Below are 144,179 nucleotides of genomic sequence, written 5' to 3'. Positions count from 1 at the left end.
TAAAAGGAGAGCCCTCTCCTCATTTCCATAAAGCACCATCTACCTCATTGTTATGCTGTCGGATTTGTGAGCAACCACATCCCATGAGCAAGGAAATCATCTACACTTGGTGATTTCATGAGGTTTGCATTGGTGTTATTTTCAATAGCTTAAGATCTTTGTGATGTCATGTTATGCTTTTTACATGTTTATCTTGCATTATTTTGAGGTTTGCATAATCATGTAGGAGTATGCATTAGTTGCTTAGTGTTTCATTTGATATGAGAAAACCAGATGATTTTCAACCAATAATAGCCTATCTACAAAAAAAATCAATCAAATTCAAGCTCAAGATCTGATCTTGAAGAACTTTTTTTTAATGTTATAAAACTTTTACAACCAATTTTTTTTGTACAAAACTGTTCTTTTAGGATGCAGCTATCCTCCATACAAAATGTGTTGTTAACTAAATTTAAAAAAATGGAAAACACAATGGATTTTCATGATATATTTGTTCTTCATGATCTACATATTTGGTAAAAGAAAATAAAAAAGGAAAAAGGAAAAAAGAAGAAGATATTTTGTTTTTGCGAATCTAAAAAAGAATTTTTTATTTTTTTTGTTGTCTTTGGTATATTTTGTTTGGAGATCAACCAACGTCGTTCTTTTGAAACATTCTATGTTTAAATACATCTAACTTTTGATTGTATACTCAAAAGGTGGGCACACTTCTATAGACCATTATACTTAAGATAACCCATGACAAAGAGCAGCCCAAGAGGCAACCTATAGCTCCTCATCTATGATGTGCAATGATCCAAGTGTTGGATACAATTTTCTAATTGTGTGTTGTCTTTGATGTTACACAAATGTCATATAAGTTAGCAGACAGTGTTTACCGAGCTCAGTTGGTTAGCAAAGCAAATTTCAGAGTCTACCGAGCATTCTTGGAAATTACTCTATGAAAACAGTGTCTACCGAGCTCACTCGGGCGTCAAAGGATTTTTTGGCAGAAGTCAGTGTTAACCGATCTCACATGGTTAATAAAGGAAAGTCTGTGTTAACTGAGCTCACATGGTTAACAAAGGAAAGTCAGTGTTAATCGAGTTCACTTGGTCTCTAAAGGACTTTGTAGGATTCGTAGTGTTAACCGAGCTTCAGTTGGTTAACACTGAAAATCATTTTTGGAATAGTGTTTATCGAGCAGGGTCGGCTAATGAACGATTTTATTATTTTGGGAAATAAAGTTTAATTGTTTCAATTAATGATTGTAGCCGACTAAGGTAATGATTATTGGTAATTGTAAGTTGTAAATGAGTCGACTTGATAATTTGTAAGGTATATATGAAAGGTCAGATTGAGAATTCTAAAGTAAGAATGAGTGAGCATGCAAGTGTATTGATTGTTTGAAGAGGAAAGTGTGAGTGAACTTTGAAGAATGATCAGATATTCTTGAGGAACAACAAAGTTGTATTCGATCAGAGAGGATCTAGTGAAGCAGAATAGAGATTTGTATCAGCAATTCAGTTGCATCTCATTTAGGTCATTTCAAGGTTACTTTCTCACCATTGTAGCAGTGATTCCTAAATCTCTTAACAAAGTTGGTTTAACAGCCATTTGTAAATCCTCTAATTTAGGTGACAGTTCTATTGAATTGTTCTAAAGACCTCTTACAAGGCCACTCTTAATAGGGTGATTAAATCCTCTAACAAGGTCACACTTAACAGTGTGTTTTATAACCTTTAACCAGGTTGGCTCCTAACAGGGCTCACTTTAGAAGAGTGAAAATTAGTAGCTATTTACTTGGTGGTTTTTCCCATATTGGGTTTCTACGTTAAATTTGGTGTCTCATGTGTTCATGTTATGTCTTTTATGGTTGCATTTTAATCACTGTGAATGCTTAAAGATCTATTAAAGTTAACATACATTGCATGCATCTACCGAGTTACATCATTTTTCTATATGTTTACCGAGTGACAACAGTAACTAGTTTTATCAGACATCTAAAGGATCTGTGGATTATTTTTTGTGGTAATTGGTTCATCCCCCCTCGACCCTTCAATTACTCCATCTATATTTCCAACAATTGGTATCAGAGCTTGTGGTGCTTGTAGGAAGGATTTCAAGGCTCTAAGCTAAAGATCAAGATGTCTTACAAGAGGGAAATTCCAAGGCTTAACAAGGATAACTTTTCAGCATGGCAAGGTCTCATGAGACTCTATTTGGCTTCCATTGGAGATACATGATTGATATATCTTGATGAAGAATATACAACTCCTTCTGGTACATTATCTATTAATGACATTGCTGAGAAGAAGACTCATAACACCATGATGATAGAATTTACATCTACCCTAAGCTATGAAGAATTTGATGATATCAAGGACTACAAAACTGCCTTTGAAATGTGGAACAAGTTGAGGGATATCTATGGAGGTGATGACAATGTGAGGAGAGCTAAAGCAGAAAGTTTAAGAGGACAATTTGATCAAATGAGAATGAGAGAGGATGAAAACATTGCCAAATATGAGGTAAGAGTCAAAGCAAGTGTTAGTGCAATCAAAGCTTTTCGAGGAGACATCAAGGAGGAAACAATTGTAAGTAAAGTTCTTAGAACATTGCTTCCCATTTATGCAATTAGAGTATCTGCAATTCAAGAAAGAAGATGTGAAGCAAATCATAAGATAAATTTGGATGCCATAGTAGGAAGGCTGACAATATTTGAGCTAGATAACTATGACAACTATGTTCCAACTTCCAAGAACATTGAATCAGCATTTGAATCCAAGTTTTCACTTAAAGAAAAGGGCAAGAAGATAAATGATAGTCAGTCAAAAAGTGAAGAAGAATTAGAGGAGAGTTTTGACAGTGATCTCGAAGTAGTTGAAGCTTTACTTGCAAAGAAATATTCTAGAGGCAAAGAAAAATACAAAGGTAAGGTTCCCCTAATCTGTTTTTCATGTGAGGAAATTGGTCATATTGCTGCTAGGTGCCTAAACAAGAAAAATAAGGATGAGAAGAAAGCCAATGGCAAGAAAGACTTCAAATCATTCAAGGACAAAGGTAAGAAAACATGTTTCATGGTTAAGGATTCTAATGATTTTGATAATAGTGAAGATGAAATTGTTTACATTGTTGTGAAAGATGAATCTGATAATGATGAGGAAGATAAGATAGCACTCATCTCTCATGTAAGTAAAAATGATACATGGATCATAGACAGTGGTTGTTCTCATCATATGACTGGTGACAAAACTAAGTTTGAACATTTTGAAGACTATGATGGTGGTAGTGTGAGGTTTGGTAATAATGAACCTTGTTGCATAAAAGGAAGAGTCTGAATTTCATTAACCAAAGAACTTATATGATAATGCCTACTGGGTTGAAGGACTAAAACATAATCTATTGAGTGTGGCAAAGCTAATCAATATTGGATTCATGGTGGTGGAATTCATGCATGAAAAGGAAAGACTGCTGGATGGCAAAGGAAAGCTGATTGGATCAAGCATACAAACAAAAGGTAACCTATTTTATCTTGAACTTGGTGAGTACAATACCACTTAGATAATTTTTGGGTGATTATATTTATCATCACATCTTTTCTATAACAACTAGTATTGATACTACTGTAACATGTCTCCAACCTCTTCAATAACACCTTCACATGGCTATGGTCCAACAAATTAACCCATTAAATATATGTAAAGAAAGTTTTTAAAAGTATTGTTTGTTCCCCTTGGTAAGATATATGTTTTAGTTTTATATTTAGACATTGAACTATATTTTATGAAGCATCTCACCAACTTAGAACTTATAGAACTTTAAATAATTGTTTATGCACACCCAAATTAAAGCATTCATTGGAGTTATGAATTAATTTAAAATCTTATTTTGATTTTTATTTAATTTTTAATTAATTAATTATATATATTTTTAACTAAATAAGATTTCATGGTTGGGAGTAGTTTTTTCCATGTCGCCATTAGATCACTTCCTTTGCTTCTTTAACTCAAAGACATGGAGACACTATTACATATTATACATTGTTTGCAAGGCCTTGTAATTTTGATTAGCGTATGGACTGTACTTGAACTAAAAAAATGTTGAATATCCTTGTGAGAGACTTTTAGTTCTTCAACTTGGCAAGAAAGCATGGGAAATGGCCTTCCACGATTGCATGAAAATTGTAGGCTATGACATTCTCTTCACTGCATAGGAGAATCTTTGGATTTCTCTATGGAATTAGAGACAAAGGTCTATTAGAGGATAAGATGATATTCTATTCTTTATAGACCATCTTTATAAATCAAGAATTGAACTCAATTGGTAGGCTGAAAAGCATTCTCTCAAGTATATAATTAGGGCATTTTGGCCAAACTGATTTTTTATCAATTCTCCCATTGCCTACAATACCTCTTCTTCCTTGTATTTAAAAATATTTTAGATCTTCCAAAATCTTCATTTCAGTTCTCAATAATACCCACATGCATGGTTTCCAATATTACTTCTAAAGAATATATATAATTCTTGTGTTAAGAGGCGTATAATGGGGAATTCCTTGGATGTAGAGGCAGACACAGATCTCATCTTGCCTTGAATATATGTCATGTTTACCTTGATTAGGAAATTATTTATTACTTGAAAATATTTAATGTGGTACATTTATGTAATAATTTACAACCTTTTGTAATCATATTATATAGGTAAATGTGAAGTCATCGTTAACTATGATTACTGCTATTTAATATTAAATAAAATTATTTTAATTTTCAAAAGTATAAATCTTGTTAGTTTTGTTAAATAATAAAAACTAAATATAGATAAATTAATATAACATATAGTGAGAATACTCCTACCTATCATTCCAACTACCATTCATTTCAAACTTTTCTCTCTTTATCTCTTTTAAATTTGTTTGTGATTTAGAATATTTGAAGTTCCAAACTAATACAATGTGCTTTTGGAAGAAATGACACATGGCCTCCACATTGTGCAATGGAAGAAACATGATTTTGCATGTCTATTTTTTAATATATTTCGACGTTCCCTTGCCACTATTTTACCATAAAATTTTATTCCACAAGTTCTATGTGAAAATTTGTTAAAATGACTAGGAGTTTATTGTTTTATTGTTTTCAATTTGAAGGATTTAGGATTTAAACTTTAAATTTGAAAATGTACAATGCAAACAAAATGAATCTCGAGATATTGAATTGGAAAGATCCACTGATTGGAAAGGAAGACCTTAGACCAAGATCACCAAGGTGAAATTTCCATAGTATTAATCTAAGGCATGTTGGAAATTTTACCTTCTTTGCAACTCTTAAAAATATGATTTTGAAATGGAGAAGTTGCTTTAATTTTTTGTAAAAACAAATTGCAATAGTTTGCATTTTTTGTAGTTCTTTAATAGTATTAATTGTTCAATTACATGTTTTGTGTTTCTATTGACATAATATTTATTGAATTATTGATTTCAAAAAATATAGGTTGTCCATTTCACATAGGAAATGATAGTTAGAGGGATCGAGAGATATGGGGAAAGATAAAGGGGAGAGGGGTTGGGGTGGGGGGCTGTGGGTGGGAGAGAGAGAGAGAGATTGATGGAGCAAATAAAAAAGAAATGGAGGAAATGTGATATAGGTAGAGAGAGGTGAAAGATAAAGAGATGGGTACGATAAGATGGAGATATCGAGGGAGAAATGAACTTGTGTGTGTGTAAGGAAGATATAAATGTAGCAATAGGTAGGTAGGTAGTGAGAGTGTGAGGTAGAAAGAAACATACAGATATAGAAATAGAAAGGGATAGAAATCCATAAATATACCACAACATACATTATTATTTGATATATGTTTTACTATTAGTGTAACCATTGCACCCCTAAAAGGTACAAGTTGTAGTTTGGAAACCAAGTGAAAAGCCCAACAATGAAGCTAAAAATATATCTTCTCGTAGCTGTGATCTTTATTTTTCAAGATTGTGGAGTCAAAGGGGAGTATCTATTTGTGCTCCCATATATAATTTCCATCATAGAATTGGCTCATATATACAAATTCTTTTTTTTAAAGTACTCGGTAGAGCCTAAAAAATAAAACATGTAAAACAAACAAATCTTCTGTTATGTTTGCAAATAAAATTAATAGGCAAATTGATTTTTTCAACAAAAAAAAAATACTTAAAAGAAAGCAACATAAGTCAAACACAAAAAGAGCGTGGCAGAGGGAAGGAATACAACACTCTAAGTTTCAATTGTTTTAGAAATTGTAGACATTTTCGATCATTGAAAATGCCTCAGTCTGTCAACCATAGACACCTTAATCGGTGACTTGTCTCTTTTAGTCCACCTCAAGGTTGAATTGCAAAAAATAGTGGAAATAAAGACACATAGAATATTCATCAAGAGTTTTGAAAATAAGAAGAAATGGTTCACAATAAAAAGAAATACAACCCGCATACCAACAAAATGTAGACTACATTAATACAAAAAAAAAATGCTATTTAACAAAATGAAAGATGCAATTGCCATTCGAAACAAGTTTGAAGTTCTAGGAAACCCTTGACACTTAAATGTGGAAATCCCTTATAGAAGGACTCCATTTGATGAATTTTTTCTATACCAAAAATTCAGAAGGATGATCAAGAATGGGCATTCAAAACTAGCCAAAAACCATTCCAAATTCCACAATTTTTAGGCAAAAAACCTTGTTTTTGTTGTTGGAGCTATCATTATTATGCTTGGTCCCACATCTACTAAAGGCTTTAACCCATTACATGGGACTATCACTATCTAGGATCAACCACACTCATCCAAATCAAGACATGGACATCTTAATCACAAGAAATCCCTACTCTAATGGTATTTGTAACCACAATAAGGAGTGTAGTTTGTACGCCATTTGGAAAGGAAGCTATACATATCAAATTTTGACTTATCAAAATGGCTCTAGAAAATAATGTGTGGCCAAGTAAGTACTACTAACTTAGAAGGCAATTTTGTTTATGTAAAGCGCAGTAACAAGATATTAAAAAGAAAGATCTTATCTGATCCTGTAATGTTTTGCAAGGGTTTTCTTGTTAATGTTTTTTTTAATGGTTCCCAAATTTCGGTAACACTAAATTTGGAACCCTAAAAGTATGTATATGGGTTGAATTCCCTAAATATCCACTAGAGTTACTCCAAAGCAAGATCATTTTTCAAATAGGAGATTTAATTGGTACTTATAAAGGTTTAGCGAAATTTTTTTTGGCTTTCAACAATTTAAATTTTTTTAATTGAAGTTCCCTTGTCTCATAAACTTAAACCCTTGAGCATTATATCCAATAATTCTTTCTACTACCTCCATCCAATTTTTTTTAGGGCATTAATACAAATATCATTTTCAAAGATACTAAACCTAATAATGAATTCTTTGAGCATTTAAGGTTAGAAAAATCCAAGAGAATAATTCTCAAACCTGAATTAAATATTAAATTCATGAATAATGGAGGATTTAACATCAATTCTATTAGAATAAAACCCTAGGACTCTAGTTAAAGTTGATCCTGCAAATATATCATCCTCTCCAACAAAAATTCTAACCACAAGTCTACTCTCTCCTAAGATTGGTCAGGACAACCATAACTATGTCAAACTAGATTTCATTTAAAGACCTTTGATTGAGATGGAAGACTCATGTGCCCCCACTAGTCAGCTTGTTTTAAACTTGAAGCAACTAGTGGACTTTCTTACCCCTTACTTCGGATAAATCAAATATTTGATAGCAAAATTCCTAGATGCTCCTCCTCTCATTCAATCACTTGTCTCTCAATCCCCTGCATTAGCATCTCTTGATCCAAATCCCACCTACCCTATCTCACTTGAGTACAATAAGGATTTGAAAGATAACTTAGAAAGGTAAATAATCCTATTGAAAGAAATCTTCCAAATTAGGAGGAATTAGTAAAGGATATGGAACTTAAAATAAGAGATCTTAGCTCTTTATTAGGAGAAATCATAAAAATGCATTATGAAATAATGAATTACTAATTGGACATTCATTAAAAGAAGAATTGGAAGAATTTAAAGTAAAAAACAAGAATATAACTTTAAATTTACCCTCACCAAATTTTGATAAAATATCAAATGAACATGCTAATAAGATTCCTTTTGAACTAGAAGCGGTCTATAACATGATGGACCGTATAACCAATGAATTAAATTTTTTTGAAATAAATGAAGACTTGACCATAGGAAACCATGTCCTCTCATACTTAATTAATGAGCTAGATTCAAATAATAAGAAGAATGATAAGAAAATAGATCAAACATTAATTGAAAATAGTAACAATAACAATTTGGGAATAGCACGTAACATAAAAGGTTTAAAAACATCCCTAATTGTGGAAAATCCCTCAAGAAAAGTGGGAGAAAATCAACATTAGAACTTAGGAAGAGGGATGGTAACGTTGAGAACTAGGTCAAAATATCAAGCATGTTTAATCTAGGGAAGGGGAAGTTCTTTCCTACATAACTAGGGGCTTGTTACTTGGAATTTTAGGGGCTTAAATTGCCCTAATAAACAAAGTTTACTAAAGTGTTGTCTTAACGACTCCAAAATAGACATCCTCATAATCGAAGAAACTAAACTTGACAAAGATGAACTAAATAAGCTAGGTAAGAGGTTAGGTATTAACTACTAGCAGGAGTACATACTAATACAACTTATGGTGGTCTAGCTATCATTTGCAATCCTAGGAGAATAAAGTTAGAGGTCAATATTAAAAATTGAAATTGGATGGGGGGTTGGCTCAACAACATCCAAACCAAATTTAAGTTTTACCTTATAAATATATAAGGGCATGTTACGACAACATGGAAAGAAGACCATTGGTAGGTGTTGGTACCCACTATGGACACCATTTTAAAAAGTTTAGTGTGGAGCTTCAAACTACTTTGAACTAAGGTTCAAAGCAGTTTGAAGTGGTTCATCTCGCAGTCTCAATACGAAAGTCCAGTAAATCAAAGATCAAAGGTTAAAGTTCAAATCTTGTATGGTAGATTCTAAATGTCAAGCTTCAGATTGAGATTCAAATTCTCGACATGTAGCTTTGAGTGCCATTATTAGATCCATAAACATGAAGTTCAAGGTTCAAGGTTTGATACTATGTTGTGGATTCGAATTCAGCGAATTCATAGCCGGTCTAGAAATGCAGTTGGTGAGTTCACAAGTTCAAAGGATCAAATGTTTCGAATGCAAAAGTAATGGTTTGAACTCTTCTGGGTATATCAATTCAAAAGTAATGTCCCTTCTTTTTAGTATTCCGGAGTGCATCTACTAAAAATTGCTATATATATAAAGAATTTAAAGTATCCTTTGCAATGATCGAAGAAAATCAGAAACAAATTATATTCAGTCTAAACAAATCATGGAATGCAACTTGATGATGAAGATAGTGTATGGTAGAAGAATGTGACTCACATTTCGATGGAGTATCAGTGACAAGTCATCATGAACACAACCGGAATGACTATGATCTCCTTATACTCTTAAGCATGATGAAGATGCAAATGTGCATAAAGGATTTGGCTCATAATGTGGTTGGCTAATAACTCATCCAAACTACAATGAAGAATGTTTGATAAAGTGGCAGATCCGAACTCTGCAAATGATGATGGGAATTCTTTTTGGTTTGTGACTAAACAAGTCAGAATATGAAGATGGTCTTTCACAAGAAGTGATTCTGTTCAGACAGTGATTGGATGGTCAAAGAGACATGCCACCCTTTTGATAAGAAGTGTAAGAAATATACCCATGATGTCTGATGCATAATGAAGAGTTCAGACAGCTTTGGAGGCTTCCCACTGTCTTCTCCATAGTATGAGCAAGGCGGCTGATATGTCAGAAATGACTTTGAACTACTCGAAAAATCGTCCAATAGCATGTGCCAAACATCAAACATGAAAACAAGGGAAACCTGCAAAGCATGGTAGCAGTGTAATATTGATCCAGCTTATTGCTCTGATTACCAATGTCATTTCTAGACTCTAGTAGACGTGTTTTAAGACATCTACGGAATTTAACAAATTCTGTTTGTCAAATTGCTTACAAGTTCCCACGGGTTTGGAATGGAGTAGTGTGTTAGATGTTAAATGATAAATGCTAGAGAGTCAACAAACTGATCATCGAGTGTGATGTGCCCCCATTGACATGCACGAATTGAAGACTCCCTCGAACCCGTGGAAAACTCGATGAGACCTAACGGTATATAGCAAATCACTTGATGAAATGTTAGTTTGGAAAAGCACAAACTTCATCATTATACATCAATAAAAAAAAAAACAAGGATCGGGTCAATGCAGATATGCAGAGGAAGTGACGTGAGCCGTTTTGACAGAATGCCGACACCAAAACTAGTCATGAGCAAAAGCAATGGTATGAAGAGAACATATTGATAGTAACACAAATAATATAAAAGCATGAGTTAATACATATGAGTTCTACAAATCTTTAGAATGCGGATTCTTAACATAGGTCGATCCTATCCGAAAGGCCTTCAAACCATTTTGAGGTGGAACTCATCACCGTGGTCGTGGCTCACGAAAATGGGCGTCCAATTTGAAGATTCAGATAAACATGAATGTTTTCACCATCAAGTACAGAGGTAATAGACCAGCTAGCTTTATCATGGAGATAGCCCGAATGCACTACGACAACTTATAAAGAAGGATGGTCATTTAATTATGATGCACAACTGCCGATCAAACCCGACATACGGGAGAACAATTATGTTCAAAGGTTCAATCTCGTGGATGCTTCCATGTGTGCAAAACATGGATCAGCTGATGATTTTTGACAAAATGCAGTGAAGATGCCGACTTTACCCGAGAAATGCATACATTGACTATCGTGTATTACCATGGAGAAAAGAACTTGAGACGACTCTATGTTGAGGCCCGCAGATGTAAATGAGAATTGAAGTAAAGATAAGAATGATTTTAAATGGATACAACATAGGAAGCCAAATTGCCGAGCAAGAACTCATCATGTTCAACCAATGACATATGCTCTAGTTTATTTCATGATTGAAATGTTGAACATTATATAATGAAGTCTTTACCGATTATAAAAATTGTAGATATAAGCGGATTTGAGTGGTCGAGTCTGCATAAAGATCATGCCCTCTTTCTCTCCAAAAATCAAGGACAGGTGTGGAGCCAGGTGTCAATAATCTCCTAAGAATTACTTGACATTTTCTATGCAGTGCCATTAATCAAAAGTGTCCAAATATTAGGGGTATGGGCGGACTATTTATGTAAATCTCATATCACAATAATATTAAAAAGCTATCAGGTATGGGAAGATTCCCGGAATGAAGTAGAGTGAAATATTAATAATCAACCTTTCCAAGAATTAGTTAATCAAACTGAATTAAAATCGATAGGGGAAAGGATAAATATGCCAATGGAAGAGAGAGGGGGTTCCACTTTTTCTTCTTAAGACTGTAGACTAGGTGCTACAGCAGGAAAGCGAGATAGTAGATTTTGGGACTGTAGGAGAGCTGATCTTTATTTTCCTTTCTAACTTTGTGTTCGTATGAATAGAGAATTTTGATTTTAAGTGTAATGAAGGAAGATCCTGTTTTATTTCAGATAGTGATTATGATGCAATATGTATTGAAGTCTATGTAATTTTATACATGTTAGGGAAGGGAGATTTGAGAGAAAATTGTATACCAAAACTTTGAGTTTGGGCAAATTTCTTTCCACTGACTGTTATCTTGGTATAACTTTAGTTTTCTCTAAATGCATTTAGTATCACTATTTCCTGAATATATTAATTTCAAGATACCTTTAAAGTTTTGATTCTTCGCTTTCTCAAGATTTTTATTTGTTATATGCAACATCTAAGCAAATAGATATTGTGTTATTTGCTATTCTTTTTTTTTCAATCACTTAGTTCCTACATCTATTTCGTGTTTACCAGTAGATGTTTGTAAACCTTTTGTGCATTTTGTTCAAAAGCATCCATATTTAAATTCATTCTAAATCATGTAGAGGGAGCTATACCCGATAAAATTCAGAAGAAGATTATCAATCCAGTGATAACCTATCCAACTGTTAGTGCTGATTTTGTCTTCTCATCTGGGCATTTAGAGTTAATTTGTATCTATTTCTTCGGAGGACAATTTGTACACTAACAGTAGGATATTAGACAAATTCTTTCACAAAACAACAACTGCTCTTACATTATTGGAGGTGATGTTAACATTATAAGAAATCTCTCTAAAAAGAGAGGTGGAGTTCAATTTAATTCCCAATCCATGCCTAATTTCAATCAATTGACATCTAATAATAAACTTATTTGTTGTAATGTGGAGCCTAATCAAACATAGAGGTTAATTTTTTCTCACTTTATTCGGCATAGTTTTCCCCAGATTATTACTACATGGGTTTCGAGGTGGTGCCCCCAAGATGGGGTCATGGGGCAGTGCCCCTTGCGGAGTCCTAGGTCAAAGCCTTGGGTGCACTTCCTATTGTAGTACATGGTGGGGTTGAGGGGCAATGACCCCATGGAGGTTTTCGAGGGCTCGACCAACTTTATTATTGTAAAAGACATCAATTACTATTTTTCTATTAGATGACTTATTCTAGCCCTAATTTTGTAAGCGGCAAAAAGCTTGTATAAAGTGGCTTAGGGTTAGAGATTTCATAATGTATGATGAGATTATAGCTACTTGTGACGGTATCGAGTTGTAAGGGATTGTAGATGGTGATCAGGTTGTAATCACTAGATAATAAGAACATTGGACTCACTCTTTGGTGGGCGTAGCCTAGGGATTGGGTGAACTATGTTAAATATTTGTGTCTTGTGTTCTCTTGTGTACAATTTATTATTTTCTAATATTGCATGTAATTGTTATTTTTGTCTCTTTAATCATAACATTATTGATATTCCTATTAATAATAGTACTTACACAAGGAACACCAAAATGTCGGGTTCAGATAATATTGCTGAAAAATTAGATAGATTTCTATTTTATGGAAATATTTCATCTTTTGATTATCGAATGATTTCCTCCTTGGATCCTAACTAGGATCAGATCACTTCATCATTACTTTAGATATCCTTGAAGAATCAAGATCTAGAAGTTATTTCAAATTAAAAAATATGTGGTACCTGGATGGAAATTTCATGTCATTATTATAAAATTGGTGGCTAGATAAGTCAACATGTTGTTTTTTGGAGGATTGCTGCAAATTTAATAGTACTGCCATGTATTTAGTATGTGGTTTTCAAAAGACTTCCATTATAATGATATCATATAGGTACTAACCTATCAGAATGTTAACATGTGAAATTCACCAAATACACTTTTGATATCATATTAGATAACATGAGTATTGGCCTATTAGAACATCAATCAAATGATATTCACCAGGTTCTCAGAGTATTGGCCTATCAGAATGTCAACTAAATGATATTCACCAAGTACTCAATGTGGTAATGACCTATCAGAATATCAAGGTAGGATATTCACCAAGTACCTAAAATATATCTATATAACAAACAACTTGTAGATAGTCAAATTAATGACATCTAACACATAGTTGTTGATTTATAAGATAAAGCCTTTTCATGATTTATTTCAACATTTACACAAAATGTATATCATGATACAAGTTATTGTAAGGTTGTCACCTTTCAATAATTTCTCCAAATACAAGTGATAATCATTTGGAAGTCATCACTTCCTCATGATGTACACAGAGGGAAAGCCCATACACACATGACATCAAAAGTTCACATGAAGTCACCATGGATACTATCATGTGGTGTTGTCATTACATCCACCATGGATCATATTAGAGAATAAGGTTTTCACCTCAAACTTATCTCTCATATAGAAGAATGCATTACGAGGGATTTCACCTTGAACTTCTCCCTCTTAATCTGTTGACTTTTTCTAGCCAAGGTTGCTTATGATGTAATGTTAGACTCCCTCTGAAACTAATATCAACCTTTTGACCTCCTCATAGAAGGTTGTCTCCGATGTGGTGTTAGACTCCATTTGAATCAATTCAATCAAGCTCATCAAAAGTTTTCTTGAAGAATAAGATTGACTAAAGTCATAAGATTTAGTTCTGCACAATATTTTGTAGCATGTTCAAGTATCTTTTCTTGCAAGAACATCTTGAGATAGAAAGGAAAATATCAAGGAAAATAACTCTTTATAGTAAGTATAGGAATACAAATAAGATAAATGAAAAACTCAAAGATAATGAATACTTATTTGCACATCCTTGATACGAGTTGCTCCAATGAGGGTCCATATGCAACAAATCAAAAAATACCTCGATATAAGCATTTGTTAAACAATGGGAATAGAACATTGATTATTATTCCCCCCACAATGTAAAATTCTCATTCAAAAAATTAATGTGTCTTCCAAATTAATGAACCTCCAAATATATGTAGAGGATTGACCAAGATGAACAAAAATGATATAATTATCCAAATGTCATATATAATGTTCCAACCTCTAGAATATCAAATTAAATATTTGAACTCCTTGTTTAAACCTAAACTTTTTGTAATGTTAAGAAATTGATCCTCAAATGAATTTGTTTAGAAACACAACAAATATTATGTGCAAGTGGAGACATGGTAGGAAAGAGCATCTCTATGCCTCAGACTTACCATCGTGAACATGAATTGTTATGGAAATGAGAATTTTGCGATAAACTAGTTGAATAACTTCCAAGTTCTGATCTTGAAGCCTTAGACAATCTCTCAAGGTGAAAACCCACTGTAAAGTCACACTTAATATTTCTTTGTATAGACTTCTTAGGTAGTTTTAGACTGTATGGATATCACCTAGTTTGATCATAAGATGCCACATGGCGTCTACACTTATTACCATATTGGGATATTTTATACTTTCACGTGCGCTCTCCTACTATTTGTGATTACTTGTTCAAATGGCCCATGCTCCTCACTCATGTCACGACTTAAATTTGGAGACTTTGGACTAGTGCATGAGTGCTCTTAGACATCAACTATTGTAGGAACACATACTTTGCCCCCAAAATGTGCCCTCTCTAGAACTTCTATTACTTTTCCCAAGTGGTCTTCGCAATAGTGAATTCGACTTCAACCCAGATTGGAGAGACACCGAGTAGCTGAAAGATTTTGCAACCTAAAGCTGCAAAATAAATTAAGAAGCCAAATTGCAAATCAACAAAGCAGAGTAAATAGAGCTGCTAAAACAAAAAATCTCTTTCTCATTGATTGATTTTAATCTACATTCATATGCACGATTTATACAATCTTAACTACCATTTCATTTAAGAAATCACGATGAATAACTATGAAATGAGACTTGGTTGATATGTCATTCTTAATAGATAGTTACACATGTGGGTAATCATTCATCATTAAAGTTGAAGTTACAAACCACTTATTCGTAAGTTATGGAAAGAAACAAACTTAGTGTAGAGTTGGAAACATAAATCATTCAATCGCATGTAGATAGAATTAGTCACCAAAACTTCCCCTTAATTCTAACTAAGGAGAAAAGAAAAATCTAGGTAAAATCGAGAGGAAAGAGGGAAAACCCAGTGAGAATTAAACCCCTCCTCAAACTATATGTTCATAAAGCATTAAAACTACCATACTACAATTTTTTTGACCCCAAGAAGATCTACAATAAAGTGAAATGGAAGAGAAGATAGATCCCTCCATGGTGTGTAGTGAATGGTACATGCTTGACACTGTGTGTAGAAGGTGGTCCATGATCTTCAAACAACATTCATCCCATTAGGAAGAAACATAATTAAAGATGTACGAATGAAGTCTCCCCAATCTTGAAAGGAATATGTAGGAAGAAATCTCAAGATGTATGATGCCTCTGACAACTGCTCCATGGGCTCTGTATAGATCTTGAAACAACTATAATCTTTTAGAAATTGTTGTGAACATAATCAAAAGACACATTTTTCACCTCAAAAGGCAAATAGATCTCCTCAAAATGTTGTGCAAATGTATCCAAACTTGTATCAATCTGTGAAGAATGACTATGTAGAGAAGGAAGAAGAGGGCCAGGAGGCTACCTTACAACAACTAAAGAAGAGTCACCTTCATCACAGAGAAGATGAATAAAATTAATGTTGTCATCTAGATCCAAAATGAGGGATTCTACAAACAAAAATGATATGTCTGGTAGAAATCTATCCTAATGAACTGAATCTAGAAGACACAAAAGATCTTGCTACAAAGAAACATTGGAAGCTTTCAATGATGCAACTCTAATCTCTAAAGAAACAACATGAGCACTAGGGTTATCAATAAATTGATCATCCAAGAAGGATGTGTCCATACAAGATGGGGCAACTAAAATCTTAGCATCATCCATAGAAGCCTAGTTATCCAAGGAATCGTCACTTTTAGATGAAGAGTCAATGTCTCCATACAATTGTCAGATGATGGTCCAAGCAATGAAAGGGCACTCTGTGTGCTCTACAAGATATAAAATATCCTTAGAAATAGTAAGACATATTAGTCCATAGACAATATCAATACTATTAAACCATGCAATTTTTTTGTTCATAATCACTGGGCTCAGAAATGTGTCCAAGGAGATAGGGCATCAGATCTTGCTCAATGCAATGATCCTTTATCCCTCTTTTCCAAGATAAATAATTTTCTGAGGTTAGCTTGACAACAGATGGGTGAAAATACATACTAGACATCATTGATCTCCCCCAAAATGGAACTTTATCTTAGTTCGTGATTAGAAAAAGAAAAACATTAACAACCCCCAATCTAATGAACAAAATTCACTCAAAAAAAAGCTCTGATCTGCAATACCTACAACAAAAATAATACTTCTTCTTCTAGCTCCCTATGCTTTGATACCATGTAAGGTTTTGCAACCTAAAGTTGCAAAATAAATTAAGAATCTTGCTGAAAGAATGAAGCCAAATTGCAGATCAACAAAGCAAAGTAAACAAAGCTGCTAAAACAAAAAAATCTCTTTCTCATTGATTGATTTTAATTTGCATTCATATGCATGATTTATACAATCTTAACTACTGTTTCATTTAAGAAATCATGGTGAATAACTATGAAATGAGACTAGTTTGATCTGTTGTTCTCAATAGATAGTTACGCATGTGGGTAATCATCTGCCGTTAAAGCTGAAGTTAAACAACTACCTATCCGTAAATTATGGAAAGAAACAAACTTAGCATAGAATTGGAAATATAAATCATGCAATCACATGTGGATAGAATTAGTCACCAACAATAGCTACACAATTCAATCAGACCACAAACACATCTTTCCTGCGAGCCATCGAGCTAGTCATATCACCCATGCAAGGGCATTAAACATTGTACACGAATCATAGACTTTTTAGAGCGTCTGTACTCTTATGTTTTCAAAGTTGATATCCTCCTCCCAGGCTTTTCTTTGAAGACTTTAGGGCCCGTTTGGTTGATGGAATAGGAATAGAAAAATTGGAATACGATTTGTATTTTCTGTTTGGTTGGTGGAATATGAATGGAAAAATTTGGAATACGACTTTCATATTCCCATTTACCTTAAAAATGAGCTTATACCCATTCCAAAAAATAACTGTTATTGGAATAGCCATTCCTATTCCCAATATTACATGCCTATTCTCCATTCCTATGTCCGTGACCAAACAGACCCTTATGTTTGCATTTATGTCCACTAAGAACGTATAGTTGGGACTAGAGAGTTGTGCAACTTCTTAACTACTTCCAAGTGCAAACTATCTATGCTCTTCCTCATTGTTCATTTCATTTTAAAACTTAGCATGTTTTACGATTCTTACTAGCAGCTTTCACTCCCCATGATTTCTCCAACTAACATGAATGCCCAAGATGTGTGAGAACACATCTTTGTTATTAAAGCGTACATCCATTCATATCAACTCCAGAATCATTTATTCAAATTTATCAACATAAGGAGCCTCCATGTTTCTCATGCCAAGGTATAAGATATATGTGTATTGGCGAGCAGCGGGAAGAGAGAAACCACGACACCAATAATTTAATGTTTATGCACAACCATGATATGAAATGTTCATATAACAGCAAAATTGTCACTAATTCTTCAGTCCAAATAAATTAAATTAATGCGTAGTTTCTAAATCGATAAATTAAATCAACAAGCCCCGCGCCACACATCAAGGCATTACTATTCTTATCACCGAGTGACCAAATATGAATGATCGCCACACTTTCATAAGATTCTCAAAGATTTAATTTCAACCTCTTGAGCACTACGTGTACGCAATGCTTGGGATGAAAATTTAATCTCCTCATGTGTCTATGTGCTGAGTGAAAAAGAGAACTGCGAGAAGCACCTATAAGTGCATAGTGTGTGGACTCTCAGATGCCAATGTTGAGGAGCATTCCATTGAGAACACTAGCATTTCTATTTACATCTGCAGCTGCCATTTCAATAGCATTCTTGCCTACTTTGCCATTAGTTGTGTCCAAGACAATTATAACACCTATGTTTATTGATGAAACGCCCATTTTTTGCAATGAAACCGCACAAAACAATAGAGCGGCCGCAACAACCTGGAATAAGACTAAATTTGGCTCTATCGCCCATATCTAGTCTTATAATAGAGTAAATGTCAATAGAGCGCCGGAGTTTCTTCTTATGTATTAAATGTAAATTCATCAAGCGTGGAGTAGAGTAATAGATGTGTCTTAAGCGAATGGCTTAAATATCACACACTGAGTTTAATTCTTAGATCAAAACTGTTAAATAGTCAAAGTTGACTTTTCTTTCCCAAATTTAATTCTTTCCTTAGTGTGTGATGTTTAAGGGTAGCCGACTTTAAGCATAAACTTGGTGATCATATTTATAAAGAGTTTTCTAATAGTTTTTAAGATGAAAAATGCCTTAGCAATAATGGATGCTTCACAAAGAATGTTGACCGTGTTCTTTTGTGCCCAATATAAAGATCAACTTGTCTCTGAAGAATTTGTCAACTAAGCAGGTTGTGGTGGTTTGACTTGTTTTCCTTGAGAGGAAAAAAAAACATTTGATGAAAGTTTGAACTCTTACATTATTGACAAGGTCGTTGCTCTATAACATGTCTCTCCCAATATCCAGACTATTTATGCAACAACGAATTTGCAAATTCGCTCGATGTAATCCTTTACCTGTTAGAAGTCAAGGGTTCTTATGCCATAATAGAGGAAGAGCACTGAGATATAATACATCAGATATTAGAAGACTATTGTAGGTTGCCTACATATCAATTACTATTATTAAACCAGGTTTTTGTCCTGCTCTAATATCATGTTGGTTTTTGGAGGATTGCTGCAAATATAATAACACTTCCATGTATTTAGTATGTGGTTTTCAAATGCAACATCCTCTCATATTTATATTGAGCATAGATCATGAATAGACATGTCCTTTCACAGGACATGTCTATTTGATCAAATAATTAATATTAATCATAGTTATAGTTAGTGTTGTATCTATAAATTATATCTCTTATATAATTATATATATATAGGTTTATCTAACTGAAATTATTAAACATCAACATGGTGGAAGCATCGAAAACATATTTTTTTGTATCTAAGCTCAAAGATCTCAAGACCACAATCTTAGACTAGAATAAACACCATTTTAAAAATATTTTTGAGGAAAAAGAATTACTTGAAACTGAAATCCAAAACCTTAATGAAGAAATTTGTAAAGAAGGTATGGATAACGATAGATATTTTAAAGAATAATGACTTTTAAGCAAACAAGAGACAATATTATTGAAATATGAGATGTATTGGAAACAAAAAACTAGGGAGGTTTGGTTAGCAAAAGGTGATAAAAATACCAAATTCTTCCATAATAGTACCAAAATAAGGAGAAACATTAACACAATTACTAAAATAATAACCTATCAAGGTATATATATATGACCCTAAACAAATAGCTAAGTAAGATGTGGATTTCTTCCAAAACACATTAAACAATTGGGAATAATCAAACCTAGATTCGCAAAATCATTTCACTAAATGTATCTCGAAAATTGTTACCCCTATGAATAACATAATGTTGAATCAACCATTTTCTATGGAAGAGATCATAGCTGCACTTTTTCATATGAAACCAAACAAGGCTCCTTGTCTGTATGGTTTTCCTTTAAGATTTTTCCAAAAGTGTTGGTACTTCTTAGGTTCAAACTTATGGGAGGCAATCGAAAAACCTAAAGATCTAGTAAATCCTCATGGAAATAAATAACACATTTTTAATCCTTATCCCTAAGAAGACAAACACAAAAATATATGAAGACTTTAGACCCATTGCGTTATGCAATACTTTATATAAAATCATGTCTAAAGTAATGCTAAATAGACTTAAATTCATTCTCCCTAATATCATTTCTAAGGAATAAATGGGCTTTGATCCTAGAAGATTTATCTTTGATGGCATTGTTATCATACAAGAATTAATGCACTCAATTCAATAAAATTAAAAAAACCACAATACTTATCAAACTAAGCATACAAAATGCATATGATAAAGTAGATTGACGCTTCTTATGCAAATGCCTAAAAGCTTTTGGATTTTCAAAAATATGGATAAATCCAATTTTTAACTTTATATCCACACCAAAAATGTCCATTCCTATAAATGATTCTCTAGAAGGTTTCTTTGATAAATCAATAGGACTTAGACAAGGTGACTCAATATATCCTTCCTTCTTTGTGATTATGACAAAAGATTATGGAAGAATGATAAGGTATTATCATTCTTTGAATCAATCAATTAGGGTGAAAGTTACAAAGGGCGTAACTATCCTGACTCACCAACAATTTGTAGACAATATTATTATTCCGTTCGAATCCATTAAGGAGGAAGCTCTAAATCACAAATAAATCCTTCAATAATACATGAAAGAATTAGGACAACACCTAAACATAATTAAATAAAAAATCTTCTTTTTAAAGACGAATTCATTTGTACAAATAAAAAATTGTAATACTAAAGGATATTAAAAAAAGAATCTTTCCTTGTAAATATTTAGGCATCCCAATTGATAAGGATAATAGAACATCAAAAACATGGGAACCTATTTTTAAAAAAATTGACCAAAAGATGGATAACTGGAAAGGTAAATGGCTCTTGAACACAAGTTGGTTAACAATGGTAAAATAAGTCCTCTCTAGATTATGTTCATATCAAATGAAATGTTTACCTTTATTAGTTAAGGCTAAGTTTGGCATAGAGAAGAAGAAAAAAATAAAATTGGCAAGGTGTGTCCAACAATAAGAAAATGGATTTAATTAGTTGGGATAAAATTTTTCAACCTATAAAAAACAAAGGTTTAGTTATTAAGAGAATAAAATAGAAAAATCAGGCTATGGGAGCCAAAGTAATGAATGTAACAAAACCCTAATAGCAAGTGGGATAAGATCCTATACAAAAAATACTTGGATCCCAAAATAATATAAATATTTTGAGAACTTCCAATCTACTAAAGGCTCTAAAGTTTGGAACTTTATGTTGAAAAGTAGGAATATTATTAACTAAAAAAATCTCTTGGGAAATTGGCTTAGGAGACAAAGCCCTTTTTGGGAAGATTCTTGAGGTGATTATTCTCTACTTTTTGAGGTTATATCCCCTTATATCAAGAACACACTCGCCAAATTATGGGGAGAAACCTTAAAAATTTATGTGGAATTTACTGAAATGACCCAAGCTTTGCTTGGAAATGGAAGTCTTTAAATAACATGCTATTATCAATTGATGAGAAACTAGAATTATCAACTCTTGTAAATTTTAAAACCTAACACTAAAAACTTGGAAGTCTCTCTTGTTTTCTTAGGTTCTAAAACTAGCAACTACAAGGTTAAAGAAGGATATCAAATATTAGTCCAAAAATAAAACTAGGATCAAACCAACCTTCTACCTTGGACAATTATGTTGGGATAAGCTATGTTTACATGGACCACACTTCAACATCGTATCCAAGGTACAGTTGAATGGTTTGATAAAATTGGCTTTGAAAAACATCTAAGTCCCAAGAATACCAAATGTAAGGATTGATGAAAAGTTTGGTACTAAAGTAATGAAGAAGAGAATACTTTTGGAATTGTTAGACAAAATGTTAAAGTTCTTTTTGAGACTAAGAATAATTTGCAAAATGGTGTATTTATTGAGCACAGAGAAGAACAAAGATCTGAACCTAGAGAAGAGATAAGAGTTGAGATGTCAACTCCTACTTCCAACAAAAACATGAAAAAGAATCACCCTCTGGAGTAGATAATTGGGAGCAAGGATAAGGGTGTGATGACAAGAAACAGAGTGAATGAGGAATTGTGTCTAATTTCTAAAGTAGAACCTAAAAGCGCAGATGAGACATGTAAGGATGATCACTAGATGCAAGCAATGAAAGAACTAGATCAAATTGTGAAGAATGAAACATGGAAATTAGTTCCTAGACCTAAAGAAAAAAATGTTATAGGAACCAAGTGGGTATTCAGAAATAAGATGAATGAGCAAGGAGAAGTTGTGAGGAAAAAGGCTAGACTTGTTTGCAAAGGTTACTCACATTGAAAGAAGGCATGGATTATGAATAAAATTATGCACTTGTGCTAAGAATGGAAGTAGTAAGGATGTTCTAGGCTTATGCAGCAAGAAAAAATTTCAAGGTTTGTTAGATGGATGTCAAGTCAACTTTTCTAAATGGAGAACTTGAAGAAGAAGTCTACATTGAGCAACCTGATGGATTCCCTTTGACAGAAGAAAAAGAGTTTGTATGCAGACTAAAGAAAACATTGTGTGGTTTGAAGCAAGCACCTAAAACCTGATATGCAAGGTTGGATAGATATTTGTCTAAGCTTGGATTTATTAAAGGTACAATAGATGGTAATCTATATTTAAGGAAAATTGATGATGGTTTGTTCATCATTGTAATATTTGTGGATGACATAATATTTGGAGGTAATGATAAAGAAAGTGATAAGTTTGTTGACGAAATGAAAAATGAATTTGAAATGAGCATGATAGGAGAAATGAATTTTTTCCTAGGATTGTGGATTGCGTACAATAGAGATGGGATATTTATTTCACAAACCAAGTATCTAAAAGATTTGTTGAAAAGATTTGGTTTAGAAAGTTACAAACTTGTTGGTGCACCCATGATAATTGGTCACAAGTTATCTAGTAAAGATGAAATACCTACAGTTGAGCAGAAGTATAAATCTATGATTAGAGGATTGCAATATTTGACTCACACCAGACCAGATATAACAAATGCAGTTGGGATTGTAACAAGATTTCAAGTTGGTCCTAAAAAGTATCATTATGCAACAGTTAAGAGAATATTCAAATATTTGAAGGGTACATCTAATTATGGAATCTGGTATAACAGATCAAATGTGTGCATATATTGATGCAGATTGGACAAGCAATATGGATGACATAAAGAGCAGTAGTGGTGGAGCATTCTTTCTTGGAGGAAGATTAGTTTCTTGGTTGAGCAAGAAACATAAGTTCTGTATATCTCAAAGTACAGTTGAGGCAGAGTATGTTGCAGCAACAAATAACCGTAATCAAGTTATGTGGATGAAACAAATGTTGAAGGATATTGGGGTTGAGTATACAGAACCTGTTATCATTTACTATGATAACACAAGTACATTGAGTATGTCTAAGAATCTATTATTGCATTCTAAGACAATGCACATATCCATAAAGTATCATGTTTTGAGAGAGAAGGCAACAAAGAAAGAGATAAGGTTGGAGTATGTAAGTACTAAAGATCAGATTGTAGATATCTTTATGAAGCCTTTGCCTAAAGATAATTTTGAGTACTTGAGATGTATGCTAGAGGTTATGCCCCTACTTACTTCAGAGTAGATGATGCAAGGAGTGCATCAGTCTAGTGGTACATTTAGAACTATGTTTAGACTGGACTGAATGTTGATGCTTCCTGAATGGGGGAGTATCTGGTATAGACTGAGTCATTGAGGACTCTTGGTATTTTGAAATTTTATATTAAATAGTGTCTTTGGAAACTTGAGCTGATTGAAAGAGTTGGAAGAAGTATATTATAATAATTGGTAATTAGCCTATTGTGTACTTGTATTGACACCTTTGACATTGATGTTAATGTAGGAGAGAATGTGTACATGAAAAACATCTCCTAGGCAATGGGGAGAGAAAATGTGAGAGAAGCACATGTTGAGTTGTCAATGGGGGAGTGTTATCTCTTCAGGGAGATTTAGAAAGATTCATGTAAACTGTGTGCAAAAGAATATGTGAGTGCGCAGAAGAATATTTAAGTGCACAAAAGGATATCTTTATGGGAAAGATATGTAGCTAGAAAAGTGTTGGAAATTATTTACCATAAACAACTCATGATAGCAACTAGAATATTTCAAATTGATGAAGAGGATTTGAGAAGATGACAACAACAACAACAATAGAGTATAATTTGGTATTCTTGGGACTAAGATGTTTTTCATCTATGTTGTCATCAATGCCAAAGGGGGAGATTGTTAGCATGAATGTTGATGATACTACATTAGGGGATTACCCTAAGTATTATAGAGTATTGATATGTTGCATTCATTACTATATTTGTCATTGCTGTCAACATAGCAGTAATTCTATAAATACTGGAAGAATAGCAATCAAAAATCTTATGATGCATAGAAGCTGAAGAAGTTTTAGATGATTACAATGGAGGACATGTTTCTGAGATTGTCCTGATGACATGGTTAAGTTTGTTTAAGGTTAATGATTGTGCTAATAGTTGGATAACTGATTCACCCTCCCCCCCCCCCCCCCCTCTCAGTTATATCAGTGGACTATATATTCTAAATATTTTTTATGTGAAGTGCATGAAGAAACTATTGACCATATCTTGCTAAACTATCATCTTGCTTAGTCCTATTGGATTTGGCTTCTCAAAAAGCTTTAATTCTACATTCCCCTTCCTAAGAATCTTTTTGACATCTTCAAAAGTTGGTCATCTCCATTAAAAAATAACACCTTTTACCCTCTAACCTAAATTTTTCCATCTATTTTAATCTAGGAATTGTGAAAAGAAAGTAACCGCATAAAATTTTGTAATAAAAAATGAAATCCATCAATCTTATCAACAAGATAGAAGCTAGCATTGTAGAAGTAACAAATATTAGACTTAGACAGATTAGATCTTCCAAAAACATCTTTTCTCAATGGGACAATAAGATCTAGAATGATTGGTATAATCATAATATCCCCCTCATTATGGAAAGGGTGCTAAAGATTTAAAATCTACTAAACTAAATTGCATATGGTCCCCTCTAGAACCAAATTGGTACAAATTAAATTTTGACAAAGCTTTTCGTGGTAATCTAGGTCCGACATGTATTGGTTGCATCATTCACAATTGGAACATATCCATAATTGGAAAATGTGCAAAAGTGATAAAGTAGTCTCAAATAATATTGCCAAGCTAGAAGTTCCATCAAAAGGTTTAATAATAACGTGCAAATCTCCTCGAATAAAAAACCTTGAGATTGAAGATGATTCCCAAATTGTAATTAATATCATCACAACCAGATAAACCCCCAATTGGTGCCTAAATTCCAAATTACAAAGAATCATGGGTCTCCTAAAGTATGTTAACAACATCAGTCATTAACACACTTATAGAGAAGGGAACATAGAAGCAGAGAAGCTCACAAACTTAGGAATTGAAGGAGAGGTTATTTTTAAACACCATAAAATTACCTAACAAGGAATCTATGCACTTTTCTATACTTATCTTTCACATAAATTTAAAATAAAATAATAAGGATTACAACCAAGAATTCAATTCTCACTATTTGATATATTACCCATTTAAAAGTTAATAAAATTGGTGTATCTCAATTAAGGTGTATAAGTTCATAAGGTAATTGTTGATTCATTAAACAAAAGGAACCTAACAATTATATTTAGAAACAAAAGGAACACTCTAAATTAGACTAAAGAACTCCTTCAAAAGGACTATGAAAAAGAAGAAAATTGTTGACAAGCATATCTTCCAGAAAGTAGTTCTCTTGATTATTTCTACTTTGATAGAGAATTAGTTATAACAAAAAAGAAATAGTCATGTCTGTTAGTTTGGAAGTATATAGTTGAAGCATTGTACATTGTATAATATGTCCAAATTTATGATTAACTTTAGCGTAGATACATCGTCCTATGTATAGTTTCAAGTGATAGTGTATAAGACTCTCCTGTATATAGTTGAAGTGGTATTTCTTAGTCTTTTTGCTGCCAGCAAGGATAAAGATAGGAAATTATCAATAAAACCATAAGTATAAAATGATAAATTTACATTTTACAATATCTATAGTAGGTATATGATCAATATTAGGCTTAAAAATCACATTGTTCTAATTATCATGTATCCTTATATAGTTTTTCTAACAAAAGTCTTTTCCTTAGTTTTAATATAATTAATTTAGTGCAATTAATTCTATATTAGATAGGTTATTGTATCCTAGATAATTTGTTACATGGAGATAAAATGGTTATTTTTCCAAATAACAAATTAATAGGATATAATAATTCAAGCAATACATAATCACTCGTTTTGATTAAAATTGTAATTTGATGGAAGCATTTTTCTGAATTTATATCTAAATTTTTCATTAAAACTTATAATTCAATTTCTCTATTTAAAAATATCAAGCTGAGATATCATCACTATGTCTTAGTTTTATATTGGATTTTGACAATATCTCTATAAGTATAGTGTTAAGAATGTGTAGGGAAGCACACATGGACTTAAGGCAAGACATAACTATGATCTTGCAATCTACTCTGAATTGATGATGGAAGAAAGTTTATCTCGTCTAGCTTGTAAAGTTTCTCATTCCTTTGTAATTAAAAAAAGGGTGTGCCCTGATCCATTGTAATAAGGGAAACGTCGAGATTATAAAATTTGTAAAACTAATGAATGTCCTTAGATTCTAACATCTATAAATAGGGGAATGCCCCTCCAACTAAAATTTGTAATTTCTAATTTATGAGTGGACTTAATCCCTAGGAAAGATTGGAGATTTCTTTCCCTCTGTTATTTCTTATCAATGCCCATTTTGAACAGAAGTAATGTACAATATTTTGATCAATAAAATATCTTGGCCATTGGCCTTCTATTGAAAATAAATAAATAATGGTCTTCTTTCAAGGACAATTGATGCATTTATATAATTAATGAAGTGAATCTCCTTTCCCATCCTTAAGATAGTGAGTTGAATAAGGTATTAAAGGGCATATGCAAGGATTAATTGAATCACAAGAATTGTTATCCAAAAGTTCAAAAATTTGAGCAAGTTTTTAAAATTGGGTAACACTTAGTAAATTCCACTTTAAAAAAAAAGTTATTAAATATACTTTTATATTTAAAGTCATCTATAAACAAAATCTTAAAAATCACTACTTCATGTCATTTTTCATATTTTGAACATTTTGGTTGCTTTAACTGTCAAAAAGCGAAAATTTGGTAACATATGTTAATTTCAATGTTTTAGTTTGACAAAAAAAATAAGACTTATTATTATTATTATTAGATCACCATCATGAATTCTCAACACTTGTTGTACTTCTTATCAATAATATAATGAAAACCTACCTTTGAATGAATGGATGAATGGAAGGAAGAATTCTAGTGACACCCACAAGACCAAGCAATACAAGGGGCGAAGAGACACAAAACTAATACTTCTAAAAATTCTTTCTTATTTAACTCTTTTAATATGGATCTTGACAAAGAAACTCATTATTTTGTGAAGCCTTATATACTAAAACAACTTGTTTAGACTACCACTTTTAAGTTATTTTTGAAATAAATACAAGTATCCTCATATGTTGTGCACTCTACGATCACGAGGGCTTCACTTAGTGAATGCAAAACATATAATGTGCATTTGTGGCATACTAAAGAACCCCTCTATTTTCTCTAAATATTGTCCCAAACTCCTTTTTTGTCAATATATTGCCTCATTTTTGTCCATTTTAAACTTCTTAATATGAATGCATATGATATTGTATTGCCCCTTAGTGAAGGCCCTATATTTATGAAGAAGTTCTATTTAGTTTCAAACACCCTTTATTACAAAAAATTCAAGTTCTTTTATTCTAGGGACTACCCATTTACTCGTTTCATGTATCTAGGATGATGAGCAAATAACATTTTAGCCTTTCCTCTATTTACAACCTCAAATAGACTTTTCCATCATGTTGCCTAATGGGGTTGAATCCTTTGCACTTTTTATCACCAATTTGTTTTGTTTACAACATTGTGTAATTTTTCTAACACAAACTTCTTTATCTCCTCATCAGTGTCATGACATTGTTGCAAATTAATAGCCCATTTATCCATCCTTTACCATTTTGCTTTCTCTAAGCCTTCTTCCTCTAGGTTAATTCCTCTTCAACCATTTGGAGCTAATGTTGTTTATCCATGTTTCGACCCTTTTTAAAGAGTTTAACAAATGAACTATTATTGATGCCTCTATGTAGAACATATTGATCCCTACTAAAAGGCTCTCATAAGGGGTTGTTGATTCAACTTTTAGATTACTAGTGATTATATATATTTTATTTCTTTGTAGTTATCTTAGTTTACAATTTGATATGGTACTCCCAAAACTTTATAACTATAGAAAACAACTAAAATGACAAATAAATGAAAAAGAAAATTCTAGATCTTTCACTCCCATAATTTTGCCTTCCTTTTCTACGCATATCATCAAGAAAGTAACAAATTCTCCATTTCAAAATCATTTTTATAAAAATGTACTACCTCCAAATCCAAAATAAACATTTTTAAGTTTGATCTTCCTCGTGTATGCTCATTGCGTTCCATTTGAGTGGGCGGGACCGAGACTTCTTATTGTAACAAGGACGCATAGCGTCTAGTTCCTGCCGATGTATAATTTGTTATTGCATTAGTCATACAATTAGTTCGTAAAAAAATTTGAGTTAAAAAATAAATTGTATTATACTTGTATATGCAAATACAACATTGACTAATAAGCTAATACAAAATTTAAAAAATGAAATGTCACTGATACATAATGTATATTGATTTTGTTGTGGTAAAAGAAAAATATAGAAATACATTTAAATCATATGTGACCAAGAGAATGTCTATTTTGTATTAAGCAATTAATGATGAGCAAGACAAATAATAGTTTTTGAAAAATAATGTAGAGGTAGATTTATTTTGTTTGGATAATTACATTGATCTATCTTGTGGTACAATTTTTGTCATTATGTGCCAATTTTGTTTTAAATTGAAATAAAAATACTTCAACAATATTGTAGAATGTAAAAAAATAAAATAAAAAAATTTCAAGATTGTTATTGTTCTCAAATGAGTACAAAATATTTATGATACTTTTAAAAATTCATTTATTATTGTCTTTAGAATAAGTACAAGATATTTATGGTGCTTTTTCAACTTTATTTATTACTCATTTTTTTTCCACATTGGAGTGTATAAAGTTCTTAAGTGAGCCAAAAACACTACTGTAGCAAAAAGCAGCCAATCATATTGAAGATAAATGTTTTCTCTATAATTCTAAAAACTTCAATATATATTAAAACTTTAGAAATCTACAAAGTTGTCAAAAAATACTCAAATCTCATTGGACAATTAAATGGAACAGTTGCATTTCAGTATCCTGCCTTGGAGGAACTAATAATGTATCTCTTAAATATCCGAGTCTTACGTTTAGGACGAGTTATTCGTTTTAGCTATAATGGAATTTCTGAAAGTAAACGGCGGGAGATGAGAAGTAGCAATGAAGTTCAAGGGCTTTCTAACAGACAATGGAGTTTATCTGCTCGAACGAAGTAATCCTAATTTTATACTTTTCTCGTCCTCGCTGAGCTGACAGTTTTTCGTAGCTTTTCGTCAAATTTCCTTTTAATATATGTTCTGGGTATTGGGATATATCAGAATTTGTCCCCGCATTGGAGAAAATTGGGAAGAATTGCCATCTGTACCTGACTAAAGGCCATATAATTTTTTTGCACAATGTTCTCAATGCGGATGGGGTTCAGGCTATTGCTCAATTCAAAAAGGCCTGTATTTTTCCCCCCAATTTGATTCAAATTTTTGGTTTTTGGTTTTGAGCGTCTCAATGTAATAGTCCTTGTTTTATATTGTTTGTGAATAACTGGTTGTGATTTCTATTATTCATATACACCATAGAAATAACAGAAGGGAAAATAAGGTACTACCGAGATAATTAACCAGGAAAATACATAATTTCATTGCGTCAGTCGTTTCTAACTACACTCATATTGGGCATTAGTTTGAGCTCATGATGGAAGGGGGCGAATCCTTTAAATTGGGGACTGCGACTATTGGTTGGAAGTTCCAACATTTAACTTTTCGATCAAACATTTTTGTTTCTAATTCTGTTTTGAGTTGTCGACTACGGGGTCTTGATTGCTAAAGGCTTATTAAGTTACCAGAGTTCAAAGCTTGGTTGGAGAAATTGTTTTGAACAGGGCATACACATCCGTCATTCAGGTTAGGTGATTCTGGTGATTAGTGAATTTGCCTTCCTTGCTGCAGTCGGAATCACCTTTGTTCTATGACAGTAAAAACTCAATTGCTTTGTGAAATTTGATGTGAGCTTATGCCATAACGATTTGGGGTTTTCCTTGCCTTATGTTCAAATTGCTTTCATTGTGGACCCTCGGGTTCAAATCCCAAGAAAATATTTTGAACATTGAAATTGGTTTGATCATTGGATCCCACTCTAGGTGGCACCTCGATGGATAAGGCGACATGGAAGCATCAGGTGTGTTTGGAAGAAGAGATGCCTCAATTGAGGAATCTAAGCTGACGGTTATCTCACAAGTTATATTCTCATTTTAAAAAAGCCCAATACTCCACCTCTGTGTATCGGATAAAATCTTGATATAACATATTGGAATGTTTCAGTATATTGACGTTGTCTACTGCATGATTGCAGTATCTGAAAATTATATATCTAAGGGACTCAAAACTAATAAGACACAAAAATTTTTCAACAAGAATAATCACACCATCGAATTCAGAAGCAAAAAACAACAACTAAAAATTATATAGTTTCATATGGATTGTGGAAATCTTCTTGTTCTTATTAAGAATACCTTTTTCAATTGATGAAGTATGGGTAGGGTTCTCCACATTCGTGTTAAATAAAAGTATGCAAAAACCAGAGCCCTCATAACAGAGCTTTGTATAATAGATTGCATAACATAGCTACCATTTATATGATGAGCTTACATTCGAATTCTAGGCCCAAATAAGAAAAGTACTCAAAAATCAATAACATACTTAACACCACTGAATCGAACATTGGAATTCCGATAAACCCAGGGGAGGCTGAAGAACATCCAGCAGGAAGAGCTGCAGCCCACAAACAAACCAACCGATTTGCTGTCAGTGGGAACCTGCCACAGGTCAGACAAGACTATATCTGAATTTCCTTTCATAATTGAAAACAACAAGATTAAATATAGAATTTCATGTAAATTTCTATTTACTTTAACAATAGGTGTGAGGAACCAATGAACAAACATACCAAAAACCCAGAGCAGAATGAGAAAGGGTGTTTACCGTTTAATGCATATGGACAATAGAGAAGAACATGTAACACAACAATACTCCTTTTATTATTCACATATATGCCGAAGAGATTACATAACACTTCCAATGATGATTACAACAATGATCCAAAGTCCATTCCGGAAGGTGTACATATACCTTCTTGGAGGGGTGACTCAACCGTTGCGCCCATTCGATATAATTAATTCTACTCGTCGGCTACATAATAATTACTGACTACATGCTAATCTACCCATCGGCTATTTTATAACTTTATCGACAACATCATCCCCCCCAAAAAGAAAAGTCGTCTGCGGACGACAATTGCAAAATATCCACCCGTACTGCTTTCTCTGCTTCCAACTCTTGGGTACACTGAGCCAAGTGTCGCTGTATTGCCTTCAACTGATGATCAGCTCCTCCCGAGTTCTCTATGCATCCACCAAGACAGCTTCATGTCCAACACCTACTCCAAGTGCCTCAAAGCGTATCACCCCTCTGGAAAGGCTTGCTCTGTTGTTCTCTCCACCTCTGGTACACAGACACTCCATGCCTCCAGCAGCTCCAGGTCTCATCAGCTGGTCATACTTCCCACGACTGATAACTGAAGTGACTGGGGGTCTAGGGGGCAACGCCCCCAGCGGGGTTGAGGGGCAGTGCCCCCGCCTCCAAGGCCAAATTAGCACTCTCAAACCCACACAAAACTCCATGGAACATACCATTTTTGTGATTTTCTTCTGATTCCACATTGTTTTTGGCAACCGCTTATGTTTTACTACCTGTTTATGTCTTTTCCTTCCCTTGGGCATCATGCGTTATTCATTCTGAACATTTTTGATTTGTCGTCGTTTTTTTTTTTTGGTGCTCCTTCCTCTATTTCGTTGCTTACCTGTAAGCCGTACGGTTACTCTACGTACTATATATTGCTTTGTCGTGTGCAATGCTCTTTGCTAATCTGTGACTTATTGCCGCATGGTCTATCCTATATTTTCCGTATGGTATTGTTTCTTTGGAGTCATCATACGGTACATCTGCATAGTTATCTAGCCTCTCGTACGGTCTTTACTATGTCTCTGTATGGTCTATATAATGTCCGTATGTATCATACAGACAATAAACAAGAACATATAACATAGCAGTACTCCTTTTATTATTTGCATATATGCTGAAGAGATTACATAGTGCTTCCAATGATAATTACAACAATGATCCAAAGTCCATTCCGGATGGTGTACATATACCTTCTCGAAGGGGTGACTCAACTGTCGCGTCCATTCGGATATAATTAATTCTAATCGTCGGCTACATAATAATTACCGACCACAAGCTAATCTACCCGTCGGCTATTTTATAACTTTATTGACAACAAAGGCAAACCTTTGGTCCAGAAGGAACCTCCAACCAGCAGTAGCCAACCTCGCCATTTACTAATAGAACCCTCAACCTTCTGCATGTTCGCTGCATGCATGTGGTCTGACCTGAAGGGGAACACACAGGTCAAAGAAATCTAGGGTTGGCTTGAAGTTACTAGAGCCATGTATGAGAAAAAGCTCTACCCTCTCCATTGTCTTAATCACTGTTTGAAATCTGTCAACCAACCCCTTAAGAACTGCCATGAGGATGCAGTCTTTGGAGTTGTCACCATTGGTCTTCAACTCTGCAGAATCTGGAACCAAGTCAAGGCTATCCTTGTACACAGGCTTGATATAAAAGATCACTAAAGTCTTCACAACAGCTTTGTCCAAATCTATAATTGCAGTTTGACAACAAATTCTGTCATAATTTTGGAATTCTAGAGATGTCATTTCCTAGCAGGAATATCTTCCTCTAGAACTACAGCAGTAGTAGGATCAATTCAATTTGAATTTATAGCAAAGACCTTATCCAAACAGATCTTTGAGATGTTGCTTATGAATGCCATCTAATAGTTTTAAAAATCAGAAATAGCAGAGGCATCTAAATCCTTTCCATGGTGAACAGTTTAAAAATCAGAAATAGCAGAGGCATCTAATAGTTTTAATGTACTGTTGATGTGTTTTGTTTTGTGACAACATCCAGAACCAAATACTCAATGGTCACTTCTCATGCTAAGCTTGCAAAGGCAGATCATGAAATGACTTCAAGGTTCCTTCTGTCATGGATAATTGCTCAGTGAAATAATGTGAATTGCTGGTAATTACTTAGGGGACTTACGCTGTTCATTCAATAGACATTCATTGCTTCTATGGATTTGGCTTCACAATTTGCAATGAAAATATAGCTTTTGATTTTTCAACTCTTGAACTCTCAACTTGTTTAAATTTCTTCTCCTTCTAACTATGAATGGATGGAAGTATGGAGGACTTGGACTTTACTAGGTGCAGCTTTATTAGTGACTTCACCCATGTAGTGCAAGCTTCTAAGATATACTCATGATTTTCAAATCAATATCTCTTCTTTAGTCCCATCAATGGATGCAAACTAAAGATATAATACCCAATTGAAGTTAAGTACAATCACTAGATCACCACACAAGACACACCTACAATCCGCAAGAGGCTATTGGCCTAGTTTATATTTGAGGCAAACAAGTAAACATCCACACTTTCATCCAGCTAAACTGCTTCAACATGAATTAAAATCTACTCCAAGTGAGAGATTGAAGAAACCATGCAACACTAAGTAATTCACCATGGAGACCAACAATGAATCATCAATCACTTCGATAACATTATAGCTACAATTTGATCAAATCCTCTCCCTTAGCTAACCTAATTTAATTCATTCTTCTCTTTCCTAGCTAATGACTAACTCCTTACAAATGAGAAAGTCTTGGCCTTTTATAGTTGTTCAATCACAATGAAGGGCCAAGATTAATCCCTACAAACCCTAATTAGGGTTGTCACATTTTCAACCAATTACAAGAATGCACCACCCTGTGGGCTGATAAGAAAATTACAATGCTTTTGAGACCAATGAGAAAATTGCACACTTGGCATGATGTGATTGAGAAATGTGTAACTGGAATTTCTTGATTGGTAGAAGACAACTAGGTGCCACCTCAATATCCTTATCTTGTAGATTTGATCAATCCTTTGGTGATGGGAAAATATCTCTTGATACTCAACATTGCCAAGCCTTCAATAGTGATGGCATATTCCAAAACCGCTTCGTCATCTCAAATTTTCTTTATCTTTCACTCTTGGAATTTCCTCATTGCTATAACTTGAATTACTTGCATCTTTGTGAACTCGATCTTCATCTTGCCTTCAACTTGTATTCTGATGACTCGGATCTTTCTTCTCATTTGGAGTCCTCAAGCTTGATCCGTCTCGTCACATCATTGACTTGCTGTCTAGAACATCTCCTTGCCCTCCAAGCTGTCCTGGTTTCACCTCGAATGGTTTAGCTTGCAAAACAAGAGAAACAAAATCGTTAAACTCATTAAGTGACAGACATAAACAAAATGGAGGAAATCTGAAACTTTTCAGAAAAATAAAATTGCATCATCATCAAAATAAGGGAAGCCAAAATAGATTTTCTCGAACTCAAGTCTAAATCTTCTTTTGTCTTGCCTATCTCCAGTTCTGATTTCATTGGTAAAATAGTCTTGGTCTTAAAATCTGGGAACAAACAAATTTTTTCATTTGTAGTATGCACAGATTTCACCTTCTTTTCCTCCCTTCATCTCTGATTTTTTTGGTGAAAATCTGCCCTTCCAACTCAGAATTTCAAAAGAACCTGCTCTCCCTATCCACCAAGTCCATCCACCATGTTGGGAATTATTTACTGCCATACTAAGGTAAATTTGCTGCCACCTTTATGAAGATTTTACTTCTCAAGATCATGAACGAGTTCACTGCCAAAAGAGTATTTCGCTGTCACAGCACAGAGGAAACTTTATATGATTTGATGTTGCAGAGGCACTTCATCCTATGCAGGCTGACATAACTAATGTAGGCCAATGCAAGCATATTGATTAATTTGTTTCAACCATGTAAGCCGATTTAGACAAGGGGATTAATGTTTTTAAATATTGATTTTCCCTTTAAGTCAAAATCACTGCCTCCTTAATGCTTGGGCCAAGCCTTGGTAGAATGGCGAAAATTTAATATAGGGTGTAATGTCCCCTATTAGGGTTGGACATAAAAATTACACAATTAAGTCATTTAGTGTTACAGGCTTCTCAACAATTTATGTTTATGAATAGGAAGTAATTTTCCTTTCAACATACTCAATCTTATCACTATTTGTTTTGTGGGTCCAAAGGTATAGATGTTATCCAAGTTACCTAGACACCATCTCCGAATGCCATCAAAGTTTATAGGTCCAAGTTCGTTGCACAAAGATTTACGGAATGCTGACCCCTACCCTCTATCAGGATTTGATAGGGAGATTGAATTTATACAAGCTTCTCCTTGGTAACATCATACGCTTCTTACTAGAGATCAAATAATGACATAGGAGATAAGTATATTTTAATTATTTATAATAATAATTTGGAGGATCAAATCTATTAATAATATTAAAGGTCTCCATATTAATCCCATCATAAACATACATTATAATTCATTCTATTTAATTATTCATAATACTATTATAAGGTATTCAATAGATATCAATAATTCTATTTACCTTGCGAATAATAATCATACCAATTATAAACATGTGTGGTTATATATTCTACCTTCTAAGTCAACAATGATGCCTCAATAGGTGGCTGAGCATATACGTTAGGCGGCCAAGGGCCTTGTTCACTATGCTAAGGTGTCAAAGCCAGGTAGTGTCCGTTACATTAGTGATTTCACCATATTTGAAGGCCCATGTAATAATGATATTTTTTTGTATTCGGTGCTTAAACGACTATTTTAGTTTCTATATTAATGGGTTGTACCAAGTGTTGCCCTTTTTATTTACCAATTATTTATTTTTTAAATATTTTTTTCTCATTCGACAATGCTAAAGGGCCTTGTTCGCTATGCTAAGGTGTCGAAGTGACGTAGTGCAAGGCAAGAGAATCCCCAAAGGAGATGCCCAAGCCCCCAACAAACAACCACATGGTGGAAACACAACAACGAAGTGACAATAATGCAAGATCTGATACCAATCACAACTCTTTATTCATATAGTAACTGATTACATGCAATATGCCCGGTTGTAAGGCCTTTCAGGTTGGGGCCAAATACAAACAACAATTACAAAACCAGTTCTGCAAGATCTCTCAAGATCCAATTCAAATCGTAGCTAATCCAAATCCACACTCTGGTAGAAACCTCCAAGATCTCAACTTGTGCTCGCAAGCTACCAACCAATCTACTTGTTTCTAAACCGCAGCCACTAGCTCTTCTCCAAACTCATCCAAGGTCTAAGTGTAGATTGCCTCACATTCGGTGCTCTGTCCACACGCTCACAACTCCATCATAATCCTGTTGTAAACTGCCTCACATTCGGCGCTCTGTCCATAGACTCAAGAAAAACTCGCTCTTCAGCTACTCTCCAGACTTACTCCTCCAAAATGAATGAATCACTCCATGAATAAATGCCTAAAAGACTCCATAAGACCCCCTACTTATACCCAACTAAGCCACAAGTCGGCTTAGCAATTACAAATTAAAATAAGCCCCTCATACTAAATATATGTTGAGCCACAAGTCGGCCACAACACAAATTAAATACCCCTACATAAAATAAATGTCAAAAGTTGGCTCACAGACAACTCGGCACCAACAAAAACCAAGACCAAGCTGAGCACTAGTAAAACCAAGCATCACCAAACTGCCACAAGCATTACCGAGTTCCAATGCATGCCGAGTGCAATAGACATGCCGAGCTCCTAGTGTATGCCGAACGTCAGTCCTTCTTCGATTGAGTATCAATCCAACCACCCTCCAAAGCAACTATTGAGCCTTCTCCCATGAACTCCAAAGTAGTCACCGAGCAAACCCTAGATGCTCTTGCATCATGCTCCCCAGGTAAATAGAAAAGTGTGTCCCACACTTTGATGCCCAAAGAAAGATCAACAACTGTCTTCATCTTCACCAAAGTTTTCCACTCCAATAGGGACAAGAAAAGCAACATGCAAATCATCCACATCTGCATCACTCTATCAAACACCAAAATCTCAACCATCCAATCAGCATGCTCATTCCCAAGAACAAAATGAACTTAATGCTTCATCAACAAACCCTCATCCACATCAGCAACTAGTGAATCTACACCAGTATCAACAAACTCCATATCAGCAACAATATGTAGATCTCCATCAACACATGCCAAACCCTCAACACCAACAATCTCATTGCTCACAACAAGTTGCTCTGCAACATACAAGTCACCACCAACAGCGACCGGATCATCTACGACCAAGTGCTCCACAATTTTCATGTCAGAACCAATCGATTGATCATGAAAATTAATCTCCATCTTAGCATCAACAAGGTTAGGAATACCCTCAGCAACAACCTCAAGTTTCTCTACAGGTTTTGCATCAGACTCCACAAACTGGTCAACAAAACCAAACTCTTCCACCTCGACCTTGCCATGCCATCTTCTCTCACAAACAAGTCTCTTGATTGGCCAAACAACTCTTCCGGATCGGTAGATTCCAACTCCACAAACATCTACAAAATTTCTTCCTCACCCTTTCCTTAACTAGATCAGCCAAGCTAGCTTCAAACCGAGAAGACATCTCTGAAAACCTCCTTTCCACCACATCATGGAGATTTGCAATCATACCAGGGTCCAATCCTTCTGAAGCCATCTTTCAAGATCTTTGTAAACCCTTTACAACAAATCCTTCCCACACTCCTTGTGATAAAACCGAATTGTTTGTAAGTTAGATCGCAACCTGCCACTTTGCACGAACAATCATGAACCACATCACAAGTCCAGGACCATGGATCTGCAATCCACAAACTCTTCTGCGATCATGCCTCGACAAGATCAACCTTCCATCTTCACAACCATCAATCCATCTGCAAGCCCTCTGCAATTGCAAGTTAGAGCCATGATCTGCCACCTCACAACCAAGAGAACTAGGACTCTAGAAAGAAAAATCCACTACCTGATCAAGATCTTCACGGGTCAATTTCTCTCAACCCGAGTCTTGGTGCAAACTGCCTCAACTTCAGCGATCTGTCTACACACTCAGGAACAACCTTCGCTTTGATACCATCTGACGCAGTGCAAGGCAGGAAAATCCCCAAAGGAGATGTCCAAGCCCCCAACAAACAACCACATAGCGGAAACACAACAATGAAGCAACAATAATGCAAGATCTGATACCAATCACAACTCTTTATTCATTTAATAATTGATTACATGCAATATGCTTGACTATAAGGTCTTCCGGGTTAGGGCCAAATACAAATAGCAATTACAAAAATAGTTCTGCAAGATACCTCAAGATCCAATCCAAATCCTTGCTAGTCCAGATCCACACTCTGGTAGAAACCTCCAAGATAACTTATGCTCGCAAGCCACCAAGCAATCTTCTTGTTTCTAAACTGCAACCACTAGCTCTTCTCCAAACTCATCCAAGATCCAAATGTAAACTGCCTCACATTCGGTGCTCTGTTGACACGCTCACAACTCCACCACAATCCTACTGTAAACTGCCTCACATTCGGTGCTCTGTCCACAGACTCAGGAAAAACTCGCTCTTCAGCTACTCTCTAGACTCACTTCTCCGAAATGAATGAATCACTCCATGAATGAATGCCTAATAGACTCCACAAGACCCCCTACTTATACCCAACTAAGCCACAAGTTGGCCTAGCAATTACAAATTAAAATAAACCCCTCATATTAAGTATATGTTGAGCCAGGGGAGGAAGATGGCTCTACAATTTGTGCAAATGTGTGATGACGTCTGCGCTTGATTTCATGCTTTGTGTGAATAGGTGTCATTTCATGATTTTAGTTTTGTATTGGTCGTGTCAAGTGTCCTTTTATCTCTTACGTGCATTTGTTTTAATTGTTTTAAGGGATGCGATTGTGTGTCTTTATTGTGCCCTAGTTTGTTTTTGGTTTCTTTGCCCTCGGCTTGGTTTGCTCGTGTTATGGGAGAGCCGAGTCATGATGGAAAGGAGGGGGATATTATTATGGGAGAGGGCTCGGAACGTGTTTCTGAGAGAATTTGTACTGAGGATGGAGGTATTAATGCTGATAAGACAGGGGAGAAGCCGTCGTATAAACAAATCCTGGCCGATAGTAGTCCTATTTCTCGACCTTTGTAGAGTTTGATGGAATTTTTAGGAGGATTCCAGTGGAGGCAGAGTGTGGTGGTGCCAGTGGAAATGGAGGACGGGCCACAACCGTTGGATGTGGACTCGCCCAAGGAGGAGATGTCGTCGCTAGTGATGGCGGAGGAGTTGGTAAGGTTCCTTCTCTCGGCCCAAAAGTTCTTTTTTTGTCCCCCATTGAGGACATGATTTCTACAATAAAAGGTGAACAATCTAGGCTTAAAAGCATTGCTATTTTCTTTGTATGTCTTGATAAGGAATTTATGCCGGCCAAAATTTTTTTTGATGACTGGCTTGCTACAGTGTGGGGAAAGAAACTTGGAATTTATGTGACATATTGTCGTATGATTAAAAAAGGAATGTTTGTTGTGTTTTTAAAGAACCATAATATGCAGGAAAGAATTTTAGAGAAGAAATTTTGGAATGTTGGTAGGTCGACGTTCAGGGCATATCCTTGGTCTCCAAAATGTAATATTGAAAAAATAGTTGCTCGTGCCCCTCCAAATTGGGTGGAGATTAAAAACCTTAAAGTTGAATTTTGGTCTTTTATTCTGCAAATTCTTAAGCCTTTAGGCTCTGTGCTGCAAATTGAACAATCTCGAGTTACACTGCCGCATTTGAATGCTAGGGTTTTAGTTGCTTTGGCCCCAGAGGTGGATTTTCAGGACAAAATTTCCTTAGACTTTGATGGGGAATCCTTCTGTTGGGATATCTCCTTGCTAGGAAATCTTAGTGCTTGCTTTCATTGCAGATGCAACGGCCATACGAAGAAAGATTGTCCGGCCCTAATGAATTTGCAAAAGGAAAAATTTAATGTGGTTAATAAAAATGGGCCTAATAATAATATGAAGAATGATTTGAATCCAGTGGTGGGTGAGAAGAACTCTTTAATAGTTTCTGCTAATAATAAGAATGTTAATGGTGATGTGGATGTTAATAATAATCTAGGTGTTCAGTCGAGGGCTTCAGATCATGTGGATACCTTGACATCTAATAAATTTATTTCCCTTTCGAATCCTTTCTTTGAAGAAGAGTTTGAGGTAGTCCTTGCTAAAAATTCTGCTTTAGAGGTGATTCCCACTCCCTTAGCTGCCTCCCTGCCAGGTAATGTTGCTTTAGAGGCCCCTTTTAATAAGGCTTTAGCTCCAGCCTTGAATGCCCAATAGCTAGCCCTTGTTACCATTAAGGAAAGAGCTTGTAAAATGCAAGTGGATAACAAGATGTTGCTCCCCCAGTTGGAAGTGTTAGATGCCTCACTTGGACCTCTTGTTTTGGTTAGTTTAGAGCAGGATAATCAATTCACTAAGGTAGTGAAAAAAAAGAAAAGAAAGATTGTAGAAAGGATTGCTCTTCCTAATGGGGGAAAGAGGTAGAAAGAACTTGCCGGATTGTTTTAACAAGATGTGTAAGAACTCCAAATCTCCCCCTAAATCATGATGATGCTTCACATTCATAGTTGGAATGTCTGGGGGTTAGAAATGCCTGATAGAAAATATTTAGTTAGGAGATGGTGTAATAGATTGGATACTAAAGATATTATTTGTTTACAGGAGATTAAAGTTGTAGGGTTTCAAGCTCATTCTATTTTGAAGTTCTAATGGGACAAAGCAGTTGGTTTTCACTCCAATCATGAAAGGGGAAAAGGAGGAGTGGCTATTCTGGTCAACCCTAAGTGGGAAAGCCATATTGTAGAACATGGTTGCTCACCTTGCTCGAGAATTATATGGGTGTCATTGAAAAGAGATGAGATAGTTTATAGTATATGTAATGTGTATGCTTCTAATAACTATAGAGAAAGAGCTAAATTATGGGACTGGTGTCGTTCTGATCGCCCTAAAATTCATTGGGTGTTTGTTGGGGATTTCAATATGGTAAAACACAGAGCTGATAAATCAGGAGGTTTGGCACACTCATGGAAAGGAAATGAACTTTTTTTTGGCATAAATTTAAAAGAAAATTTGATTTGACTGATCCTATGGAAAATATGCATGGGAAATTCCCTGATATCTGCTTCACTTGGTGTAATAATCAGAGAGGTAAACAAAGGGTGTATTGTAGACTTGATAGAGTGTATGGGGAAGTGAATTCAGTGTCCTTCAAACAAGATCAGTATCATGCCCCTGTACAAGTTTTTCCTACTTGACTTTCTGATCATTCTCCAATTTACACTTGTTGTCTCTTTGTAGGTGATAGGAGTAAGGAGGAGAGGAAGAGGAATGAAAATACTTTCAAATTGAATATTTCCCTTTTGGATGACAGATAATCTTGAGGCTATTCAGATGGTCTCAGATCTTACTAGTATGAGCAACCCTCTTTTGAATGTCATAGAGTTGTGGAATTTGAAGGCTGAAACTTGGAAAAATCTTTGTCAAGTTATTGGGAAGAAGCAGGCCATTGATAGGAATAGAGAAGAAACCTTTTGGCATAATAAGCTTAATAACATTGAAAAAGATCTTCAAATTAGAGAGAGTGATGAAATGTTAGAAGCACAACTTGTGAAGATCAAGCATAACCTAAATATTATTTAGAGGTATAAAATTCAAGGTCAGAAAATCAGAGCTAGGATGAATTGGATAAATGAAGGAGATAAGGGGTCAGGGTATTTCTTTAATATTATTAAAGCTAAGCATAGAAGGGAGTTGATTGATGAGATTCAAGTAGATGGTAGAAATTCTAAGGAGCTAGAAGATATTCAAAAGGCATTTTATCAATTTTATAAAGATTTGTTTTCTTCGGAGATGGGGTATGAGGAGCATTCAAGTATGGATGAGTGCCTTAGGCTTATTCCAATGAAAGTGTCTGCAGTAGAGCAGGATTCTCTCAATAAAGGGCTTTCGATAGAAGAAATTGATGCTGCTATTGATTCCTTATCTAATGGAAAATCTCCTGGAATAGATGGCCTTCAGACATAATTTTATAAAAAGAACAAAAATTGGATAAGTGTTGAGCTTTTAAGAGTATACGAGGAGGCATTTGCTAAAGGATCTTTGGGAAAAGATATTAATAAAGGAATTATTAAGCTTCTTCCAAAAACTGGAGATAAAACACTGGTTAAAAATTGGAGGCCGATTACTTCATTAAACCTTTCATATAAAATATTAGCCAAAACCCTAGCCAGGAGAATTGCTCCATTGGTTAGTAGATTCATTTCACAAACTCAAATTGGGTTCATACAAGGTAGATACATACTGGAAAATCTCATTACAAGTTGGGAAGCACTGCAGTGGGCAAAAGAGAATGGGCAAGAGGTGGCTATGATCTTGTTAGATTTTGAAAAGGCATGTGATAGAATAGAATGGTGTTTTGTTATTGGTCTGCTAAAGGCTTTTGGTTTTCCAAAGAAGTACTGTGATTGGATCAGCATTCTATTTAATCAAGCTTCTACTATTATAGATGTTAATGGCAATCTTTTAGAACCTATTAGGTTGCAAAGGTCTATTAGACAGGGTTGCCCGATTGCTCTTTTACTATTTGTTATTGCTTCAGATGCTATGTTCTATGTTTTAAGAGCTTCAAAATTAGGACCTCCTGTAAAAGGGATCTCTCTTCCAAATATGGATGAGTTGATCAATGTTCAGTTTGCTGATGATACATCTCTATTCTTAGGTCTGACTGAGGAAAATTTTGACAATGCCTTTAGGAGGTTGGATTTCTTTTGTAAGGCTTCTGGATCCAACATAGCTCCATCTAAATCCACAATTTTGGGATGGCAACAGGACTCACCAGATTGGTTAGTAAGCAAGGGCTGGAACCAAGCAGGGCCTAATGAGGTAGTAAGGTATTTGGGGATTCCATTTTCAGTTGAGCCTAATTTGAATAGCATGTAGGAATGGATCTACAGTAAGATTAATAGAAAACATGTTAAATGGCAAACACATTCAATTTCTATAGCAGGTAGATTCTAGGTGGTGCAAAAGGTTCTGGCAGCTCATCACTTATATTATGCTTCAGCTTGGTTGTTTTTAAGTTCTCAAGTAAATATGATTGCCAAGATTCTTAGAAATTTTTTATGGTTAGATGGGAAAGGGAACAGGAAAAGGTATTGTGTCAAATGGGCTTGGTGTTGCCAAGAGAAGAATCAAGGTGGATTGGGATCAAAAGACATTAAAACTCAGGGGTATGCTCTTGCATCTAAGTGGATGGTAAAAGCCTTATGGGGGAATGAGCCATGGAAGATTCTTATTAGGAATAACATTCTTAGGTCTATCATTAGGATAGGGAAACTATGGAAAGATATTCCACTAATGGACATTGTATTTGGTGATTTTAATATGAAGATATTTGGATCCAAGATTTTTTAGGTTTTTTGGAAGGCTTGGATTCAAGTGAGGCAGTATATTCCGATGAGGGGAGCAGTAGGAGTTCCCCCACACTATCTAGTCAAAGATAGATCTATTTGGTGTGGGCTTTCCTATAATGGTAAACCTTTGGCTTTAATACAAAGTTGTTCAGCCAAGGCTTGGAACTTAAAGAGGATCTCTTTGATACAGGACATTATGGATGGTGGGCAGCTAAGGGAGTGAGAGGATATCAAATGTAGATTTAACATTCTTGATTCGCAAAAAAAGACATATACCCTTATTAAGAAAGCAATGCTTAGTTGTAATCGAAAAGAATTGTTAGATGCTAATGGATTCTTAAAGAAGATTAAATGGATTGATGGTAATTTGTTGTCAGAAAGTACTACCAAAAATGTTTATCTCTGTATGAAAAATGATTCCTCTCCTAGCTAGGGTGTCTCAGTGTTGGGGGCAAATCAACCCTTTTTCTAATTGGTCTTTATTCTTTGAATACACGTGGAAAAGTAAAGCAGAGCCAAAAAAACTTTGTTTCAAGTGGTTGCTCTTATTTAAAAAGTTAGTTGTTGGGAAAGTCCTTTCATCAATTGGTCTTGCTCCTGTGTGTTGTAATATTTGTAATATTCATGAGTCTATTGACCATCTATTTTTTGAATGTTTATATGCACGTAAGATATGGTCTATTTTTTTGGGGTTTCCATGTCTGTGGAACTGTATTAATAGTTTTTCCTAGTCAGAGATCCTTGCTAGATATGTGGATAGATTTGGTTCTAAATTCAATAGTTTTTGGTTTGTTTTGACTATTGAGGTTTTATGGACTCTATGGAAGGACAGGAATAAATAAATCTTTCAAGCCGAGAGGAGGAAGCTTACTGAGTTTAATTTTAAACTCACTCATTTTAATATTATATCAGAGGTATCATTGGTTCTTCAAATCACAAAATCAGACTTTATGAAGCTAGTCTGTGAAGGGTGCTTAATGATAAAGAAAGATCAAGTTCAAGCTGCAAACTATGTTTCAGGATTCCAATCCTTCTTGGCTCCAACAAAAATGGATGAATTGAACAAATATATTAGTGAATGGCAGTTGCAAGATGTCCCTCAAACTGAGCTTCCTCAAACAGGTTGGGAAAATATGTATAATCAAGAGCAGGATCAGGTTGGTGCTGTTCAATCCGGTTGGGGAGCTGATCAGCAACCTGGTGGAGGTTCAGTCCATAATCATGAAGAGCAGGGACCAATGCAGCATGATGGTTGGAATACAGTGCCCAGTCAAGATAATAGACAGAGTGAAGCTGATCAAATGGCCCATGCGGAGGTGTCCAGCCTCAAGGATGGATGGGGTTAATTTCAATAGTGAATTATTAGATTATAAAATTGCTGATACTTGTAATGTAATTAGTAGTTGAAAATGGATTGTTAATCTAAGTATAGCTAGTTAAAAAGAACTGATACCGTCACCCCCCTAATTTTGTAATTGTATATATTCAAGGGGATGTGAAAAGTCTGTTTTTTTTGGTTGTTTTTGGGAACTTTGAACTCGTGATGTAAATATTTATTAAACTATCTTAATAGAAATTTTTTTTTTTGTTGAGCCACAAGTCGGCCACAACACAAATTAAATACCCCAACATAAATTAAATGCCAAAAGTTGGCTCATAGACAACTTGGCACCAACAGAAACTAAGACCAAGCCGAGCACTAGTAAAACCAAGCATCGTTGAGCTCTCACAAGCATTGCTGAGTTCCAATGCATGTCGAGTGCAACAGACCATGCCGAGCTCCATAGACCATGTCGAGTTCTTAGAGCATGCTGAACTCCTAGACCACGTCGAGCTCCCAATGTATGCCGAACACCAGTCCTTCTTCGATCGAGTATCAGTCCAATCACCCTCCAAAGCAATTGTTGAGCCTTCTCCCATGAACTCTAAAGTAGTCACCGAGCAAACCCAAGATGCTCCTGTATCACGAAGCCACGTAGGGTCCATTACATTAGTGGTTTCACCATATTTGAAGGCCCATGTAATAATGATATTTTTTTTGTAATCGGTGCTTAAACGACTATTTTAGTTTCTGTATAAATGGGTTGTACCAAGTGTTGACCTTTTTATTTACCAATTTTTGTATTTATTTCTCATTCGACAATGCTATGCTATGCTATATATATATATATATATATATATATATATATTGCTCTGATCCTCTTTTAAATGGTTGTGACATAATATAAGGTGGTGTCGCAAGGTTAGGTATTTAGATAATAGGTAGAAATTTATTCTATAAATGAAGTGAAATAAGTTTCGATATAAAAAGAAGAATTTAGAGTTTAATTAATAAAAATTGATTATTATTATTAATTAACCTCTTTAATTTACTTTGTTTTAAAAATTGATTATTATTGTTGCTATTGAATATAAACATTCAACATTAATTTATTTCTTAGCCATTATTTATATATATCAATTATCCATTTTAATTTATATATTCTTTTAATTAATTTCTTAATTTATTACAATTATGATCATCACAGTCCACCCTTCCTAATTTGCTTGTCTTCAAGCAATTTAAAGTTCTTAGAATCTTATGAGTTAACGTCGGCTATCATTAAGTGTGCCCTATCATCGTCTTAATACTTGCCTTTCTTGCTGGGCTTTTCGTCTTCAAAAGTTGCTTCAATTTGGTGAATTCCGCCCTTACATTTGTGGCCTGCTGCATCCTTCCTTACATCTATGACATGATTTTTTAGGTTCTAAATCCTCCTTACGACATTGTGTCCTTTTTCCCATTTTTTTTACACATAAAACATGGATTCTCCTCTTTTTTAGACTCGTCCTTGCCCTTATAGGATTTGGGGTAAGATTCTTTCTTATGAGCATGTCTTATATGCTCTTCTGCATCTTGGTCATTTAGGGTCCATGTTTAGTGTTGTTTCTACGATGTCTTCTAGAGTATACGATTTAAAGGCAGCTACTAATCCCCTTAATGACTCTTTTAATCCATCTAGAAATAGATAGGATAGTTTTTCTTCATCCACCCTTGTAACTTCTGTAGAGATTCTTTGGAATCTTTGAACATATTCATTGATCTTCCCACTTTGTATCTATTGTGTTAACCTCTTGAAATCTTTTTGTGGATGTTTGCGATCAAACCTTTTGATTAGTTTTGAGAGAACTCCTCATAAGTTGTAATGTCATCATATCTTCCAAGTGTAGGACAACATATTGAATTCCATTTTCCTCTATCATGGGAACAATGGTCAAGTAAGTATTTAATTTTAACAACCAACTCTGGGCAGTGATTTTGTTATATCTATCAAAATTGGGGATAGTGACCTTATCCACTTTCTCTATTAATTCCTTGTTAGACCATTCTTTTTCCTTTCTAGGAGCCTATAATCAATGAAGGCTATATCTATTTCTATCTCTGAACTTAGTCTCAAATACACTGTTGCTAGTTCTTTTGTGCTATAAGTATAGTGATTGTTTCCTTCTTCTTCTCTAGGTGTTTCTTTACTTGGTAAGAATAATAGTTTCTTAACCTTGGGGTTGGTTGTCCTGTTATTATTTTTCAGAATGGTTGGTAACTATATTTTTTCCATTAGAATTTATGAGATCATTTATTGAGCTGTTCATATTTTCTATTGCTTTCATGAAAGCCTGGGCCCTATTATTTTGTTCCATCAATGTTTTGGTTGTCACTTCCATGAATCTTCTAAATTGTGTTATTATGTTTCTTTTTTCTCTTTCTAATGCTCCTTAACCTCGTTGGTTTTGTTGCATTAACAGGATGGCGGGATAATTGCTCTGATACCAGTTGTAATGTTCTCTGTTAGGGTTGGATATAAAAATTGCAAATTAAGTCATTTAGTGTTATAGGCTTCTCAACAAAAAAATTTCAGATAGGAAGTAATTTTCCTTTCAACATACTCAATGTTATCACTATTTGGTTTGTTGGTCCAAAGGTATAGATTTTATCCAAGTTGCCTAGACACCATCTCTAGACGCCCTCAGAGTTTATAGGTTCAAGTCAGTTTCATGAAGATTTACAGAATGCTGACCTATACCCTTTATCGTGATTCAGTCTGGAGATTGGATTTATACAAGCTCCTCCTTTGTAACACCATACGCTTCTTACTAGAGATCAAATAATGACATAGGAGATAATTATATTTTAAATATCTATACTAATTTGGAGGATTAAATCTATCAATAATATTAAAGGTCTCCATATTAATCCCATCTTAAGCATACATTATAATTTATTCTATTTAATTATTTATAATAATGTTTGAAGGTATTCAATAGTCATTAATATTAGTTATTCTATTTACCTTGGAAATAACAATCATGCCAATTATAAACATATGTAGTTATATATTCTACCTTCTAAGTCAACAATTATGCCCTAGTATGTGATTGACCGTATGTGATAGGCAGTCGAGGGCCTTGTTCACTATGCTAAGGGGTCGAAGCCACATGGGGATATGTTACATTAGTGGTTTCGCCGTATTTAAAGGCCCACATAATAATGATATTTTTTTGTAATTGGTACTCATGACTATTTTAGTTTTTGTATTAATGGGTTGTACCAAGTGTCGCCCTTTTTATTTACCAATTATTTCTTTTTTCTATATTTATTTTCTCATTTGACAATGCTATGAGATATATATATAGTGGAACCAGTAGTGGGTTTAGAAACAGGGTTCCTAGAATCTTATTTATTGAAGGAATGATACAAATGGTGTCTTTTCAAGCCAAAATACCCCAAACACTTATCACAAGTGTTCAACAAGGTGGATGAGGTTATCACAACCCAAAACCACTCCAAGGCAATCCCAATCACAAGGAAAACCTATCACAAAACAACTAATCACTAGTTGCTCAAGGGCATTAAAAAGGCTTATTTTGACACAAAACTCCCCAAACACAAACAAAGACCAGGGGTGACCCTAAAGAACAGACATGGTCTATTTAGGTCCTAAGAAACATGAATCAAGCATTAGATTCAAACTATGCAACATTTCTTTAGTAGTTGCTTCACAAATCTAAGATTAGGCTTATAGCCCTTCCAAACTGAAAACTTCATTTAGCTCCAGCAATCTCCATACAACCCAAGGAATGAATCATAGATTCAGATACCCTTTTGGGGTTTATACAACATGCCAAGGCACTAGGATCCCAAATTGAGAATGATGCAAGTAGGACTTGAAATCTCGCTTGGTGTAATTAGGCATTTAGGCCTCCCATAACAAAGGAAGTACCAAAACTCTTGATGAAAACTCAAGTTCAACAATTGGAACATGAGGGGGCTTACATGACATGATCACAAATCAAATCCCAAGCCTTGGAACCATCTTTGTCTCGAGTTATGGAAGATGCTGCTATGGATTCCTAGCGTGCACATGGATCTTGCATGCCTAGGGCATCAAGTTTCTCTTTCCTGTTTGCCTCTTTGGTCTAGGAACCAAAAGAATCATATAATACATTGTTCTAACTTGGATTCCACCTAGGGTCGTTAAATTCCCATGGTGGAATCTTGAGTTATAAGAGAAAATAGATGAAACCCTAGGTATAGGTGCAAAACTAGAGTAGTAATCAGTAATTTGAGGATATCTGGAGTTATACAACGAATTAGAAACTCATTCCAAGTGCAAATGAAAGGTTATTCACTAGGCTATCCAACCATGTCAAAGTTCCGTACATGTGTGTCAGAGGATGTCCATACAACTTGCTACAGCATCAGAATTGGCAGAAAACTTAGTATATTTTATTGATTCAAGGAAAAATTACACATTGTCTGCCTACCACCCGCCTGAAAGGGCTATGTAGGCCTTCCCAACAGTTATAACAACCATTTGAAACAGATATGACCATTGGGGATTCAAAGTACAACTTTTGCAAAAAGTTGCTAAAAGTCGCTTGACAACTTTTTAGCAACTTTTGCATTTTTAGTGCAACTTTTGCTCCTAACAACTAAAGTTGGTTTTAACCGATTCAACATGGATAATAACATGTAAAAACATGAAAGACTATTATATCCTAATATTCTAGGCTATTGACACCTTTGACCATAGTTGACCAAGGGCTTGTAGTGTGCCAATCTTGGAATTAGGTCTCACAAGTGGGTCAAAATGAATAGCCATCATTCCTAATTAATCCTAAGGATTTAAAAGGCTTCAAGAGAGTCTTGACATTGCATTTTATAACATTTATTAGGGTGCCCCTGCACCAGCTCCTATCCTCTTTTAAATGATCATGACGTAATATAAGATGGGGTCGCTAGGTTAGGTAGTTAGATAATAGGTAGAATTTTAGTTTATAAATGAAGTGAAATAAGATTTGATATAAACATAAGTATTTATAGTTTAATTAATAATAAGTGATTATTATTATTTACCCTTATTAATCTAGTAATTGTTTTAGGAATTAATTATTAATTTATTGTTAATACTATTAAATATGAACATTCAACATTAAATTTTTTATTGGCCATTGCTTATATATCCCTTAGCCATTTCAATTTATATATTCTTTTAATTAACTTTGTAATCTATTACAATTAGGGTCATCACATAGGGGAGGAGAATTAATCGTCATGGGAGAGTCAAATCTGCCCTTGAGGATTTTCTATTGATTCTAACTCATTTCCTCATAAATCCCTTGATTTCAACACCATCTCCATGACTAGTTTTGCCCAACTTCCGCTTACATCCCAAACATACTTGACTTCCTAGCAGGTCAAAATTGCTCAAACTCACTCTCAAACTCGGATACTCGAAAATTGCCAGCAAGACTATCTAAGACCACCTAAGAGCATCTAAGACCACTACTACTGCTACAGCAAAAAGAGGGGGTCCCCATTTGCAATGGGATGATGGTGTGAAAACCTCATAACATGTACAAGGATATTTAAAAACTTTGTACAATATTAATAAAATTACTATATAATATTAAAATATACTAATTTCTCATTGTTAATAATTACTATTATTGTTAATAATAAGAAAATTTTCAAAATGAGATGTCTGGCTTTACATGTGCAATTATATTTGCTTAAATGCTTCCAAGGCCCTTTCAACAAATTCTTTTGTGGGGTGAGATAATTACAGATGATAGCAATGAATGCAATCTCTTTCCGTGTCTTGAAGTGGCAAAACTAGAATCACTACACAAATTCATGAATGACTTTTTAATCTTGATTTAACACATTATAAAGGAGATTGAAAGCAATGGCATGCAATCCAATCTTGCTGGAATAAATGAACACCTCCACGCTCACTTTAATTCATATTGAATGCAACGCTGCAAACAATAGTTTGAATGCTCAAGTAGCATATTTCAACACATAATGACCATTTCCCAATGCCATTGGTCTATAGTAGTTTTCACACAATTTTTGTATATTTGTATGCCAGTTGTTTTGCGACAGAAATACAAATTTGAATATATATATTTTTTAATTTTAAAGATTTTGGGTATGAAAAAGTCGTGAACAAAATGGGGTGAAAGCAGTGATAGAGTGAACAAGATGGAAAGAAAAGAGAAATGCAACTAGATGATGAAAGTCATAAAACTGGCATGTGGTCTGCATTGCATAACTGTTGACAAAATGCAAGAAGAGGATGGGCAAAATGATGGCTGTTGCATGTGGCCTTTACAACATAGCTGTTGTGTGAACTTTTTGAAACAAGGACAATCAAATGGAGGGGCAATAGAGACGTTTTAGAGGAAACTCAATTCAATATCAAAGTGAAATTACAATATATTAAAGTAGACACCAAGGCTCAAACACATTCATTAGTCAAGCATGTTCTACATTTTATCATTACAATTTGGCTTTATAAAGCCTGTCCACATACCAACTACCAAACCACCTGACAAATAACTCATACCTAATATTATTAAATTACTAACACGTAATTAATCAATTAACATTAACATGTTAGTTTATTATTTATCATCTCATAACAAATGTAAAACTACTTTGTGCACTTATTCTAAGTTACTAGTTCGGGTTCAGGGATGGGTTTGGATACGAGAGCTCGGTTCGTGGGTTCGCGATTTTTTTTTCATTATGATTCGTATGGGTTCATGTGTAAGTGTATATATATTTATATGCATTATATATACAAAAAATAGGAGAAATATACATAATTTTAAAACTAAATCATTTCATGGTATGAATCTATGATGCTTGATCATTGATCAATGCCAAATGTCAAAGATAAAATAAATAAATAAAATAACTTTAAATGTGAAATCTTCTTTGTAGAAGGTATTTGGCACTCCACAATTGAATACAATCACCCAACTTCAATCTAGCAAGATGGAGAGAGCGAAATGAGAGCAAATGTGGAAAAAGCGTGTTTTTGGAGGCTTCATAATAGGACCCACAGGGCTGGGCATGGACCTAGTGCGAACCCAACATGAACCATTTTACAAACCCAAACCTGTTTTGTGCTCGGACCCAGTTCGAGGGTCCAATGTGCAAACGTGGCAAATTAGTTCCTCATATATAATCATGCCTCACATAATAACCTAGCGAGAAGCATAGGCCCTTAATGCACATGATTTGGTGAATCGTTGCTTATGAAAAGAATCCTCCATGATTATACAATCCTTGTGATCATTAGGGACAATGAGCTTCTCCTCATTATCAATGTCATAATTTGCCAATCTATTTGCTGCTAAATTAACTTCTCTACAGTGGTGTTTAAATTTACAAATTGAGAAGAAATCCAAAGACTTTAGGCTTCTTGGAGAATATTATGCAACCTTTAATTCCTAATAGTCACGTTCTTGATTGCTTTGATCAATATCATCAAGACTTCTATGATTAGATGCAAAATCCATCTCACTACCAATGCAAGGTCCATAACTAGGACTTGGGCCTTTGCCACATTATTGGTCCTAGGAGAGAGTTTCTTGGAAGTAGCATGAAAAAAGAACTAGTCTGGGCTAAAATAATGCTTCTTTCTCCTAAAGGGGTCAAGTTACCCTTTTTAGGAAATGTGTCTTAACCTTGCATCCTAATGTTAAGAACACAAAAAATGCACTTTTTGGGTTAAAGAATAGAAAACTCAATTCTTGGGCTAGAAGGTTGCTTTTGGTTAATTTTTAGGATGGGCCATAATTTATTCCCTAGATACAAGGTGTAGATCTGCCTGAGATCTACAATTTGAGATCAAAAGTTGGGTTTCCCCCATTGAAAATGTAAGAGCATCGATGATGCATAAGAGAGTTTAAAAGAGAGTTGCACTTGTCGACCAACGAATGCTGCATGTTAGGACTCGTTGTAAGGTGTCTTTGAATGGAGATAATGGAACCATACTATAGAGCCCAAGGTGCTGAGTGGGTTATGATGAGCTTATGGTAGGTGCAAGGAATATGCTTTAACAAGGGATTTGAGCTCTATTTTTTTGATGGTTTTAGTTCATAGTTTCCTAATTATCATTTGGTGGTTTCATTAATCTCTTCTCTTGTTTTTTGGGTGATTGAGATGAAGGTAAGATAGTAAGTTATGTATGTATTGTTATGTTGCTAGAATTGCTTGTAATAACCCCAATAGGTTATAACTTCTTCAAACACCAAAAATCTTTATACTTCAGTTGTTTGACATTTCGTCAAACACTTTGCAAGCAAGCTTTGATACCTCTGTAATAACCCTCCTCAAATCTGCCCTCAAAAATGCTGATGAAAGCTCAAGGAGTTTCATCAAACAATTCACATGCAAGGGACGTATCACTGATATAGTATTTCAGCTAGCTTCAAATGACTTTTTCTTCAATTTGCATCAATGAGAATCTTGTGCTAGAAGACTACAATGGACTACACAATGACCTAACATGAGTGTGCTACTAATTTTGACAATATTCAATGCATATATATGATCTAAGCATGAGAAATGAACACTTACAGCCAACTGACATTTTTACAAACAGTTGGTATGCAAACTAACTAGCTGATAAATAATGATATTAAATTGCTTAAATGTCACCAACAACTATTATCTTCTTAATTGCAATGAAAATTACAATGCTCATGAAATATGGCCAAGACTTTGGCATTTACATGGATTAAAAAATGATAATGCTGGTATAATGCACACTTACAGCTGAACGCTTATAACACCCTAAAAAACAATACTTAACAAAAGAACCCGGTTGTAGATGGTTGTAATAATTTCCTTCTATGCTGCCCCTTCTGCTTTGTTTTTTTCAAACAACTTTTTCGGCTTGCTTTTTTCGGTTTTGCTTTTTCGGACTGCTTTTTCGTACCCGCTTTTTCAACTTGCTTTTTCGGTTCCGCTTTTTTCGGACTGCTTTTTCGTACCCGCTTTTTCAGCCTGCTTGTTCGGTTCCGCTTTTTCGGACTGCTACTATGTTGAATCTCAAGACCATATCTTTCAATGGCGTCAAGATTTCCAGCTTGAAGGGATTTCGTCCTTCAAACTATTGAGACATAATCTCCAAGAAATTCCCCAATTTTCTTTGATATTTCCAAGCATGAATAAATGAGAGCTATCATCTTTCGTTTAATTCCTTCCTCACTTGCTCCAGGCTTCCGTCTTGCCAATGTGGGATAATACATGAGTTTTAATATTACTTCTTTTTTTTCCTTTTACAAAGTCCATGTATGTACTCAAAAGGGGAACTCTTGATTTTTTTATAACGTGACTTTATAAAATGTTTTATAATTCAAGTCACTTTATTAAATTAATTAAATATGAAGTTACCTTTTAATATTTGTTTATTTGATAATTTTATAAATAATTAACTTAATACCACTTATTCATTTAATTAAAATAATTAATTAGTCATCCTCATAAAATATTCATTATTTTGGACAACCTAATTAATTAAATTAATTAAATCAAATTGCCTTCAAAATGGGGACATGATAGTCCGCCCTTCCTGAAATTGCTTGTCCCCAAGCAATGGCTGAACAATAAACCAATCAATCCGCCTGGATCCCAAATGTAGTCATGAACTATACCACTGTTAATTAACATAGGCTCCTGCAATATCCTCTGCAATATAACCAAAAGGAATCCATAATCAAACTAACAATTACAGCTCAACCAAACTCCAAAATCTGGGCAAACCAAGCTGCCAACACAATAAATACCATCAACGCATCCCACTGGCCTATACGGAATGTATAATCCAACTCTGCAACAATGGTGAACGCTCCCGAATGAAACTGTACTAAGTATGGAGAATCCACACACTGTACAACTCCTGCAGTCAACACAACTCTGCAGATCACCGGCCACTGTCTCATAACCATAACTCCCATGCACTGCTGATGGTGAAAAGACATCACAAGATAAACAGAAAGAAATGGAACCCAAACCAAATTTGCTTGCCATCAACTCCTCAACACAAGGATCAAATGCTAACTGATGTACATACCCTGCAGTATAATGCTGATAAAAAGAACCAAACTTAGTCAACAGCTCACCATGAACAAGTGATGCAACCCACTGTGACTGATCACCAGCTAAGTCAGGAGATGTCATAGCCAAAGGAGTAGAATCAATAACAACAACTGTTGAAGCATCACTCCCAAACTCTTGCTCTAAGTCATGTATTATCAAGCTGTCAACCGCAGAACCTATCACCATGTCATGCCCATCACAACTCTCATCCTGTGGCGTCAAACCATCCCATAACTGTATCATCATCTCATCAACATGGTCATCAAAGGTAAATTGATGAGCATACCTCACAGTGTAATGCCGATAGAATGCGCCAATCTTAGTCAATGGCTCAGACTGCAACCCAGATGAAACTAACTGCAATCGATCACTAACCAAACTGGAACTGACTACTACCTCCGAAGACATCACCAAGGGAGTAGTATCACTAGTAGGAACCATGCCAACTGCTGGCTCACCAACATTACACATGATCTTTGATACAATATCTCTAGTCTTCGTGCCATCAGTACTAGAGGCCACCACCATGTCAGGCATACCACAACAATCTGCTGCAACACCCAACTCAACTGAACCTGACTCTAGTGAGAACGAATCTGATATGCCAATGTTAGTATCAAGGATGGATGCATCCCCATCTCCACTGTCTCTGACAATCTCGACCATGGACATCCTCGGATCACCAGACACCACAGCTTGTGACTGTACAGAATCTGATAAAGACTGCAGTCGCTCTAACTCCATGGTCACCTTAGCCAAATGAAACTGTGACTCTTCGAAAGCCAACTGTGTACTCTCAAGAATCTCAGAAGTCACCTCGAGTTGTTGAGTAAGCTCACTCACCTCATCTTCCTTGGCCAATAATGCTTCGTATACTGTACTCCCCCACTCCATAAGATAATCTCTGTCGGCTACCAACTGCATATAATTCTGTCTCAGAATCCGAATAGCCTCCCATAAAGAGTGGATCTCCGTCAAGGAAAGATAACTGCCTCCCTGCTCACTACTAATAGGAGAACCCCATCCATAAACTGCTAACAACTGACGAGTAGCATCGAAATGCTCGCAAACAATAGCAATGTCTCGCTCACTAACTCTCAGCTGACTAGACACATGATTGTGCTGGCTGGTCAAACTCCTATACTCTACCCCTGGTACACTATTCAAAGGAGTAACCTCATAATAGCTATCGTCTGTAATACTGCCATCCAAATTCTGTAGTCCAACTGCTGAACTTGTATCATCAAACGGAGTGACTGAAGCATCAACATAAACCTCCGTATCAAAGGAAATTGTCGAGGAGACTAAGTTCTCAAAACTGTCCAAAACATCCCCCTGGGTGTCATCTGTAATAATCAGATCCTGAGACTCTTTTGTAAACTTTGTCATATCTGAGAGATCATCAACCCATTCCAACAAGAATGGTCGACTGGATACATGAACAATGCCTAACAAAGGTGTGTAAAAACTAATTCCAGCATCAAACAAGCTGCTGGCATGGATGAGAACTACACCTAGCAAACTACTAATCAAGTCCATGATGGTGCAACAGATACTACTACCAAAGAATGATAAATATCTCCAGTCAAAACGATCCCAAGTACTAAGATAAGGATCCCAACATCTAATCCATGAACGGAAACCAACTGGCAATTCAAGTAAACTTCTCACCTGAGTAATGTGAACAGTACCAACTGACTTCACGAACCTGTCTACAGTCTCTGAATCCGGAGTGTGAATGCTAGACGTACTCATATCATCATCAACATGTGACCCGATTGTAAAAGGAAACTAAGTCCCTACTATATGCGCTAACTCCTGAACTGAACTCACCTCAACACAACGCTCGTCCACATGTCTCTCAGAATCTTGGAGAGCCAACTTCATTGCCTCCATGCCTTCCTTGATTTGCTGTAAGTCGTCACAAGAAGAACCTGTTGTGACTCCTTTCTGTCTCTCTTGCAGTTGAATCATCAAAATGTGATTCTCAATCAATCCATGTATCCTATCATGATGGGATAAAGCCGTGACAATATTCTTGTCCCTTGTCTTCAGCTGGCTTGCCAAACCAAGTAAAGAGCTACTAGCCTCTATCTCATGTGAAGAAGCATCCAATTGTGCCTGATACTCACTTTCTGCAAAGTCCTGAATGCTCACTTTCTGATCAACTGTACTATCCTCAAACATGACAGTATCCTCAACTGCTGTAACTTCATCCAGCCCAACTGTACTGGAATCACTATTTGTGTCAATCGCACAATCCGGTGTGCTTGTGATATCACCTTCTAATGCAACTGGCTCAACCTGCACAACATCTGTAACCCCTTCTACCTGTGAAGATGATGCAGATAAACCATTACCTGAAGATGTGCTGAAGTCTCCCTGTATCGAATCTGCATGTCTGTTAAACTCCTCATACAAGTTTCTGCCTGTCATAGGGAAGGTATGATCCTTAGGCCTATCAAAGCGTTCAATCAGTCTCTCTGAAAACTCCACATATGAGGTAATGTGTGCATGACCCATAGTGACCATACCATGATGCCACCACTTGTGTGCTAACCCATCCAGGTGAATTGCTGCATACTTAATAGCTTCTTTCTCAGGCATAGGGTTCATTTGAAAGTATGTGTCAAGCTTTTGAACCCAAGCTCTTGCTGTAGACTTCCCCGAGCCATCATAATATGGTAACTGAAGTTTCCCTACTTTCTTCTGTAGCTCATAGCTCTGGTTCCTGTCATGTCCACGTGGCATATGCTTCATCCGCACATCTATATACTCCCTAAAGGTAATTGCAGCAATAAAATTTGGACCTCCAGCTTTCCGATCTCTCCTCAGCTGGTCCTGTATATCAGTGATCTGGGGCTCTGGTACGGGCTGCTCTGGAGCTCTAGGAGGAAATATGGGAATCATGGGCCGCGAACTCATTGTCCTAGTTTGCTGGGGTGCATGACCGAAATTGTTCCCAACTTGTTCGCCTCCATTATGTGCCCCATCCTGATTATTACCATTCTGATTATTTCCTCCACCCACATTAGCATTCAACCCCATTTGACAAGCCATCATCTGCATCATAAGCTCAAATCTCTGACTCTGTTCCTGTGCTCTTTGCTCTGCTGATCGCTGTCCCTGTGCTAAAGTGTCTAATAATTGTAAGAATCTTTCCTTTCCCTGATCTGGACCGGCATTCATTTTGTCAAACATTTTTTCTCTTTATCTGGCTATTCCAAATTCCCTATAAGACCTCCACAAGATAGCAGGACTTATAGCTCTGATACCATTGTAATAACCCCAATAGGTTATAACTTCTTCAAACACCAAAATTTTTTATACTTCAATTGTTTGACATTTCGTCAAACACTTTGCAAGCAAGCTCTAATACCGCTGTAATAACCCTTCTCAAATCTGCCCTCAAAAATGTTGATGAAAGCTCAAGGAATTTCATCAAACAAATCACATGCAAGGGACGTATGACTGATATAGTATTTCAGCTAGCTTCAAATGACTTTTTCTTCAATTTGCATCAATGAGAATCTTGTGCTAGAAGACTACAATAGACTACACAATGACCTAACATGAGTGTGCTACTAATTTTGACAATATTCAATGCATATATATGATCTAAGCATGAGAAATGAACACCTACAGCCAATTGGCATTTTTACAAACAGTTGGTATGCAAACTAACTAGCTGATAAATAATGATATTAAATTGCTTAAATGTCACCAACAACTATTATCTTCTTAATTGCAATGAAAATTATAATGCTCATGAAATATGGCCAAGACTTTGGCATTTACATGAATTACAAAATGATAATGCTGGTATAATGCACACTTACAGCTGAAAGCTTATAACACCCTAAAAAACAATACTTAACAAAAGAACTTGGTTGTAGATGACTGTAATAATTTCCTTCTATGCTGCCCCTTCTGCTTTGTTTTTTTCAAACAACTTTTTCGGCTTGCTTTTTTTCGGTTCTGTTTTTTCGGACTACTTTTTCGTACCCACTTTTTCAGCCTACTTTTTCGGTTCCGCTTTAGGATTGCTTTTTCGTACCCGCTTTTTCAGCTTGCTTTTTCGGTTCCGCTTTTTTCGGACTGCTTTTTCGTACCCGCTTTTTCAGCCTGCTTTTTCGATTCCGCTTTTTCGGACTGCTACTATGTTGAATCTCAAGATCTTATTTTTCAATGGCGTCAAGATTTCCAGCTTGAAGGGATTTCATCCTTCAAACTATTGAGACATACTCAACACCCTAAAAACAATACTAACAAAAGAACCTGGTTGTAGATGGCTGTAATAATTTCCTTCTATGTTGCCCCTTCTGCTTTGTTTTTTTCAAACAACTTTTTCAGTTTGCTTTTTTTGGTTTTGCTTTTTCGTACCCGCTTTTTCAGCTTGCTTTTTTGGTTCCGCTTTTTTCGGACTGCTTTTTCGTACCCGCTTTTTCAGCTTGCTTTTTCGGTTCCACTTTTTTCGGACTGCTTTTTCGTACTCGCTTTTTCAGCTTGCTTTTTCGGTTCTGCTTTTTCGGACTGCTACTATGTTGAATCTCAAGACCATATCTTTCAATGGCGTCAAGATTTCCAGCTTGAAGGGATTTCGTCCTTCAAACTATTGAGACATAATCTCCAGGAAATTCCCCAATTTTCTTTGATATTTCCAAGCATGAATAAATGAGAGCTATCCTCTTCCTTTTAATCCCTTCCTCACTTGCTCCACACTTCCGTCTTGCCAATGTGGGATAATACATGAGTTTTAATATTACTTCTTTTTTTTCCTTTTACAAAGTCCATGTATGTACTCAAAAGGGGAACTCTTGATTTTTTTATAAAGTGACTTTATAAAATATTTTATAATTCAAGTCACTTTATTAAATTAATTAAATATAAAGTTACCTTTTAATATTTATTTATTTGATAACTTTATAAATAATTAACTTAATACCACTTATTTATTTAATTAAAATAATTAATTAGTCATCCTCATAAAATATTCATTATTTTGGACAACCTAATTAATTAAATTAATTAAATCAAATTGCCTCCAAAATGGGGACATGACATTGCTCCAGATCTCTTGTTGGTGATACTCTTTTCTTTGTGATTATATTGTAACTTTTATTGCTAATAATATAGTTGGCTTTTGCTTTGAGTTTGGTTTTTTTTCTCCAAAGAGGCCTTCACCACATAAACTTTTGTTCTGGTGTATTTTTCCTTGTAATTACTAAGATAATTTATTTGCATATATTTATTCAAAGATTAGATTACACAGCATTTTTGCTCTCTTGCTTCTTTTCATTCACTCTTGAGTAGCTCCAAAATTCAACTTTAAAGAGGGATTTGGAGGAGCTTTCCATTTGATGCTTGACCTATTAATTGAAAGGGATTGAGCTCATTGTGCCCCATGAACAGGGTTTATCAATAAGAAAATAATGATGTATGAAAATTGAAGAAATAAATAAAATTAATGCATAAATTTAAAACTTTAGATGGCAATGTTACTCGGCTGATGCACTGTACTGTATTATTACATGGTGTCTTGTGCAAGTTAAGACAGGTGGGGACTTGAGAAACAAATAAATTCAATTGAGTTATATTATATGATCATTTAATGATAATGGAAACTTTATCAAAAACTGTAAATTGAATGATACTAGCTGTACGAATTTATTTTAATTAGGATGGAAACTTTCCCAAATTGAACAAGAAAAAAATGTTCTTGGATATGGTTTTAATCTATGTTTCCAGGTTCTTCTATAACCCCGCTATGCTCGTATGGGTTTGGTCTGTGGCTGGTTCACCACTAGGTTCATCAAAAGTCTCACCTAGGCACCTTTGGTAAACCCAAGCTGAACTTAGGCAAACTGAAGGGACCCAATGGCTGCCCAAAGACGAAACTTTTTTTTAAAACATCTTAATAAGCAAAAAAGTGTCAAATTCCTATTGCCTTAAGTAATAAAATTGTGAAAATGTTGTGCATCGATGGTTTGTGTGGTTTAAAAGTCCTTGATTTCAGCTTGGTAGAAGGGGATTCACCCCTTGACCCAACCCTATGTTATGATAGGGAACATGCTAGGGGTGTTTTCCTTAGACCTTGCAAGGGGCTTCGCCTCTAGAACCCCAAGAGGGGTGCTACACCTCTATCCTATTAGGGGTGTTGACCCCAAATCCCCACTAGGGTATCACTAGTTATTGGGATCCTCTGTTACATAAGAAACTTGATTACAATGAGGGAGCAACAAGGAATTGGGAATAACTTTTTGGTGTGGTGACTTAAACGTCGTTGTTGCAGAACTCGGCAAAAGCTTTTGTACTTTAGGCCGCTTCTACATATGACATGGCTATTTGAAGTGGCATTGTGACTCATTGTAGTTCAAATGAAATTGAAACTTTGATGCTCTCAATGAAGAGTGATATGAAGATTATTGAATATTGGTTGTAGTCCTCATTGTATATTAGTTTTTCTGGTTTTGCAAATTAGGACCATTGTACCCATACCCAAGGAATTGTTTTTTTGCTGTACCATTGTACTCAAACCCCAGACCCATGCACATCCTTGTAATAAGACCAAAAACTTAGGTTTTAATCTACATAACACATAAAGATCAACACTTGCAAACTTTTTCAACCTTGGATATTCAAGAAATTGGAGTTCAAGCTTGTTTAAACTCCTACATAAAAAAAAAAGTGTGGTTAACAAGGTCTTCATTAGTAATTTATGTAGATGTAATTTTGTAGTTACGACCATATTTTGAAGGATTTCCGAATTGAAAGTAGGAGAGATACATGCATTTTTAGAAGATAATGGAGAAGCTTGCTTTTAGAATATAATAAGTTGATCCTTTGTGTCACAAAGATCAATTGAAAATGAAACATGTTTTTAACATTATTTATATAACATTCAAAATTTAGTGGTAATAATCCAAACATTAAGATAATAATCTTTATTGACAAAATTTATATGGAAAGAAAATTATGGAAAATAATTTAAAAATATCAAGTTAGCCAATGTAAACTCATCTAAGGAGACTGCTTTGACTTAACTTGGTCATTTGAATTGTTCTTTTCTTTTCTATGAGTACGTCTAATATGGTAATTAAGAATGTAGCTTGATGTTGTGTGGATGTTTGAAATGATTTAAGAAGACCAATCTTCCTGGCTAGCCTCAAGAGTGATTCAGCTTTAATGGACTTGTCTTTGTTACTAGGAGAGCACTAGAGCTCGTTGGAGAAATTTGCATTTTTTTGTCATAACTGTCTAATCTTCATTTTCCAACAATAGTTTATTGGGTAGAGGATCCTTAGTGTCTAGTTTATGTGATTCTAACACTCATTGTTGATGATGAGATGTTTCTTCTTCCCGATCCATAATTTGTGCATATGTCAGGATTGATGTGAAATTTCACCTAACCATCAATTTTGGTCTTCTAAATATGCTCCACAATGTTACTAGGATGGGGTAGGCACATACCACAACAATGCACTTTTTGGAAGGTAGGGACGAGAGACCTTTTTTGGGGGACAATGGGGTATAACAATTAAAAAAGGTGGATTTAACAAAATAAGAAATTAAATTAATTATATCATAAGGCATTCATTGTATTCGTTATAGAAATAGAAAGTGAAATAAAATTCATGTGAAGGAGGAGAATGGCTAAGGTGATAGGGGTTGTATGCAGTGGCTAGGGCCGATTGCCCTAGCCATCTTTCCTCTATATTTTCTTATGTAAGAGTGTGTTGGTTGGGGTGTTAAGGTGTTTTAGGGGTGTGTGTTCCATGGTGGGTGTTTTTACCAGTTTTTCTTCATCTTTTGATCTGCATTTTGGTGGTTGTAGCGGTTTGTGTGGTGGTAGGTTATGGAGAGGAGTTTTTGTTACCTACAAGACGACTAGCTAGATTTTGGGTTGATGGTGTTTATGTTGGTTCTTGGGGATGAAGGGGCTTCAGGCTTCTTTGTGGTGTTTGGTGGTGTGGCGTAAGGTGGCTCTTCTTTGGGTGTGCATGCGAGACAATCACACTTTTTTTATGTGGTTGAGGGTCCCAAAGCTAAGAAAGTTAATGGTTGTTCAGCGAGGAGCCAAGATCAATCATTACTTTAGAATCAGCTATGAAGGATGTCTCTTACTTGAGCAACCATGCACTAATTTGTAAATTCCTTGGGATCTGTATTTCTTTGTCAATGTTGGAATTCTAGATCCATCGTTCTTGGCATGTTGAGGGTGATACGGAGATTATGTTGGCTGTGAGTAGTTATTTTATGGTTTATTTTCCAGCATGGCTAATAGGAATCAGATTTTTGAGGGAGGGCCCTACTTTTACAATTGCATAGGCTTATTCATTGTACCCCAATATGTATGTTTGAATTTGGCTAAAGAATTTCCAATAGGGTTTCCTATGTCGGTTCGTCTATTGCGACTTCCATTAGAGCTTTAGAGAGAGGATATTTAACAAAGGATTGCTACTTTGCTTTGGAGGCCAATTGCAATAGCTCAATCTGAATAATACTTGTTAGATTTACTGGAAATTGTCTAGGCCCTTTGTCTTGGGTTCATGTAATGTCCTATTTTGGTTATTCCTCAAATTGCCTTTAGTTTTCGTTTAAGACCTTATGAATAACTTCAAGAATTGATCTATAGTTAAAAATATATTGAATTTGTCTTTTTATTTTCGAAGATTTCGAAACTCCACACACACACACACACACATATATATATATTGATAATATGCAAGATAAAAAATAAATTTATAATTAGGAGTCTCTCCTAATTATATATCACTTTATATTCTTTCTTATTAATAAGTTTATATCCCTTTTAAATCAACTTTGATGTCTCCCTCCAACCTCTTCTCATATGAGCACTGACGGTCTCGTGCAATGTGGTCGGTAACTTGATGTACTGGCGTGGACCTCAGCAAATATCCTTCTACATGGTGCGATGTTGATCCTTTGCTCCACGCAGGGTTTAATGGTATTCGATGGTGTATTGATGTCCAACGTCACTTACAGCACTGTGGATGGTACTCTGATGTGGAACTCGACGCTGATCCTTAGTTACGTCTTGCTACAGAACTTGGACTCCTTTCCCGTCCTTGTTCCACGTCCGTAACCGCAAAAGTGTTTTGGCGACGTGCTTTGGTCTTGATGCCAATGCAGGTACTTTCCTTACTCCACACTTTGTATTGGCAAATTCAATGTTGTTCCCTGCTTTTAATTGTGAGTCGAATCTTCCAATCCCCTATGGACTCCGCGCTTGTTTCTTCTTTTCGAATTCCAAAATCTTCCTGCCTTATTCGCTCTTTACCTACCCACATAAATATCGCCGACTAGGTGAGTGAGAGGATGTGTGTTTTGGTAGGGTTTGTTTATTGATTTGTTCATTGACTATGTTATTTTATTGTATTTGTTATGTGTGTAGAAATATATAGAATTCGTATACCATAAAGGTACTTGTATATAATTTATGAGATATAGTTTATAAGACTCATATATCACTATATAATAATTAAACTATTTACTTTTATATTTAAATATCCATATTGTACTATCAATAATTATTGCACCATAGTTATTAATAGATATTTAATATATTTATTATTTAAATTTATTAATCAATTCATTATCATTAGTTATTAATAGCATTTATTCTCAAATGTGATAATAGTTAAATATATTATCATCTTATTGGTTTATATTTATAATGTAATTATAACATTTATTTATCTTGATATTATTATTTATTTATTATTAAGTTATATGTCAAAATAGGGATATCACAGTCCTCCCCTCTCGAATTTGCTTGTCCTCAAGCAAAATCATTCATACAAAACATATAGAAGGCCTAGAAAATTTTAGGAAATATACATCTTTTAATGAATGAAAACACGAAGCAGACACGATGCAGACAGATGAAGACACGAAGCAAACATGATGCAGACACATCATATATCTTTTATTGATTCTTTATAATTTATTTCTCACAATGAAATAGAGAAAAAGGAATGGTTCACAAAATATACTTCCCTAGTACGTCTTATTGATCATGAATCTTGCAAGAACAAGTAATCTTTAGCATGCATATGTATATAATATTTCCAAAGAAAAGATGAGTCATGATAAATTAGTCCTAAACCAATATCCTACCCAGTCCAAGAGTGAAACTTTGGCCCCCTTGGTCTCAAGGGAAGATATCAGTCATCTAGTGAGGTGGTCTACTTGGCAGATTCTTAATTGAATTAAGTTGACATGATGTCAAATTTTTCTTAACTTGACCAATCTAAGCCCAAAAGCAAAACTTTCGCCCTCCTGGCCTTGATGAAAATATTCTACCACTCCATCAAGGTGGTCTACTTAGATGTCCATCTTAACATTCTTTTTCTCCAATCTAAAGCCCAAGAGCGAAACTTTGGCCCTCTTGGCCTTGACGGCAGCACTTTGGCATCCATCAAGGTGATCTACTTAGATGGTAATCTTATTCTTCTTAAATATCCTACCTAAGCCCAAGAGCGAAACTTTGGCCCTCTCGGCCTTGATGGCAGCACTTGACATCCATCAAGGTGGTCTACTTAGGAGGTAATCTGATTTACTAATTATTATAGTCCTTTTTATTACATATATATATAATCAGTACTAAAATTGCAGCTCATGTAGTTCCTATCGGTCCTGCGCATCTTCATTACTCCCTAGGTTATATTTAGGTGTCTTGTTCATATATCCCTTTACTTATTCATCAAGTATGGCGTCCATCTTTCGAACTTGGCTTCTCTTTCCACATATGTGTCCTGGTTCCCAACTTTCCTTGCAACGAAAGCATAAATTTTTTCTTTTTAGTTTGTCGCGATAGTTCTTGAGCTCTCTTCTGCATTTATGGCCACGTTCCTAGGGTTCCTTGCAATGGTAACATAACTCATTTTTTTGGAATTCCTTGTAGTGATTTCTTTCTCTTTCATAATGTTTGGAATGTGTGCTCGGTGCATGGTTCTTGGACCTACCCTTCAATTGGTGTGCATCAAATTTTAATGCCTTTTGGATGACATCTTCTAATCTTTTTGGTTCATGTGCTCCTACTGTGCTCTTGATTGATTCCTTCAATCCATCTATAAATACATGAGTCTGTCTTGTGATATTTCAGGTACCATGGCTGATAACCTTTCAAATTCCCTAGCAAATTCCATCATTGATCCCTCTTGTCTAAGTTGGGTTAATCTTTTGAAGTACCACTCTGCATCTATTCGATCAAATTGCTTTATGAGTTTTTGGGTGAATTTATCATAACTCTTAATTTGTTTATGTCCTTGGTTGTTAAGGCCATGTTGCCACCAATCTTGCGCTACTCCTCTTAAATGAAGGACAACAAATTGAATAGCACCTTTTTCCATCATAGGATTTAAGTAAAGATATGTATCCAACAATTGTACCCATGAGTGTGCTGTAGTTTTTGGGTGAATTCATCATAACTCTTAATTTGTTTATGTCCCTGGTTGTTAAGGCCATGTTGCCACCAATCTTGTGCTACTCCTCTTAAATGAAGGACAACAAATTGAATAGCACCTTTTTCCGTCATAGGATTTAAGGAAAGATATGTATCCAATAATTGTACCCATGAGTGTGCTGTAGTTTTTTCTGATCCGTCAAATTTTGGGAGACTCACTTTATTTATCTCCTCTCTCAGTCCTTTCTCTTGGTGTATTTTTCTGTTTCTATTAGATAGTGACTTCATTCAAGCATTGCAATAGTCTTTAAACGGTATCGCCCTTCTAAGTTCAGGATCAATTTTAGAGTACTCATTTATAATGTCATTTATATTATTTAGTTCATTTACCCCATCCTTGTCTCCTTGTTCTTCTCCAAGTAGGAAGGAGGGTCTTGTGGGTCTATGCTCTGATTCTAGTATATGCAGCTGATTATCATCTTCAGATTGGTGAGAGTTTGTATCTCTTCCATTTTTGTTTATATTATGAAGGGCTTCCAAGAGGAGTCAATTTGTTTCACTTTGCTTGGTTATAGCTTGAGCGTTTCTTTCAGTTTGTTCCATCTTCCATGAGTGCTTGAGTAGTTCGGTTCGTCTGTTCCATGAAAGCTTTTAATTCATTACTTATTTGATTGTTCATTTTGGTGGATTGTTTCCTTCCTTCCCTCTCTAACGCTCTCTGGTCCCATTGGTGTTTTTCCATTAACTGTTTCCCACAGGCTGGCAAGAAAGGTGCTCTGACACCACTTGTAATGTCCCGTTTTGGTTATACCTCAGATTGCCCTTAGTTTTCTGTTTAAGACCTTATGAATAACTTCAAAAATTGATCTATAGTTAAAAATATATTGAAGTTGTCTTTTTATTTTCGAAGATTTCCAAACTCCATATGTATATTGATAATATGCAAGATAAAATAAATTTATAATTAGGAGTCTCTCCTAATTGTATATCACTTTATATTCTTTCTTATAAATAAGTTTATGTCCCTTTTAAATCAAATTTGATGTCTCCCTCCAACCTCTTCCCGTATGAGTGCTGATGGTCTCATGCAACGTGGTTGGTAACTTGATGTACTGGTGTGGACCCCAGCAAATATCCTTCTAATGTGGTGTTGATCCTTCGCTCCACGTAGGCTTTAATGGTATTTGATGGTGTATAGCATTGCGGATGGTACTCTGACGTGGAACCCGATGCTGATCCTTAGTTACGTCTTGCTATTGACCCTGGACTCCTTTCCCGTCCCCATTCGACGTCCTTAACCGCAAAAGTGTTTTGGCAACGTGCTTTGATCTTGATGCCAATGCCGGTACTTTCCTTACTCCACGCTTTGTATTAGCGAATTCAATGTTGTTCCCTGCCTTTAATTGTGAGCCAAATCTTCCAATCCCCTCCGGACTCCGCGCTTGTTTCTTCTTTTTGAATTCCGAAATCTTCCTGCCTTATTTGGTCTTTACCTACCCACATAAATATCGCTGACTAGGTGAGTGAGAAGATGTGTGTTTTGGTAGGGTTTGTTTATTGATTTGTTCATTGACTATGTTATTTTATTGTATTTGTTATGTGTGTAGAAATATATAGAATTTGTATACCATAAAGGTACTTGTATATATTTTATGAGATATAGTTTATGACTTATATATTGCTATATAATAATTAAACTATTTACTTTTATATTTATATATCCATATTGTACTATCAATAATTATTGCACCATATTTATTAATAGATATTTAATATATTTATTATTTAAATTTATTAATCAATTCATTATCATTAGTTATTAATAGTATTTATTCTCAAATGTGATAATAGTTAAATACATTATCATCTTATTGGTTTATAATGTAATTATAACATTTATTTATCCTGATATTATTATTTATTTATTATTAAATTATATGTCAAAATAGGGATATCACAGTTCAACAGTAAGATTATGAGACTTCCTTTTCGATGTCGGATTTTCTAGAAGTATGGACACCTTCGACAACAATGTCTTAGAGTAAATAAAGTTGTTGGTGCCAATAATATTCTTCACCAACTTCGAAAATGGGTACAACAGACAAACGAAAAACCCTTATGATGGATAATGGTTGAGATAATGATGGTCTTATTCCTGCTCCTGCTAAGCCTCGTGCTAAGGGGAGGGGATAAGAGAGCTCTTGTAGTGATAGGCAAAATGATGAGGGTTTCAATCATTTCGAGGTGTTGAAAACTTTAGCCTTGGAAGAAGGGATTCTAGTTGATGCGACTTTTGGGGCTATTGTCATGTGTATGGATGATGTGCAAGAGTAGGGGATTGTTAAGCCTTTTTAATCTTGGCAAGGCCTTCAAACTCCCCCAGTGTCTTCTAGTGGTCTTAAATTGCGAGATTTGGATGATTCTAGAGTCATACAGGATGATATTATTTTGGCAAATTTGGGCAAAGAGGTGTTGGAATTTGGTAAAGGCAAAGATTCTTCTCAGGCTTTGGTCTTGCAACAACAGCCCCTTAAGAAAGGTTCTTTGGAGATTTTTTCTAAAGGTGGCTGCAAGAAGGATTGAGAAAAGATTAAATTAGTTGGGGATGTTTACCGCATAGGTTAATTAAGAATTGCACACAGATAATGAACCCAAACTCAAACATCAGAATTCTTATTATTAGTCGCATATGCCCACAGTACATTATACTTCGATGGATAGATATCATGATTACAATGCTTCCCGAAGGGCTTATAAATACTTTCCGAAGAACTTTCCCGAAGGAGTCCGTCGGCCACATACATGTCGCTACATAAAAAACCTTTCCGAAGGGACCCGTCAGCTGATACACAATTTCCTTTCCGAAGGGACCCGTCGGCTGATACACAATTTCCTTTCCGAAGGGACCCGTCGGCCGATACACAGTTTCTACCGACGACAGGGGAATTGTTGGTGGAGTTTGGGTTTGTAAAACCTGTTAATGCTCATTTTCCCTATCTCACAAACAATTATTCTCTCTTAGAATGTGTGGAGGCTAAATAACATCCCTCGTCTAAAGGCTATTTATTATTTGGTTGTCTTTCATTCTGTAGATATCTTTTGTAACTAGGAGACTTTGCTTTGAATAATCTCAAGCTTCATTGTGCTCTTAGTATCAGACATTTTGGGTAGTGTTAGTGCATTAGTTTCATGGGATTTTTGAAGGTCTTGCTCATTTTTGGGACCTAAGAAAGATTGTTCCACTTTGCTGGATATCTAGTTATTCCACTTTTTCTCATGTAGCCTTTAGCTCGAAATCTTGGGAGATTATTTTGGTTACTAATGTATATGATTCGATTGATATTTGTGGGAAAATTCTGCTTTGGTCTCATAAGGCATTTCGTTTGTGTGCTCCATAGCTTACTGGCTAAGTTGGGCCCTTCTTTTGATATCTTTCATGAGAATTTGGACCTCCTTGATTTAAATGATCTCAAACTGTTTAATAGGGTCTATACTTGGACTAATAGACAGTGTGGAGAGGCAGCTATTTTCAAATGCGTGGATAGATTTCTAGTTTCCTGCTACTAGGTGGGTGGTAGCTTGAGTACAAGTTCTAGGATCCTTGATTGGAGGGGTTCTGATGCCAATTAACTTTTTAGCAATTTCTTTTAGAGTTCCTAAGAATCCTCCTTTTAAGTTTCAACTCGTGTGGCTTTGCGATTCTTCTCTTCACAACTTAATGATCTAATGGTGAGTGATGGTGGTCGTACCTATGCAACTGCTATGTATTCTTTTGTTAAGAAATTGCCATTTGTGAAATTTGAGTGTAAAAGGTGGAACAAATTATGGCTTCTTAGAGGATTTAGGAAAAGTTGAGTCCCATATTGTGAGGTAGTTAGAGGAGTGGGAATTTTGTGAGGCGAGTTTGTGGAAGCAGAAGTCTCAGAATGATTGGCATCAAGAAGGTGATAGGAAAAATACTTTTTTCATAATTTTGTGAACAGTTGTCGGAATAGGAGTTATATTTCCTCTTTAGTTGACTCAAAAGAAATTCATTTGTCCTCTCTGCAAGCGTTGTCTCACGAGGCTACATAGTTCTACTGTGATCTCTTTACTGAAGATTACCTCTTGTTGAAGATGAGGAGAATTTGATTCTAGCACGTATTTCCTCTTTTATCACCGATTAGACAAATGAATATCTCATCTGTTGGATCTCTTTGTCTGAATGGAAGGGGTTTTTTGTGGGATGCATAAGGGAAAAAGCTCTTGGTCCAGATGTTCTTATTGAATTTTTTTAAAGTATTTCGGGGTATTATTAAATTGGATTTGTTGGAGGTGCTATGGGAATTTCATAGTAGCAAACATATGATTCAAGCCTTGAATTCTACTTTTCTTGTCCTTATTCATTAAAAGGAAGAAACTAATCAACTAGAATTATTTCGGCCCATTGCTCTTTGTAATGTGGTATACACAATCATTAATTTACTATAGAGAGGCTCAAATTTTGGCTACCTTCTTTGATCTTGAATGAGTGAGGGGGTTTTGTAGCAGAGAGATAAATTATGGATGGGGTGGTTGCTGCTTCTAAAGCCATTCAATCTATTATCATATCTAAGGAGAAATCTAAGTTTATCAAATTGGACATGGCCAAGGCTTATAATAGAGTTAAGTGGCACTTTTTGCAAACAATTTTCATAGCCTTTGGTTTTAGTTAGGAGTGGGTCAGTTGGACAAGAAGTTGTGTTGCTTTTTTGCCCTTCTCTAGTATTATCAATGGCAAGCCTGATGAGTTATTTGGAGCTTCCAGGGGCCTTTGCCAAGGGGATCCCCTCTCTCCCTATTTGTTTATTATGGCTAAGGGTTTGGGCGGATTTATTAAGGCTCAAGTTTCCCAAGGTTTGATTCTGGGTTTGAGTTGGGGTAATGGGTTGTCTAGGCATTCTCATCTCTATTTTGTGGATGGTACCACTCTAATGGGGGTTGCTCATCTTCATGAAGTTGAATCCTTTAGGTGGATATTGGATATTTATTTAGCTACTTCTAGTCAAAAAGTTAATAAGTACGAATCTCCTGTCTACTTTTTCAGCATTCCTGATCCTTTTCAGAGAAGGATTGCCAATGTTTTGGGGCTTCAAATTTGTTCTCTTGCCTTGCTCTCTATCTGGGTATCCCTCTAGCCGTTGGAAGGCAATCTAGGCTATACAAACACTTGCTAGACAAGTTGCATTGAAGAATTTATCACATGACTCATTGGTGGCTATCAATTGTTGCTAAGGTGACTCTTCTTCAATTTGTGATCCAAGATCTTCCTATTTACTAGAGTTTTGTTGAAGTGGCTCTTATGTATTTCCTCAAGGAATTTGATGATTTCTCGTGCCAATTCATTTGGAGTGTTGATTTGCACGCTTCTAAGTGAATTTTAGCTGAGTTGGTTTGTTTGTAAGTCAAAAAAAGAGGGGCCCCTAGTCTTTCATTCACAATATTGAATGTGCAAGTTCTTGCACCCAATTATCTTGGTGATGGTGTACTATTCAGAATCAAATTTGGGCTCACACTCTCATTCATAAGTATTTAAAAGTAGTTAACTTTTTGGATGTTCCTCATTGTTGTTTTGAGGGAATGAGCTCTATGGTTCGACACGACATGAAAATAGGGGCTTAGCTTATTAAAAGTGGGCTTTTTTGGATTTGCAATAAGGGCTTAGAAGCTCTTTTTTGGCTTGATTCTTGAGATGGAAATCCTCCTATTCTTCCATATATTTGCACCTACAACCACTTTGTCATAGTTTTACTGCAGCTGGTTGGATTACAATCATGAGTTATAAGATTGTTCATGATTTAGGGCTGGTTATTGGATACAGATGGAAGGATTCCTATGAATGGTGGCCGATTGGGTTGGAGGAGGGTCGTAAAGAGTTGTTAGATTCTTGCTTTTCATGGGTGCAACTCCTTGGGTGGGTAGGATATTTTGGCTCGGGGCAAAGATTTTTTTGGTAACTACTTAATTTCTGTAAGGTAGGTGGAGCTTGATAGGCAGTTGCTTGGAGGTATAGAGGTGCCCTGGTGGAAGCAGGCGTGGAATAAGTTTTCTTGGTCCAAATGCAACTTTTTCATGTGAATGACGGTTCAAAATCAATGTCTTACTCAAAATACTTTGTGCAAGTAGAGCTTCCTTGATCCCTCTACATGCATCTTTTGTTATAATAATGAGGAGTGTGTTTCTCATCTTTTCTTTCAGTGTTCCTTCTCTAGGGAAATTTGGCATTTTTGGTGGAGATTTGGAATTAAGCTTATTGGCATGTCTACTCTTTGGTTGAGATTTAGGCCCGCTAGGGATAGCCTCCAGCTAAGACTTCTTTTCTTTAGGTTGCTTGGGTTCTGAATCCTACTTTCTATTTTTAGCATATTTGTTTAGAGAGCAATGGTAGGATTTTTCATGATGCTATGATGGTTGTTAAACACTTGTGGTGGGTAATTCTCCATTCTCTACATGAGATTGTCTTGGCGAAGTGTGATTTTTCTGGAGATATTGATATGCAATTGGTTCAATTTTTCTATTTAGGGAGATGATCCTTCTCTTGTGGTAAGGAGTAGTAGGCAGGTCACGAGGAATAGGCATAGATATCCTTTGCAGAAGATAAACAAGGAGGGTCAGTGGATCAGTCCTCGAGGAGTTTTGAAAATCAACACTAGGGCTACTTCTCGAGGGAACTTTTATCATGCTAGTATTGGCTGAGTAAGGTGTGTTAGCTCTTGAGATTCAATTTATTTTTTCAATTTATAAGAGGTCTTCATGCAAATAATTACATGGAAGGTCTCGTTATTTTGTATGCTTTGGAGCGATGTTGTGTTCTTCTCTAGAAAGGACTATTTTTAAATCTGAATCTTAGGTGATGGTGACTTTGTTGAATGAGCAATGGCTCTATGATGCTAATCGACACCTAGCTTTGGTTATTAAACAAATTATTAGGTTGTGTGGCTCTTTAGAATCTTCTACTTTATTCACATTCCTTGGAGGTGGAATGTAGCAGTGGATTGTTTGGGCAAATGAGCTTATGATCAAATGTAAGGTTGGAATGTTGTGGATAGAGGACAATTATCTTTAGAATTATCTCACATTTTGGATCAGTTAGTGGATAAGGACATGGTTGTGTAGTGCTCTTTTCTTTGTTGGGCAGTTGGTCTTCTTTGCTTTGTACTTCACTTTGTGTTGAATAAATTTTCACCCCTCTTTTAGTCATAGAACCACATTACATAACATTTAAGTTGACTTGAAAATTCATTAGACTTGGCACACAAATTAACTAAACTTCAACAGCAATCTCCAATGACTTACACAGAGAATTCTGCTGAAAAGGTAGAGGAGATCAGCAACGGTTATTCTGTTCATGCTGATATGTTTCAAAAATAGCATCAAATAGCCTTCAGCTTTTTATTGTTGTCTAGGCACTTAATGATAAACTTCTTGACTTGTTCTCTAAGTTACCAAATCAGCCAAAAACTTCTGGTTTCAAAACATGAGTGAGAATTTCTTCAATTGTGGTAGTTGGCATTGTCTTTAAAAACATGAGTGCATGTACAAGACACAAAATAAATAAATAAATTTTAAAAGCTATTAAAAAATAATTTAGTTTGGACCTCCTTTTGTATTTCCCAAAGAGAAATAAATCATTTTCAAGTTCTTTCATTGTATCAATGTGCATAAACAAATCTCCTTATTGAATGGGCTCTTAAATTTTCCTCATGAAGAGATGTGCTTGGTTTAGGAGTGCAATTTGGGGACTTTCCACATTTTCAAGGAGAAAATATAGAAGGGGCAACATGCAAGAGGAGCTAATAAAAAATAAACCAAAGGGAGTATGTCAGACCACTCTTTCTTCCTGAGATTGCATTCGTAATAGTGTTAGAAGGGCAATTCAAGGAAAGGTAATAAGTGAAGCAAGGCTCTATACAAAAATGATAAATAAGTTGTAGTAATTTAGTTTGAGATTGTGTGCAACATAAGCAAAAAAGTGTAGGGTACTAGAATGAACTCTCATGCTTCACATGCTTAAATTGCTTTAGCAGCAGCTGCTTCATCTTTAGCACTTGTTCTTGAGTAGAGGCTGACAAAGGAGGTTTTCTTTTTGCATTCTCTATAGAGTAGGGTCCTTTGGCCAAAAGTATTTGGAAGAATTCATTCCTTCTTGTAGAAGAACTGGAGAGGCAAATCTAACTTGAACCATTGGTCAAGGAAGAAGAAGAGGTTGCACAAAGCAAAGAAGTGGGAAAAGAAGTCAGACATGTAGATAGTTAAATTTTGTGTTGAAACCTTGGATAGCCCTAAGAAAAATAATGACATTAATTTGAATCACACTTCATGGGAATTTGAAAAGCCTCGATCTCAAGCTGGGTGGACATTAACTACCTTGAAGGCTAAGGGGATGCTTCTCACAAAAGAAGAAGAGTGACAATTGGCCCACTTGAGGTTCCAAAACTAGGCTCTGTAAACTTCTAAGCACTTCTTTGACAAGTTGTTTGTGGAGGATGAAAAGTTGAGGAGGTTATATGAGCATAATTGCAATTGTGGGGCCTTTGAAGGATTGTTTTGTGTTACCATTGGGGCCAAGGTGCCGAAAAGTTTCCAAATTACATAATCCTCAGCCAACATGCTATGAAGTTTATGAAGACAAAGAAGGTTCTTGAAGAGCACCCATTTATATTGAGAGGGGTGGGGGATGTGAGTCAATACAAGACAACCTTTCCAATTATTTAAAATTTAACAACCACAATAGTGATAACAATAAGAACAACACTAACAACACATATTTTAGAGAGAACATGGATTTGATGGAAATCCTTTCAGAAGAAGGCTATAGTGAAGGATCATAAAACCTTAATTAGTATCTTAAAAAAACCTTTAAACTTTTCCCCACCTCTTATGTTTAAACCTTTGCTTCAAATATTTGCAATAGTGTAATATTGAAAGAACAGAGGGCATTGGCACAATTGCAAATGAGAGTATCAGATTTAATATTTATATGGAAAACCCAACAAGGGAAAAACCATGGAGATAAAGTTGTTTGGAGCTACTATCCAAATCTAACCTCATAAGTTAAAACTTGATTACAACTTTGTTTTAGGGCACTAGCCTGTTGTGGTTTCACAACGCTTGCCCCATTTCTCCTAGAAATGGAGACCCCCTAGTAAATTTTGTCTCCCAGACCCCTAGTCCGAGGCTTGGGTCATTTTGGAACTCCCCTAGGAGTCTGGGTCAAGTCTCTGTCTCTAAACTAAGAAGCCCCGGGGTGTCAAATTTGGAAAAATTTGGAAGAATAAGTGTTTTTTTGTGCATAAAAGCGTACTAGCGCACTTAACGCACATGCACACCTATCCTAGGAGGGTGCACACATTGGGTCTGGGTCTATATAAACCCAAGACCCCTTCCCCTCTCGTCACTTATCTCCACGCCTCCTCCGCAACCGCACGTTCGCACCTTCAAAGGTGTGCTACACCCTGCACAAGACAGAAAACACTCAAGTATAAAACATCAAAGTTACATGTGCGCCTATTAAAGGTGCACATGTGTGCATCTTTGATCACCTCAAAAACCTTAAAAATGAACTTAACAACTTAAACACTTAAGTCAAAGGTGCGCATGTTCGCACTCCCCAAGGTGCACACATGCGCACCCCATCAAGGTGCACATGTGTGCACCCTTTCTATACCCAAAATTTGAGAAACCAAGTCGAGTCGCCCCCTTTCACAATGCACTTGCCAAGTGCATGTGTGCACCTCACTAGGGTGTGCATGTGCGCAACTGTGCAAAAATAGTCTTACAGTGGCCCTTTAGTGCACTTAGCGAAGGTGCACTATTTTGCACTCTAGGGCTTATGGGGGAGATTGAATTGGTTTTTCACTGTTTTGGAGCATTTGGGCTAGGTTTTGTTTGTTAGGGTTTGTTTTGGGTTAGATTTTTAGCTTTCCGAACTAATGTCTTTCTTTTTGTGTAGATAAAATGATGTCTTCATCATTCTCACTTGTAGAAAAGATGGCTTCCAAACCTATAGTGTTCAAATATCAAGGTACACCAAAGAAATCTCGCTTTCAAGATGGACACTCCGAAATCAGAGACACCGAGCTTGGACACATTGAGTGGAATGCCTTCCTTACTATCTACAATAAGCCAAGAGAAAGATTTGCAATGGTTTCAACACTTATCCGATTAGGGCTAGTTAATGCAGCTTCACATCCTACTTTCGGGCAGTCTTCAAAACTCATCACGGCTCTTGCAGAAAACTCTGTAACTAAAGAGAAGGTTGTCAAGAGTGTCACAGGTGAGATAGTCCTGGACCTCTGACCTCGAAATATTGAGAAAGTCTTCCACTTGACCAAAGCTGATCAGTATGTACATATATCCTATGAAGGGGCAGAAAGATGGTACCGAGATCATGAGAAGGAAGCCAAAGAGATAATCCAATCATCATTTCTGATTGATTGAACACTAGTGGGCCATAGAGATGGTAAGGTAGACATGGCTTGGGGATATATGAAGGATGACGTGGGATACGCCATCGTGCTTTTGAGTAGAGTCGTGGGTCTATCAACAGTTGGACATCTCAATATCTGGATGGTCCATTTCATAGAAACCATCCAAATGGCCAAGATGCCAATTGATTGGGCCACAATGTTGAGCGATAGCTTGGATGAACAACTGGTAGTTGTTAAGGCCGACCCCAAATTCTACATGACATCGTATTTGGTGTACTTGTTGGCGGCCAGAACAACCAACTACCTAGGACTTTACAAAAAGGGTAGCATACAAGATGCTAATGCATGGCCCTATGTGATATATCCTCAATTAGTGAAGAAGCTTTCGGATCAGAGCAAGGAGTACAAGATAGTGAATAACAACTTTATATTTGCAATCATCCGATTCCTAGAGGGTGATTACACCAAACGGATGTCAGTAGAGGCAGTAGCCAGAATCACATAGTCGACGCCTACAACATCCTCTTCAAAAAATTCACCTACCTCAGGGTAGCGGGCACACAAGTGAACCCAATGAAGCTCCCAAGATATCCTTTAGATAGGCTCATTTTGTTGGAGATTGCCAGGCAACTCACATCTGCATATGACAGAGTGAGGAAACAACACAAGAAGACATGGGTGTGGCCAATCACCATATGTGCTTTCGAGGTCAAGCAAAAACATGATATCATGACCTTTGATTCTAAATGCGATCAATATTCCTTAGAAGAGTACAACTCCCCTTGCCCATACTTCGATAATATTGGGATGGTGCAGCATTTGGTACGGAAGCAGTTCGTACATGAAGATGCACTTGAAGATCATTGGATGAATGCAATAGATGACTATGATATTCGAATAAGGGATTATTGTAGAATGATTCTATCTTTGGCAGAAAAGGCCTTGAAAATGAAGATCTCGCTTAAGGCTATTGAGAAAGACACTGAAGATGTCTTGGATCCCTTGTACAATCGAGACAAAATCTACGACAGGTCAATCATGAATGCAGAGATTGGTAGGGATGAGAACACAGACATCAACAACAGAACCCACCACATAGTCCAACTAACTAGGGAATGGATCAAGAAGCCCTTCAAACTTGATCTAGTTCCATAGGTTGTTCCTCTACAAGCCACAACATGGCCTATCAAAGGCAAAGGTGTGAAGGTCACAGTACCAATTTTCTCGGCTCAATCACCAGTGAGGCCAGAAACGGTTCATCAACATGAGTGGGAAATTGAGAATTTTGAAGCGGATAGAGGAGTGAAAAGGAAGAGAGTTTCAAAGGGTAGCAAACAAATAGCTCAGGCCCATCCGCCTCAACAACTGCAACAAGTTCCTAAACAAGCAGAGCCTCAAGATGAGCAGGCAGCTCAAGTCCAAGAGACTGAGCAAGTGCTTCCACCAGGACAGGAATAGGAGCTCGAGCAAGAGGAAGAACAAAGGGTGGCATCGACAGGTCAAGAGGAAGAAGTCTCCCTCTCAGCTCCCAAGAAGGCCAAGGTTGAGTCCACTGTGGGAGGGTCACGTAGGAGAAGATTAAAGAAAAAGAATACTCCCCCACAGGTGCCCAAAACCATTCCAGAAGCCGAAGTAGAAGAAGGGGAACAAATTGAATATGTCCCCTTGAGTCAGAGGACTCGCTTGGCTAGGGCCACAGAAGAGGAAAGAAGAAGCCCCACCATAACGCCACCATCCATTCCGAAAGAACCTATTCAGGTTACTACTTTAGAGGACGAGCAACATTAGTGGATTGTAGACATGGAGGGTCAAGAGACAGATGTCTTTGACCTCATAGATTTTGATTTCATGCTTGTGGGCACCAAGATGGTGGGGGAGAAAATATGGGATACTCCTACGAGTCAATCCCTAGGAGAAGACTGGAACCAATTACCACCTCTGCCTCAAGGACCTCTAGGCCTACCACCACTACCATCTCAAGATTTGTCTTTCCTAGACAAAAGCTTGGCAATGCTACTTCCTCTCATAACAGCCTTAGAAGAACAAGTAGCGGAGGAAGAAGAGCCCCAAAAAATGCAAGCCGATGAAGTATCAGAGGAGGGGCAAATACATGAGGAACCTCAACAAACTCCTCACGATACCGAGGCTGGGACCTTAGCCCAAGCAGAAACAGATACTCAAATCGGTGATCTCTCTCAATGAGAAAAGACTCTAGAGAGGATTGATAACGGAAAGGTATTTGCAGTGTAAACCCCCTCTTCAGTCAAATATATGTCTCCAATGGGCACTACACTTGCTTGGCTAAAGAGGGAGGTCATGGTTCGAGAGAAGAGGCAGTTGAATGTAACCACTAAGGAGGGAATAGATGAGCTAGTAAAAGCCATCAAGAAGCTTGAGCCACCTACGGGTGATGCTCGACCATTGGCCTTCATTATGAAGAACCAAGATCAGGACTTGCTTGCACAAATAGCCATCCATACTTCACATGTTGACATTGAGGATTTGACTCCTAACGATTACCAAACCAAGGAGGTCCTATTAGGAAGGCCCACGGTAGATACCACCAAAGTACTAATTACTATAGGCGTAAACGAGGTGTTTAAGCATATGGACAAAAATGAGTTCGAACTGTTGACGCTGCAGAGACAAAATGAGCTTATGAGAGACTATCTCCATGGAATAGTGGGCCCAATAGACCTGGATCATCGAAAGATCACTCTTGCTGCGACACTAGAGAGAAAGGAAAAGGGGATGGTACAAATGGATTCATTTTTGGGAGCATGTCAGCAATAGCATGACAATTTTGAGAAGGGTGTACAAATAATACAGGGCAATTTGAACCTGTTGCACTACATTCAGTCGAGTGCAGATAAATTGGTGTTCATAGTGAACCAGGATTTTGGGTTAGTGGATGAGGTACATACTTGGGCAAAAGACCTATAGATTTTGACATTAATAAAAGGTCAAATGTATCGTACACTCATGGAGGTATATACAACGAAAGAGCTTGATAAGCTTGAGGATTGGATCGAGAAGATAGCTGTTGGCAATAAGGTCGTGGACGGACTACATGAGGATATTCAGAGGTTAAGAGACCAGACTCAAGAGCAGATTTTGGAAGCAGAGAAGTACTACGACGTTGCTGCCCTTGAGATTTTTGAAGATGAGTCAAAAATAAAGCTCAAATCAGTGCAATCAGTTGTCCAACAATTCTGAAGAGCTTTTGAGGATGCTTCGTCTGATGAAGATAACAGGCAAGCATTTAAGATTGAAGAGGTATTGTTGGAACTAGACACTAAACTTGAGGATTTTGCAGAACCTCGTATGGAGGTTAGTAACTACTGGCAAACAATTAAAGATAAATAAGTAGATTTGGATTTGCTAGAAGCTACCCAAGTAGCAAGATCATAGAGAAATTCAAGAATAAACATCTAGACATCGCTTTGGGATAAGGAAGGACCTAGATGCTAGAAATTCAATTTTGACACTTGGGGGAAAATATTGGATTTTTGGAACTTGTCATCAAGGTGCGCTATTCACAGAGGTGCGTTGACAATTTTGAAGAAGTAACAGTGCGCTGACAGTTAACTGCCACTTCCTAAATTAGAGCATTCTATGCACTAGAAACACATTCTGACGACAGTTCAACTCCTAGAAACACCCAGAGAAGGTCAAGCTTCCATTTTTAGAGTTTCCAGTGACTCTCAAATCCTCTTGCAGCTTCCTTTTTCTTATCTCCTTTCCTTTCTTTAAGTCATGCAAAGGCTCATGCACCCATTAATTGATATAAACTAGGGTGGAGACCTACTTAGCACCATTTAGAGAATTAGTTTATATATAATTAGATTTGTTTTTTTAGTTTTTAGCATGTATTTGCATTTTAAGAGCTTTCACTCAACACAAAAAGAGGAGACAATTTCTTATAAATAAATGGATGTAATATGTACTCCAGGCCGTAGTTATTCTTGCCTAAGTGTGTTATTTTTGCTGAATGCATGTTAATGAATAATAATGGAGCCAATGGTTTTGTTGTGTTGATTTGATTGTGTGACCTTTTAGTTCTGGTGTTTACCTCTTGTTAACAAATTCCATTGACGTACTGAGTTGGAGAAAAGATCACCTATTGTTCCTGCATAGCTTCTTGTCTTGCATGAGCGCACTTTTTGTGGCCTTGCAATTTGATGAGAAGTGAAACATCTTTCGGTTATTATTGAGTTCCCATCAATGATTGCATTAGTGGACTTGAGGAAACACTGCTACTATTTTCATTGGTTTCGTACTTGATCTTTATTATGATTTAACTCTTAGACATGTTACCGTGGTTTATGTCTATTAGGAATTCCCGTTTCAAGTTATTTTCTTTAATCTCTCGTTACCTTATCTTTGTTATTTGCTTTGCTAACACTTGGTTAAAATAGGAATTCATATAGTTGCATCGATAAATTGCATTCATCATAAAACATAAAATACCAAAAATATATCTCTTTTGTGGTTACTTTTCAAAACAACAGATCAAACATCTTATCCAAATTGGTCAGAACCAACAAAGGCATCTTCGTGAACATACACATTTATCTTCAATTGAGCGGATTCCAGTAGGTCGCAAGATTGCCCGAAACCTTGGAGTTGATCCTAGATTAGCTTTTCAGAAGAGGAGTTCAAAAGGATTCCTGCCGTTAACCATCGTGCAAAACAATAGCTCAACACAACCCAAGGAAGGGACAACTCCCTAAAATATTAGTTTTGTGGCTACAACCAAAGGAAGTTGACTACCCCCTATAACTTATAACATTTTTTGCAAGAGGCTACAACCTCATACCAACATACTATATGATATGAATATTCACTGCATTACCTCTGCTGTGCTTTATCAGATGTATTGTTTTCTTATACATTTTATCATTCACTCACACCATAGTTCACACACTTGCAACTTATTTGATCTTTGAGTTACGCCCTCCACAATCTTTCAAAAGATCAACTAGGTTGACTTAAAGATAGCATAGAAGAGAAAACATATAATGCTTTGCTAGCTGGCCTCAAAACACATATGCTGAAAGAAATAACATGTTGCAGATCGACACAAAGCTCAAGAGGGCCCAATACATCCTCAAAAGTTTATGCTAAAAAGAGAATGTGCCTTCTTGTCCCAATAATGACAAAATACCAAAACTAACCACTTCTGTTATCTTGCGCTATTGGAGAGTCTCAGATATCATCATATGGATCAATGTGTACACTATTACTTCTGCCAACTGTCCTTGTAAACATCTTTTTACAATATCTGATAGTTATAAACTTATATGCTAGCCAAACACAAGGACAGTGATGCTTGTTTGATCTGTAAGTTCTTGGTATGCAAAGAACAGAAAGTTAGTAGTAAAATCACCAATAATGAACAAGATTACACAAAAATTCTCTAGAACAGTCAACATACTACACAAGTATAGATCCACAACTGCAAGAAACGAGGATGTGATGTGGAGTGTGCAGCCATACTATCCTTACTTGATAAATTGTTCACGGGACAACTCCCTAAAATATTAGTTTTGTGGCTACAACCAAAGGAAGTTGACTACCCCCTATAACTTCTAACATTTTTCACAAGAGGCTACAACCTCATACCAACATACTTTATGAGATGAATATTCACTGCATTACCTCTGCTGTGCTTTATCAGATGTATTGTTTTCTTATACCTTTTATCATTCACTCACACCATAGTTCACACAATTGCAACTGATTTGATCTTTCAGTTGTGCCCTCCACAACCTTTCAAGAGATCAACTAGGTTGACTTAAAGATAGCGTAGAAGAGAAAACATATAATGCTTTGCTAGCTGGCCTCAAAATACATATGCTGAAAGAAATAACATGTTGCAGACCAACACAAAGCTCAATAGGGCCCAATACATCCTCAAAAGTTTATGCTAAAAAGAGAATGTGCCTTCTTGTCCCAACAATGGCAAAATACCAAAACTAACCACTTCTGTTACCTTGCGCTATTGGAGAGTCTCAGATGTCATCATATGGATCAATGTGTAGACTGTTACTTCTGTCAACTGTCCTTGTAAACATCTATTTACAATATCTGATAGCTATAAAATTATATGCTAGCCAAACACAAGGACAGTGATGCTTGTTTGATCTGTAAGTTCTTGGTATGCAAAGAACAGAAAGTTAGTAGTAAAATCACCAATAATGAACAAGATTACACAAAAATTCTCTAGAACAGTCAACATAATACACAAGTATAGATCCACGACTGCAAGAAAGGAGGATGTGATGTGGAGTGTACAGCCATACTATCCTTGATTAAATGTTCACTAGAAGTTAACCTATTTTTACTTTTTAAACACCAGAAGGTTTTATAGTAGCCTTAAGGCTTTGTAGCTTGGAACACCTATCTCTCCAACCAGAAAGCGATATCTGCATGTGTGGAGAAATGCAGAGCATTCTACTCACCTTCTATGATGCCAAACTTTGTGCCTTGGTCATTTTGAGGACTAATGCATTTCTCTTCATGACACAAGTGAAGTCTAAGACTCAAAAGCTTAATTGAAACTCTTCTAACTCTTTGCAACATTCAAGAGCCCAACTACATGGTTGCACATCTCAAGACATTCATATCATACAGGTGAACTTGAGAAGATAAGGTGCAACTAACTCAACTATGTGCAACTTACTCAACCATCTGAACATCAGAAGGTAAGTTATAAGTGTAGCATAAGTCAAGATAGCACGTGGGTCTTCATCATGACCTTCAAAAGATAAGGTGCAACTGATACTTACTACACTTCTGGAATGCTTCATTGTCTTTGTTCCATGGTTGAGATCCATGATAACATGCTGACACCATATCTACACCAATCGACTTATATCATACAAGTTTACATAAGTATCATGGGTTGACATGAATGACGACATATGGCACTATATTTGCAACATTCTTCTCTTCTTTACGGTGAAATTGGCTTTTGACATTTTATTCGCAAACTTCTTCTTTTTCTCTTTTGGTAAACTTTGACTCAACATACTCTTCTATCAGGTAATCAAGTGGTTTCATAACTTGTGTTTTGCCTGAAAACATCCAACTTAAAAATTCTTTCTTCTTTTTTGTAGATCAACCTTTTGGCAAACCTGGACTTTGACTATCATTTTTATTGTCGAACCAAGTGGCTGCAAACTTGTGTTTTGTCCAAAACAGAAAACTTTCAAAGCCAAAGGCTTGAGCAGTAATGGTCGAGGGCCAAATTGATGGTCAGTGATCAAATGCGCACCATGCTTCATTCCATCCATTCATTAAACATATTAAGGCAAATGCCTGTTAGTTGAAATAGCGAACAATGCCTTCATCAGGGTTATGGGGATGGGAAACACGAATACCATCTGCCAAAAATTGAAAATTGAACTCATTGGAACCAAAGCCTGATTCATCTAAGATCATAATTCCAACAATTTCATTCTTGCTCAATCAAAACAACCTTTGACATTGACATATCATTGCATCAACATTCTTTGACATCAATGACAAGTACAACATATCTAACAAACACAGGCAGCATCAACCTTTGACATCAATAACAATATTTAACAATGATACATTGCTTTTTTTGCCATGCTATCTACATGGCATTGGGCCAGAGTTTTGACAAATTGCGTAGCCTTCCTAAGTTTAATAGTGAATGGTACTTCAAGGCTGTATCCCTCCACCAATGAAGTGGAGGTTAGTGATGCCCTATGTTTCTTATTCTCAGGTATGAACTTCAATGATTTAATGTCATAATTTTATTTTGGAAAACTAGATTCAGAATTACTATTGTAACAGTGATTTTATATTCTTTATTTTCAATTTTCAAACCATAGAGGATGTCTATGAATTTCAAACCCATGACGTTGAATACCATGCATTTAGAGGATTTTTTAGTTCCTTGTGAATTTCAAGGTAGCATTACTAGAGTTAGTAGCCCACTTCCTTCATATCTAGCAAAAGGTGCAGAAGTCTGTGTCAAGCTAGCAGACAACGTGAAATATAGGGTAGAAATAAGTAGCGGTAGTCAACAAATGACGCCTACATTTACTTCTTTGCTATTAAGGGGGAGGGATCTTTAAAGGTCTACTTCAACTACTTTGTAAATGCCATGGGCACATCTTTCAATTTCTTCTAGTTTAGGCGCAATAGAGTCTAAGGGGAAATGTAGGGAGAATAGTGGTGCTCTAAACCCACTTGTTGATTTACTCAATTTGTGATTGAAGGATGAGGCAGATAACGCCATTGGAGAATGCTTGCTCTTCTCATTAGAAAGAGGTTGTGGCAAAGCTAATAAGGGCATGAGCATCACATGTGCTAACATAAGAGACTTAATTGAGGAGGACAATCTTGGATAAGAACTATTCTATGGTTACTATTATAATGGAGAAAAATCTTAGGCCACAAGTGAAGGCAACATAGTCATGTATGTGTGGATAATTATTAGGCATCGTCCACTCATTGATATCAATGTAAAATCAACATATATAGATGGCTCTTATTTCTTAGGGTTGTTGAATTTTGTATGGCATTATAAGGATGTTGACATTTGGTATTAGATACTTGAAGATGCTATAGAGAAGGTTGGGCCACAAAAGGTGGTGCAAGTAGTGACAAATGCATCCCATGTATGCATATTTGGTGGATTCCTTGTTGTGGAGTTGATAGAGGTAGCATATAAACATATTTAGTGGACTAATTGTGTTCAAGCCATTAATAATGCACTCAAGAATATGGCAAAATTGGCTGAATCAAAATAGCTTTTTTCTTTTCTTTTGATTGGTTTTTTTTTAAACCTGCAAGCATGGTAACCCACTAGGGGTGTAGAGCCCGTGAGCACATCAGCCCAGTGAAAGTGGGCCCAAATTGACATCAACACTATTTATTTGGGCCTAGTGGGGATTTGAACTGTGCTTGCACCATTAACAATGCAATCACTTGACCATTACACCACAAGATGATCCCCAATCAAAATAGTTGTTAGTGATGCTAGAGATGTAGATTTATATTTGCAACCCCCATATTTAACGTGCATTCTTTACAATCTTATTCAAGAAGGAAGTCTTGAAACTTGTGAAGATTAGATATGCATCATATTTCATTTGCTTGGATTGTATTCAAGTTGCAAGAGGCTAATATTACAATGAATAATTATGACAACAGAATGGAGTTGGTGATGTTCTTTGGAGGTGTTGCAAGTATATCATTTCCATAATTATTTCAGGCCATGTGGAGGAGCGTGAGCATGTGGAGTCGAATAGCTCTAGCGATGAGGAGTATGGGGTGATTAAAGGCATCCCGTCAGGCCATTTTGTCATTTTCAACATTGATATCAGATTTATGAAATTTTGAATATAATATAAATTCTGAATTTGACATTTTCATTGTTAATGTTCAATGTAAATACTGCAACGTGTTTATTGTTTGGTAGTTTTAGTTTACTTAGTATGCCAAAGTTCTGTTTTTTTATTCTATGTTCTTATATTTATTTCTAATGTATCTTTTTATAACTGATTTTTCAAGTATCAGTGTTTCTGTTGCTCCTTTATTGTGCCCAAACTTAGGCCCTTGGTCTTCCTATCCCCAAAAACCTGTCCCCTCACCCCCTTGTCAGGAAACTCCATTGAACTATGATAATCATGCTATAATGAGTGACTCTGTCTTAGCAATTCACACATAGGTCAATCTGACATCAATCGATAGGTGCTTGGGGGAGGGGAAATAGTTCAATCAACGATGTCAACTTCTCATACACTGCTATATCTACCAGACAATTTCTTATGCCTTCTGCTAGTTGCGAGAGATATTATCTGTTAAATTTATGCTTTCAAGATAAGGTATTTTAGGAGGCTATCTTGCAAAACATTATCGTTAAAAGCTAATAGCCAAATGTTAGATAACTGGCACTAAACTAAGTGAGGATTCTTTGGAAAAGTTTCTGTGGGTAAATTGGATTAGAGGGCTAATTGACTATGCAATGCCTTTATGTTATTCTTTACCAACATAATATATTATCTTTTAATTTAAGGGTTTTCAGCGTGTTTCTGGATTGTTCTCTATGTCATGTAGTTCCTTAAATATGTGGGATGAAGTCCTCTTTGTTATATATTGACTATATGACTACTAGGATAAGTTAACATGCACTGGGAACTGGAGCCATGTCCAGTAGTACAATAGGAGCCAGGGGTGGCAGAGTTGGAAGCTGGAATTCTAGAATTCCGAATACTAGAATGCCCTTTCCAATCTCTTGCTTGAGAGGTGGTAGTAATAACATTGTCTAATGTAACCAAGGTTCAGCACAGGCAAATTCAAGTCAGAGAAATTGTCGTTATGGATCCTTGTTTGTCACATTTATCCTTCTTTTGGGAATCTACTATTCTTTGTTGAATTTGCTACTTTATATGCTACAAATATTTTTCAATAGATAAAGTTTTTTTATTTTGAAGTATATTATCGAATGTGTTTTCTCTGTTTCAATCAGTCTTGATTCTAATTCATGATATAGGAAATGAGATTCGTTTTCCTCTTTGCTGATCACAAGGCAATAAATATTGAATGAACATACTTGGAAGGATAAACACATTTTTCCCTGGGATTAGTTAAATGATAAAAAATTAATTCAAAACTTTCCAATGGAGTGCTTGATCTTGGACTAACTAAAAGGAGTGTTTGAATATTTGGAATTTGAGTGCAGGAAGTCCTCTTTGAAGATTACAGGATTTCTAGTCAAAATGATGATCGAATTGCATTTACTGTGGACTTGTCTCTGCTCCTCCGGGCTTTAAAAAGCAGTGTTAGCATGGATGGTGAAAAACTGCAGGTTAAGCTTGTGAAGAAATGTACAGTTGGATCAGAAAGGCCCATACCTTTCCTCACTTTGGAGAGCATGGTTTTATTCAATCCCTGCCATAGTTCTGGAATTGTGTTCTTGAACATACTTTATACGTCTTATAGGGAAAGTATAAGTAAAATGTTAGATTTTAGATCCCTTCTTCATCCATGAACAAGTTTTTTTTTCCATCTTTGTGCAGGGTTATAAGTCTGCAATCATTCAAGATGTTCCAATATCAAACCCATTGTCACGGGTAGATGTTCATGAATTGCAGTCTTCTCTTGACATGTCGCAAGAGTTGCCACAAGTAAGTATTTTAGCATCTTTATTCAGAAAAGATTGTGTATTAGCTCTGCCTGTTGGAAAATTGATTGCAAATACATTTTTGCAGACTTTGGTTCAAGTTCCAGATTTACAGCAACTGCAATCTCTAATTGACCGCCTCAAGAATGTTGGAGAGGTGCTTGATGTTGCAATTACTCAATACGGAGATTTTCATTTGAAAGTCTCTACAACTTGTATCACAATTGGCTCTGAATATAGGAGGCTAAGAGTTGTTGGTGTTCGAGGTATACTAAAAGTTGCAGGATTCATCAGGTTTTCGCCAGCTTCAGTAACCTAGTTAGACTGCCCCATTAGTGATACACAATATTGATTTTAATTGCTGTACTGATTTTTGTTAGAAAGTTGTTTGTATTGTTCAACTTTAAACTGCTAAATAAGCCTTTGTACATAAAAAAAGGAAAGATTCGGTTTGAAGATCAAATAAGATATGCATGGGATGGGAGTGCTATTATATTATCAATATCATATGAAACACAGAAAATAATTTCAATGAAAAATACCAAATGCTAAATCGAGGAAAATTCTGAAACAGCTTTTTTCAAACTCTAATGTCTTGTATGATGAATAGTGGTAAACAAGATAATTAAAATGGATAAAACCAAATTTCTCTTTTTGTCAATATTAACTGATGATGATAAGATTTAATTTCTTTTAGACCAAATTTGTATACAGGACCTGTCTGATCGCATCATTCAGCTATACATTCCAAATGTGTCTCCGACTTTATTGTGCACTGTACAATTGGAGACACTCTTACTGTTATTGCTATCCTCCTTTTCTATGTCCTTTATCTTATGAAAGGTGTGTGTGCCATCCTTATGATTGTTTCAATGCTGAAAGTGCAGTTTGTCTGTTCCTCTGCTGTTATTTTAAAAATAATTTCAATTTCTACTAGCCACCTGCTGTCCAGTCCATAGAAGTGAAAGCCTGTATTTTCCTTCAGATGTGTTTAATAATTAATCGGTTACAATTTAGGTAGTCTTCAACTGTCTTGTTGTGCAGTACCTTGGCAACACGAAACTGCTTTTTTTGTCCTGGTGATTGGCAGAGTTATTATACTGGTTTGGTGACTTGTATGGATGTCTTCATTACTTGATTGACTTATGGTTGGTAGTGAAAGTCGAGTTATATCAATAAAGCTAAAGGAAATAAATTCTATTTTATTTTTCCCTAAACTGATGCTTTTGATTTGAATAAACTCTGGCATGAATCTTATAGCATTCTCTTAGCACCTGATTAGCCTTAGCACTTAACCAATAGAGAAAATGATTAGTTATTACAAAATGAAGAGGTTTTATAGTTCTAGTTCATATGAATCTACATCATGATATATTTCTAGTCATTGCTCAGAAGAAAGATTTTATAGAGGATGCAAAATATATCCCTAATGTGGCATGCCATGCTTTGTGGTTATAGCAAATGATACGTCATCTTTGGATGAAACTGTCAGCTCCTCAGCTCGGATTGAAAGAGCAATTCAAAGAGGAGAAGCTTCATCTGTTGTAAGTTGATGAAATTATTTCCCATAAATATCTAAATTCATTGTCATTATCTTTATTATTGACACTTGACAGCAATTTTTAATGCGCTGTCTTATTGCAGTACATTGTTTTATGTTAATGCTGTCTTGTAAGTTCTATCTGCTAAGTCAATCTTTTGATTTTTTTGTAGCAAGTCAACATTAAGCACCTTGCAAAGAGCATACAGTGCCATCTAGCAAGACCAGATGCTGCTTTTTATGGTGGGTTCAAACAAGGGCTGATGTCTTTCATTTTGAACTCTGACCATATTTGCATCTGCCTGAGACTGAGTTATGCTAAATTTTTTGTATTGTTGCCTAATTTAATTTTGATTGATGTTGCAGGTATAGCCACACAAGGAGCTTGCTTGACAGTAATATTTCAGTTCTTTGTTCCAGGAACTCGACAGACAGACAATTCTATAAGCTTGCATTGTAGACTGCCTGTACTTGACCCAGGTTTTTGTTAAAAAAATCGCTTTGCTTATATTGGAGTAGGCTACCTACATTTCATACCATATTTTTGGGCTGGAACAGTGTTTTGCCTGAAGGTTACAAATTTGTCATTTTGATGGTCAGAAAATATAAACTCTATCCTGAACACGTGCTCTGTATCCCCAAAGTTTTCAAGTATACCATATCTCTTACAAAACTGATTTACCAACAAATTTGATTTCTTTAGAAAAGTGCTCTCCCCTTTGTGGGCAAGGCTTTCTCCTTTGTTAGTAACACATTTGAACTTGTTGGCATATGGTCTAATCTGACAATATTGTACCTCAATGCCATCTTTCTAATCTCAATGTTGGGCTTAGAAGCCAAAATTTAATTCTGGATGTATACATTATTTTCTATTCTGATTATGCTATATTTGTTATCATATCAACTTTTGTTGTATGGAGTTAGTAGGAAAGTATGTACGTTCAATCAAAATAAACATTTCATCTTAAAATATTCTGATTTAGTTTAAACATAATTATATTTTAATTCTATATTTGAGTTGGCAAGTTTCAGGTTTCAAATAATAGTTAAGCTTGTCGAATTGTTAAAACCCTTCTAAGTGGCCAGAGCAACACTAGTGGAAGGCAAAGGGGGGTCCTGGTCATCTGGTTTACCCCATACATCAGCAGGGCTCAGGCACAAAACACTACTTGTCCACGTTATTTAGCTTTCCAAACATTGCTTGTGTGACTCTTAGTAGTGACCTTGTATCCTACCTTTTTGGTGTGGATATGTGTAAATATCTTTAATTTTATACTAATGGACACACTATTCATGAAGAAAAGGTCCTCTAATAATCTGTATGGACCTATTGGGTGACATTATGCGAATCTAATTCTATTGTATCTTTGCTTAACCCTTGATACTTAATAATATAGGTGCAACTGAAAAGTAAGGTAATTCATGTGTGAACCCCCACTAAGCAAAATAACATGTAGAAGAGAGGCAAAAATAAGTGAAGGTGGCATTCGATGCCTTGATCTCACTCTATGTTTGTGTCCTTGGCCCATTGACCAAGTTTGGGTCTAGGTTTTGGGATAAGAATAATTGCTTTATTTCATTTTAATTTTTCTTTTATTTTTGATGTAGGAGCATCTTAAGTGAATCCACGATCATCATCAACCAAAAATATTTTCCCATTTATTTGCTTCAATATAGATAAGCTTCAATTTGTACATAGATTCTCTTCTTGTTTATATCATCACCAGCCCATTTATTGATTTCAACACCACCAATTCCTATGGGGATCTTCCATACAATACTTGGTGCAGACATGTAGAACTTGTGGTGGACCCTGGTGGACGATGATGTAGACCTTGATGTCCACATACTACCTTATTGTGTATGTCTTCAAATATGTGCACAAATGCACGTAACCTAGTCTCAAAGAAATTGCGACCAATGGAATGTAATGATTCATGGAAGGAATATGTTACAGCTGGTCTAGAAATTGCCAAACAATGAAGAATAGGTGTGTAATTGTTCAGTCCAAGATGTGGATTGTAAAAAATTGGACGGAGGTGGGGAAGGGGTTGTGGAAAGATGATGGGAATAGACACCTCTCATTCTTGAAACAATTATAAATAGTGACTTAGAAAAAAGAGTATGAGTGCAAAGGCAGATGAAAGAAGAAACAATGCACGAGGAGAAATTGTGGACAAAAAAGAAGGCCATAGAGTAACAAGGAACTGAATATTTTGTTGTAGTAGAGAAGATGATGGTGGAACAACCCTTGGTCGAAGGAACAATTGAAGTAGAGAATGGACGTGTTATGTGCATCGAAGAAATGTGTGTTATAGTTGCAATGCCAAAGTGTAATGTTGAAAGAGGGAGAAGCTATTCCCTGGTTGATAATTGTTATGTTGCATGATTAATTAGAATATGGTTTTAATTTCTTAGTAGTCATTAAGTGTTAATGTGTTGTAGAGAGTCTTTTCAAATTGTGTTGTGTTTTGTAAGATTGAATAACATACCAGAGGTCAAATGAGTTGATAATCAGATGATCATTATGTTGTTAAGCTTTTTACTATTTTCTTGAAGTTTTTGTTGCTCATCCCCTTGGATGGAAATGGTCACTCCCTTGTATTATTGAGACAATTACCAACAACAACTCAAAAAAAGGAGATGCATGCAAAGAGAGATGAGGGACACAACATTGCACAACATGGAGAAATTGTGGATACAAAAAGGGCCATGGAGTAACAAGGATCTCAATGTGTTTTTGAATTAGAGAAGATAATGATTGAACAACCTTTGGTTTGAGGAAATGATCGAAGTGGATAATAGATGTATTATGTGCACTAAGAGGCAAAAAATGTGTTGTAGTTGTGGAGGCAAAGTGCAATGCAACAAGAGAGAAAGATCATTGTTTGACCAATAGCTAATACGTTGTAGGACTAATGAAAATGTAGTTTTCATTTCGTAGTAGCCATCAAGCGTTGATATATTGCAAAGAGTCTCTCCAAAATGTGTTATGTTTGGTAATATTGAATAACAAACTAGAGGACAAATGAATTGATAATGAGATGATTGTTATGTTATGTTATTTGCATTTTAAAAAAGTTTTTGTTGCTCAAATGTGTTTCTATTTATTTCTAAGCTTGGTGAATGTAATCTAGTGGAAAAAGTTGATTTGTATTTTAATGAAAATTTATTACATTGTTACACCGCCCTAGGGGATGAGGAGAGAAGGGACAAGTTTCGGGGATGGGGGGACAAATGGGCCTCAATTTGGGGATAGTAGGGGAGGGGGAGGGGTTCTATAGACTATATACTATACATGCGGTACATGAAATGCTAGTAATAAAAATATGTATAACAATATAAGACATAAATATGCAAAATACTAATTTACTATAATTAAAATTCTTGACTCTTGATCATTGAGCATGAAAGTGGAACATTGAATATTGAACAATAAATATTAAAATTTTAAATACTTCAATGACCAATGGAAGAGTTCTAACTTCTATAATAATGCCATAGATATCAAAAGTATGAGTATCTCATCATATAGATAATTACATTGGGCAACATGATATGATATTCAATACGCCCAATAGAATATTAAAACATGTTTAAATTTTTTATAGAACTATTTTTTTTGGTTGGATAGGGTACACCCAACCATCCCCTAGAGGGGTCAGGGAACTTTTTCATGTCCCCCTATCCGCACAGGGGGTGTGGGGCCATCCCCCCATCCTCAGCAAGACGACGGCCCAATGGTGTCATCACTAGGGACGCAAGAATGTCATCCCCCCATCCTAGGTGTGTCCTTGTCTCAAGTGCATTGAAAAACAAACATGGGGACACATCTGGTGTGTTACTATGATTTATTATTAAGGGCACATCAACGCTTTTGTTTTCAAAACATGTAAACTAAAAATGGTTACCTTCTACCTCCATTTGGAAAATCTATGTTTTAGAAATCTATAATGGAAAATAAATTCCTTGATGTTGTCTTTTTAGGCCACTGTTAAACATCACACACTAAGGAACAAAATTAAGCTTAAAACAAATAAGTCAACTCTGACTATTTAACATTTTTAGCCTATAAATCATGTCTTAGTGTGATGTTTAAGCCGTTTGGTCTTATCATGCTCAGATAACATGTGGATGATGAAAATGTCACATCCTCTATGTGGAGTACTTCCATTGTAGTTGTTTGACTTCAATGGTGACAATGAAGTGATTTTTATTAGGGGTGAACAAGTTTTGAAGGGGCAATGATGAAGTGTTAGTGACTTTATGTTCTAATTTTTGAAAGGAACTAGTCAGATCAAATTATGGTGCATAGATGTTTGGGCAGCACACTAACGATCCTATGGATTTTGAGATTCAAACAAGAATATTCCACATCATTTTCTTCGACATGTGTCCTAACAACCAATCATGCTTGTAACAACTAATTCCGCTCATTCCAAAAACAAAACTTTCTTCCTTCCTCATTTGAGCAATACTGGATCATCTTTCTTACCCAATCTTTATCTTTTTCTCTTACATAATGAAGCTCTTTTAAAATACTCATCTCTTGGACTCTCGTAACAACCAAGGCTCCTCTCATTACACCTATATCACATCTATCATGTTGATTGTCTCAAAAGGGAAGCCAAATTTTTTGCTAAACAATTTTGGTAGGCTAATACCCCCTTTTAGGCAATTTTTGCGTAGTCAAAAACATGACCACACAAACATCCTTGTCGTGCATTGGCATCTGCTGTTGGTAATTTGGCTAATGTAAAATGTTAGAATTGTCATTTATGGCAACATATAGTCTACTGTAAGATGACATAAGCTATGAAGTTTGAAGTACAAAATCGTCTAAGTATGATGAAGGGAAATTGTGTACAAGAAGGATCTTTTGTTTAGTGTGCTTTACTGGAAGCACTTGAAGACTTGTGCACTTAAAGGAAGATAGAATGGACAATGTACACCACGTGTGTAAGAGCGCTAAGAGTAATATTAAGTTTTGCAAGAGTTATGGTGGATTTAGCAATTATAGGTTGAGAAGGAAGAACTGAGTAAAAGGTACTATAATGAATTTTTTGTCAAGGGATTATTTTGGTTTACCAAACATTTTCTTAACAAGGTTGGGACGACATCCTAGATGTTAACCCACACATGGCAACACCTTATTTGAAGATTGGGTAATGTGCAAGGCTACGCAAGGTTGACATATGAAGGTTTTTGGTATGAAGGAAATAAATTTTTTTAAGGGAAGTATTACATTGTATTAATATGTTGTTCATTTTGGCACTCTCTATGATTGAAATAGATGCGAATTTGATGTTAGAACACAATAGATCAATTGTATGTACAATTTTGAAGAGGAACCACAAAGACTGATAAGATATAGAAGATATCAACACTGTGAATTTTTTTGCGTATCTATCTCTATTGATAGCATTGTACAATTGCATATGCATGTTTGAGAAGTGGGCTCATTCTGCACTTTTGTATTGTATTATCAACTCCTAATAGGGTTGAGGCTTCTAACAAAGCCTAGTCCTCTAACAAGGACAAATACACTAATATGTATGTAATATATTCCTAATATCTTTCATAGGATACTTTTGACTAGTGGATCATTTTGTGGATACCATCCCCACTAGGGTTTTCCCTTGGATAAGGTTTCCCTAGTTAACAAATAATGGTGTTATGAGCTACATTGTGTTATGCTTGTGTTTACTTTCCGGTTTGATCATCTATGCAAGTTTAAAGATTCTTAATAATATCCATAGTTGGGTAGAAGTTTGCGGAACATTGATTCACCCCCCGCTCAATATTCCCTATTTCTAACAATTGGTATCAAAGCATAGTTACTCAAGAAAGTCTAGTAGCTTGAGTAAGATCACTATGGATTTTGAACAATTTCCGAGGAATCTTGAAGAACCTCTTGAGGAACTTGATACAGTCACACAATAAATAATTAAACTAAAGATCAAGCTTAAAGATGCACAAGATTTTATATTAAAATTGAAAGAGTAGAATGAAAGCACCAGAATGAAAAAATCTCACAACCCATTTTGCTTTACCGAATAAAATACTCTCCCTTTTGCCACCTGGATATATTTTTTAATTTGTGAATTTAAAATTAAATGGGAATCTCACCGAGAATAATTCTTGAGAGGGAATTATAGAATCAGTTGCCAATTAAAAATTTGAAATTGTTACATGAAGTCGAAGGGAAGGTAATTGTTGTCACAAAAGTTTGCACCCTTGTCCAAAGTTTTTACCTAAGGGCAACCTTGTGAAACATGGAAACAACCTCCAAGTTGTGGGACTTGAACTAGGAGGTTGAATCTTCGAAGAAGGCCGACTTCCTTTACTATCAGGATACACCTAACTACTCTTGGAGAGAAACGGGGAGAAGAAATGCATGGAAGTAAATCTACCTATTCTAACTTAAGGGGTGATGCACAAAAATAGAGTGTTCAAACTAATCTCTGTCCATACATGCACTTTTGAACCATCATGACAACAAAGGATATACACATTCAGACTTTTTTTAATCTAACAATCACATGCAGATTTGAAAACGCAAATAAATGACACAAGGGAGAAGAGAATTCACTTATATATCATTTATAGGCCAAAGAAAGATACAATCATACACGATTGTAGAGATCCACAATACACTAATGAGAGGCAAATAGGTCTTTGAATAATGCATCAATGTCTAAAGAGATAAGGTAGAATGTCATATAGGTTCAGAGGCAAAGGGAATTTATAGTGAATTTTGCAAAGCAATATAAAGAAAATAAAATAGAATAAACCCTAACAAAATTTACAAAAATTGCCTTTATAGCCCAAGCATAAATGATATATTTCTAACTAGAGTTACTCCACAACCACTTTCTTAAATGCTTCTGAGAATAATCATACGTGCCTGGGGAAAATCTTATCTTAGTACAGATTCAAATACAATGAAATCCAATATTTTTCCAAAATAGAGCCTTGAGAAGACAGAACGACGCTATTAAATCACTCTGACCAAGGAGATGGATAAAACCAAAGATGGTGGAGTGTTTTCCTTCATTCACTGGGTGTAGCATTCATTGGAAAGTGGTTGGAATTGATCATGAAGATCATATCATCCAAGAAACCCTATCTTTCTCATTTTTGGCTTTACAAATTAGCGAGCTCAACAGGTCAACCCGGTCAAGCAACCAAAAACCACCATGTAGACCAATCATATCATTTCCTTTTGCCACCTTCTAGAGTCCTCATGTGTTTGACCATCATATCACCTTGACTGCCACCCTCGAACTTAACTCTAACAGCTTGCAATATTGTTGATTTAACTGTGATGTGAACCTAATTGGACTTGCCAAACTGGGCCTATCGGGACACATGGTGAATCCTCGCTATGTCACTATGACTAAAGGTCAAGCAACTTCCTATAGCGACATAGTGAGAGGTGTTGATCTCACACCATCTTATGGTCTCGAAAAATCATCAATCCTGCCAGTGCACCAACCAATAGAAACATGGTCCTTTGCCAACATGTCTGCAACTGACCCACCACACCGTGGCCCACAAAGGAACGGACCCACCTACCACATGCGTCAACTCATCACTTTGTCGCTATGAATAAATATCGAGCAACTTCCTATAGCGACAAAGCAACCACCATTGATCTGTTTGCATCGAATGGTGGAAGGTATAAATTGAGAACATGTGGCCCACGACCTAGACACGTCATAAGCTTGGCCAATGAAGATTCCATAGTACACCATCTCAGTTCGACTCACCAAAGAAACTTGGATCCACATAGACATGTGGTGCAATGTCGCTATGTTGCATGAAGTAATGGGTGTGCAACTCCGCTTAGCTACAAAGCGACCACTGTGGATGATGAAGGATCTGATAGTGAGTAAGGTGCGAGTCCACAGAATATTAAAGTGCACAGTCACTTAGGAAATAAATTATAACATGAAGTTTTATATGAAATATTTTTTGTGTCCCACTTTATTTGAATTTTAAAATATGCGGGCGTTACCATGTTTAAATTCAAAAATGGCAATTTTGGCGGGAAGGCAAAAATGGCCAATAGTAATTAGTTAGGTCACCGACCCTTTTATGACAATATTCTTGTGTCGTTGGAAGATTGATAGGTATGTGAGGTGTATGGAACATTATGTGATGCTTCCCGCATATTTGTATACACCAGAATTCTCTCATTTGTACTGTTTATTGCTCTTCCATATGTTTAGTCCATCTGGAAACCTACTGAAATCAATCAAGATAGGATGATATTTCTCATGTCAATCAATGAGAACATGTTCTTGGTTCTTGATACACAAACTAACAATGATAAATGGATTTGGGAGAAGGGAACAAAAATTGGACAACTTTTAGTCAAAAGATATTGGGTATTGTCTATAATAGGCAATAGTCCATCAGAACTGGAAGAAAGATCTCAACACAACACTAAGAGGATACAAGAGGATTGGGAGAAAGCTTTAGGATTCAAGGGTTGGCAACCTTCGTTAAACTAGGTTCTATTTCCTTTAGGCTATTTCACTGATTGTTATGCTTCCAATTAAGATTTGGTATTCACTTGCCAAATAAATTGTTGAAAACATTGTAACTTTCATCTTTATTTAACTATGAGGTAGCTGCAATAATAAGGCCTATGTATTTGAACAATTTTGTGTTTGTGTAACCTTTATCAATAACTATGTCAAGGCGTTGAATCACACCTTCAAAAAGATTATATTCCCTTGTTGTCTGCAAGCATTCATACAAACTCCCTTGCTAAGTCAATTTTCCCTTGTTTGGGAGGATAGTAGATGCATAATGGATGGTTTTCCCTTCATCTTGGTTGAGTCTTTCTTAAATTATCTCTATGCAATTGAAAACATACAATAATGGCCTCACAATCAAGATTAAACATCAAAGATAGGAGGAATCATTGAAAACTATTTGGGAAAATTGTGAGGCATTGTCAAATGTCCAATTGTTATTCTTTACCATTCAATATTTTATTTTATAACCTTAAATTACCTTTTCCACTCAAATGCAGGTATGGCCATTGTAATTTAATATGGATTTATTTCTTATTGAAATTAAACAAACTAGAAAGCATGATCCCTAAGAAAACCAAAATTGATTGTGCATGCAAAATTTTGACTCTATGTCCCTACCCATATTGCATCGAGTGGAGTGAAATCATTGCGGACACAAATTTCAATTTATTTAGATGGTGTATTGATTGCTTAATGAGCTGGACATTTAATGTAACCAATCACTAGTACATTTGACTCGAATTTTTGACCATCTGATAATTTGGGGTCAATTTGGTCGAACTGTGATGGGTTTTGTTAAAGATGAACCCGTGGTCGAAATTTCGACCAACACGGGTTCATCTTTAACCAAAAATTGAAATAAGTTATGTTTGCCACCCTAATCTTATTGTATTGCACCCAGAAGACTCGTGCATGCACTGAACCATTTTCTACCACTGCGATTTGTGGCCAGGAGTACGCGGCAAAAGGGTTTAACAGCGTTAGCACTAGTAGGGTTTGACATCTTGGGTTCTTTGGTGGTTGATTGTAGTAGAGGAGAGCTCGTGAATGCTTCCAAGTTGATCCATTGAAAGAGATTTCAGCAAGAAGGCGGCGTGAAAGGATCAAATAATAGCTGGAAACGTTGAAGAGTCTCCTTCCCAGCATTACAAAGGTGAGTTGAAGTTTTGTTTTATAGATTGACATTTCTTGCCTTGTTTTGAATATATTTATATGCACCCTATACAATGTTTGCCTTTTTGGAGTAGACATTTCTCATTTGCTTTGTTCCCTAACTGGAGTTTTCAAACTAGTTAACATTATCATCGAGGGTGACAAAAGTGAGGAGAAAGAGGCACTGAGAATAGAATTGGGCCGTAGAATCCAATCTTTGTAGGTAAGCAGTAATTCGACTAAAGCAATAATAGAAGTTCAATAGATATGAATATTTTATACTATCTTATGGAGCTTGATCTCTAATTTTATGTGTACTTGTATAGACATTTGTGCCATTTGTGACATCACATGGTGAACATGGTGATGGTCGTTGCGCACAACCTTCGTGTAAGTAGCACTTTGTCTGTTTTCATCAACATTATAACACTTAACTTTTTTTTTGTGGACATTTCTAGCTAGTATCCCATTTGATCTTTATCCATTGCAAATGTCTTTGCCAACAATATTGTATTCCTCAGCTCATGATGATGTGCGAACTCCTCCTTCAGTTGCCGGTCCACTATTGCCTAGTGCATTGTCGACAACAAGGGCCATGCAAACATCCTCATCTATGCCCACTAGAACTGGTAAAACCTTATTTTTCTATATTTTGTAATGTATTTGTACAAGTTGATGAACAACGAAGTACCATATATTGTACTACGTAGGCAAGATTTTGTGCTACTTTTTGAATTAATGTTTCAGATTCACATGGAAAAAACAGTCCAACCTTTTAATCCAAAAGTAAACTAAAACATCATTTAAAAAATATATTTTAATTTTTTCTTTTATGTTTCTCTACGATGTTTCTCTACGATGTATGTGCATAGATACTTTTATATTCTTGAACTCTCATTGTGATAATAGACCATGGACCATTGAAAGCTATCCTAAACATAGATGATTAAAAATCACACATTATCTTATCATAAACATAAACAACAATATATCATGAATTCTAAAAATATGGTATCTTTAATACACTATTTGATTATCCTGAATTAAATCCTTTATGGAATGCGAGGAAAAAACATTTTTGCTAGTCAATTTCTTCAATTTGATTATATCCATAAGTATGCTTTAATTCATTTGGTGTCTACTTTAATTGTCACGATGTTTCAGTTGATAGACCAGTAGAGAGCAGTACTGCTGAAGTTGATCCATTTCCTGGAGCAGTTCATGTGATTAGTATTGGTTCATATGAAGGGACATTATTGCTGAATAAAAAAACTATGTTTCCGTTAAAAGAACGAAAGCTTCCAGGTGCTTTAAAATTGTTTTTATTTAAAGTGTAAAAAAAATCTATTTTTATATTACTCGTTTTGGACTGATAAATCCTTTATGTTTTTGTAGGTAATAATGTTTTCTTTGAACATCTTTTTCATATGACATTGAGACTATTCGGACCCACCATACGTAAAAGGTACGTAGTTTCATATCATTTCTACATAATTTTTCTTTTCTTTCATTTACTGTAATATATTAAAGCTATTGATCTAACAATCTATTTGTTTTTAAAAAGGTGGAATTTACAAACTGTGGAATTAAAAAATCAGCTCATTGCATCTTTTGACGAGAAATTTGGAAAAGACATGTTTGACAATGGCCTACTTCTCAAAAGAGCAGCAAAGCATATAAAGACTGTGAGGGATCAATACAGAAGGGCTCTTAAGGATAACCCAAAGTACAACCGTCCAGCTATGATTCCACCAATGGAGTGGAATGAAATAGTAGAAGATGCAAAGGAGAAAAGGCTATGTGAAGATAGAGGCAATGAAGCAGCATAGGGCAAAAAGAGGTATGTCACGATAGTATTAAGTACATTGTAATCATGCACTAATTATTCATATTTGTAAATATATAATCTAAGATGTTTGAAATTGTTCATAGATTGCATGACACATTCGTGGCTACAAAAGCGAGAGTATAAAAGTTTGGCCAACACAAACTTGGCTCTAGTGGCTATATGAATCTCCAGTCTTGAGTTGTAAGTAGGAGCAATGATATGAAATAATTTTTTTTAATATAATGTTGCAAACAAATTTTGTTTAGTGAAACCATACATACAAAACTGATGATATTAAGCAAAAAATACAGGGCACAGAATTCAATGTGGAGGTCACAAATGAAGATAGAAAACTTGCCTTGAAGGAAGGCTATAAATTCGTGGTTGCACGCCTACGCGAAGAATCTATAAGCCTTGCTCAAGAATCCAGTTCACCAAATGATATCTCATAGGTAAATTGGTTAGACGAAAAGTAAATGAAATTGAATAGTTGATCCTTTTCTTTTTTGGTATTAGTTTTGAATGTAAATTGACTACATAACAATGTGCATAACATTTTATTGCAGCCTTCATATCCTACCACAGAACCTGCTCGTGACGAAGGCCATAATGTGCATTATAGTGGTGGAGGTATTAATTTGCTATTGGAAATTAATTATGCAATCAGAAATATGAAATTTTCTCCTTCCATTTATTGTCCAAGCATGCTCTTATTGAAACATATATTCTATGCTCATTGTGCAGATCTTTTAGAAAATGTATTGTTTAAAGACTACAACCTCTTCAAACTTTTCTCCAAGTGAGGATTCCATGCTAATAAAAATATAATAAAAGACCACTTATTAGCATCCTCAAGAATATGCATCTAAAATGACATGTGAGACTTGACTTCCCAGTCTTTAAGATGTGTGTATCTTTATACTTTATAGTCGTCGAGAGTCTTTTTGAATATACACCATCTAAGTTCAAATATTGGTCATAGTTGAAAGAGGATTACAGACACAAAGTATTGATATTAGTTTGTGAGCCATTACCACCAGGTCTTCAGATCGTTGAGGCTATTTTAATGTATGATTTGAAAATCCATAACTATAGTTTTCATCACTGGAAGGTGTCTCTATGTTGCTACTCAATTCCATTGCAGTGTACATGAGATTTTGTTTGTTTGAGTTGAGACTTTTCTCTTGGCTATTTGTTGTTTATTAAATCATAGTAGTTTGCATTTCTTGTATTATGTATTTAGGGTATTCTTGAGCAATGAGAACCAGGTTTATAGATTGGCAAGGCAATTTATTATATGATTTGGATGATTCACATAGTTTTGTTCTTATTTCTCTAATACTACTTTAAAGATTATCTCTGGTTGCTGAAACATATTCATTATTTTAAAATAGGGATCTTTAAGCTTTTGATCAGTAGTTGATAATGATTTCCAACTCTGTACTTTGATAAATCATTTGTTCTAACAAATCTCATAGAGTAAATATTGTGATATTGCTATCATGATTTAACTGTGTAATATTTGAGTCAAATTTATTGACTCATATTTCATGTGCAGTGCTCAAAACGAATCCATCACTCATGATAATATTTTTTTGAATATTTCAGAGCATGTTGAACATCATGTCGAAGGAGTGGAACATGTTCCAAGTGTTCAACATGTTGACGTGGCGGCGGATCAAAATGTTAATGTACATGATGTGGCATTGTTAGGTATGAAAAATGCATGTTATGTTGTACTAGTACTTAATTACAGACTGGTAACAGTTAGAAAAAGAAAAAGAGTATGCCAATTTATCCCATTCACTTGTTCTTGCAACAGAGCCCCCTTTAGTGCAACAACCTCCTGCTCCTGCAAAGAGAAGGAGCCATCACTAATTTGACATTACACGTGCTAGAAGAGGAGGATAATGATGCAGATATGGATGCTCCTATGAGCGCTTTTCTTACGAGAGCTCATAAAAACAAAAAGAAGAAATGACGTTTTAAAAATCTTCTTTCATAAACCTTGTTGGATAATGAAAGAACTTTGTTTTAAGTAATTATGTATGAATGATGTGTATTAATACTGATTTTTATCTTATGTTAATGAATATTGTTATGTCTTAATGAAGTCTTGATTAGTATTGTGTATTAATGAATTTTATATCATATTAATGAATGTTATGTGATTGTATTGATTGAATGTTATGGTTCATAAATGGATGAATGAATCAATGAAGTATGTAATTAGATGATAATGGGTACTTTGGATTGATGTTAGGGGAAGGGGGGTGAGGCTAGACGAGCTTCCACCTTCACATGGTTGGCCTTGTTAAGTAGAGAATATTATAGTATTCTTGAAACCAAGTGAAGCTTGAAAACTAACATAAAATGGTCACTTCGCATGTGGTAGGTCTAAAATGATCCACAACTACTGCTGCCCATAACATGAATTTGTGAAATACATTTTGATATAACCAATTTTAACACTCTATTCGAAGCATAGGAGTGGCCTATAGTCTTAGCATGAATTTTGAGTAATGCCTTAGTCCATATTGCCTCAGAAGTGGCTGGAAGAAGCCTGCACAAGTATGAGACTGAACTCTCCCCGCCTTGGCCAAGAAGAACTTGCCAACTCTCTACTATTATGGCAAACTACAGAGTGGTGTGGCTGGTCTGCAACCAACCAATAAGTTCACAATTAAAGGAATGAGCCTTCCTTCATCAAGGATTGCCAAGCAACGATCTCAAGTGTACCAATTTGATCAATGCTCCAATCGTTATTGAGAATCTTGTTCCAATCAATCTCTAGATGAAACAGGGACACAAAGTGACTAGTCAAATGATGAATAACACCTAAATGTCTAAAACTCTCATCCTTATATCTTCCAAGGTCACTCCAGTGAATCCCAACCAGTTTCGTTACTTCTTGTTGAGAAATCCCAACATTGACACCCAATCGAGATTGATCCCCAAGACCAATGCATCACATGAAGAAACTACATTCCCAAGCGCCATAACAAGCGCAATGCACTCTTAGCCTATGATGCAGAGATGGTGTGTGGTATCCATCTTCTTCATATGAGATAGAAAATCCATTCATTTAGCAACAACTCTTTACTCCAATGTCCCCTCAAGGACTTACCTTCCACGCTACCCCAAGTGCACTTAGAGTTTCCCAAACACCATAAGTTCTTCCAAGGCTTCAACCTTCATTCTTCCTTTGTGAATCATCTCCTCGTGGCCTTTCCACCATGTTCCATCCATCCATTCATTTTGGACAACTAATCTCTTACCCAACATTCATATTTAGCCTTAAAGCTAGTAGCCTTCACCAGTCACTAATTTGGATTTCTCTCCAATAGTTCCCAAACAACTACAAAAACTAAAACCTGATTAAGATACCCTTTTGGGATCTATACATCCTCCCTAAGTTTCAATATCAATCCTTTTGGACCATACCCAAGATCCGATACCCCTAGCCTATCCACACTAGGCCTAATTCTCCAATTTTACACAGCAACCCACAACTCCACTGAACCCTACGATTTGAAAGGGTGAAATAGTCCTTCTAGGGGTTGAGAAACAATAGATTTTTAAGATTTTAAGGTTCTACCCTTTACACAACACATTTGCCACCAAACCCTTGGTTTTGGGGTTACTAATCTAGGGCCTGTTCAACAGGACCTCTAACCATATCACCAGAACAAAATAATTGCATAAACACTTCATAACTGATCCCCCCATACACATTTGATCACCAAACATCTTCAATCCTGAAGTAAATTACTTTTAATATGACTAGTGTCTATATTGGTATGTACGGAATAGTATAGAAATTGTACGGACAACCAAGAATTGAGCAAATTTTTTGAGTTTTCTTGCACATTTGAAGCATATTTTGGTGGTGTAATCTTTCATTCATGTTGGGAAAGTGTTATTAAGAGACTTTGAATCAGATTTAATACATTTATTAACAGGTTTAAATCTTTATTGCTGCTGTCACGCCGAAAGTCACAGTTTTGCCTAGTTTAACATGAAGAAATGAGGATTCCATCCAATGTGTACTCTTAACTGCTTCTTGGGATGGAACTCATAGCACTAACATGCCCAACTAACCTCTAATATGCAAGAAAAGTGAATATTTGCAGGTTATTGTGAAAGAAATGCAAAGTTGAGTGCTGGAAGGACTAATTTGGGTACCCGAATGAGTGCTAGGTGTTATGCAGCCGTACATATGGCTTAACAAGGTATAATTTTTATTTGATATTCTTTGAAGACATGTTGAGTGGATGGTGAATCCTAAGTTTTAGATCCTGGATGAGTGGATGGTGAATCCTAAGTTTTAGATCCTGGAAGTGTGTGCTTGACCTAGATTGGTGATACCCTTGATTTTGAGGGTTTTAAGGCTTGAATTTGGGGGTTTCATATCAAAAGTCTTCGTAGGATGAAATTGATGATGGATTTGTCTAATTAGGCACAAAATATGATGAATCTATGAATTTGGTGGAGTTGGGATAAGTATATTGCATAGTTGCTTTGTAAAACCTCATGTTTTACCCTTGAAAAACAATGACAATCATGATTTTTGGCATATTTTTCCAAAGGAGTCCATATTAATTTTTGAGTATGTTATAGAACTGCCAAAAGGGTATCTAAAAACCCTATTTATTTTTTTGGTGTTTTGGAAAGTTTAAGAGAAAAATCAAGAAAACAGGGTCTATTGATCAAAAGAAGAGAATAGCCTAGTAAAGGGGAAAAGTGTCAAAATGGTTTATATTGTATTTGATTTTTTGGGTTTTTCTCTATTAATATTTGGGATCGTGTTCTATGATCTATCATCACGATGACAAAAGAGAAAACAAGGATGATATAAGTCAATTCTTTCTATTGTTGTTTAAAATATGACATATTTTATTGTTTTGCTTCTATATTTTATTGGATGATTTTGTTTGTAAGAACATTTCAGATTACACTCCATGAACCATCATCAAGATGAGAGTGATCAGAAACATTGATGCAAACAAAAAACTCATAGTGAAATTCAGACGCAAAACAATAATTGTAATAGATAGTGGAAATCTAATCTATCTCATACATAGTATATTACTTAGTTGAAAAAGAACATTTCAAGATAGTGTCACAAGGAATATAAGTATAGAAACTTGGAAGAAGTATCAAAGAAGTGTGATTCACTGCAACTAGTAAGGAGGATGATATATTTTTAGAATCGTAAAGATTTTAACAAAATAGATACCAATACTTGATCTATCAGCTTTCCACAATCCATAGGTATAGTACAAATACTTCTAAATTAATTATACAATTTTTTACATCAATGGTTTTGATCATGCTCATGTTCTATCTCTTTTGATGATCATGTTCTATCATGATCACACACTTGTTGATTCTTCTGTCTCTTTTTGTTGTTTAGTGTGGAGCCTGATCAGTCCCCAAGTGGGAGATTGTTAGATTGTGGTGATTGATCAGGAAAGTACTGTACATACTTCATAAATAGTGGGGTTTGGGGCATTGCCCCAAAATTTTTTTTTTTGGGAAGTAGCCGACATGGTAGTCGACATATTATGGCCGACATATGGCCGGCATGTTATAACCCTAAAGCGGTTTAATACTTGTATAAAAAGGGCTTAGGGTTGGGTATTTTTCATATGTGGTGATACGAAATTGGTTCTTGCGGCTGTATTGAGCTGTAAGGGATTACAGATTGTAATCAGGTTGTAATCACTGGATTGTAATAAGATCGGACTTGCTGTTTGGTGGACGTAGCCCAGGGATCGGGTGAACCACGTTAAATCTTGGTGCCTTGTGTTCATTTCTGTGTGTTCAATTATTTTTCTGTTATTGGTTATATTTGCATGTAGTTTTTATTTCTATCTGTGGTTTATCCTAACAAGTGGTATCAGAGCAAGGTTGTCTTTCAGTTATCCTCTGCAGGAAAGTCTCATGGTTAAGTGGGAGTCTCACAGTTGAGTGGGAGCGATGGCAGATGAGGGTAAGTTGAGGGTTGACAGGTTTAATGGGCAGAACTTTCAGTTATGTAAGATGCAAATGAAAGACTATTTATATCGGAAGGATTTATGGAAGCCGTTGGAAGGAAAAGCCAAGAATCAGGGGACTATGTCAGAGGCTGAATGAGATCTTTTGGACAGAAAGGCACTCGGAAGCATTCGGTTATGCTTGGCACCATCGGTGGCATTTAATATTACAAAAGCAAAGACGACAGAAGATTTGATGAAAACCCTAGCGACACTGTATGAAAAGCCCTCCGCTTCAAATAAGGTATTTCTCATGAAGCGTTTATTTAATATGAAAATGGCAGAAGGTGGATCTGTTGCAGATCATTTAAATGAGTTCAATACTATTACTAGTCAATTATCTTCTGTGGGTATCAATTTTGATGAAGAAATTAGGGCTCTCTTGATTTTGTGTTCTTTGCCTGAAAGCTGGAATGGCTTGGTAATGGCAGTGAGTAATTCTGTTCCTGGATCTAGTACCCTAAAATATGATGATGTGATTGGTGTTATTTTAAGTGAGGAAATTCGTAGAAAATCCTCAGGTGGATCTACATCAGGAAGTGCTTTAAATGCACAAAGTAGGGGCAGAACGACTGAAAGAGGAAGTAACTCTAGAAATCGTGGGAAATCAAGAGGAAAGTCAAAGGGGAGGAGGTCTCAATCGAGAGGACCAAATGATTGCTGGTACTGTGGGAAACCAGGGCACAAAAAGAAAGATTGCTGGACTCGAAAGAAAAATGAAGGAGATAAATCAGATGGAGACAAAGAGGCAAATGTGGTAAGTAACAAATCCGAAGAGGATGCTTTGCTTCTGTCTTTAGAGAGTGTTGATGATTCATGGGTTTTAGATTCTGGTGCTTCTTTTCATGCTACACCTCATAGAGGTTATTTCATTGATTATGTCCAAGGGGATTTTGGGCTTGTTTATTTGGGGGATAATGAACCCTGACAGATTGTTGGAAAGGGAAAAATTAAGATTAAGTTGCAGAATGGGAATCATTGGCTACTACATGAGGTAAGACATGTTCCAAAAATAAGTAGAAATTTAATTTCAGCAGGGCAACTCGGTGATGAGGGTTGTGTAGTTACTTTTAATGATAAAAATTGGAAGGTTTCAAAAGGTTCCCTTGTAGTAGCAAAAGGTGTGAAAGTAGGCACCTTATATCTTTGTACAGGTCATATTGTTCCTTCTACTTTGATTGTTTCAGAGAAAAATGAATATTCAGGAACAATTACTGCAGTTGAGCAGGGAGAACAAATAACTGCTATAGATTCTGATACAGCGCTGTGGCACAATAGACTTGGGCACATGAGTGAGAAAGGTATGAAAGTACTTCATTCAAGGAAAGTTTTACCAGGTCTAAAATGTGTGAATATGGATTTCTGTGAAAGTTGTGTGTATGGAAAACAAAAGAGAGTGAGTTTTGTAAAGACAGGGAAGGAAAACAAAAAGGCGAAATTAGAGCTTGTGCATACAGATGTATGGGGACCAGCTCAAGTATCTTCCCTTGGTGGCTCTCATTATTATGTTACATTTATTGATGACACAACTAGAAAAGTATGGGTTTATTTCCTTAGACAGAAATCTGATGTATTTCAAACTTTTAAGAAATGGAAATGCTTGGTTGAAAATGAGACTGGTAAGAAATTAAAATGTCTTAGATCTGATAATGGTGGTGAGTATTGCAGTCATGAATTTGAAGATTATTGCTCCACTAATGGTATTCGTAGACAAAAAACTGTTCCAAGGACTCCACAGGAAAATGGAGTGGCTGAACGCATGAACAGGACTATAATGGAGCGCGCAAGGAGCATGAGGTTGCATGCTGGGTTGCCCTTACACATGTGGGCGAAGGCTGTCAATACTGTAGTATATTTGATTAATAGAGGTCCCTCTACTCCTTTGGGCTGTGGTATTCCAGAGAAAACATGGACTGGTAAGAAGGTGAGTTATTCTTTTCTCAAGACCTTCGGTTGTGAAGCTTTTGCTCATATAGACTCTGAAAATAGAACCAAGCTAGAAGCTAAATCAAAGAAATGTGTTTTTGTTGGATATGGCATTAATGAATTTGGCTATAGGCTTTGGGATTTTGAAAATCATAAAATTATAAGAAGCCGAGATGTCATATTCAATGAAAAAGTGTTGTACAAAGATCTGTTGCAGCAACATGAGAAGAAAGAAGATGATTATGTAGTGCTGGATGATACTCCAAAAGCTGATGTTCCAGCCATTCCTCATGATGTGCAACAACTGCAACAACAAATACCACACACACCAGTGAATGTTAGATGGTCAACAAGGCCAATTAGACCTCCACAAAGGTTTTCTCCCTCTTTGTATTCTATTTTACTTGATGCTGGTGAACCTGAAAGTTATGATGAAGCTGTGCAGGTGGATACTAAGATTCAGTGGGAGTCTGCCATGAAAGATGAAATGGACTCTTTGCTGAAAAATAAGACATGGGATTTGTGCAAGTTGCCTGCAGGTAAAAAGGCTTTACAGAATAAATGGGTTTACAGGTTGAAAGAAGAGGAAGGAGGTAAGAAAAGATTTAAGGCCAGGTTAGTTGTAAAAGGATTTGCACAGAAAAAGGGAATTGATTTTGATGAGATATTTTCTCCTGTTGTTAAAATGACTTCTATTCGTACTGTTTTAAGTCTTGTGGCTACTGAAGATTTGCATTTAGAGCAGATGGATGTTAAAATAGCCTTTCTTCATGGTGATTTGGATGAAGAAATATATATGGCTCAACCACAGGGTTTTGAGGTCAAAGGTAAGGAGAACTTAGTATGCAAATTGAAGAAAAGTTTATATGGCTTGAAGCAAGCACCTCAGCAATGGTATCTGAAATTTGACAGTTTTATTCATGAGCATGGATATAATAGGTGTCATTCAGATTACTGTGTTTATATTAAGAGGTTGGATGATGATAGCTACATTATTTTATGTTTATATGTTGATGATATGCTTATAACTGGGTCTAACATGGATCATATTAAGGGGCTGAAATGCCAATTAGCACATGCATTTGCTATGAAGGATTTGGGGGCCACAAAACATATCCTTGGTATGAAGATTTGCAGAGATAGGAAGAACAGAACATTGACGCTATCTCAAGCTGATTATGTTGAGAAGGTGTTGCAACGTTTCTCTATGGAGAATGCTAAAGCTGTCAGCACACCTTTACCTGGTCATTTGAAATTGACTAAGGAGATGTGTCCCAAGACACAGGAAGAGGAGGATAAGATGTCCAAGGTACCCTACACTTAAGCTATAGGAAGTTTGATGTATGCTATGGTATGCACTAGGCCAAATATTGCACATGCAGTGGGAGTCGTTAGCAGGTATATGAGTCATCCAGGATTTGAGCATTGGAATGCTGTCAAGTGGATTCTCAGATATTTGAGAGGAACATCCAATAAGTGTTTACACTTTGGGGGCTCTACTATTGATTTACAAGGCTATGTTGACTCAGATTTGGCTGGGGATATTGATACCAGGCGGAGTACTACAGGTTATGTCTTTACTGTTGGTGGGGCAGCCGTGAGCTGGGTTTCTAGGCTACAGAAGATTAATGCTCTCTCCACTACAGAGGCAGAGTATGTTGCTGCTACAGAGGCAGCCAAAGAGATGATATGGCTTCAGTTCTTCTTGGAAGAATTGGGACATCCTCAGAAGGATAATTATTTGTTCACAGATAGTCAGAGTGCCATTCATTTTGCTAAGAATTCAGCTCTGCATTCTAAGACCAAACACATACAGTTGCGGTAACATTTCATTCGGTCAGTTTTGGTATCATTTCATTCGGTCAGTTTTGGAGGATGGACAATTAAAGCTGGAGAAGATACATACCAATGAAAATCCAGCAGATATGTTGACAAAGGTTGTAACAAGGGAGAAGCTGAACTCCTCTTCAGCTTTAGTTGGTCTTTTAGACTAAATGAGAGTAAAAGAACAACAGAGTCCAGGGTGGTTTGATCCAGTGGGAGCCCCATGCGGTAGTTGCATTGCTACAGGATCAGTCTCCAAGTGGGAGATTGTTGTTTAGTGTGGAGCCTGATCAGTCCCCAAGTGGGAGATTGTTAGATTGTGGTGACTGATCAGGAAAGTACTGAACATACTTCATAAATAGTGGGGTTCGGGGCATCGGCCCGAAATTATTATTTTTGGGAAGTAGCCGACATGGTAGCTGACATATTATGGCCGACATATGGCCGACATGTTACAACCCTAAAGCGGTTTAATACTTGTATAAAAAGGGCTTAGGGTTGGGTATTTTTCATATGTGGTGATACGAAATTGGTTCTTGTGGCGGTATTGAGCTGTAAGGGATTACGGATTGTAATCAGGTTGTAATCACTGGATTGTAATAAGATCGGACTTGCTGTTTGGTGGACGTAGCCCAGGGATCGGGTGAACCACGTTAAATCTTGGTGCCTTGTGTTCATTTCTGTGTGTTCTATTATTTTTCTGTTATTGGTTATATTTGCATGTAGTTTTTATTTCTGTCCGTGGTTTATCCTAACAATTTTGATGATGAAGTCCATATTCAATCAATTTGATGATATTGACAAGTTCATCATTCACAATGATAAATAGTGGCATCTCTTTGCTTTCCTCTACCCAAGCATTTTTATCAACTTTAACAAATCTAACATTCTTGAGCACCATGTTTTCCTATTTATATTGTACATTCTTGAGCACCATGTTGACACTTTTGTTAGATGGGAAAAATTTTGTCAGAGACAAGGGTAGATTCGTTTTCCCCTTTACTAGGCAACTGCTTTTCTAATCGTTTAGTCTAATTAGTATAATAAATTTATTAACAAGGTAATGCATTATACTAACAATTAACAATTAGAAGTAAGTGGTGAGAAATATCTGTAATTAAAATATGTATGTTCTTTCTCAAAATTCTAATCTTCTATATATATAGTTTCTGCATACATAGTTTGAAGATGCAAATGATGCTGCTACAATACTCTTCTTCTACAATATTGAATGCGATTTTCCACTAGTTTTGCAAGGTCTTCCTACTACTAAAAAATCTAGATTTAGAAATGCATCTCTTGTTTTATTGTTCATGAAGTAGAAGCACTATCTTGAGCTGAAATCATGTCACAGCTTTTATTCTCCTATATTGTCTATGACCTTCAAACCTTGACATCACTATATTTTCAGACTTGTAGAGCTATGTCTTATCTTCTTCTTTACTCTTCAACCTTGCATCATTTCTTATAGTTGTATGAACATTCTCTTTTCTTGTGTGGCTGCACCTTCTTTGTTTTCGTCTTCCTCATGCCTTAGAAATTCCCTCCCACCTATCACGATCACCCTTGCTATCCTATCTTTCTCTTTTTCATCCTTCTACAATCATATTAGAGACAAAGTGTTTCCATCTTTCTTAATTTGATTTTTTTTTTCTCTCCCATCATACAAAGCATCTCTTAAACTGCCATGGCCTTTCTAAAATTTAAGAGATTACAATTCATTGGCAAAACTTCACAAATAATTCTATCCTTAGAACTTGAATCTATTACCACATTACATACCTTGTTTTGCATTTACAACTTTTCCCGAATAGTGCCTTCCTTTGTGTCACCTCCTTCAGATTAGTGTATCTCTCTTTAAATTCTCTAATCTCCTTTGCCACATTATCTTCTCTGTGCATTATGAATCTTCAACTTCCAACCTTCAACAAATCGCCTATAATATATCTGAAAGCTATACTCTGATACCAATTGATATAGAGGAAGAGGAAGGTGATGGCAATGGTAAAATTTTATTACCTTTTTTATTCCTGAAATTCATCTCACTCATACTGGAAAAGTTCCGTCTAAGACAAGAAAACAGAGATAATTTTGCTGAACCATCTTTCAGTTTTGTTCACATTACTTTAAGATTTCATGCCACTGGTTACAAATAATATTTAAAAGATTAAGTCATTCAAATTATTGGTATGATGTAATAATATTAATTTGGAAAACAATATACTCACAACTCTCTTTACCTTGTTGCAGTCAATGTCACATCAGTATGCCTTCCAATCGACCTTTTCCAGACAGGATGCACCAAACAAAGGTATTTACTTGACATGGTTTCCCACTACAATACTTAGTCATTGTCTTGAGTGCATCTATACTTTACTCACAAGGTTTTCAGAATTGCAATGATGCACAACATCTTGATTGACTAACCTTTCCAGCCCATCAGTACCCACTGACATGTTTACTTGCTTTTCGAATGCTTTCCTAATGTGCTCTTCTTGTTTGCATTTTCAAGGTGCCCCAAGGACAAGAACACAAGAACTGAAGAGAGTACCACTCCGCAAGATAAACTTAAAAAATGGTAAGATATCTTAATCATGCTAGGCAAATGCTGCCTTCTATTATATTTCATTAGCTTTATTACTTACACTCTTCCATTGTTTTCTCATAGCCACCTTGGCACCAAGACCGCCAACAACTTACCTCCTCATATGCTGGATATACAAGACACTGAAACAGAACAAAGGTTCTCTCTCTTAACACTTTTCCTCAGAACATTTTCTTATTTGTTTGCTGCCTTTAATAGGTCTTTCTGCCCACATGAAATTTTCTATCACATGTATCCCTGTATCGATTTTTACCTCTCTAAGATGCTAGATGCAACACTGTCTGATCTTAGTGACTCTAGTTTTGACACATGCAAATTCACGTAACCATTTCCTAACAAATTCTAACAAGCTATATTTTTTTTGCTACATGCTTTCCTCTTGCGGCCTCCCCTCAATATGGCAACATGTAATTCAATATTTGATCTCTGTAGGCAACAAGCTAGCATTTGAAGGTGAAGTTATGTACAGTATTGGATTTTTGCAAACAATGAGCTTGCATTTGGAGGTGAAGTTCTAGTTGTTTATGGACCAGCAACCAACAAATTCCTAGCAATCAACCTACAACAGAAGTTGTCCATGTCAACCTTGTCGATTCCAATGGCCAAATAACAATAACAATGAACATCAACAATACTTTAATAGACAATTACCTACCATGTATCACAGTTGGTTCCAGCATACAGATCACTAATTTCACAATTAAAAATAAAACACCATAAGAGAGGGGATGCACATTCCTGCATTGCTTTAAATGCTAGAAGAACAATGGAGATTGTCAAACCTGTGTGTAAACAACACAAATTAACACCCGAGCATAAATCATATTTGTATACTGTTCTCCAAATCTATCCTAGAACTCTATTGACAGGTTGTCCTTCTATCCATAAATTGGAAGTTAACATTCCCTTGCATTTTTACTCTTAGAAATAAGATTGAAATTATATGACCCAGTCACATACTCATTGTCAATAGATGTCTCAATGCTAAGACAACTGAAAAGTGCACTAGGATCTCTATTTAATTTTCACAATATATGTTTCATTTTTCTAAATGGATGTATTGTATCATATTTAATTTTCACTATTTTAAGAAATATTTCAATCCATTCCATGTGGGTGTTGCAGGAAGCATATATTCTGAAAGTTGGTGAAGGTGCTGCTGCTAGGTGCCTAAGAGGATTTGTGGGCATGGATGTTCCTCCACCAATTGGGTCCGACATGGTCTGTTGTGCCATGTAATTTTTCCTTTTCTATTTGCAAACATAGATTTAGAGTAAGTTTTTGTAAACACTGATTTTTTTTAAGGATTCTCGGAGATATTTTCATGAGTGCATACCATACAGTTTTTTATTATGGGAACTTAAGAGTAGGCTTTGTTAGGCAGAAGCTTCCTAACAATGCACATATATTTTGTCTACTGTGAACAATTAGTGCAATATTGCATATAGGCAAACCATGCACGTTAACTCATCATTGTGAACCTCTCTAAATTGTCTTTTATTGCTTTTGATGCCTTCTTGTGTGGACTATTTAAGTATCTGGTGTCTTATTATATGCAATTTGTTATATGATGTTACTATTGTAATCTAATATATGTATAGCAAACAATCTAGGATAAGGGGCGTATCACAATGCGAGACACAATTGGATACAGACAAACATTTATTTATTGTCACTTTTGAAAGAACACAAATAGAACAACGTGAAAGGTGAAAAAATCTTCCAATTAAAAGTGAAAGCTCTCATAACTTATAACTAAACTAAACCCTAGTACTTACTAAAATAACTTGTAGCTCTCTACAAAATGTAGAAATTAATTCTTTGGGTTTTGAGCACACATTACAAACAAACTAAAGAATTTGTCTTTTGTCTTTGTTTGCAAGGGACAAGTGATGCAGGAGCATCCAAGCAACCTTTGCATACCGTTAACTTTTGTTTGCTCAATGGACTGTTAAATTTTCCTCGTATTTTTTTTCTTTGGTTCTCTTTTTTTGTTGCAGATACCAGAGTTAAGAGGTTATTCGTTGCCACCGCCTGTTGCTATGACAGTGATAACCTAGGGTGTTAGTATTTCTGATTTGGGTGTCTTAGCGATTATTACATCAAATAACCAGGGTTGTGAACTGATGTCAATAACTACTGGTGCAGTCTTTATTGCTTCTAAAATTGCTAACGAAGATAAGAGTACTACTTGTACCTTGCTATATTTACGAATGACTACTTTTAGGCTAGTGCATGATTGGCGGCACCTAAATTTGGATGTTGACTGGCAGATTCAAGTTTCATGTCATTTAAAAAGATGGCAAAAAGCGGACTATTGGTAGAGGTGGATGAGAATATGTAGGGAGATTGAAGGTGATCTAGACCTAAAGAATTAATTTGGCTATAACCTGCTAGAAGCATTGGAAATCTAGAATGTTGTTCTGTAAGCAAAATGTCTCAAGCTAAGCACCTAGATAGGATAATGGGTACTAGAACATTGATATAAGCAAGAGTTGTACTATTGTAGTATGATTCCATATTTCTCTGTTATGTTCGTGTTGCCATTTTGGTTCAGCTTTTGTAAGGAGTTGCCCGTTAACTGGGTTCATGAATTAGTACTACATTATATGGTATCAAAGCAAGGTGGGATCTTGGGGTATTGTAAGTATAGTCTTGGAAAGCCCATAAAGAATTTTTTGCGGGTGATGTTAGTCATCTGATTGTAGAGGTTATGAGATAAGTCACCGTGATGCTGAGCAAAGTTGTTGAGAGCAATAGTGGCAAGGTTATAGGGATTGGAAACAGTGCAAAGGAAAAGTGTAGCAGTTGATAATGTGAGCAGATATGAAGTGGCAGCAAAACAACCTAATGCGCAAGGAGGAGAATAGATGAATGAACCCTTCATAAGAGCCATGTCTCTTATTGGAAACCAACCACAGATGCTATCATGGAAGTTTGAATGTATCGAAGAAGAGATTCACATGAAATGCTAAAAGGGTTACCACTTGGTAAAAGCATTAGCCATTGCATGGACTTGATTCTACGTGCAAACTTGTCAAAGGCAACATATAGAATGAAGCCGATGGAGAGTGAGCAAGGTAAAAGAGAAGGAGAAGAGGAGAAGTAGTATTCATCAGATATTTGCTAAAAGAAAGCTATACCAGCGGTAATAACTACCAAAGAATGACAGAGAATGGTATGCGTGTACAAATTCTCAAGCCATGAATAAGATCATGATAAAGTATCACTTTCACTAACCTCATATGGATTGTTTGAATGGGGTGCAATACTTCACAAAAATTGATCTAAAGAATTGGTATTGTCAGTTTCAGATCAGAGAATGAAAAACTGCTTTCAAGACCAAAGACAGCTAGAAGCAGCTGCAGTTGGCCAATCCCAAAGAGTACATTCAAGTAAAGAAGTTTCCATGTCCTCACAAGCTTCTATGGAAAATTTATCATAAAATTCAGCAAAACACAATTTGAATCAATGAAAAGGACACCTTAAGATATACCATTGATTTAGATATATAGGAAATGTTCAACCTCAAACTAGTGTGTCCATAAATTGGACCAAGAAGTGAAGAAAAATATGGAGAACAATAGAACAAAATATTAGAGGCGTGCTGATCAAAGAAGAAGAAAGCGGGAATTTCAAGTTGGGGGACTAGTACTAGCCCATTTAAGTCGAGAGAGGTTTCCACAAGGAAATTATAACAAGTTGAAGAGGAAGAAGACTGGACCATGCAGGATCTTAAAGAAAAGGAGCCAATGCCTATGTATGGATAAATTGCCAATTATCATTATACTGATTCATATCATTCTTAGCAAGACCAAATTGTAAAAACAAATTGAAGCTTTACAGGATTAGGAGGAAAGTGGGGTACAACATTTCCCCCCGAAGAGAGAAGATTAAGTTCGAGCTATCATAGATATCCAAACACTCAGAAGATAGAAGGAAAGGAAATCAAAGAGCATTTGATCAAGTGAAGCAATAATGCAGCTGACAAAACCACTTGTATGCTTGCTTTTAAGGTGGCTAAGAAACTGTTTCAAAATCTTTCTTACATGTCCATGAGATTTAGAGATACGAACATATTTTATCTACATGGAGAGGCTGATTTAGGAGTATCCAAGCCTTCCTTACTTCTTGCTAGCTTCTATTTGCTCAGTTTTAGGTGTAGATTTTCTACTTCGGTGTATTACTTTAGTTTGGTCCTTTTTTTTGGTATGGATATATCACCAATTATCATTATATTGATTCATATTATTGTTAGCAAGAACAAAATTGTGAAAACAAGGAGCAGCTTCAAAAGGTTACGAGAAAAGTTGGGTATGATAACTGCCCTTGAAGAGAAAAGAAGTTCAAGCTATCATAGATATCCAAATAGCCAAGAACATAAAAGGAAAAGAATACAAAGAGTGTACGATCAAGTGAAGGAAAAGGCCAGTTGACAAAGCCACTTGTATGCATGCTTTTGAGGTGGCTAAGCAAGGGATAATATTTCCAAAATCTTTGTTACATGTCCATGAGTTTTAGACTAGGAACATTTTTATCTACATGGAGAGATTGCTTTAGGAGTACCCAACCCTTCCTTACATACTCATTGCTAGCTTCTATTTGCTCAGTTTTACATGTAGAATTTCTACTGTGTTATGTTACTTTGGTTTTGTTTGCGTTGTTTCAGGTGCTCGAGTTGGAGGTTATTCCTTTGACCTTTTGGTTTGCCTAGATGGAATGTCTTCTTTTTTGAACCCTTCTCATTAAGAATAATACAATGCAAGCATGGACAAGGAGTGGCAGTCCTAGAGCCCCATTATCAGTAGCAATTAGTATAATTAGCAGAAGTTAGTATACTTAGAAAATAAAGTATACTTAGCCTCTATTATTGAATTCTCTTCCCTATCACCCATATTCATTTCCTTTGCTATTCATGCTTCACACGGGAGTCTTTTTATATGATGATTTATTGTCAATCATGTCCATTCGCTACGAAATAATTCTTATTCTACAAATTTGAGATGCTGAAACTTTTGTGGATGTGTAGGCCATCAGAACATACTGTAGAGAGGATGACGAACTTAATCTCAACTGTCAGACTTAGGAAAGTGATGTTTTATTGTAGAATCTTAACATATGGTTGTTCAAATTTTGTATCTCCTAAATGATTTACTTTTAGCATATAAGTTGTTGTGCAGAGTTGCCAAGTTTGGTTATTGTATCAGGCATATTAATGAAGAAGCATATTAGTTACTATCGGTGATTACGAAAATTTGATTAGTTATTGTCGATATTTTTTAGGCATTCTATAAAACAGTTCACATGCTTTCCCTATGATATGACATTTTGCATGCATCCTGTAGTGTCTCATCCGACTGATGATGGATTACAGAGAGTGATCTGAAACGATGACGCTAAAAAACATCACAATCAAATGAAAAATGAACTTGCATTACAAATGGATTGTGGAAATCTGATATTGTTGATTTTGCATGCATGTCTACCAGGACAATCACAACTTAAACATAATATCAGATTTCCTAGTAGACATGCATGCAAAATCAACAATATCAGATTTCCACAATCCATTTGTAATGCAAGTTCATTTTGGATTTGATTGTGATGTTTTTTAGCGTCATCGTTTCAGATCACTCTCCGTAATCCATCATCAGCCAGATGAGACACTGCAGGATGCATGCAAAATGTCATATCATAGGGAAAGCATGTGAACTATTTTATAGAATACCTGAAAAAAAATTTACCCCCAGGCATTGGTAGAAATTTCTACCTTCATTGGTCAAAATTTCTACCTTCAGATGTCAAAATTCTCGACCTTCATTGGTCGAAAGTTCTACCTTCTTGGTCAATATTTCCTACCTTCAATGGTAAAAAATTTCTACCTTTATTGGTCAACATTGTCCACCCTCATTGGTCGAAATTTTCGACCATCATTGGTCGAAATTTCTACCTTTCCTTGTCAACATTCCCACCTTTGTTGGTCAAATTTTTTGACCTTTATTGGTCAAAATTTCTACCTATATTGGTTGAAAGTTCTACCTTCATTGGTCAAAATTTTCACCTTTCATGGCCAAAACTTTCTACCATCGTTGGTCGAAATTTCAACTTATATTGGTCGAAATGGAAAACTTCAATGGTCAAAATTTCGACCAATTCTAGGCAAACTTGCACTTCGGTTATGAAGGCTTTTTTGACCCATGTATTGGTCAAAATTTCAACCAATGTATTGGTCAAAATTTTGACCAACTAGAATGTTGGTCGAACTTCAACCGAATTTTTTTTGACCAATGACTTGGTCGACATTGGTCGAAGAATGGTCAAAATGTAAGTCAAAATTTCGACCAATAATGGTCAAAAAGTGGCCTCAGATGTAGTAGTGAATAACAGTCATGTAGAAAATGTTTCAACATCCTTGAGATTATTCCTTTATGCATCTTGTTATGAAGTTATGCTTATAGGAATGTTGGGAATTGCCTTCTAGCATACTAGTTTCAATTTTGTTAAAAGATGATGTACTATGACAATTACCTATGTATGAGTGACAATACAATTAGAATGATGAAGTTCCTTTTGTAAAAGAATAGTATTAAAGTCTTCTTAAGAAATTTTGGGTAAATCAAACACAACCCGTTGATTTAAGTCCAAACCAATGATTAGATTCTTATCAAGACTCACAACCTATTAAGTAAAATCACTGGTATTTCATTTTATCTTGAATAGAATACTTATTTCATGATTGACATGATGGGAGAAGAATGATTTTATTCTTCTACCTTTTTATTCCTTTTTCTATCATAGATGTGTTTGTTTATTGGCAATAGAAAGTGATGCCATTGAATGTATACTTGAAATAGAAGTATCTATTTATTGAATGTCATTATTTGAATCACGTACATTGAAGTAGGTCTACATCATTGATATCACCACCATAGACTAGCATATTGAAAATTTGTAGGAATTGTAGAGCAAACTTGTTCTTTTATTTGAAACAATCAAGATATTGTGTTCTAGTCCAGAAGAGGACTACTGGGTAAATTGTGTGGGACTTGAATTCCATTGTTACTTTGTGATTGAATATAGAGGTAGAACATTACAAGAATAATTGAAATGATTGGCTATTAGGAAACATTAAAAGAAAAACTATATGCATATGAGGAATACGATCTATATGATTGGTGAGTGAGTAGGACATTTCTTTTCCATCAGTTTCTTTCTATCGACAATGAATGTTACATACGGTATTAGAGAAAATGTCAGCATATGTTTTTAGAGATGAAAAAGCCTATGTTCTTACAAATAAAGATTATATGTGTCTCCATTGCTTTATAATTTCATTGTGTCAAACTATTGTTTGGAATAAAAAATTTAAGGGAAGATAGACACGAGTTACCTTATTTCTACTATATACATGACTATTTTCTATATAAAGAGAATGTTTTATGTGAGACGTAATTAGTAACTTATCATTTCCCTAAATGCTCTTGAATGATGGGTCATTTGGATAAATATATTTCTCCTTTCTCCATGATTAATTACATATGATGAAATATAATCTGATTCTTGTTATGCTTCTTGTGCATGGAAAGGGTATTGATTTAGTTGCTTTAAACTGCAGCTTGTGTAACTATGTCATATGAGATGAGCACTGATTGTGGCAGACTTCTTGGAAAGTTTCTTTAAAATGAACATGACTTTTATTATAAAGAGAGTAGATATACATATATAGTTTTCTTTGGTTGAACACAATTCCATTACTTCTCTTGGTTTTACTTGGTTAGTCTTCTTCATTGTCACACTGGGTATCTTTCATGTCAAGAAAGATTTTGGGGAAGCTTAATAGCTTCATGGTAGGGTGGTAAAAAACTCCTACGATATTCTTTCCCTTGTGTTCGTAGACAAGATTTGGAGCTCATTTCAACTCGATCGTCATGGTTAGACGTATTTGGTATCTAGTACCTAGTATCTAGAATATGTATTCTTTTAAATTTAATGTTAATCAAATATTTATGTTGACTAGTCAATATTCCAACTACCTTGATTCTCTTTGACCTTCCGCATTTTACAGAGATTGCTGATGTGGCATTGGTTTTACAGGGGAAGTCTTTACAAAAAGAAAGAGTCATATGATGAGATCAAGGATTGTAAATTGACTTCAAGGCTAAGGAAGGAGAATGAGATATTGAAACATGATCTTCAAATTAAAAATTTGAAGATGAGTATGATGGGAGATGAGAATAAAAGTCAATCAGATTTGAGATATGAGAATACAGATCTAAAATCCAAACTTAATAGAGTGGCATTTGAACTTGAGACTACAAAGTTACGTGCAGAACTTGAAAAGTACAACATTATTGTTAAGGGAGAACTTACACAAACTAAGAAACATCTTGAGAAGTTATATTCAAGCATTGAAAAGCTTGATGAGTAGATTATGACACAAAGACCTGTTGGAGATAAAACAAGGATTGAATCTGTTGAAGGAAAATCATCTAAAGGATTTGAAGTTACTGAGGGGTAAGTTCTTGTGAACCAACAATGAAATCATCAAGAAGATCTAAGAAAAGAAGTACCTAAAGGTGTAAAGGGACAATTCAATGGAAGATGTTTTACATGTAATCAGCTTGGACACATGAGGAAGGGTTGTGTAGGTAAGTATATATTCTAAACCCTTTTCTGGTTATTTTTATAATTTCTTTATTTACAGTCATAGATCTAGTTAATGTAGGAAATCTATATTTGATAATGGTACACTTGAAAGTACTAACCCTACAGCTAGAGCAACAAATTATTATTAGAAATGGAGTTATACATGCAAAAACTTTGGACATATAACTAGAGATTGCAGATTATAGAATAATCAGTTTGTACTTAGATATGGAAGCAGAGTTATGGCGTGTTAGATTTGCAACAATTAGGGACATACACCAAGGTTTTGTAGAGTGAACAACATGAGAATACCTAACATGAGACCACACAATATGAGAACACCTAATCCTAGAATACATGTAAACAACTTTTCCAAAAGAAATGAAAATGGAAAAGGAAAGCAAGTAGAAAGTATTAACAAAAGATTTGTTAGAGAAGGAACACCTACAAGCACTAAAGTGTGGGTTGAAAAGACAAATGATACATATAAGAACAAGATGGGAGCAATACCAAGTATTGAACCTCCTGCATCAACTTGAACAACCATTTTACAAGAGTAAAGTAGGAGATATTTCACCATATATTATAAGACCCCTTGATGGAAGAACTAAGTTCCATGCATTAAGTAGTAGCTTGGAATGAGTATGACAATGTTATGGTTAAGAGCGTAGAAAAAAGTTATGATCCTATGTGAGGTTGCAGATGAATTGAAGCCTATTGGATTTGATATCAGCTTTTTGATTATGCATACTTGCACGATAAATGAAGATTTTTTTTGGAAAATATTTAAGGATTAAAATCAATTTAATTGATCACCATTTGAATGATTGAAATTTGTAAAAGCTTAGTAGAGAAAATTGAAAGTGATTTAAGGCGATTTGGAAGATTTTTTAAGTGATTTGAGTGAGTTTTTGTCAAGCCTTAATTAGCAAATTTAAAGGTATTAATCTGGTTTGCATGGTTATCTTTTGAAGTGAATTTGAGGAAATGGATACTCCAGTTGTTTATGATATAATTGAGAACCTAGATGCAAGTTTTAAAAAAACCAATTCTACTTTTGGAAGATGATCTTGCTAGGGCATTTTTGCAAGTGCTTGAAGGAGTTTTATATGTGGAGGATGTAAGGGCATACATTTAATGTAAGTTTGAAACCATAAGTGACATGGACATACTCATAGAATTTGACAATGTTTACAAAAATGACAAGTCTTTTAAGGAAATTTTTGAACACCTAGGGCATCAAAACATCTCACAGTTTGTCTTTTATGAGGAGTTCTCAAATGAAGAATTGACTAGAATAATCCTAAGTAGAATTAATGACAACATGTTTTGGGTAGGAGATGTAGCAGTCAAAATTACAAGTGACCTAATTCATGAAGTGACAGGATTGTGTAAAGAAGAGAAAATTCAAATTAATGAAAAGAATGTGTAGAAGACAGTTCAGTATAACACTGAAACAACATGGAATGGAAGAGGTGTGATGTTAAGCAAGGTGAAGAAAATTGATGTTAGATTCTTTAGTAAAATTATGGGATACAAGATGAATTATAGTTCAAGGAAAGATGAGGTATCGGCTAGATTCATCCATGTTGCATACAAAATATGTGTCATTGATAAAGTGAAAGCTAACCTATATTAAATCCCGAAGCAACAACTACTTGATAACATTGTAAGGATTAAGAGGGGCAAGTATATAGTCTTTAGATTTGAGTCTTTGATCACATATATTTTCTTTCATGTGGTAAAGAGATTTCCAGATATGCCTTCTTCTAAATGGAATTCAAGAAAATGTACTATGGAGTTGATAAAAAATTGGTTTAGAAATTTTTTGGCAGAGATGGTAACTGATAGGATTACTTTAATGATAAAACCATTTTAGACTGAGATGAAGAAGAGAGTAAGAATTCTGAAATCCATGGTAGAAAAGTACAGAGATGACAGTTGTTTTATGGTTAAAGCTGGCAAGACATGTATAGAGCATGTAGAACCTAGAGTTATGTATGTTGAACCACTTGGTTATGAGATAAAAAAATATAGATGGATATTGCAAAGAAATCCTTGAATATGATAGAGATGAGAAATTTGATAAATGGGGAACATATGAAGAGAAAATGAGTGAAGTACAACAACAATTGGCAAGTAGAGAAACAAATGTAAAGGTGGAAAGCGTAATGAGCAATATTTTGAAGGATTCTAAGATGAGAAAGAAAGAATAGGAAGACATTAAGCTGACATCCTTGGAGATGAAGGCTAGTGGATAATCAAATATCATGTTGGTTAAGCCATTGGCTATAGATGCTACACCTAGCACCCATGTAGATGTAAGTACATCACATGTTGCACCATTACCTACACATGCTACACCTTTAGCAATAGAAGTTTAGACACCATTAGAGGATGATGTCAAGATTACTCATGTCCAATCTTCACCCACAACACCTACAAGGAGAGTCACTAGAACCACACTACCAATTTTTCAGACAACAATTTTGCAAACAGAAAAAGTAAGAATCACCTAAAATGTCTAAGAGGGTTAAGGAAATGGCAACATGACTTAGACCAAAGAAGAAACCAAAGAGCCCACATTGGAAATAAAAATAATCAAGAAGAAGCATTAGTTAAGAAAATGAAAATGAAAATATCATTGCCTCAAGATCACCTAGAACAAAGTAGTGGTAGCAAGAGGAAAATATGGAAGCCAAAAATTGGTAAGATGAATGATGGTAACTTGGAGAAGTTAAAGAAACTTTATGCCAATTATGACTCTAATCAAATGAGGAACCTAAATGTACTAGCCATAAAATACATGATAAATTTTAGGACCCATCTTATTAGTCTTCATGGGACTTTGCCTGATGAAACATATGAAAGATTGAACAAATCAAGGCTTAGATAAGTAGAAGGGAAGAATCTTAGAGAGTTTATAATTCATAAATGTTGTGTGATTCAGACTGAATAGCAATTGGAAAGAATTAAGAAGAATTTGAATCCACTCTTGAGGGATAAAATGAGATTAGTAAGGTTATTGGGTGGACTTTATGAAGAAGTGAAGGAAGAAACTGAGAAAACAATTTATCAAATGTTAAGTGAACCTAGTATTTTGCAACCAACAACAAAAATAGAAGATTAGCAAGAGAAAAACATTAATGTGATGGATACATAGGAAAAAACCATTTCTATAGATGAAACTAATAACACTTCAATGTTTATAAATGGAGTACAAATTATTGTTGACACAACAGTGGACCCTTTCAAAGATTATTCAGAATTTTCAGTTGGCAATTTGATCAATGACAATGTTGAAGACTACTCTAGTGATGAAGGAGAAAGAGATATTGGGAAAGAATATATTGAAACAAAATGAAGTATAGGTCATTTAGACCTAAGTATTCAATGAAGTGAAGACACTTCTAAGGGACTACTTTTGACTTGACCCTATCCAAGTTTGTTAACATTAGCACCTAACACTAAGAACACATACATCAATTTACAAGAACATGGACAAGAATCAAAAGTGGAACATAAAGAAGAAGAAAAAGAAAAAGAGGAGAAGGAAAAAGAGAAAAAATAAGAAAAGGAACAAGAAAAGGATGACATGGTGGCTATGCAACCATCATAGAGCATGATTATGAAAAGCAGTGCAAGGAAACATAGAACATAGTGTTGGAGACACCATCTAAGGCAACTAATACAACTTCAAGTAGTACTTCAAATGAAGTCACCTCTTGAATCATTAATTTCAGATATTCTAGAAGATGTTACAAATATATTTGCTGGAAACATGGACATTCAATAGTATATTTAGATATCAATCTTGTCTATTGGAAATTAGCAAGGAAACATAGATCATAGTGTTGGAGACACCATCTAAGGCAACTAATAAAACTTCAGGTAGTACTTCAAATGAAGTCACCTTTTGAATCATTAATTTTAGATTTTCCAAAAGTTGTTACAAATATGTTTGTTGGAAACATGGACATTCAATAGTGTATTCAAATATCAGTCTTTTCTATTGGGAAGATAGCTGATGAATTAGGTAAAATAAATAAGAATGCACAAACATTACTTGAAGTTGTTGAAAATAAATGATTAATTGTATATCATCTTTGATGTTACACAAAATGTCATAACTTTACCAGTCAGTGTATGTCGAGCTCACTCAGGCGATGAAGACAATTTCATGTGTCTATTGAGCATTCCAATGTTTGCCAAATTCAAAAGATAGTGTCTACCAAGTTCACTCGGGTGCTAAAGAGAAGTTCAAAAAAGTTGAGTGTTAACTAAGCTCACTTGGTTAACAAAGGAAAAGTTGGATGGAACCAGTGTTAATCAAGCTCACTCAGTTACCAAAGGAGGATTACAAAGTTGCAATGTTGTTCATGCTATTTCTTTTATGTGTATGCAACTAAGTTAATTAAGGTTAATCACACTTAACATCGTAAGTTTTGTATGTTCAATATTTTCTGAGTAATAGTTGATATTATAGTGCTTACCGAGTTGCAACATATTTTTAGTGTTAACCAAGTGCTTGTGTGTTAACTGAGTGACAATAGTTTCACCCACGTTTATGTTTTGTACTGACATCTAAAGGATCTGGGATTTATTTTTGTGATAACTTATTCACCCCTCCCCTCTTAGTTATTCCTCTTATATTTCCAACAATTAGTATAAGAGCTTTTGGTGCTTGCAGAGAAGGTTTCAAGGACCTAAGCTAAAGACCAGGATGTCTTATAGAAGAGAGATTCCCAAGTTGAACAAAGATAGCTTTAAGGCATGGAAGGAACTTATGAAGCTACATCTGGCAAACATTAGTGATTTAGGTTTGAAATATTTGGATACCTAGTATAAAGCTCCTACTAGAACTATGACTATGGAGGAGATTGTTGAAAAGAAGAATCCTAACATTATGATGATTGACATTACATCCACTCTTAACTATGTGGAATTTGATGAAGTCAAAGGGTATGCTACTGCTCATGAGATGTGGACCAAATTGAAAGATATCTATGGAGGTGATGACAATGTGAGAAGAGCCAAGGTAGAAATTTTGAGAGGTTAGTTTGATTAGATGAAGATGAGAGAAGATGAAAACATGACAAAATATGTTGAAAGAATCAAAGCTAGTGTTAGTGCAATCAAAGCCTCTAGAGGAAAAATCGATGATGTAACAGTGGTCAACAAGGTACTTAGAACCCTTCTTCCTATCTATGCAATTAGAGTGTCAACTATTCAAGAGATGAGATTTGATCCAAATAATAAGATAACCTTGGATGCTCTAGTGGGAAGGTTGACAACATTTGAGCTAGATAACTATGATAATTATGTTTCTAATTCTAGCAATCTTGAGTCTACATTTGAAGCCAAGCTGCCACTCAATAAGAAATATCTAAAGTCTAAATGAAAACAATTTCAAAGTTAAGAGGAAGACAATTCTAACAGTGATCTTGAAGCCATTGAAGGACTGCTTGCAAGAAGATATCCCAAAGGCAAAGGAAAGTACAAAGGAAAAATTCCTATAATCTATTTTTCTTATGAAGAAGTTGGTCACATTGCTACAAGGTGTCCAAATAGAGAAGAAAAAGATGAAAAGAAGAACATCAAGTATAAAGGAAAGAAAGATTTCAAAAACTACAAAGTTTACAAGGACAAAGGTAAGAAGTCCTATTTCATGGCTAAAGATTCTGATAGTAATGATGATGATGAAATGGTTTACATTGTTGTAAAAGATGAATCAGATAATGAAGAAGATAAAATGGTAATTATTTCTCATGTTAACAAAAATGATACATAGATTATTGATAGCGGTTGTTCTCATCATATCATTGGTGATAAAACAAATTTTGAACATATGGAAAACTATAATGGTGGAAGTGTAAGATTTGGAAACAATGAACCATGTTGCATAAAATGAAAGGTAATGTTTCTCTAACCAATGAACTCAGATGTGACAATGCTTATTGGGTTGAAGGACTAAAGCATAATTACTAAGTGTGGCATAGTTAAATAAGATTGGATTCAATGTAGAATTCACAAATGGGAAGGCCAAGTTGTTAGATGGAAAGGGAAATCTAGTAGGGTCTGGTAATCAAACAAAAGGTAACTTATTCTACCTAGATCTAAGTGAAAGTTCATGTTTCACTGCTCAAGTAGCAAAAAGCTGGTTATGGCTTAAAAGGTTGTGTCATGTGAATTTTGATAACTTGATCAAGATAAGCAAAAAAAAAAGAGTGAGAGGTATTCCTAGTCTAAGGAAACCTGATATGGGCCTATGCAAAAATTGTCAAATTGGTAAGATGGGAAAGACAAGTTTCAAGAGAAAGAACTATCATTTTGAAGAAGTCTTGAAGCTGGTTCATATAGACCTTTGTGGACCTATTGGCATAGAGAGATATAGTGGAGATAAGTATTTCATTTTATTTATTGATGATTATTCTCGAATGATGACAATAATTTATTTGAAAGATAAGTCTAAAGATTTTCAAAAGTTCAAGTGGTATCTAGCTAGAGTTGAGAAGGAAACATGAAAGAAGTTGAAGTGTTTAAGGACATATAGAGGAGGAGAATTCATTTCTGATTAATTCAACTAATTATGTACTAGGAAAGGAATCAAAAGACAAGTATTAGCCCCTGGTACACTTCAACAGAATGGTATAGTAGAAAGAAGGAACCAATCAATCATGGATTGTGCAAGAACGTTAATGATAGAGAAGAATGTTACAATCAAATACTGGAAGGAAGAAACCAATATAATAGTTCATACCTTAAATAGAGTATAGCTGAAGAAATACTCAAATAAAACTCCTTATAAACTATGATATGGCTATAAACCCAATGTAAGTTACTTGAAAGTATTTGGTAGCAAATGTTATATCTTGAAGGAGATTAGGGAAGGTAAATTTGATGTCAAAAGTGATGAAGGCATATTCCTAGGATACTCCAACAAAAGTAAATCATACAAATGTTTGAATCTAACTACTCATAAGATCATAGAAAGTTCACATGTGAAGATTTATGAGTTTGGAGAAAAGAGTGAAGAAGAGAGCAACAAAGAACCTAAAGACTACATAAAGTTTATTTACTTTAAACCTCATATATTGCCTAATCTAATTAAAATTTAGTAGATTTCACCTCCCAAGTCCCCAAAATCTCCAGAAGTACCTCAGTTGCAGCCAATGTAACCTGAGTCGCAATCTAAAAGACCTGAGTCACAGTTAGAAGCTACCAAGTTGCAACCAGTGCAACCCGAGTCTAAGTCTAAAGGACTCGAGTCACAAACACTAGGACTCGAGCATGATGGAGAAGATCATGGTGAGGCAAGTGGAACAACTTCTAAATCCAAAGTGCCCATATTAGCAAGATATGTTAGAAGGCACCTTGCACTTGAGCATATCATTGGAGACAAATCAAAAGGTACAATGACAAGGAAAAAATTAAAAGGCACATGTTTTCTTACTAAATTCGAACCTAGAATAGTTAAAGATGCTTTGGATAATGAAAGTTGGATTGAAGCAATGAATGAAGAGATAGAATAGATAGAAAAGAATAAGACCTAGACTCTTGTTCCTAGACCCAAGGATAATAATGTAATTGGCACAAAGTGGGTGTTAAAAAATAAGCTGAATGAAGATGGAGAAGTTTCAAGAAACAAAGCAATGTTAGTATGCAAACGCTAATCTCAAGAGGAAGGTATTGATTATATGAAATCTACATGCTTGAATGGGATTCTAGAAGAAGAAGTCTACATAGAGAAACTTGAAGGTTTTGTAGATCCAACAAAAAACGTATGGTTTGTAAACTGCACAAAGCATTGTATGGTCTCAAACAAGCTCCCAAAGCTTGGTACAAAAGACTTCATAATTATTTAATGGAGATTGGTTTTCAAAGTACAAATGATAACATCAAACTATACATCAAACAAGGACTAGACAAGAAGATTGTGTTGGCAAAAATCTTTGTGGATGATACGTTGTTTACTAGAAATGATGATTTGTGCAAATATTTTTCAGAGGAAATGGGTAAGGAATTTGAAATGTCAATATTTGGTGAAATCAAACTCTTTGTTGGCTTGTAGACTCAACAAAAGAAAGATGGTATCTACATTACTCAATCTATGTATATCAAGGAGGTACTGAAGAAGATTGGAATGGAAGATTTATGACTAGTTGGACAACCTATGTCTACTGGACATAAGCTTTCCAAAAATGATGATTCCAAGGAGGTAGATTAGACCACATATAGATCAATGATTGGAAAATTTTAGTATGTAGTACATACTAGGCCTGATGTAGCATTAGAAGTTGGTATGGTGGCCATATTTTTAGCTAATCCTAAAGAAAATTATATGATGGCAATAAAGAGAATCATGAGGTATCTGAAGGGTGCTAAAGACTATGGATTAGGGTACATGAAAGGAGGCAACTTAGATTTGAAAGCCTTCACTGATGCCGATTGGGAAGGAAGTGTTGATGATAGGAAGAGCACCAGTGGTGGAGAATTCTTTCTTGGTAAGAAACCAGTGTCTTGGACAAGCAAAAAGAAAAAGTGCATCTCTTAGTCTATAGTAGAGGAAAAATATGTTGTAGCAGCAGTCAATTGTTCCAATATTGTTTGGTTCAAACAAGTATTGGTAGGTATGGAGGTAGAAATCAAGGATCTAATGGCTATATTCCATGATAACACCAATGTAATTAATATATCAAATAATCTTGTGATGCATACCAAGACCAAACACATTGCACTAAAATATCATTTTCTGAGAGAATTGGTGCAAGACAAAGAGGTGAGATTGGAATATGTGATTACTAAAGAAAAAATTGCAGACATATTCACCAAGTCATTACCTAAGGATGCATTTTTGTATCTAAGAGGTAAGCTAGGGGTTATTGCCTCATTCGAAGCTCACTAAATGAAGTTTAGTGATGCATCAACTAGAGCATGTTGAAGATTAGTCAAGTTGATGCAGTAATGAAAGGGTAGATTGCATATGAATCATTACATTAGATATATTGGAATTCACTAAATATTATCTTTGGCATAAGATGTCAAAGAGGGAGATTTTGATGTCATATCACACGAATTTTCTAAAGAGGGAGAGTATATTGTCATATCATAGAAATTTTGTTTGAAGATGTCAAAGAGGGAGAACTTGTGAAAGATGTCAAAGAAGGAGAACTTGGTCTAATATCAAAGAGGGAGAATTTTCTATTAGAAGAAGATGTTGAAGATAGAGAAAACTTGGAGAGTTTGCTGATGGAGGGAGAAACTGAAGTCAGAGGGAGTTCACATTGAAAGAGGGATTCTCATGGATGATAATTAGAATGAAACTAAGGATATTATCCTTACTATTATTTTTCTCTAATTTTTTTTGTATTATGACATGTTGTGTTGCCATCAATGCAAAAGAGGGAGATTATTGAAAATAATTGATTAATTGTATATTGTCTTTGATGTTACACAAAATGTCATATCTTTACTAGTTAGTGTCTGCTGAGCTCACTTAGGTGATGAAGATAGTTTCTTGTGTCTACTGAGCATTCCAATGTTTACCAAGCTCAAAAGATAGTGTCTACTAAGTTCACTTGGGTGCTTAAGAGAAGTTCTCATAAGTTGAGTGTTAACTGTGCTAACTTGGTTAATAAAGGAAAAGTTGGATAAAAAATTAGTGTTAACCGAGCTAACTTGATTACCAAAGGAATATTATGAAGTTGTAGTGTTAACCATGTTCACTTGGTAACACAAGTAAATTATTTCAGTGTTAGTGTTTACCGAGCAGGGTCGACTAAGGCTTTTCTTGTTTTGGCATATTGAGTTTAATAGATTTTTTTAATGGTTCTAGCCAACTAAAGAGATGAATATTAATTATTTTAATTTGTATTCAAGCCAACTTGGAAATGTATATGATATAAGTACAAGGTCAAGTTGAGGATTGAATGTGTGTGAGAATGTATGGAAGATAAGAAGATTCTTAGAAGAAGTGAATTGGAAGGATAAGAAGAATATCCTTGAGGAACTACAAAGATATATCTGATCAACAAGGATCAAGTACTGAAGCCAGAATTGAGATTTGAAATCAACAAAGATAAGTTTGCATCAACAATCAAGTCATATCAATGTTACTCTCTAACCATTGTAGCATTGAATTAAATCTCCTAATAGAGTTGGCTTAACAACTATTTGCAAATCCTCTAACAAGGTGCATTTCTAGATTGAAGTGTCTAAAGACCTCTAACAATGCCACTCCTAACAAGGTAATTAAATCCTCTAACAGGGTCACTCTAACAATGTGTTTTGTAACCTTTAATAGTGTTGGCTCCTAATAGGGCTCACTTCAGAAGAGTGAAAAATAGTAACTACTTGCAATTGGCAGTTTTACCCAAATTGGGTTTCCATGTTAAATCTTGGGGTCACTTGTGCTCATGTTATTTGTTGTATGTCTATGCAACTAAGATAATTAATGTTAATCACACTTAACATCCTAAGTTCTGCATGTTCAATATTTTTTTAGTAACAGTTGATATGAAAGTGCTTGTTGAGCTACATCATATTGTTAGTGTTAACCAAGTGCTTCTATGTTAACCAAGTGATAGCAGTTTCAGAAGAGTTTATGTTTTGTATTGAAATCTAAGGGATCTGGGATTTATTTTTGTGGTAACTGATTCACCCCTCCCCTCTTATTCTCTCCTCTTATATTTCCAACAATTCTTACTATTGGAATTTAATTGCACAACACCTTACCCTTGTACAATTGAGTAAGCAAAATATTGAAAAGAGGGCAGAATACATAATAAAAGATTTTGAAAATGATTATTACACACTTGAAGAAGTAGCAAACACCAAGGTAAAGACATAGCATGATGCTAAATTATTCAATAGTCTGTGAAAATATATGGAATGACAAGACAGTTCTAGATGTTTGCATAAGAAAATTGAGAAAATGTAGTTTTGAGGGAAAAGACATATGTAAAATGTGCTTTATCACATAAATATACTTAAAAGATTTCAAAGGTGATCAAAGTTTTTCCCTTGGCCAGGGTTTCCTTAATTAACAAATAGTGGTGTTATGAGTTGTATTGTGTTATGTGTATGTTTAATTTTTAGTTTGATCATCTCCCCCCTACCCCCTTAGTATTCCCCATTTATAGGATTTACTTTAGTTGTGAATATTGAAGAATTGATAAATTTTGTACATCAGCCTACATCAATTTGGAGAATGTTTTCCACATGTGCGGTAGGGCATGTTGCCCCAACTTTACCAAAAATGGGTCGCACCCCCAATCCCATCATTGTAGGATTTATGCCATCAACTCTCATTTTCATGTGATATAGCCAATCAAAATTATTTTTTGCACACAAAAAATTATTTACATTTTCCTATGATTTCCAAAGGGAACTTTTTTGCAGACCTAAATTCATCCATGATTTTAAAAGGTTTTTTAGGAGAGGGATGACATTCACTCCACAAATATGCAGACATGTGTCCCACACTAATTCAATTTCGCCAACTATATTATGCATGGCCATATATTGGACGAATCATAATCACCTTGGAAATTACATAAGACACTCTTTTATTATGAGGGCTTCATCAAATATTTTGTATACGCTATAATATTCCTACATAATTCGCCAAATAGGATCGATATAAATACAATCATATATCAGTAGGTTATCTCCATTCCAATCAATAGCAAAGTCTCAATTTCTCAAAATGATGAGAGCATTTGTGAGCAATGACTACAATTTAGGAAAAGGTGAGTAGCTCAGACCCCTACTTGTCTGGACTCCACAATTGTAGTTCATTCTTATTTAGTAGGTACAAGTTAGACTGTTAGTGGTTAGTTATCACCTAAACTAGTGACTATTGATTCATTTGGTAACTAGGGAGACCTAGGACATCTATGTTTTATAGTGTAGGTTGTACAACCAATGAATCATATTTCGATAAAAATATGCAATAGTAACCTATCACTTTTTCAACAAGTTGATTTTTGTGGCACCCTAAATTTCTTTGGAGAGTTAAAGATGTCAAACATGAACAAAGTTAAGAGTCCTACATGTGGTGGAAGCCAAGAAAGGCCATCCAAACACACTCATAGAACCTTGTCATCATATTTTAGTGGCCAAAATCAAGAAGCTGCAACATCACAAATACAATATTTCCAATCACTGTCAGTGCCACTAACACATTGAAGAAGTTGGCAAACTTGATATCTTTGATCACGATGATCTTGAAGATCTTCAAGTAAATATCCAAAGTAGTAAAGATATTCATGTCAATAACTAGAGTAGCTAGAACAATATAATTGACTTAGATGATAATTCCAAAGATGGTGATGGTGCACAACCAAGAAAGGGGAAAAGGAAATACAAAGAAAAAAATGATGTGAAATCCAAAATTGATTGGAATTGGGATATATCAATAAGAAATTTTAAAATAGAATGGAATTCAAAGTATTCATTCATTGAACTTGTGTGCAATGCATTTGAAGGTGAGCCTTTAGTAAAATGCATATATATCATATGCACAAGGATAAATAAATAAAAAGATTACAACAAAAAGTTGAAACAATAGAAAAGTATATTTGTAAAGTTTATGAGAAGAAAATCATAGATGGAGTGGAAAAAATTATGATAAGATGGAAAACTAAGGAGGAATGTCAACATGTTAAGAATGCAAAAATCTTTGAATTTAAGGAGAAAATACAAATGAAGCCTACCAAATTATAAGGCTCAATTGAATCTCTTCTTGGAAAAGCAATAGAAATTGAAGAAATGAGTGAATTTCTTCAGTTAAGTGTTGTATTTTATATTTTGAGCAAAGGGCATGTCATGATAGACTACCTATCATTGAGTGCATTATTATGCTTTCTAAAAGTTTTTTATTATCCTAAGACTCATTGGTCAATAAACAATAGATGGGAATGGACAAATTGTCTTGCTAAGGTTGAAAAGGAATATATCAAGGCAAAATTAAGGAGTCAAATTTTATTGCATTATATTTAGATGAGGTCACAACAATAGACAATATTTCGTGGGTGTACATGCATGTCTATACTATACACAATTTTGTCCGTTAGCCCAATCTACTAACTATTGTTAAAATTAAGGATAATTCAATAGTGGAAAACATATTTGAACTATTAACAAGATCTCTAATTGAATATGGAGATATAAATGAAATGGAAATTTTACAAAAGTTGGTGTGTGTTGGAGAAGATTGGGCTTTAGTAATGCAAGGCCACAAAATGGTCTTGTCACAAAGTTATAAAAAAATCTTGCACCTTAAGTTGTTGGCATTCACTGCATGGCCCACAAAACGAATCTAGCTTTTGGAACCGTCAGCAACTATTCACAGATATACGAAGTTGAATTTTTAATCAAAGAGATCTATAGACACGTCTGTCGATGTCCTAAAAAATTAAAGGAATCTCAACAGTTTGTTGAAGGACTAACTAATGGGAGCACACTTCTTAAGGATAATCATACCAGATGGATCTCTTTAGATGGACCAGCTCATTGAATTTTTTTTAGAATATCCATTGTTACTTGGTACAATGGAATCAACATTGCGATGAGGGTGGCCAATAGAATTATTGTGAGCTATTGAAAGGTTAATTAATGTAGAGACACTCTTAATATTAGCAACCATTCTCTCCATGCTAGAGGAAATGAGGGATATAATGAAGAAAATCCAACACTGATTTATGTGCAATGTAGAATATAATATGTTGCATAAAATGACATGCGCGACCCTCGATAATCTCTATAGAAATCCAAATTTATTTTCTGTGGATGAAAAACTTTTAGGGTGGATTAGAATCACATATTTGGATAATCTTGATAAATTTTTAAAGATTGATGCAAATAGAGAGTTATGTGTCAATATATGGGGTGGAGAGATACCAATACGCTACTATGGAGGGCTTGTGCCCATGAGAAAAGGAAAGAAACCCACACATCCAAAAGTAATTGTTACAAAGAAAGTGTTTGACCAATTTGTTGAGTCTATAATTGATTCTGTTAAAGAAATTTCTTATAATCTTTCCTCAAAAATTAGAGAAAGATAGCCTCAACAAAAAAATACTCGAAGCATTTTTTATTGTGTTTCCCAATTATTAGAGTTTTAGAAGTTTGAAATATTTTAGAGATAAGTTAATGGTTTTGATTGATAAATTTTGCAAAACCATAGAATTCAATGGGTAATTGTAAATATAATTTTAGATGAATCTCGTTTAAGAGAGAAATCGCATCATTTTGCAGAGATAGTAAAGGAACAATATGATCTTTTGTGAAACCTAAAAGAAGATGGATCAATAACCAAACTTTGGAGAAATTTGGCTCAGAGCGAAGTGTTGAGGGATTCAAAATAAAAATATTTCAAGCTTACTAAATTATGTTTGACCATGATATTGGGTTTTGTGGAGGATATGAAATTTTTTATTGCTTTGGGGTTCCAAAAGTCAAAGGTAGGAAATAGACTAGACAAGAATTTGGAAAATTTCATGAGGTTGTATACATTCAGATTTGGATTCAAATAATTTTCCTTATGAAAGGGCACTAGAACTGTGGAGTAAGAAATCTCAAAGAAGAGGGTTGGGCAACATTTCAATCAATGAGATCAGTAACTCAAGTAATGGTATTAGTATTGTTGATGTTGAAGGTGAACCTAAGGATTAGGAAAGCGGAGATATGCAGACTGGAGAAAACATAGAGCATTATGAAGGATTGGATCAACTTGATGGTGAGGAATCTAAAGATTTGGATGATGAGATGTAGTGGAAAATCTAACAATTATGGTATGTTGTGGAAAATTTGAATTTATTATTTGTTAGCAATTACTACAATCTACATTCTAGATTATGGGCACTATTCTTTGTATCTCATCATCTATCATGCATAAAAAGTTATATACTATTCTAAATGTAAAATATCTAATGTCAAACAAACTACTTTCTTAATTATGCACACTATTCTCTGTATCTCGTCATCTATCATGCATAATAAGTTATATCATTTTCTAACTTTCTAATGTCAAATAAACATGTACATTGCATATTAGACGATGCCATCAATAATTCAACTTTTACCATTACTATTGATTTTTATTTGCATTATTATGCTCATATGATACATTGTTATGGTACAATCCTTGTTAAATTGACATTGATTCTCACTACTTTATTTACACATAATAATTGATAAAATTCAATGAAATCATTTTGCAAAAGTTAATTTTCAATACCCAATTTCATAATCATGAGTCATAATTATTAAGTTTACAGCTATTAGATTTAGCAAATGACCTTGAATTCCCTTCTATAGAAATAAGGGAGAAACAATAACTTCTGGTCTATTTACCTCATGGGATGAGTAGCATCAAAAATATTTTTTCATTTGCATTTGACATGCCCATTCAACAAAATATCATTATAGCATTCAGATTTTGATACTTTATCCTATTCAAGAAACAAAGTTCAAACTTTAAACTCACATCGAACCATTAGAAATAGTGTTGAGGTAATGGGTGTTGCACACATTGCGTAATATTGCTATTATGTATTATTTTATTTTATTATGTAATGTTGCACCTAGATGGGCGTGCAACATGTAAAGATTCTCATGGGATGTACTTGATGAGTTGTATTGTAACATTGTGATAATATTTCATGTAATTATTTAATATTGGGGAAAAGAATTAAAATTCTAATATTAAATGTGGGGTCAAGGGGTTAGGTAGCACATGGTTCATGTAATACCACTTGGTGGTTTTGTGGGACTTGCTACTATATAAGCAACCACAAGGGCAGTTATAGAGACAAGAAGAAGAAGGCAAAAGAGACAAGAGTCGAGCGGGACAAGGCTTGATAGGTTAGCCAAGGGAGCATTTGTGAAGGTTGGAAGCATGGCATGGGATGTGTGGATTCATGCTTCTTCACATGGATTGCTTGGTAGTGGCTATGGCTTTGAACACTTCCATGGTTGTATTGCAATGGTGTTTTTGCTAAATAATACATGGCAATGGATGCTTTTGGAGGCTGGGTTTTTCCCTCAATGTGGGTCTCTTAGGGTATATCTTGTGTCACATTCTTGTGGGTATGTTGTCTATTCTCTTGCATGTGGATTTTAATTTCATATTTATTTTAGATCTATTGTGGGTTATGTAGAAACAATTATATTCTTTGTTGCAAGTTTCCTTACAAATAGAAATTAGATAAATGCTATAAAGATGATTCAAATTACTTTCCAAGTATATATGCACACTCTGATTGATGTCTTATGAGATGGTTAAAGATTGGGTCAACTTTTTTATGATATTGAAATCTTCTTCATTTGGAATTTTAGCACTTGTTATGTTATAGTAGATGACTTGCAACTTTTTTAGACATCCACATTTTGAAGATTGACTTGAAAGAAATACTACATCCAATAGTACATTTAGATTTGCCAATGGCTTGATACAATTCACAATGTCTTCAAGAGTTGTAACTTGAGGAAACTTGACTAGTTCAAAACTCATTTTGGCTTCCAACTCTTTTTGGTAAGCTTTGCTTCCATGGAATTTTGTTGATGAGTTACTAGGGAAAGGACTAAGAAAACCAAGACTCATCATTAGTTTTTCTCTTTCATTCATCTTGGCAAGATTTCTCCCAAATGAATTCAAATTCCTCACCTTGCCTTATATTTTGGTATTTTTTAATGATAGCTAATGTCTTTACTGATACCTGGACGCGGTCATGGATTCCATTGCTTGCCAAATACCTATCACTATTTGTGTTGACTATGTTTATAATCTACCTTGCAGTCTTCTTGACCTTAATAAGGTCTATGTTATTCTCAACCCACTCTTTGATACTCCCATAGAGATCTCAAACACTTTGATGCAATTCAATCCAATCACACAACCTATCAACATTTGTCATAATTTCCCCCCACATTTTTTCTTTGATTTGCTTAAATAGATTGTTAATTTTGTCATTTGACTCTTTCAAGCTATTTTTTTTAGGTAGTGATTATTTTATTTTCCTTTTGTACCTCTTGCACCATTTGTAACACATGAATTTTACTTTGTTTCTTTACTTCCTCTACTTTCTCTTCCCACTATTTTTCCTTTTCCCTCTCATAATCCAATTTCTTATTTAAGTTACTGATTGTATGTCCACTAAACTCCAACTTTTTAAAAATGTCTACTGAAGATTCTCTTTCATTCTTAAGTTGTTTATTGCTTCCTTGCAATTTTCCTCGAGTTCCTTGAATTTTACATTTGCATCAATATTAACATTAGTATCACTGTGTTTTTTTATTTCTTTTTTCCAATTGTTTCTTCAACTTCTTGAATTCTGCTTCTCTCTCCATATTTACATTAGTTAGCTTTTTTTTTGCTTTCTTCCAATTGTTCCTTCAAAAAAATTATTTCTACCTCCACATTTTTGGTTGTGTAGTTGCTTCTTACAAGGAAGTATTTGTTATCACTTTCTCTATTTCTTTGCACCTATTATCTTCTACTTTCTCCTTTGCCTTTGCATTTTCTTAGTCTTCTTGTAGCTTTTCAATTGTCTTCTCCAACCCTTCTCTCTCTCTCTCTCTCTCTCTCTCTCTCTCTCTCTCTCTCTCTCTCTCTCCATCTCTCTCTCTCTCTCTCTCTCTCCATCTTAAATAGTGAACTGTAGACCAAAGAGTTGGTCTCTTTGCCATGTTGACTTTTTCCACATTTTTTATTTTTGATAAATCCATTGATAGGGTGCTAAATAAAATCTAGTGAATTTATTTCACTCTCCGATGGATTATTATCTAGTTGTGGGGAAAAACAATTATGAATTCCATCATTTCTTTATATGTGTTATGTGTTTGAAATATCCTACTCAATGCAGGTTCTTGAAAATGAGCCATGCCAAGTACATTCTTCTTGAATGCCTTATTATTTTTTCTATTCATTTTTTGGGTTTGTTGAAGATTTGTTACAAAATGATTGAATTCAAATTTTTGGTTTTCTAACACAATATGATGTTTGAAAGGAGAATGAGAAATTTCAATATTGTACTTGTCTCCACCTATCCTTGAGGTTGTAATAATTTCATTATGAAGATTAGCAATGACCTCATCCCTTCCTAATCCTACCCAACTACCACTAATAAGTGGAGTTTGTATACTGTTCTTAAGGATTTTGTACTAAGGAAATTGTGACTGGGATTGTATCAGTATGAGTATCCATAAAAAAAATTCTTCTTTGCACTACTTTGTTAGTTACATTTAGCTATAGCATTCACATCAAATTATAGTCATAATGTCCTTTTTGACTAGAACTACCCATGTCATCCCCATCAGTGGCAATTGAAATTGAATTTCGGATGAACAATGTTGTAATGGGTTCATCTTTTTTTTAATGATCTTGATGGGTCATCTCCAATGATTGGTTTATGACCATGTATTGGTGACTGTGGTATGAGAATTGGATACCAAGATCCTTGACCTATTGGGCTTAACCCACCATCATCTAAATAACCCATTTTTCTATAATCATTGTCCTTCAATTAGTTTTTGTTTTCTACTAATTGAGTACAACATATGGTCTATGTTAAGGAATTGGAAATGTACTGGTAGTAGTAGTAGATTGGGGAGTGAATTAAGTGGAACTAGTGTTGGTGGCGATGGATGTAGAATCCTTAGAAACCTCATACTAATTGTCTTCATTCTCAACATCATCATGTGTAGCTACTACATTTGGATGCTTATTATCCCATAAATTGCTAAATATTTCATCCTCAGGTAAATCTTCAAAATATGTAGAGGTCTTAGGCTCATCGAGATTCTTCCTCATTTCCCCAAAAACAATAGTTTTTCCTCTAGGCTAATGTGCAAATGCGCAGTCTTTATTTATGGAATCTAGAATAGATTTTTCATTTGGATGATTTGTTTTATCATAGAAATTGTAGGATGTCACAGGCTACACTTTTTCTTTTTGTTTGTGCAATTATTTAATTTGTGCTAGAAATTCCTTTATTGAAATATTGTTTTCACTGGCACATTTCTACATCTCTTTTTTGATTTCTTTCCAAGAGTTCATAGTTTTAAAATTTCTAATCAATGACATACTCTCATGTTGAAATTTTATTGTTCTCATTCTATACAAGCTTTATACTAATTATGTTTAGTGGATCATATTGCTAGTGCCTGGCAACCTCAAATTTAAAAATTGTAAAAAAATCTTGTGCCACTTCAAATGCTTTTCTCTCAAATTTGAACCCTTCGCATGAGAAAAGACAAGAAAGGAAATATGGTTTTCTTTTGCTGACCATGGAAGAGTACATATGTGTTTTCCATCTGTTGTACATATTCCAATGCAAATACCCTCTCCATCATATGTATTAGAAGTTTGTAGGGTTTTATTGTTGAACCATAAAACCTTAATACAGTGTACTCTTCCATAAAGTACTAGTCAATTAATTGAATTTGAATTTCTAGTTGAATGCATTGTTTACAAGACATGGGAAATCTAGGCATTGAAGTGTCTATAATTTTATGTCGCAAGGGTGCCAAAAATAATTCTACAAAGTGGTTGTAGTCCCTTTGGTTATCACTCATCCTTATTAGAAGTGTCCATTCATTTATTGTTTTACCAAAATCAAGTTGAAGGTTGTTTGTTTCAAATATTTGATGATGCTTTGATAAAAAAAGATAGCACATGTAGTTTATATATCTAAATGTCTTATCTAAACCTCTTTTAATCACTGACAATTATTCTTGCACGCAATGAACAATGTTCTCAATAAAATTATATTTTACTAGTTGTTTTAGGCAATGAGTATTGAAAATCATTTCCAAAATGCTCGCACCCACTTTTTCGTTCATTTCCAAACCAAAACACATTGATAGCAGGGATATACTATCCTAAACCCATTGCAAAAAATACCAAATTCATAAGGTGGTTTATGATCATGGGGTAGATTAAATCTGTCTGCTAGTCCTCTGATATATGAATGTTCTTTATCTAGTGATAAGTTCTCATATGTTTCTGTCAATTTTTCTAGGTCAATGTGGGTTGGGTTTTGTGCTTCATACCCTAGAGACGATAGACTAGAAAATCCACTCTGTATTATCGACATAATTACCTCTTGTGTATTTCTATTTGATAACTGTCTTTCTATTTTCATCATAGTTTTTGGCACAAACCATTACAAATTCAAGAAAATATTGGAGGTAACCCCAAGCAGGCCATTCCACAATCAACATTGCAAATTTATTTACAAAGGACCCTATCATGCTGTTCATTTTAACATATTTTGACTCCTTTTGTGGATCATTCCACTTATTTTTAATTGCCTTCATACTCCTTCCATAGATAATAGGATTACAAATATCATTGAATTCATCAGTGAAACTTGGCATTTTAACTAGTTTGTAACAGTCTAAAATCAGTTTCCCAATCCTCTTTATTTTATTTCAAGTTGCAAATACACTTCCACGGCTAGTGCCACTCCTCTTGTATGTTTTTTTTCATCATTGAAAATTTTAATGAACTATACACAGTCAAAAATTACAAATTACAAGTGTGATTGAAATTAAACCTAAATTGTGATTCTATTATTTCACTTTGTAAGTTAGCTAGCTGCTAGAATGTAAACAATTTAGGCTTAGGTATGATTGATTCAAAATAAAACCCTAAATTATACAGTCGATGCTACAATTATAGCAAAAAAATATGATAACAAAAATGTGTTCAAGATTTTACCAAGAAAGTTGAAACTCAAATTGATAACTTGCAAATTGTAACCCCTTTTTGATTAGTGATGCTTCAATGCTTTTACCGAATCTTGGTAGTTTTTGTTAGAGATCAAAGATTGAACAATGAAAATAAAATCTTATAGGTCTACACGAAATAAAATTTTACAAATTGTAGAATAAATATAGTCGAGACTGTGTTTGATATTAATTTTTGTTACATACATTATACATTGTACAACTGGTATTATAATTTATTGTCAAATGTGCAATATTACAGTATAATTTGTGATTAACTTTAATAATTATTGCCATTTTTTGAAGAGTCAGAGACTTTTTTTCTGAGGATTTTTTTTTTTTAAAGATGAGGTTTGCTAGAATTGACCCAAGATACATCTTGAGTCATTGATCTTTGATGATGCAACAATGGTCGACACATCAACCATCACCTCCATCGATGTCGTGTCACCACTCCATGACATAACAAAATTATGAATAATGATTTTTCACTTGATAGATGTATGCCATGTGTCTTATTTCTTTGAGCATTTGGAAAAAACATTTTTTTGCCAAAATTACCCCAAAATACATCTATAGTCATTGGTGGTTGATGCATCAACCATCGCCTCACTAATAGATTTTGACCCAAATTGGAATGTTAGGCCATTGTAATTGCGACCACCCATCGCCCATGTGACAACAACATGAATTGGGTCCCATCGGACATGCATCATACTTTTGTTGT

At 35.3% G+C, this 144,179-nt stretch overlaps 1 protein-coding gene across 2 annotated transcripts; it reads left to right on the top strand.

The window, feature by feature from the left end:
- Positions 1-29,718: 29,718 nt before the first annotated feature.
- On the top strand, positions 29,719-91,055 carry LOC149576012 (Hus1-like protein). 2 transcript variants are annotated; one of them, XM_089816129.1, is made up of 8 exons: positions 29,719-29,862; positions 29,969-30,093; positions 88,171-88,365; positions 88,508-88,615; positions 88,700-88,877; positions 90,070-90,155; positions 90,325-90,394; positions 90,518-91,055. In XM_089816129.1, the coding sequence occupies exons 1-8, from the start codon at positions 29,811-29,813 to the stop codon at positions 90,640-90,642; spliced, it is 939 nt and encodes a 312-aa protein (XP_089672255.1). In that variant the 5' UTR covers positions 29,719-29,810; the 3' UTR covers positions 90,643-91,055. The 2 variants fall into 2 exon arrangements, with proteins under 2 accessions (XP_089672255.1, XP_089672256.1); XM_089816130.1 differs by lacking the exon at positions 29,969-30,093 and having other exon boundaries at positions 29,731-29,862.
- The last annotated feature ends 53,124 nt before the right edge of the window (positions 91,056-144,179 follow it).

The sequence above is a fragment of the Cupressus sempervirens genome, chromosome 1 (genome assembly GCF_028749045.1).
Source record: "Cupressus sempervirens isolate cs-2001-9-10 chromosome 1, ASM2874904v1, whole genome shotgun sequence".
In the NCBI taxonomy this organism is placed as follows: domain Eukaryota; kingdom Viridiplantae; phylum Streptophyta; class Pinopsida; order Cupressales; family Cupressaceae; genus Cupressus; species Cupressus sempervirens.
This window is presented reverse-complemented; position numbering and strand designations above follow the sequence as displayed.

Excerpts from the sequence above, each read along its gene's own strand:
- LOC149576012 (XM_089816129.1), top strand. The coding sequence starts at position 29,811 with ATGAAGTTCAAGGGCTTTCTAACAGACAATGGAGTTTATCTGCTCGAA. Across the intron at positions 88,878-90,069 it reads AAGAGTTGTTGGTGTTCGAG|CAAATGATACGTCATCTTTG; the intron begins GTATACTAAAAG and ends TTGTGGTTATAG. Across the intron at positions 90,395-90,517 it reads ACCAGATGCTGCTTTTTATG|GTATAGCCACACAAGGAGCT; the intron begins GTGGGTTCAAAC and ends TTGATGTTGCAG.